Source organism: Crotalus tigris, unplaced genomic scaffold (assembly GCF_016545835.1).
Source record: "Crotalus tigris isolate CLP2741 ecotype Arizona unplaced genomic scaffold, ASM1654583v1 scf7180000023617.9722795, whole genome shotgun sequence".
Classification (NCBI taxonomy): domain Eukaryota; kingdom Metazoa; phylum Chordata; class Lepidosauria; order Squamata; family Viperidae; genus Crotalus; species Crotalus tigris.
Genome location: NW_024100081.1, coordinates 8,885,052 through 9,029,230, shown reverse-complemented (window position 1 = coordinate 9,029,230; position 144,179 = coordinate 8,885,052). Strand labels below are relative to the sequence as shown.

The window sequence follows — 144,179 nt, the reverse complement described above, 5'->3', positions numbered from 1 at the left end:
ATAATGGCATGCTATTATAACAGATAAATTATTAAATATGAAACCTTATTTTATTTCAAACCAACGTGCTACTGTTCCACTAGAACAGTGGTTCTCAATCTTTTTAATGCCGCGACCCCCCAACCGGTCGTAAGTCGAGGACTACTCAACTGGTTGTAAGTCGAGGACTACTCAACTGGTGCAGCACCGTTTGCAGAATGGGACTTTTGGCGGGCTCAGCAGGGCACAGACAGCCTGGACAATTCCTATTGGCTTTTGAAAGCCAATAGAATTAGACTCTATTCAAGAGAGTCTATTCTATTGGCTTTCAAAAGCCAATAGAATAAAAGGGAGTAGCACAGTTAAGGAAAAGTGGGAAAAAATGGTGGACTGCGTTGTTTGGCGACCCCCGTGAAATGGTCGTTCGACCCCAAATGGGGTCCCGACCCACAGGTTGAGAACCACTGCACTAGAAGGTATTTAGTTAGAAAATTAGTTAATTCTGGTAGTATGCTGCAAAAGAAATAGATAAATCTTCAAAGAAGAGATTTGCAACTTAAAATTACTGTGGTAATCTCTTACTATATGGGGATGAAACATATAGCATGCCTGTTCATGAATGAATGCTGACATTAGAGTTTAGGACTGGCTTATTTATGTTCCTATGCAGGCTTTCAGAAGCATCAGTTGTGTTTGGGATGAGATCTTGCAAAACCATTACCTTAAGAATTGTTCCTTGAGTTATCCAGTCCCAGATAACCCTCCCTCACATCTTACCAGAAACATATTATTTATGCAAGTATATATTTATTTAAAAATGTCTATGCTGCTCTTGAAAGCCTCCCACATGGTCACTTTCCCAACGTTTAAAAAGTAAACAATCTAAAACTTTTAAATTAAAAATTGAAGCATGAAACAAATCCTGCAAACAGCTCAAGCATATCTAACCTACAGTGAAATGGTATATTAAACAATGAAGATAGCCACTAGGCAGCAGACACTAAAACAGCAGAAAAAAAAAGTTTAATTAAAAGGCTCCCTTGCAGCCTGAAATTTTTTTTCATTAACTTTATGTGCTGGATTGCTTAAAGCTGTATTGTCTTTTTTTTTTGGGGGGGGGAACTAAGAAAACCAAGGCTTCTTTAATGAATAAAATTGAGATGCTGTGTTTAGATGCAGTCTGAAATATTTCCTACTCAGCATTTTTTAAATGTGTGCAGCTCTTTATCTCTAGATTTTATAGTCAACATCTGGAGGATACTAGATTTAGAAATGCTATTCTAAAATTAGTTTGGATTAGCAAAGCAGTATTTATTGCCATCTTGTCATTTCCCATCACCTGCTTCATGTGATGATGAAGTTTTTTTGGATGATGAAAATGCAGAAAATATTAAGCACATTTTTTTTTCTTTTTTCCATCCTTTCTTGGATACTCATTTTTTTTAAAGAAAGGGAAGTAAAGGATGGCTTAGAAGGCGGAAAATAAAGAAAAATATAATGTTCAAGATAAAATTTAACAACAGATAAATAAAGCTAACCTTTATTGTCACTTTTTTCTGTGAACACACTGTGAACACACTGACACACATTAAAAATGAAATTCTAATGTATAAAACTCCCAGTCTCCTGATTTCTACCCTGGTACCTTAACCACTAGACAAACTGGCTCTTTGCTAAAATGCTATAATATTATGAAGATCCATATAATTATATACATGTGTGTTTGTGCGTGTGTATGTGTGTGTATTATATGAAGATCCATATAATATATGTGTGTGTGTGTACCTGCATCTTTTGCATGCAGACGTCACTACTATGAATACTGTAAATTCAAATTTTTGTGGCTGCCAAAGAGTTAAAGGGAGACTATTATAGCTATTTCCAGCTAAAGAGCTTGAAATAGCTATACTAGTCTCCCTTTAACTCTTTGTCAGCCACAAAATTTTGACACACACACACACACACACACACACACACACACACACACACATATATATATATATATATATATATATATATATATATATATATATATATATATATATATTAACCAGGTTAAAAGAAAAACGAACACCAGGATAAAATAGATCAGACTGTTTAATATAAATAAAATATAGATAAAAAGTCACTCTACCACAAATTATGCAGTCGAGTTTCCCACATTTGGGGAAATCACAGGGGTCAGCAATATGTTTCCTAAATTTTTGGATTGCTATATATCAGTGATGGCGAACCTTTTAGTGACCGAGTGCCCAAAAATTGCCCCCCACCCCTGTCCCCACTCCGCTATGCCCACTGGGCCACCCACCACCTCCAAGGTCCACCACAGATCACCCAGGTAGCCCTCCACTTGTGCCCCACAACATCATCTGCGTGCGATGGGGCGCAAGGGTGGAGTCTTGTCCCTGCTGCCCAGCTACCATGTCCTTGGCTACGCTGCTTCATGTGGTCCATGCCCAGGGGTGACTCTCCTCCTGGGGGCTGCTGGTGAGGAGGGGGCTGTGGGAGGAGGCGGGGCTGGGGCAACAATACGTGTGCCCACAGAGAGTGCTCCGAGTGCCGTCTCTGGCACCCGTGCCATAGGTTCGCCACCACTGCTATATATAATGGATCGTCATAATATTATAGCATTTTAGCAAAGAGCCACTTTGTATAGTGGTTAGGGCACTAGGCTAGAAATCAGGAGACTTGGAGTTCTAGTGTTGCCTTTGGGCATTAAAGCTAGCTGGATGACTTTCAGCAAATCACCAGGAGACTGGGAGTTCTAGTCCCACCTTAGGCATGATAGCTAGCTGGGTGACTTTGAGCCAGTCATTCTCTCTCAGTCCAGCCCACTTCACAAGGTTATTATGGGGAAAAGAGGAGGAAGAAGGTGTATAGGACATGTTTGCTACCTTGAGGTATTTGTAAAAATAATAAAAAGCAGGATATAAATAAACAGTGCTTTTTTTGTTAAAAAAAAAAAAAAAGGTACCGGGACTCACACATGTCATACAACCCGCTTTGCCTACCTTACAAGGTTCCATCCAAAAAAGGTGCCGGAATTCCGTTCTGGGCGTTCTATGACAAAAAAAAAAAAAAAAGCCCTGTGAATAAATAAGTTCCTATTTGGAATGCATTTGGAATGCTCAAAACTAAGATGCTTTGGGTAGCTTTACTATTTTTTGCGGTGCATGAAATGTGTATGATCGATTTCCTTTAATTAATAGAAGAAAGCTGTAGAACACAGCTGCTAAATCTAAAAGCAAAAGGCAAACAGCAGAAGCAGACCACAGCTCTTCATTTCTCTGAACCCTAGAATGTACTCACCAAGAGTCCTAAATAATGATACTAAAATTATTGACCTAATGCTTTCTGCCCTAGAGAAAACATTTACCAGCTGTTTTCTTTTGAAAGCCCTATAAAAATTATCACATCAATACTGCATAAATAGTATCTCTATTGGAGATTAAAATTTTAGAAGACAGCTCTCCAAAAATAGCAATACAATCCATTTAATTGGCAATAGACTTAAACTTTACTCATGACTATTTCAGACTGTTGGGGCTTGAATTTGTAATCCCCAGTCAATTAACTATCAGTGAGATTATTCGCATATTCCATTCACGTATCATTGCTTTCGGATTTTCAATTATGGTAAAATGCAATGAAAATCCCACTGGAATCAAAGCATAAGGAAATGTATTGGCTTTAATGAACTCTTACAAATTTTGCAATGGTGTCAGCAAATGGATTTTGGATTCCTTGGGATGATCCTATCCCCATTCTGGCTTCAGATCAAACAAACTTAACAGGCAACACGAGTACTTCATAAAAATAGGCAAAAGAGGATCCTCAGCTATTTGAGGACTTCCATAATGGTTGCATTTAATGGGTGATGTGACCAAAACCTGCTCTTGTAAAGCAGTGCCTGAGAGATCCTTTCTACTTTCTGAGCTCTGTTGTTTTCTTGTAGATGTTTCATTACCCAAACTAGGTAACATCATAAGTGTTGCTGGCACTGATGATGTTACCTAGTTTGGGTAATGAAACATCTACAAGAAAACAACAAAGCTCAGAGAGCACCAAGGACTCCTCATTTTAACCCTGAGCTACAAATATCCTATTTTATTGAACGCCGTGCCTTTTGTAGCAATACCAATAGCATTTAGACTTATATACCACTTCACAGTGCTTTACACATCTTTCTAAGAGGTTTAGAGAGTCAGCACATTGCCTCAAACAATCTGGGTCCTCATTTTACCCACTTCGGAAGGATGGAAGGCTGAGTCAACCTTGAGCCGGTGAGAATCAAACTGCCAAACTGCAGGCAGCTGGTGGTCAGCAGAAGTAGCCTGCAGTACTGCATTCTAACCACTGTGCCACCACGACTAATGCTTTCAAGTGCCTTAATCAACCAATAGCCAGAAACAATTCCCAGGCCAAATTAATATTTCCCCAAGTGCATCTTCAAGCAGGTTCAGGATCAGAGGGGGAAAGGAAAGGAGCAGAAACCACAGGCCTGCAGAGTGGCAGGAGCGCTCTGCAAAATATTAGCAGCTTCCTCCCCTCTTATCCTTCTGATCCAAATCATGACACCAACTGTTGTGGCCTAAACCTGGCTCACCTAAAGCAACCAAATCACTTTGGAGATACGATATAAATTGATCAGCATGCATATAGATACAGTGCACAGTGGGGTCCCAACAAAGCATTAGCAGTTTGCTGATCAGCCCTGAGCAAAAGCAGGACCGTAGCTGATGTACCTCTGGTCTACAACATTTCAAAACATGACAAAGAAAAAGGCAGACATAGTGTACATTACAGCCCAATATTGGTCAGCTGCTGATAAACTCATCTGAGGTGACTTTCTTATAATTTATTTCTCCCTACTAGGTCAATGTGCAAGCTATGCTATCTCTGGGATATGGTCAGTGAATAACAACAATGTGGTTTACTGGGCTACAGATTCTTGTCCTCGTCGCCACTCAGGGTCAGTTCAAGTTGCTGCAAATATTTCCTTATAAGGGGACTTGGGAGGGGGGGAACTCAAAGGTTTGGTAGTGAATGCAGATCACATGTGTGCAGAAGGGAGGGAGATATCTTATAAAACCATCTTGGGTGCATATCTATGAGTTCCAAAAGTCACTCCCATGCTGGGTTAACTGAAGCCTTCTCCCACTGCAAAGTCACATGGGCTCCCTTCAAACCTTGGTACTTGAGTCTGATTGCTTGAAAAAAGCCTGCTTCTCCTATAAGAAACAGACCAATGGAGCATAATAAAACAGTGTTTTTCAACCCTGGGCTCATTATGATGGGTGGACTTCAACTCCCAGAATTCCTCTGTCAGTTTTGCTTTGCTGGCAGGGGAATTCTGGGAATTGAAGTCCACCCATCATAAAGAGCCCATTACTAAGAAACATTGCAATAGAAAATAAATTACTGGTTGTAATGGCTTCCTGCTTAGATCCAATTTGTGTTCCATGAAAAAAGGTGTGGCCATAGCGAATCAGGACCCAAAGCCATGGAAGAAAGAAATACTGTCCTGAACAGAAGGTGGAGGCTGCTTTGAAGAGGAGGATTTACTGTCTCTGTGGCACTTTTTGCCTGCTTCCATCCCTCAAAGTGATGAGATGACTGATAGATATTATTATTCTGTACTTTTCCCCCCCTCCAAAATTCATTGATTTAGTACAATCCTTGCAGCAACAAAACTTTTAAATTATTTTACGTCTGTACTAGCTTGAAACCAAAAAGTCCTCAAAGTATTGTTATTTTTCCCCTTTTCCTAAAATACATTCCAGAAGGACCACGTGATTTGTCTGGACTCTGGTCCCTATTGGCAAATTCAGAGGAAAAAATTTGTATTGTTTTATTGATGCTCCAGCTGAAAATACGGATTCAGAACATTCCTCTAACTGGTTATAAATGTATTCCATCATGTATCCAACTTCCTTAGCCCAGTCATTTCCTGATTAGATTGCATGGCCGCTTGTCAGAAAGCCAAGCGCTCTCGGCCAACCGGCAAACATACTGACAACTTCAAATTGACAATAAAGGATCTGCTTGTGCCATATGCATAGCAAAGGATTTGTTTCAATTTAGCTTGAGGGGTGTTCAGCACTGCCTTATTGCCATGCATTAATCTCAATTTGATATCAGTTTAATGTCCAGCTGATGTCCACTTTCCATGTTACAGTGCTAAAAATAGATGCTGCTTCTTTTAGTTCTTCCCAAATTGAGCAGGGATCATATTTTACTACCTGAAGATTAATCTAACAAAGCAGTTATGAGCAGGGTAGTCTTATTATTTCTGGAATTCATGAAAAGATATGGAGAGAAAACGTAACTGAAAAAACACACACATTTGTATGGAATCTAATTAGAATGGTCACAGTGGCTTAAGATCCAATGGAATTTATGCAGCCGTATCATGTCCAGAATTCCAGGGCATATTATCCATCTATTCTTTCCATTTATTGCAAATAGAAAGAAAATAACAGTTTGATTTAGATCAGCGGCTCTCAACCTTTCCTATACCCCGCACTCCTAGAACACTTCTGATATATTCTTGCACCCCTTACAAAAGTTCAAAATAACAGCAATGAATTATGCATATACACTATAATTTTGAAAACCCAAGTTTTCATACCCTCTGGAATATGGTCTAATTTAAATGCATTTAAGAAACTTGGAAAAACTACTGATATTTGGCATGGGGGAAGGATGTTGGCATGTGAGTGCATTGATAGTTACGAATATTCAAAAGTTTATAATTGTAGAGGTTTTCAGTCCTGACAACAGTAGGTGCAAGCCTCCTAATTTATGCATATGTTTGCACAACCTACGATGAATTACAATAGAGCAGTGGTTCTCAACCTGTGGGTCGGGACCCCATTTGGGGTCGAACGACCATTTCACGGGGGTCGCCAAACAATGCAGTCCACCATTTTTTTCCCCCTTTTCCTTAGCTGTGCTACTCCCGTTTATTCTGTTGGCTTTTGAAAGCCCATAGAATAGACTCTCTTGAATAGAGTCTAATTCTATTGGCTTTCCAAAGCCAATAGGAATTGTCCAGGCTGTCTCTGCCCTGTTGAGCCCGCCAAAAGTCCCATTCTGCAAACGGTGCTGCACCAGTTGAGTAGTCCTCGACCGGTTGGGGGTCGCGGCATTAAAAAGGTTGAGAACCACTGCAATAGAGGCTTTCCTGGGAAACTGTTACATAAGAAAATAAAGATCAATATGAACCTAATTAAAAGAATCATATATGTTACAAAATTCTAATTAAGAATTAGATGGTCTATGATATTTTGGATTCATAACAAAAATCCACCTTGGTCTGCAAATGTTATATACTAGACTAGTATTTCCTTAGCAAATACCAGAAGAAGTAGTTAATAGACCTGTCCTTGCAAAGTTCACCTTTCCTTGACAATTAAATTACATCTTTCTTAAAAAAAAAAAAAGGTTACCTGGTACATATTTTGGGATTCCAGTTATAAGTGAAAACATTTGTTATGAATTTTGTTTCTAAAACAATAAAAGTCTTAATGAATTATTTTCTCTCTTGGAAACACATTAAGTAGACATATTGTAACTATTAAAATAGACATTGATAAGTGTTTGAAGGAGGGCGAGGGTCGCAAATAGTAAGACGATGTAGGCAACGCTATTTGGGTTTTGGTAAACTGTGGGAAGTCTACAATCTTTACAGTCCTTATTTTTGAAAATGTTCAAAGTTATACAAGTAGAAGGACAATCTAAGTAAGAAAGTCCATGTAGATTTCAAACAAAGGAATTGATAACCTATGTTGATGTCACTGTTCACTGCTTTCACTAATGGAATTGATCTCACCAATTCTTCAGTAGCTCACAATATAACTTTGAACCAGAATGGAGACAGTTATGGCAAGATAATTGAAAGCTTCTGATCAAGGCATCTAGAGTCTTGCATAAACACTTGCTTTTTAATTTACTGTCTCTCTAAACACCATACCACTATTTGGATTAAAAACAGCATAGTAAGAGATGATGACAAAAAATAAATAAATCTAATATTTTATCTGCTTATTCTCATGAATGGTTCAAGATATTTTCCTGCCTGATTAGCAAGGTAGGCGGTATCCAATGGATGATGATGGTCATGATGATGACACCACTGGAATTGAGAAAAGGACTACCAGTCAATTGCAAAAGGCAGCTTTACTTAAAACAGCTTTATTTATTTATTTATGTACAAATATTTATATGCCGCCCAATCCCAAAGGACTCAGGGCGGCGTACAAGGTTAAAAACAGTCATAAAAGAATAAAATAATCCAGTCATACCGCGAGTCCGATCATATCCCGGCCCCCCGGGGACATCAGCCCCAGGCCTGCCGGAACAGGAGAGTTTTAACGGCTTTCTTAAAGGCCGGCAGGGTGGGAGTAGTTCGAACCTCGGGGGGAAGTTGATTCCACCAGGTCGGAGCCACCACAGAAAAGGCCCTTCCCCGAGGGCCCGCCAGCCGACATTGTCTGGCCGACGGGACCTGAAGGAGGCCCAATCTATGGGACCTCACCGGTCTCTGGGAGCTGTGCGGCAGAATGCGGTCCTGTAAGTAACCTGGCCCTATGCCATGAAGGGCTTTGAAGGTGATAACCAACACCTTGAATTGCGTCCGGAGACCCACAGGAAGCCAGTGCAGCTTGCGGAGGATAGGTGACACGTGGGCGTACCTTGGCGTGCCCACAATCGCTCTCGCGGCTGCGTTCTGAACCAACTGCAGCCTCCGAACGCCCTTCAAGGGTAGCCCCATGTAGAGCACGTTACAGTAATCCAGTCTTGAGGTGACAAGGGCATGAGTGACTGTGAGTAAAGCCTCCCGGTCCAAATAAGGCCACAACTGGTGCACTAGGCGAACCTGTGCAAAGGTCCCCCTGGCCACAGCCAATAGATGTTGTTCCAAATTTAGCTGTGAGTCCAGGAGGACACCCAAGTTGCGTGCCTGCACTGAGGGAGGTAAATTTGCCCCCCCTAGGACTAAAGATGGACCATCCAATTGGCCTTTGGGAGGCAAGACCCAGAGCCACTCGGTCTTGTCAGGGTTGAGTCTAAGCCTGTTCACCCCCATCCAGACCCTCACATCTTCCAGGCACCGGCACATCACGTCGACTGCTTCACTGAAAGGACACGGGGTGGAGATATACAATTGGGTATCATCCGCATACTGATGATACCTCACCCCGTGTCACCGAATGATCTCACCCAGTGGTTTCATGTAGATGTTAAAAAGGAGGGGGGACAGGACCGAGCCCTGAGGCACCCCATAATCGAGGCGCCTAGGGGTCGATCTCTTATTTCTTGTCCATCGCTATTCATTGCTATTCTGTTATACCGGATAGAACAGTGGTGGCAAACCTATGGCACGGGTGCCAGAGGCAGCACTCAGAGCCCTCTCTGGGGGCACATGCACCTTTGTCCCAGCCCCACCTCCTCTCATGGCCCCTCCTCACCAGCAGCCCCCCGGAGGAGAGTCACCCCTGGGCATGGCCCACATGAAACAGCGCAGCCAAGGACATGGTAGCCGGGCAGCAGGGACAAGACTCCACCCTTGCGCCCTGTCACACGCAGATGATGCTGCGGGGCACAGGTGGAGGGCGCAGCCGCCATGGCACTGCTGGGCTACCTGGGTGATCTGTGGTGGGCCGTAGAAGTGATGGGTGGCCCAGTGGACACAGTGGAGTGGGGACAGGGGTGGGTGGGGCAGTTTTTGGGCACTCGGTCTCTAAAAGGTTCGCCATCACTGGGATAGACAATACCAGTTTGATAGACAAATTGACAATATAAATATTCCTGGAACAAACCTAAATGGATTGATTTATGACTAGATTGCCTGAATTAAATTCTTATATACAGCATTTTTTTTTTTAAAAAAAAAAAACCACTAAAATTTAGAACAGTGGTTCTCAACCTGTGGGTCGGGACCCCATTTGGGGTCCAACGACCATTTCACGGGGGTCGCCAAACAACACAGTTCACCATTTTCCCCCTTTTCCTTAGCTGTGCTACTCCCTTTTAATCTATTGGCTTTTGAAAGCCAATAGAATAGACTCTCTTGAATAGAGTCTAATTCTATTGGCTTTCAAAAGCCAATAGGAATTGTCCAGGCTGTCTGTGCCCTGCTGAGCCCGCCAAAAGTCCCATTCTGCAAACAGTGCTGCACAAGTTGAGTAGTCCTTGACTTACGACTGGTTAAGTAGTCCTCGACCTACGACCGGTTGGGGGTCGCGGCATTAAAAAGGTTGAGAACCAATGATTTAGAAGATTAAATCTAATAGATTAGTGCAAAATTTTTGCAAAGTTCATTTTCTTGTGTTTTATGTACCATGTTTTATGGAATCCATGCTTTCAATTTGGTATCCTTTAATTTTCAAAAAAAGGATGATAAAACTAAATCTTACAATCTTATGCATGACACTAATCTGGAGCCAGCCTTTTCCATCTGCAGCATACATAGCCAGGAATTCCTATTGGTTTTTAGCAATGGAAAGTATTCTTGCAGAGAGTTGGATTTAAAAAAAGCTTATTGTGAGAGAAGTGTACTACAGTTCAATTGTTTGCAAGAGTGTCAGATTTTTATAGTAACCCTTTAAAGTAATATGCTGTTTGAACATGTTGAAGTATGTTCTAATCAACTTGAGATAGGGACTTGTTACTTTTCTGTAGCTAGGGGGGGGGGAAACTATGTTATTCATAGCTGTATGTAAGATAAATGGGGAATGGGAATGGACTATGATCATAGCTTTAATATGGCACAAATTTTGATTCTTTCACCAAAAAGCAGCTCTTTATTTCTTCTACTTTGTGTTCTCTATCTTTCTACTTGCTGGTTGCTAAGCAACTGCAAGACCATAAATACTGTTTGCATAAAGCACCAAGTTTATTTTATAGGCTCCAAAAAACAGTAATTGGCAACCTTATGAACAGTAGCTCTGTGTTCAGATGGACTTCATCCTAATTGTAGAGGATGCTATGTCATCCTGACTTGCATTCAGAAAATAAGGACATTCTGTCATACTTGAAGCTCAGTATTGAGCCAAGCAAGGATTTCTGCCCCAAATAATCAAAACTAAATCACAACAAAAATACTTTTTAAGTCATCATATCTCCTTTCTATTTATTCTGTAATGTCTCATTAAGGATAGGATTGCACTAATGTGCTATACTGCTGCCCTAAGGGAAATAGGAAACCCTCCCCCTCCCACACACACTACTCACTGTAAGTGCCTTTTTCTTCTCAACCTTTGATCAGAAAGTAGCACTGGCATTGTTGAAAGACATCCTGGGAATGGCCCAGAGAACCCTTCCCAATATGACATATATTCACCTTATATAGAGTCTAATTATATTGTTGAATCTCTATAATAGAAAACGGTAAAATTAAAGGTTTTCCTATCCAGTTGTGTCCAATTCTAGAGGGCAGTGTTCATCTCCGTTTCTTAGTTGAGGGAGCCAGCACTGTCTGAAGACATTTCCATGGTCATGTCACCAGCGTGGCTATATGCTAAAGGTGCAGGGAACACTGTTACCATCCCACCGAAGTGGTACCTATTTATCTAGTCGCATTTACATGATTTTGAACTGCTAGGTGGGCAGGAGCTGGAGCAAGGACCAGGGGCTCACCCTGGTACCTGGCACTCGAGTCTTGAACCCAGGCGGTTGGCTTTCCAGCTGACAAGCTCAGAATCTTTAACTGCTTAATCATCACACCCCCATATAATAGAATATAGAAGAATTAATTGCAAGAGTACTCTTAGCCAAATTCAATTAGAAAAAAGAAAAAAATCAATTACATTAAAAACAAACAAATAAAAGCAGACAAACCATTTCTGATTTTTAAAGCTGTCTCTTAATAAAGAAATCAAGCCAATATACTATTTTTCCCCCAACCATTTCAGAGTTTTTAAGATCTGTGAAGTTTTACAATGCTAGCATATACAAATTCATGTTGTTCCAAATAAGTACTCTTAGGGTGCAGAGAATTTGGATGCTTCCAAGCTTCACCTTGCTAGCAGAGAGGGAGTCAAATTGGTTAGAACGGGAATCTCCAATCCCTGAGCCAGTAGTGGGTCATGGCCTATTTGGAACCGGACCACGTGAGTGGTGGGCCAATGGACATGCAGCTCGTGCATTCACACATGCATGCAGCTCAACTTGTGCAAGTAAAGCTGCGTGTGCATACACACCTGCCCACTAGTTACAGAACTTGAGCCGCACATGCACACATTGTGCCGGTCCACTGCTCATGTGGTCTGGTTCCTTTCCCCCCCCCCACTGGCCAGGCCACCAAGCCCAAAGATTGGGTACCACCAAGTTAGAGAATAGTCAGTTCATGTCTATAGAAAACTGACTATAGAAAACAATAGTGCTGGGTTAATTCACAGAAAATCATGTAACTCAAGTTCTAAAGAAAAAAAAAGTAGCTTTGAATCCAGTTTCCATTCACCAGTAAGGGTCCAGGTCTAAGACTCCAACTGAAAAAAAGGTTGAGTTAATTGAATTTTTGATTTTTTTGTTATCTAGATCAGTGTTTCTCAACCATGGTGACTGGGGAATCCTGGGAATTGAAGTTTACATATCTTTGGATTGCACAGGTTGAGAAACACCGATCTAGACATTTCTTTCCATTTGGAGTAGGATTTGGCTGCTGTTTTTGGTGAATTTCCCTTAGGGCCAGGTTTGTGGACTCGGGAGGCATATAAATATGCCTCCCGAGTCTTTCTTTTGAAACTAACTCCCTTCAATACTTTCTCTACTGGAACATTCTGTGCATAACTTAAGAATTACACACTAATTTCCTTTAATAGAGAAAAGAAAAAGGAATACTACTATATGAATGTCTGTATTTGCTACCATTGCTGTTCTGATTCCTGGAGCATCTTAATCTGAAGAGATGCTGACCTGGGAGATTTTACAAAATAAACCTTTGCAGACAGACATTTGGAAGAGATTGCAATGTTTATTTAGTTATTTAAATATTTTTTATAGATATACATCTCACAATATAGTGATTCAAGATGGCATTCTTGTAGTCTGACTCTTGAATCTTGTGTATATGCTATTTGTCAGTTTAGATAAGGAAACTGAGAAGATAAAATCTAATGAGAATGATAAGTTGATTTTTACTGTTGTTCTTAATAATGGCACCAAACCAAAGTTTTCCAAACATTTAATATTTTATTTTAAAATAGCCATTTACTAGGATATTTACACATTACAGTTTATGTGAGTTTATATTTGTTATTTTAGAGTTTACTGTGCTGAAAAGAGAATACCTGTGTGAATAAAATTTTATAGACACAATGCAATTAACTAGCTGTATGGTGGATGTCTGAACATCGATAAGTTTATTAAAACAGAAAACTGCAATCCCATGTCCCAACATTAAAGATTGTTTTGTCCTAATATACAGAGTACAGATCTTAATATTAGCAATAACATTTCTCTTTTATTATTTAATGTCATTTGTTCTACAGGCTGTCACTTGAGCAAGATATGGAACAATATTAGTTTATTGATCTTTTATGGGACCAAGCTTTGCACAGATTTGAAAGACAATGTAGTATCTTACTTAAAATACAGGTGATCTTCCATTTATGACCATAATGAAGCCTGGAATTTCCATCGTAAGTCATGATGGTCGTAAATTGAGGCACCCATGTGACCAATCTGATTTTATGAATTTTTGCAGTGGTAATTAAGCAAGTGTTGCTCTTGTAAAGGAAATGTGGTGGCCATCAAGCAAATGTAGAGGTTGTTAAACAAACCCATTCATTCCTATTTGTGGGTTTTTTTCTGCCAGAAATTGTTAGAAAATGTCATAAATTGCGCTCGTGTGACTGCAGAATGCTGCTACTGGTCGTAAAGATGAGTTGGTTGCAGTCATGTGATTGTGTCCATGTGCCACCATCGGAATTCAGGAACTGAGTCATAGGTAGCTTTTAGGAGTTCATTGTAACTTCAAATGATTGTTAAGTGATTGGTCATTTTGTGAGGACTACTTGTTCTAGATATGCAGATTTAGTTGTTAAGTGAATGACACAATCATTAAGTGAATCTAGCTTTTCATATTTATTCGTTAGAAGCCATCTGGGAGGGTCACATATGGTGATCACATGACCCGGGTTGGTGCAACCATCATAAATATATGCATGTTGTCAAGTGCCCAAATTTTGATCACCTGACTATGGGGAGGCTGTAATAGTTGTAAGTGTGAGAACTGGCTACTTTTTTCAGTGCAACTGTAACTCTGGTTTCTAAATGAATGGTTTTAAGTCAAGGACTAGGTGTAGGTCAATCTCAAATGGTCATGGAAGGACCTGGCAGCTGCTGAAATCCAGCTGCTGACAGTATGGGCAGCCATGGTAAGGTGATGCATGCACTCTCTGAAGAGGAGAAGAAAAGCACTCCTTTAGTTTTCCTTTACTACGGGCTAGGAAAGAATCAAAGGGGATGCCATGAGCACATGGCAGGAAAAAGCAGTTAGCAGGGACTGCTCATGCCAGGATAAAGTAAATAAATAAGTAAAGTAAAAGTCCATCAAGTGGCTTTTAAAATTCCTATATTTTTTTTAAAAAAAACCATCACATGATGTAGCTATTGGTTATCACAAGATTTGCTGGGAATAAATTTATATTTTGTTTTTCAACAGATATATGTTTTTCAACAGATATATAGTCAACAACATTTTTTCCTACTTTCTTCTACAGGGTTACATAGCATCACACAGGGCCTAGAAAAAAATGTTGGGCCATTTTCATCCATCCAATTAATGGGAGCTTAACTTTTAATTCTGACTTCATATCTTATTCTATTCTAAGGTTCTGTCTAGCTGTATGAATAAGTCAGACATGTCAACCGTACAAAATTCATTTAATAGTAGGTCAGTGACAAAAGGATACAAATGTGTGTAACTTCTTAAATAGAAAGTTAGGTACGGGTAAGAATAATAATAAGAAGAATAAGAAGAATCTTTTAAGAATGAAAGATATAAAGAAGATTCTTTATAACTTTACTGCTATTTTAAGAAGATTCCTTAGTTTTTTAAAAAATGTTCTATAAAAGCACACAAATATCCTTGTTTTCATTATCCATGGATTTCTCCTGCCAACGAAAAGACACAAGGGGTTTTTTGTCTATTACACATATGTTTGAATAACACATTGATAATACTCTTTTCAAAAACATGTTAAATGTAATTTTTAAAATTCTATTCTTTTTAGCCTGTCTTTATTATTTTTTATAAATAACTCAAGGTGCTAAACATCTCTAATACTTCCTCCTCGTCTTCCTATTTTCCCCACAGCAACAACCCTTGCAAAGTGGGTTGGGCTGAGAGTAAGTGACTGGCTCAAAATCATCTAGCTGACGTTCATGCCTAAGGCCAGACTAGAATTCACAAGTCTCCTGGTTACTAGCTGGTACCTTGAATACTAGGCCAGGGGTAGGCAACCTTGGCTTTTTTATGACTTGTGGACTTCAACTCCCAGAATTCCTGAGCGAGCATAGCTTGAAGTCCACGAGTCATAAAAGAGCCAAGGTTGCCTACCCCTGCATTAGGCCAAACTGGCTGCCTTTTTTGCAACTTCATAATAAGCCTATCAAGTAAATAGATGATGATTAACTTTTTTTTATTTTCCCCATTAATTAATCATTTTGCATACTGTAGAAAAGCTTTTTTTAAAGTACCATTTTTCCCATGTTTTTTTTTAATCTATAATTTTGTACAGGTGATACACATTTAAACAGAAAAGAGACACATTTCTGTACTCTTTCTTCCTATCAGCGGAAGAGTTTCTTTAACCACAGGGAATGCAGCACAAGGAAGCTTAGAGTCTAAAGTGGAATTGTTCTTCAACATGAATTGATTTACATTGGAAGCTGCAATTAAAAAAACAACAACTGAAATTGCAGAATTCTAGGGAGCTTTATAAGCAAGAAAACTATTTAAGGTAGTACGGAAGGCAAGTTCAATAATTAGCTAAGGATAGATAAGATTTTTAAAAAACAAAATTCCCAGAGAATAAAGTAGTATCTAACCCTCAAGAGATCTGATTGGAAATGAGTGTGGGAGTGTTTTTCCACATTTACTGGTTGAAAGCATCTCAGAGTCTTATTTCAGACTTCCACAATTCCCAGAGGCTGAAACAAAAGTACTGTTTTCTTTCTCTAGAAAATTGAGCTTCTGCACCTTTGCAAGTTGCAGATGACACCCTTAGGTGTATGAAACCTCCCCCCCCCCCAGATATTTCTTTAAAGCTCAATTACGTTATGGGTGAGAAAAGCCTAATTCTTCTCTTCAGCCTTTTGTTTATTACATGTTCATCACACTTCATGGTTGGAAATTCAGGCTTTAAGAAAATAAATCTCTGTTAGTGACAAGCGTTTCCTTCCCTCCTACAAAAGCTAAGCCAAACAAGAACAGAATGTCATTCTGCACTGTACCACATTATACACAGGATTTGTGGACTTCAACTATCAGAATTCCTTAGCCAGACATGCTGGTTTGGAAATTCTGGTAGTTGAAGTCCACAAGTTGCCAAGTTTGAAGATCCCTGATCTAGAAACTGACCCCAGACTAACAATGGCCTAGTCTTAATACAGGCACAACTGAAATTCTGTCAATGATAACTGAATTCCACTCCAAGAGGTGGAATTTGTTGGGCCCATATGTGCCCTTTTCTTTTTTTTCTTTCTCTCTCTTTATTTCTGGCCCTTCCTAACTGGCTGGGTTCATACCTTGTGCTACTAGCTGATATGTTTTAACTATAGTTTGTTGAAGAAGTGGTTCACTTCATGCATCTGATCATAAGCCACAGTTTGTGAACCCCATGACTCAATTCACATAAGATAGTAAGTCCTTGTGAAACAAGCCAGATTATAATTTAGTATTATAGCTAATCTCTCACTCCAATTACAGTCTTTCCTGTATTCAAATAACTTGGTCATTCAATTTGATGCAGAGGGAGTATGTATGAATTAATTCTCATTTTCACTTAGCCCCCTGACCTTCAGGTTCCTTAATTAAAATTTTACCATTAACTTGCTGGTTCTTAACAGACATGCCTGAAATTTATCAAGTCTTTCCTATCCCCTTCAAACAAATCCTAATGTACAGTGTTCTACAATCAGCCCAAATGCATCACTATATGTTCTAGTGCAGGGGTAGGCAACCTTGGCTCTTTTATGACTCGTGGACTTCAACTCCCAGAATTCCTGAATCAGCCAGTTGAAGTCCACGAGTCATAAAAGAGCCTATCCTGTTCTAATGTATCTGCATTTCAGAAATGGTACACCTGGTCAAGCATCTTCCTCCAATAAGATCCTTGCTAACAAGAACATCCAGCCTGCCTTCAATAGAGATTGTGCAGTCGAATAAATAGAATAAATCGACTCTGTGATAAGACTTGCCAGAAGGATTACAGTTCTCCTCACCCATTCAGCCATCATAAGAACAAAGACAAAAGACAAAAATACGAAGATAAAGATTTTTTTTTTTTGTCATTTTGCAACAAGAAGGAAGTATTCATAAAATGCAACTAATGACAGTTTCCTATTGCCAGCTAAATGGGGATTTTATTTCCCCTTCCAGTTCAAGCTATGTTTAACAGGATATAAATACATCTTTAGGAACTACTTAATTATAAAAGACTTTACATTTAGAGAAAGAAATGTGGCAATGTCTGCATTATAATGGTTTGGTTTGAACAATTGGCAGATACGCCAGGAAATCCTTCTCTTTTAACAGGCCTACTGAATTCCCACAGCTTTAATATCTACTCATTAGAGTTTCAGATTTAAATTCAGTAGAAAATGGTAATTTATTCGGTCATAGTTTTAACCTGCAAATCCTTTTTTTAATTAAATCTTTTATGTTAGGATTTGGAAACTCCCACAAGCATTTGACAGCATTTCAAGTTAATATTTAAAGTCAAAAGTCTATTCATAGGTATTTGGGACATAATAAAAAATTGTCTGAAGTAATCTTTGTTGTGGGCATAACAGCAAGTGTTAGGAATATATTTATGCCAAAACTGCATGTGAGTCCAAGCATTATGCACAAAATGCCTCCCCCAACCTTTTCTCTTTGCAGACATTTTATTCATTATAAAACAGATTGATTTTATGCCTCAGTGTAATTCTGAGCTTTGGCATATCTATATTTGAGGGATTAATGAGCTCAGCAAGATGGATAGAAAAAAACCTGCTTGTCATAAATCAAGGCTACTTGTTGCAGAATTGCCTATTTAATCAGCAGCATGTCCCCATATGGTTCTGTAGGATATACTAATCAAATTGGGAATAAACATGTTCTGTGTTGAATCTTAGAATTTAGTCATAACGGGACCAAAGGAAACTGAAACATCTCCTGTCGGCCTAATTTAGGGATTTTAAGATCTAACACTCACATATGTCATGCAGAGAAAAAAAAATTGGGGCTATTTCATAATTGTTTCTTTATAAAAAATATTCACACATCCCTCCAATATATTCAATAGAAGAGAATATCTGTAGCTCGGGTGAATTGTGGGGTCCTTGGTGCTCTCTGAGCTTATATGTTTGCTTGCAGACATTTCATTGTCCACCTAAGAAATACCATCATGTATGTTGAACATTGGCTCTGTATTCTGCCTTTTGGACCTCAACAAAACATTGTGGCTAAATAGGCATTTGGATGCTGTTTCCCAATTCAGTCCCCTGCTACTCCCAAGCAGCAAACAAAATGTTGAAATAATGGATAGTACAGAATGCAGCATCTCTAAAGCTATGGACAAATCCCGAGCTGGTCATAACACACCTAGTTTACAAGTTGCATTGATGCCTATTTGGCCTCCAACTTAAGATGCTATTGTAACCTTTAATGCTTTTCATGGTTTAAGGTCTGGATAGCTGGGATTGTCTTCTCCTACTAATACCTCTCACCCAGTAAGATTTAGTAGAGTGGATTCTTCACATTTTCCTGCAATCAGAGATGTCCACCTACATGCTCCTATCCTCTTTAATAGTGTTTCCTCACATTTAAGTGCTACTGTCCTTTCAGTCTTCAAAACATCTGTGAAGACTTGGCTTTTTCACCAAGCCTTGATGGAAGGGTTGCTTTGGTTATCACTCTGGATAAGTAGTCATTTTTAATTGTCACAGTCATTCTGTATACTGCAACTTAATAATATATGATCTTGGTTTTAAGATTTGATTCTTATGTATTTATTTAAGGCAAATTTCAGATTTGGGAAGTTGTATACCACTCAGAATTGATTGATTGATTGATTGGAGAAGGCCTGTTAATTAAAGGAGTGCACTGTAGTGTTCATGGACCAAATTCATCAGTGATCTCCACTGATGGATTAGGAAGCATGTTTTCTAGGATAAATAATGTGACTCTGACGTAAGTTTATTCTGTATCGCTTAATACTGTCTTTGTTAAAAATGGATTATCTCACTGTACCCCATTTATTCCTAATGGTTATCCCTTTAAGAATGAGGGGAAAAAATTGCCTTGTGGAAATCAGTGGGACTAAATTTGTTCCCGTATATTCTATTCAATGTACAACACTGCATGAATACATGGAATTACATCTTGAAATGCTAAAATTTTCAGTCTCAAGCCTGCTTTGTGCAGATTCTACCATAGGACAGAGGGAAAAAATGATTGAAATTGTGTTCATTTCTTCTTTCCCTTCTTGTCTTCCAGGTCAGAACTGTGGAGGTTTAGTACAAGGCCCCAATGGGACGATAGAAAGCCCAGGATTCCCTCACGGCTACCCAAATTACGCCAACTGCACATGGATCATAATCACAGGCGAACGTAACAGGATACAATTATCATTCCATACTTTTGCCCTTGAAGAAGATTTTGATATTTTATCTGTTTATGATGGGCAACCGCAACAAGGGAACCTAAAAGTGAGGTAAAGTAAAATCTAGTCACTCCTTGTAAATAATATAGAATTCAATGTTATAATGTACAGGTGGTTTATTCACCTTTGGCTGCTTCATGTACAAACTTCCCTACAGAAGACAAAAAGCTTCTGCTTTGCGTAACAGCAAAGAGATGTTTCCTCAAATCATGCTATTTTTCCTTTATGGTATCAGACTTGGACCCAGTCTCTGTTAGGCTGCTTGTTTGCTTGCATGCATGCTTATGTATTTATTATTGTTCTGAAGCAATTGTGGTATTCCAGGATAAACGTATTGTTGGAAATGTGTTGTTTCTGTTCAAAAAAAGAACTTTTGGTATTTCTAAAACCCATTTAGCTTTGCTATTAAAAATTGAAGGCGAAGGCATAGAGATGTCGGTATTGGCTTGCTATTCAGCTCACAAACCCGCCTGTAAGAAAATGTATTTCTTTCTGTAAGTCTGATTATTGTTGTTGAACAGATAACATCATCACAACTTAGAATTCCTTTTATATAAGGAATTATTTTAAGTATAAAATAATTTTATGTTCTTTTTAATATTTATATATTTTATGCATTATTTTATATTCCTTTTATATAAGGAAAACAAGTTCTGCTTCAAAGAATTCTAAAAAATGGGCTTATTTAGAAGAATGCTTTATATTTTTATTATAATACATTTTGATTTCAATGTGTTATAGACTTATTTCTTATAGATGGTCATATAACATTAGAAAAATCTAAAATTTTCCTTAGTTGATATTTATATGGACCCTCAGAATGTTATCAAGGACTAAGATCCAAGAACAAATTTTTCCCTCATTAGAAAACTTACTCCATTGGGGAAAAAAAAATGGGTCTCCATCCACAATGCAGTGAATTAGTATAAGCCAACCCTTACCCATTGAAGAATTTGGGTAACTTATATATGAAACTGAAACTATATGTAAAGTAGGATATCAAAGATCAAGACATGTCCATGGTTCCCCAAACCATACTGTATGTGGATCGCTTCTACTTGAAAAGAACTGTGGAATTTACATTTGAATGAAATGATTGTCCTGAGAGAAGACAATCTTAAGACTCTTTTCTGAATCACAACATAGGAAGGCAGGTGGGCAAAAAATAACCCCGGACTTCTAATTCTTAGGCTCCAGATGATTTATTATTGATAAGCTTACTTCCATTTTCTGAATCACACTGGGAAAAGGAGTACCTGCAGATGACGAATCTACTGTGGGAGTTCATGTCCCCTTACTTATGACCTATTTTCACTAGAAATCTTAAATACTCTCTCCTGCCCTGAGTCATGAATGGGACAAACAACCAAAATGACATGGTGTCGGCCTCCATTTTGTCAATAATTCTCCTAGATTCTACTTCATCATGGAAGGTTACATGATTCCTTTTCCCTTTCAGTAATGCAACAGGAACTCTCAGCATCTCAGTCTGCAGACTCCGGGATCTTCTTTTATAACAGCGCTATGTAGGTTATTATTTAAAAGCATTGTGTAAATGTATGATGATCTGTGACTCAGTAGTGTCTTGCTGCTACATTCACTATAATGAGCAAAACAGTCCTGATAATGAATGCCATCACTAAAATAGCAAGTTCTAATTAAACAGGACAAAAAGCTCTAAGGAGACACTCTTCATATTTTACACTTCAAGCAGTTTATTTTAGACAATTAACAGCACTTATGACAATGCTGAAATATAAATAATATTGAGGTCAGGAATGATGATATCTGTTGTGCAATTCTATGAAAATGTATTGCTCACTGCATAATGCATTACATATACATGTCTTAAAACTGTGAGGTTCCCTTCAACACTAAACTTACCTAATTTTAATAGTACAAATAATTGCTTCAGGATATTATCATTTTTGCTTTAAATGATTGTCTGCCAAAAATTATTTTTTGCTAATTGAACTTGAATACTTTGGTGTATCATTCGGCTCCCATTTTATTGATATAGACATTATTTTATTTATTTAAAATTTTTATATAGCCACCCATCTTACAACCAATTATAGGCAGTTCCCAATTATCTTAAAGTAAAGTTGCCTAGGGTAGCCCATTCCATCTGAAAGTCTGAGCGACTTTTCCCTTTAGAAGATGTGTTAGCTTTTCACAATCACACATTTGTGCATTTATATAAATATATGTATCTGTCAGAAGCAGGTTCTAAACAAAAGCTAATGGAATTATAAGAGGATATTCCAGAATTTAATCGCCGGTCAAAAAAATATTCAATTCAACACAATTAATTGATCTCACAAACAGAAAAAAACAAAGGGAGAGATTTTTATTCCGTTTTTTAAAATTGGGAATCATTGGAGAGTTTCCTTCAATTTAAAAAAAAATACCTACTCCATTTTGTGAATAACCATTTAAACAAATACATTGAGAATTATTTCTCGCCATAGGAACACACAAACCTTCACTGTCTAATCCTGGTTGGCTTTAGACTGTATCTTTCTGCTTTCTGCTTACAGCTTGCTTACAACCTCCAAACAAATTACAAAAATATGAAACACAGCAGTAAAATCAGTGTAATTAGATGGAATGAGACAACTTGCCTTGGCCACCTTGCCTGGCTTAAGGGAGGCGAAAGTTCCTGCCAACTCCTTCTCCAAAGGCTTCCTCGCCTCGCTTTCCAGTGCCCCCTTCTACAAAATAAGTGCTGAGCAGAAGTCATTGTTCCAGGCTAGACACTTCAGCAGGAAAATCCTTCATGGTGATAGCTGTCAGGAGCAAATTGCCCTGTCACCGTCCCTGCTTGGCCCTTTCCTTACTCAGGAGTCATTGGAGTCCAGCGCAGCATTCTGAAGGAGAGGTCCTTCTCCTCAAGCCCAGGTGTGATTGGAACCTTGGCTGCTGGCTAATGGAGGCAATCACAAAGCTGCCTTGAGCAAGGGGAGACAGCTTCTGCTCCGGCACAATTCCAAGTGCCAAAGCCCTTGACTTTCCACCTATTGGAAGCCACCTTTTACTCCCTCTGGAACCCCAGAAGGGGAAGAGAGAAATAGAGGTCCCATCTACCCCTCCCCTCCTTTCATGGGGGGGAAGTGAGGCAAAGAAGCCTTTGGAATCGGGGTCTAGGCTGGTGGGGACATTTGCTTCCCTTAAGCTGGTCTAGCTTTGGAAACCAGAGTGGAAGGCTCAAGCCTGATTTAGTTAAGTAGACACTGGTGTAACCATGACCCACAACTTCAGTGCAGCCAATTCCAGTTCTCCCAGTATCTGCCTAGGCAGTTTTCTCAAACAGCACGGGTTCTTCTAGGGATCAGAGCTGGCGTTAATAAAACTAAGAAAGGTGGAAGAGAGGGATGGTCACCCAAAGAATATTAAGAGAGGAATGGGTCTAGAGCCCAGTTATCTTGCACTGAGTTATTCTGCGTGTCCCATGTCAAGTTGACCACATCAAGTTGTCCTGTGGCAAGTTGGCCACGGCAAGTTGTCTTAGGCCCTAATTAGAATCACAGTTAAAATCAGTATGATCATAATTAGTTAATAGTTAAAAGCTCAAAAAAAGAAATAAATGTTTTGCTGCTTTCTTAAATACTGGGATAGTGGGATCTAAACCTACTTCTATTGAAAGAATTCCATAGCTCAGGAGCCTCAAAGGAGATGGCCTTGTCCTACAAATCACATAAACAAGATTTTACAGCAGAGTGTTACTCAAACTTGGCAACCTTAAGACTTGTAGACTTCAACTCCCAGAATTCCCTAGCCACTCATGCTGGCTGGGGAATTCTGGGAGTTGAAATCACTTCTTCAAACCAGACGCAGGAAAATGTGTCTAGAGCAGTGGTTCTCAACCTTCCTAATGCCGCAACCCTTTAATACAGTTCCTCATGTTGTGGTGACCTCCAACCCGCCATCCAGCTGGCTGGGGTTTATCAAAAACTTGACCCCCCAAAAAAAGGAAAAAATGAGAAAGTATAGGTAGTCCTCGACTTACAACAATTCGCTTAGTACTGTTTGAAGTTACCATAGCACTGAAAAAGTGAATTATGATAATTTTTCACACTTATGATTGTTGCAGCATCCCCAGGGTCATGTGATTTACATTCGGATGCTTGACAACTGATTCATACTTATGACGTTCACAGTGTCCCAGGGTCACATGATCAATGGCCAGGGGGCGTGGCCAGCTGATCACTCAGGTTGCAGAGTGCCTGTGGGTCTCTGGGATGGGACTGGGGTGGGTGCCTGCCTTCCTTCCCTCCCTTCTTTCCCCTTGTCCCTTCCTTCCTTCTTTTCTTCCTTTCCTTCACCTCCATTAGTCTCTTTCGCCTTCCCTCCCTCTTTCCCATTGTCCCTTCCTTCCTTCTTTCCTTCCTTTCCTTCACCTCCCTTTGTCCCTTCCTCCTTCCTTCCCTCTTTCCCATTGTCCCTTCCTTCCTTCCTTCCTTCTTTCCTTCACCTCCCTTTGTCCCTTCTTCCCTCCCTCTCTCCCATTGTCCCTTCCTTCCCTCTTTCCTTCCTTTCCTTCACTTCCCTTTGCCCTTCCTCCTTCCCTCCCTTTCCCATTGTCCCTTCCTTCCTTCTTTCCTTCCTTTCCTTCACCTCCCTTTGTCCCTTCCTTCTTCCCTCCCTTTCCCATTGTCCCTTCTTCCCTTCCTTTCCTTCACCTTCTCTGGGATGGGACTGGGGTGGGTGCCTGCCTTCCTTCCCTCCCTTCTCTCCCCTTGTCCCTTCCTTCTTCCCTTTCTTCCATTCCTTCACCTCCTTCTTAGTCCCTTCCTTCTTCCCTCCCTCTCTCCCATTGTCCCTTCCTTCTTTCTTTCCTTCCTTTCCTTCACCTCCCTTTGTCCCTTCCTCCTTCCTTCCCTCTTTCCCATTGTCCCTTCCTTCCTTCTTTCCTTCACCTCCCTTTGTCCCTTCTTCCCTCCCTCTCTCCCATTGTCCCTTCCTTCCCTCTTTCCTTCCTTTCCTTCACTTCCCTTTGCCCTTCCTCCTTCCCTCCCTTTCCCATTGTCCCTTCCTTCCTTCTTTCCTTCCTTTCCTTCCCCTCCCTTTGTCCCTTCCTTCTTCCCTCCCTTTCCCATTGTCCCTTCTTCCCTTCCTTTCCTTCACCTTCTCTGGGATGGGACTGGGGTGGGTGCCTGCCTTCCTTCCCTCCCTTCTCTCCCCTTGCCCCTTCCTTCTTCCCTTTCTTCCTTTCCTTCACCTCCTTCTTAGTCCCTTCCTTCTTCCCTCCCTCTCTCCCATTGTCCCTTCCTTCCTTCTTTCCTTCCTTTCCTTCACTTCCCTTAGTCTCTTCCTCCTTCCCTTCCTCTTTCCCATTGTCCCTTGCTTCTTTCCTTCCCCTCCCTCTTAGTCCCTTCCTTTCTTCCTTCCTTCCCTCTTTGTCCCTTCCTTCCTTCCCTCCCTTCCATTGTTTCTTCCTTCCTTCCCTCTCTCATTGTCCCTTACTTTCCTCCCTCTTCGTCCCTTCCTTCCTCCTCCCCTCTGTGCCCAGGAAGGGACAAGGGGAAGGGGACAGGCTGCCAGAGGCAGAGGAGAGCTCCGCCCAGCTCACTTGCTCAGCTTCGCCAGAAAACATGCTGCTTGCTAAGTTAGCAGAAGCCCCAGGATCAGCGCCGGGCTACAGCTGATTCGCGCTTCTGCTAAATTAGCAAGCGGCATGTTTTCTAGCAAAGGTCAAGCAAGTTTGCTGGGCAGGAGCCAAGGAAGGAAGGAAGGAAGGAAGGGACAATGGGAGAGGGAGGGAAGGAGGAAGAGACCAAGAGGGAGGGAAGGAAAGGAAGTTCCAGCCAGCAGAGGCTTGGCAGCCTGGCTGCTGAGGAACAGAAGAGCGCAAAGCCAAGCAGAAGAAGGTGGTGGTTTCCTCCTTTTCTCCACCCCTTCCCTGGGTTTGTGGGGAATTTCTCATCACCAACACTGACAGGTGCTCCTTTGAGCCCGCCGTGAGCTTTCTCGCCCCCTTTGCTTCTCCTCCCCCATTTTTGTGAGGATTGTGGCGCCCTTGGGAAGCCGATCATGATTTGAAGCTTAGGAGAGGAGGAAGAGTCCCTTCCTCTTTCCCTCCCTCTCTCCCTGTCAAGCCCTGGCGGACTCGACATGAACAGGCGGAGGAGGAGACGAGGACGGGCGGGGTTGCAAAGGAGACTGGCAGCCGTCGCCAGACCTCCCGGCTGACAAGCGCAAGTCAGCTGGGGTCTCCAGCTGACGGGCGCAGGAGTTGGGTGCTGCGGCGGCCTCCTCTTTGCTGACCTGTGTGCACTAGAAGAGGTCAATCCGGTTGCTGCACAATGAGTCCCTGGGAAGGGCAGGGCCTTGCTCTGCACCTGTGCTCTTCATGCGCTCCCTGCAGGGCACATTTGGTAGAGTTCGTGCAGACTGCTTCCAAGCAGCATATTTTCCACAAACAAGTGAGGTGGTGCAGAGGGGCGGTGGGAGAGAAGGCGGTTGACAAACCCTGCCTAAGACCATCGGAAATATGTGTTTTCCAATGGTCTTAGGCGACCCCTGTGAAAGGCTCATGCAACTCCCAAAAGGGTCGCGACCCACAGGTTGAGAACCGCTGGTCTAGAGCCTGCATTCATGGTAGACCGAAGATAAGAGCAGGATATCATCTGTTCATATCCTCCAAAAATGGTTGGTGGACTGTACTAGTAACAGAGTAATTTGGCAGTGCAGATAAACTCTGTGACAAAATTTTAATATCGGAATGTTTTGCATTGCTTTTGCTTAATGGCTGATGACACTGTTTTCAGTAGAAGAACAGGCAGAGCTCCCAGTCCTTTTACACAAAACTTTATGGAAGTTTTCTTCATTTTTGTATCAAATTTAGATTGGAAGCCTGATTTAGCCAGTGCTATTTATATTTAGCTGTTGTTATTATCTTATTTTTAAATTTTTCTGACACATAGTCTTCTAAAAGTCATTCCAAATTCTAATCTATTTCTGCCTTTCCCTCTATTAGAATGTGCAAGATTGTGGTTTATTTGGTTATCTTTCATTGAATATCAGACAGGATTTCTGTTGTTGCTCAGCAACGATACTAGAAATGGTGCCGCATATGGAATTCATTACCTGTTGTCAGTCTTAATTGACTTAAGTCCTGTGCAGATGTCAGAGATGTATATTGATGAGCACAGGTAAACATGGCTAGCATTGTAGCCAATAGCCTTGTGCCTGAGGTCTCCTTGCAAGGGAGCTATGCCCATAAATGTTTTAGGTTTTCCCAGTGGTGGGATTCAGCTGGTTCGTACCACTTCGGCAGAACCAGTAGCTAATTTTGTTTCACAGGCCCAAAACGGACTTCCGAAAGTGGCATCCACACAGAGAACCGGTTGTTCACATATTTGAATCCCACCACTGGCTTTTTCTATTTTCCCTTTCCGTGGAGATAAGGAGAATCCAGGAACTATGGTTGGTATGGATCCTGTACAACGTATGTAATGCTGCAGAAATTGAGTGTGCTGTCCCACAGATTATTTTTTAATAGTTTTCATTTTTTGATATTAATTTTGTTATATTTTTGGTTATTGTAGTGTACTGGGTTTATGTTTTTAACTTGACATGTTTTTAACTTTAACTTTGCATGTGACTTCAGAGTCACATGTGTGAGATGCATGGTTGTATACTTCTACGAAGTAAATAAATAAACTAAGTAGCCATTTAGCTAGCCAAATAAACGGTAGTAATAACAGCAATCGATAGCAGGCTATGTGGTGATCATTTGCTCAAACTACACTGCATAGAACTCTTAGAGCAGGTATATTCAGACTTGGCAACTTTAACACCTGTGGACTTCAACTCCCAGCATGGGTGGCTGGGAATTCTGGGAGTTGAAGCCCACAAGTCTTACATCTGTCAAAGTTTGACACCCTTATATTAGAGCAAACTGGCTGGCAGATGGTTGGTTGTGGGTAACAGTTGGCAAGATAGTTCATGCAACGTATCTACTTGTAGAAGAAATTAAAAAAAAGTATTAAAAGCCATGATAGATTGCAAGCATTTGGAAGATTTCTGAGTGATAGAATGCTTCTGTTTCTACTCTTAAATTCATCTCAAACATCAAAATTGGTCAAACATCTTCAACTCTACCCCTTTTAGTGACATAGCTATTTCACCAGAAAGTTTCCTATCAGCCACTCAAGAAGCTGAGTTGCATTTCCAACTCAGATTTGATTGCCTGTCCCTTCCCTGTTTGAGCACTATGGAACGAAATTTCATCCTCCGTATGTGAGGAAAGAAATAGCACACGATTAGCTGCAGTGCTATTGCAAATATGCTGCTGCAAGGTCTATGTGCGTGAAACAAAAAGCTGCGTGGGACCTTTTGTTCTTAGCTCAGAAGAAAACAGCCCCACTGAAATAATTGTTGAAATATTTTGTTCCCTGTTTCAGAAAAGCACAAACAGGGGACAACCGTAGGAACTGCACTGTCTGAATCCTATGTATAAAATGGATGCCCTCGGGAAGGGCTACATAATGTTATGTGGAAATTAAACCATCACTACCATCATTTGTACACTGTTTCATATCCCTAGGTGCTTAATATTCTTCTTTTGGTAGTTCAAAATAAGCAAAAAAAAAAAAAAGCAGTCTTCTTTGGAAATGGTCGCTGCATTTTTAAAAAATGTTATTATCTTGCTCATACGATCATTTATTTGATTATTTGGTTTATTTATTTATTTAGCAGCACTTTTAAATTGCCACAGCTCAAATGAGGGTGGGTCATGTACATGAGCAAACTAGAAAGTAAATATCTGAACAACTTAAACCACGATATAATCGGCCAACATCACTCGAGGGCTATCCCTCTTTCTTTTGCGAGTCAAGTCTTTCTTCATTCCAATTAGACTTTACCCCAGCTGGGTTCATGCATCATGCTCAGCTAAAGCTGTTTATACTTGGGTTTGGGTGGTTTTTTTTTTTAACCATAGTAGCTAATTTTATTCTCAGCTCAATCACTAGTTTGTCTGCAATTCTACCAAAAGTAAAGAAACCACAAGAAACTACAGAACAGTTAGCATAATGGATGAACCTAGCCATTTAATTTTTCCACATGCAACTTTTTAAAAATGCAAAATCAATTCTGTTTCTCTCTCTTAGTGAGTCAGAAGCCTGTGCTCAGTCACAGTTTGCCTCACAGAAGTATTAAAACTGTTCTCCAGTGAACTACTTTCCTGTTTTAAATAGCATAATGAATGTCTGCTTGCCAGAGTGGGTCTCAGCTGCCCTCAGAGAGTTTGCTAATCTGCCTTGTGATGTTTCATTTCTGTTATAAAGCCTTTCCTTTATTTGCTAGTTGTGGATGGCAAGCAGTGTATCTTTAGAAGATAGCTTCTCCAAGTAAGCAGCTTTTTCTTACCTGTAATGTTTTTTGAATTCTTGCTAAGATAGAAGAGAAATAGAGTACCTTTTTACATTTTCCATTTCTATAGTTCCTTCTTCAATGTATAATGATTGTAGGAGGTTTTGAAAAGGAAAAAGAACTTTTAATGTCTTGCACTTTCCTGAAAGGCTTTATAGGTGCTTATCATTGCCTAAACATACAGTTAGAGTATATCATATGTAGTATAAGTATATTAAATATTTATAATTGTATTGTGTCTAAATGATAGCCCAAGAAAATGATAAATAATAGATATGGGTAAAAATAATATTCTGAGAAAGTGTTACAGGCAGTCCTCGACTTACAACCATTCATTTAGTGACCATTCAAAGTTACACAGCAATGAAAAAAGTGACTTATGACTATTTTTCACATTTCTGACATTTCAGCATCTCCATGTTAACATGATCAAAAATTGGATGCTTGGCAAATGGTTCATATTTATCATGGTTGCATTGTTCTGGGATCATGTGATCACCTTTGGCAAACTGACAGCAAAGTCAGTGGGGAAGCCAGATTCACTTAATAACCATGTTACTAACTGAACAGTTGCAGGGATTCACTTAATTGTGGCAAGAAAGGCTGTAAAATGAGGCAAAACTCACTTAACAACTATTTTGGGCTTAATTGTGATTGCAAGTCAAGCCCTACCTGTATGTATTGGGAGTCTCTTTGACGCAGTTTCTTGAGCAATTACACTGCCTGGTAGGATTAAGCCATTATAATGCACAACCTTTCCTATAAAGAAAATACATTTAGAATAACTATTGGCCTTCCTATACTAGCTTAACAGTTAAAAGGTAGGCCTCTGTAAAAATATAGGTGCACTGAGTGAAAATTAGGATTAAATCAATACAAATCACCTAAAAATACAGCATGAAAATTGTTCCCTACTGCAATGTGCAGGGAGAGAAACCCTTTCCAGCACTTCAGGTACAAAACAGAAACTGAAACTCCAAACTTCCCATTGCTGAATATGGATTAATTTGCTCCTTTAAGGGTATTAAATCCAATTTAGTTTTCCACATAATCCTCAAAAAATACTAGATCATAATTCTAGACATGTTTTCTTGGGAGCAAATCCCCTTAAGCTCCCTGAAACTTATAGCTGAGTAAACATGCTTAAGACACAGATGTATGGCAGTGGCATGCAAAATCATATTCATATGAGGAACAACAACTCAGGTTTAGCATTGATTTTTCCCCCACAATAAATCCTAAAGCAGTGAAGAAAAAAATACTCCTAATTTTGCCATTAAATTACTAATGTACATACCTTTTGTATGCAGGAGAAAATCTTATATTAAGTAGAATACATGTGTTTCCATTAGGATATCATTGAATTCAGTAATTGCTTGTTTTTGGCTACTTTCTGTTAAGCTATCCTGTACAATTGACATGTTGGTAGCAAAAAAGTTGTTGGGGATTTCACTCTGCTTTAAGTATATGGAAAAAGAGAGAAAAATCTTTCTTACTTATTCTATAGTTCTGTTGTCTGGAACTGTGTTCCTGCAGTATTCACTGATGGTGACAGATACAGTTGCTTAGAAAATGCACATAAGACTCTAGTACATATATCATAATGAGAGAGTGTACCACAGATAAGAAGAAATATTAATTATTCAAAAGACTAGAATATTATTTTCTATCATATTCAATCAGGGATGATGATCCATCTGTATGTAGCTGTATCAAACAAAAGTTTTAAGATTTCAGTACTGTGTGATTATTAGAAAATATAAAAAACATAACCAGGCTTAAAATGATTGGCTGTAATTAACATCCTATATTTGCCTTTAATATTCATTTATTTATTTATGCACGCCTTCTCTGATAGAACTTTTAAAATCAGTGGATCCCATGAAAAACTGATTAATATATTTGTTATGAAAATCAGGAAGGCTTGGCTTCATTCATTCATTCATTCATTCATTCTTATATCCCATCTTCCTCTTCAAACACTCAAGGCAACCTATAGCATTAAATAAACAAAAAAAATAGGATGTAAATATTAAAATCACAACTTTTGAATAGGCTGACTGTGCTGGTGCATCATTACTTGTCTAAATAGAACTGTTCTTTTCTTTGATAGTGGGAAGAATCACGGATATTATTTACAGTTAAATCAGCGTTTTTAGGAAGATGCAAGATTTAAATCTTATTTAGCCATGTTGATCTTTGGACATCTATTCTCCAGTGTGTCCATGTTTACATCCAATCCATTCTCACTGAAAGAAAAATAAGTATTTATGTAACCATTCACCAGTATTATCAGATAATTTGTGGGCCTAATGTATCTAGAGGAATGTATCATTTAGACACAAGTATCTTCAAATGCTTGAGAAAATGTGCAATAATAATAAGATAGTGTGAGATGTGAATATGCCTTCAGGTTGGATACAGAATTACTATGATCATTTTGTCTACTTATATGTATCTTTTTCAATATTATCAAATAAGTTTAAATTACATGCTACATTCAAAAGTAGTACATCATATAACTTAATTCAAAAAAATAAAACACTTTCTTACATTTGTTCAATATACTTAGGTTTAAGCTTGGAACTATTTTACACATTCTGGAAGGCACACCACTTTACAAAATTATGCAGCTTATCTGAAAGGAAAGAGAAGCAGATAATATCACTGATTTTCATATTGGTGTACGGATCTTATTCATTATTAAGGAGATAGGTTTCAATGAATCTAAAGATGCTTCAAGAAGTTCTATTGAATATATGAAAATATGAAAATGGGCAGAGGACAGAACACCCACCCACCTTGCTGCCTAGTCTCCTCAATCTGTGATATCTGTGCCCCTATTTAATACAGTCTCTGATCCATCCATTCATCATCTATGTGTCTGCCTGCCTGCCTGCCTGCCTGCCTATCTATCTATCTATCTATCTATCTATCTATCTATCTATCTTCTATCACATGTCAACATCTGAAACAAACCTGGCTGAAGCCATCTTTGTTGTTTTAAGTTGCGACATAGATTGTGGGGAAGGAGGGAAAGAAACAAAAGTATTGCTAGCCAAAATACAGATCAGTCCCGTGGGCACCAAGATCATTCTTGAAGGTGCTAGAAGGAGGAGTGAAGACAAATTGAGGAGCCCGCCAATTACTTCCATTGGGCAGCATCATCTATTGCATAGCAGAGGGGAGGGAAATGTTATTCATACTTCAAGCCTCAGAGTCGTGTTTTATGTGGTTTCATTAGTCGGAACCTTGACATCATGTTTATATAGCCTCCCATCTTTCAACCAACTCCAATGAAAGACTAAAAGAGGCCTTGAAATCACATTAAAACTATAAAACTAAACTGATTCTAAAGTGCTAATCTTCTCCCAGAGCTTGGGGGGTGGGGGAAACCAGGTCTTCAAAGCTTCACAGAAGGCTAGGAGGATGGAGGCCAGCTGAACATCAGGGGCAGAGCATTCCATAGGGCACAAGCTTCCATAGAAAAGTCACATAAAGCTCCCATCAGATGGTAATATTTAGGGGAAGGGACTAGGAGTGTACTCACCCTATCTGATAGGATAGGCAGATGTCCTTGGAGAAAGGTGGTCCCACAGATAACCCTGTCCTGTGCTACATCATTATGTGGATATAGCTATATTTGCATTAAAACATTTTGGAAATCTGGGTAATTTCAGAAAGATCAGAGAGAGAAAGTGAAAGGGCTTTATGCTGGCTGTATTCTACATCCACCATCAAACCCCCATGCATACAAGTGAATGCTTGTATAAGACATGGACTGTTAGCCAGTTCTAGCAACAGCTTAATGAGGAAAGCCAGCACTCTCTGCTCAGAGATAAACTGTAGTTAGTTTATATATAACCCTCAATTAGCTCTTAAAACAAAGGAATTGCCCATGTAATATTTGATGAACATGATATGTTGTTTTCCTAAACCCGGCTCCATGTAGAAGGTCAGAAGAATGATTATTTTTTAAAAAAATTCCCTTGAGTTCACTTCTGTTCTATTTGTAGCAGAGACTGGGAACAGTGTCACGAAAAAGGAAAAAGAATAACAGATGGCAATTTCAGTATGTAACACTTAGCTGTCAAAGCAGTTGGTGCTATCAGGGCTCCTATTTTTTTAAAAAATATAATCCTTTAATATCCAGAAAAAATGTTTTGTACTCTTCTTTTTAAAAGTAGAAAGGCATATATTAATGCAAAGCATTTTGAAACTCAACATCAGAATCAAAATGGGGAGTTATTTTTTCTTGGTGCTTAAGGGATGCAGTGGGGGAATTTGATGATTGGAAGTATGGGTGCTCAAAACTTATAACTATTAATACTCTACCACCACCTCAGTCTTGATGTTTCCAGTTGTGTGGATTTCATTTCTCTGACTTCCCAACTATCAATGGCTGTTTCTGAGATTTCTGGGAGTTGAAGTTCACATAACTTAGAATATCCCGAGGTTGGGAAAGACTGGTGTGTGAAATAGCTGAGGTTACTTGGGATCTTTTTAGCTAAATGGGGAGCTAAAACACATCACTTTTCCCCCATAGAAACTCAGAAAAACTGGTTGAAATCACTCCATATATAGGCCATTTAAAAGTGTTAGTTCTAACGCTCAAAAGACAAGTTGATTGGGAAGAGTCCCTTAAATGCCAGCTTGATGTACTCTGATCAATCTCTGGATCTCCAAGGGAAAGGGGAGAAAGAGGACTAATGGCACAAAGCATGTTATGAGATGATTGTCCCTCTGCTGCCTCCATGAAGGACAAGAGTTCTGGAATGGATGGAACTCTAGGAACACCTGCAATGGTATCCTCTCTGTTCCCTTTCAATATCTCTACAAAACTCAGATTCTGGAATTTTCTATAAAGTCTTTGACCTAATGCCTGAGGCTGCAATGTAAACCAATACAGAGTTTTAGCTATTTGTATTTGTTCACATTCTTACTATTTTTTTCTCCCCTTTTTTGTATCTCTTTCTGTTTTTCTACACGTCCTACAGATCATGCCCTAGATTTGTAGATCCTTGGCTGGCTACATTTATTCTGTAAAATACCAGGCTTTTGATGGTTCCACATATGTTAATGAGTTTCACTTTGGCCAAATATTTCTTATTAGCAATAATGATGGATGGATGGAAATTCCAGCACACTGGAGGAAGGTCATATGCAGACGGAGACTGCAAAATATCAGAGTACCTTTCAACATAGGGGAAAAAAAACTGATTATGCAGAACTGTAATTATTAAAATGGCAGTGACTATCCCAGGTAATCGCCAGAAGTCAACAATGTCTTGAAGGCACAAAAATAAATATGTTTACTCAGAAGTGGACCTTGGAGTGTTTAAGAAGGAAGAAATGAAAGAGGATACTGCATGCCTTTGTTTCTGTTCATAGATGTTGTAGGAACAGTGTAACAAATTTAGCCTAAGAATCACATACTTTAGTAAGAAAAGAAGTCACATATAAGAGATAATAGATAAAACTGTTCTGCCTGTGGGGAATAAAATGCCAAAGCAGGATGAAAATGTTCTAATTTTATAAAAATCAGCGGTCTCATCTTGAAAACAGAACACAGTAAGAAAAGAGTTAGGAAAAGGTCAAGATAATCAATTTATTCTTTCCTTGTAAAAAGGAAGTAAAGAGAGATAAGACCTATTTTTATTTCTAAACCAGGAGAACAAAACAAAAAAAACAAAAAAAAAACAAGCCCATGTATAAAATAAGAAATATTTCAAGGGAGATAAACAAGTATTTGAAAAGAAAGAAAGAAAGAAAATGAAGCAAATGAAGTGTAGCAAAATATAAGACAATTTTATAAATAGAGTTAACTGATTTGGAAGCTTAAATCCTCAGGCTTAAAATAACAACTCTGTGTTAGAGTCACATGTTGTAGTAAATTCAGTGTGATTTGCTTGTTTTCTGTTTAGTGTGAAGGACAACTTTAGTGAGTTAATAATTGATCAGATATAACAGGAGGCAGAATTAAATGTGAATCCTATCCTCATTCATTTTTGTGGATAGTTTTATTTTAACACATTATCGATTCATGAATAAGTAGAAAGGACGTTCACTTTTATTCTAAGTAAACCACCAAGTATACACTTTGACTTTATCAGAAATAGATGCAGAATCTTGCATATACCCATTTTTTCCTTCTGCTTTTATATGGCATGTCCATTTAAATTCTTTTGCTGGTCTATTATTATTTCTGCCAGAGAATGATCTTGATAATACCAGTTTATTGAAACAGAGAAGAATATGGGAAGCAGATTATTAAACTCAGATTAGACATCAAATGTGTTTTGATTTTTAACATGCAAACTGTTTTGCTTTGGGGGATGATAAGTATCAGTAGGAGGCAAAGTAAATTACAGAAGCTTGATAGTGTTTACAATTCATTCTACTACCAGGGGCCTATCCAAAAGTTTAATGGGTCATATAGCACCCACTGCTTGGCATCCATCCCCCAGATGAAGAAGGGAGGCAAAAATATATTCCACCTCTCAGTGAAGATCTCATATTTCTAAAACAGCTCCCATTGAACGTCTCCAGAAATATTTCTGTTACCACTGGTGATGATGGCTATTCCCCCCCCCCCCCCAAAAAAGGTTCTATCACAAGTAAAACTCTGCCTCTCGTTCCTACCTCCTGCATCTCTGATGGAGTTCTGCTTCAAATGGAGTTTCTCATTTGTTGTCCTGTATGCTTCAGTGTTTTCATAACATCAGTAGTGACTAGTGCTAGCACATTTAAGGATCTGTCTGGTTGATCCAAAAGGCCAACGTAATGCCCTGCTAATTATCTGACAATACATTCTTTCTTTCATTTTTTGTATCTTATGTTATGGAAAAATGATCTAAAAAATTCTTGATGGACTGGAGTTGGCTTCAGTTAAAGATTGGGTACATTTAAAATGGAGCGACATCTGATTTAATCTTGAAGAGAAATGGGTATTTTAAGACAGAAGTCTTCCTTTTCAAAGCATGTGAAATATGATCTGAGTTATGTGGCTGATAGATTGACCAACTGATCCAAACTATTTTTAAAAAATAAAATAACTTTTTCAATACACTTTTCTTTGTTTCAGTTTTTAGTTTGCTGAATTAGCCGAAACTATTTATTTCACAGAATAACTGAAACATGTAACAGTCTAATAAATGTTAGTTTTGCTATACATATTCACTCTAATGTAAATCCCACAATGAGATTTACACCATAGGACATGCATTTACGATTACAAGTTTAATGATACTTCATTGTTTTTGATTTTCATGTTTTTAATTATAAAGTTGTTAAAGAATATACTAAATAAATAACTGCAGAATAAATAATGAAATGCAAGTAGGTAACAACAGATCTGAAATATCATATGACTAATACATTAAAATGCATCATTAAGAGCTTATAATACCATGACATTTTCTAATCAAACAAGTCCTTATTACATTTTAAATTAAAGGTACTTTCCAGTTTTCAGCAAACCAGCCCATAACAAACCATTGATATGCTTAACAACCAGACCAGGCATTCAGCAACTGCTACAAAAATGTTGTAACCTGGATAGTCAGGCTCCATTACAGTCATAAGTGAAGGACTACCTGTATTTACTTTTTAAATACAAAATTATTTTAGACATCAAAGCATACTCCATAATTTTATTCGCTATCAGAGATCTTTTCTAATAAAATCATCCTATATAAGATCCTTGCAGCTATTAATAGATACAATCCTACTTCAGGGTATTTTGAAGGAATATGTGGTTTTAGAGAAATTTAATAAGGGTACACAGGTTAAAAGTCTTTTCCCCCTTTTTTTTAGATATACATTTATTCTCAAATTGTAAAATAGAGTTGAATAATGAACTCCAGATATTGTAGGAATGCTAATAAATGAAATAAAAACAGATAAAACCAATAAAAACAGATTAAAATAATACTTTGCTAATAATACATATGCAATTCCTTTGATTTCAAAAATTGCTGTATAATTCTATTATAGCACTATTGAAAGAAAACAATATGAAGTCTTGGACATTTGCTCACTTTATTGCATTCTTTTGAATTTAAATATGTATCACCTAGGACTGTTATGCACAGGAACTACAATTGTAGTTTTAGGCTTTGGTCTCACTTATGTTATCTTTTTACTTCAGCATTTCAATCACAACAGTTTACGTTTTTTTAAAGTTCCAATATCTCTTACAAGAAGAAAACAAATAAAAAGTGCCCATGATAATGAGCTCTGAAATATGCTGGGGAAGATAATATTTTTAACATAGCGTTTTAAGCTTGTTGTACTGGTATTTTTTCTTCCTTTTTCAATGTTCAGTTTGAGGATTTCTTCCAGAGCCAATCTGAATAAATCTTCGCAAGATCGAAATTGCACAAAGAGGCGATGACATCTTCATCTTGAAAGAGGCTTAACACATCCTTGGCTTTAAGGCTTTAAGGGTTCACACTTACTGCTATTGTTGACTTAATTCTCAGTGCTGAGAGACATTCCTCATTGTGTCAAGAGACAGTTCCCATAAAAAGTGTTGCATATGCTTTGTGTTAAGCTTAAGCAAGGTCTGTTTCATCCCAAGAGAAAAAATGTTTTAAGAATAATTTTGTGGAAACAATTGTTGACTTTAAACAGGCAATTTCTCTTAAATGTCATATCTGAAAGACAGTACACAGGGAAGAATAGAAAATGCAGCCAGGATCAGAACCAGACACAATTTGTTAGGAATAATTGATAAACAGGAAATTTCCAACTCTTTCTGCAGCCAATGAGTCTTCTTGTCAATTTGTTTATCTTTTTGATCTTCATCCCTATTGAGGAAAATATTTAAAATATGTTTACTTTTAACATAATTTCAACATAGTTTTCTGTTTTGCACTATAGCTAGCATAGATACAGATACAGCAGTATAATATCTATATGCCCTCTTTGTAAGGAAGTAATATGCATTGGAAATACAGTATGTTGTTACAGTTGTAGCTAATTAAAAAAGCCAAGTCTTTTCTATCTCCATATATAAAATGCAATTCTGTCCTCCATACTAGCCTTCACCCACATAACTCTAGGCTCTATTCTTGCTGTTGGGTTTGTGTACTGATGTCACCTGGTAGAAAAACCATGCCAGATTTAAGGCCCATGACTCTTGAACAAATTGAGACATTTGGCACTGAAACTGCATTTCTTTGCAGTATATTGATATTTTATGATTATATTAATCATATGCCAGAAATTTAACTAATGCCAGGTTTTTAATGTTTATGATTTTAATATATTTTTGTATTATGTAGTTTTATTATTAATTACTGATTGCGACTTGCATGGAGTTTGATATATGATCGGCAGCTATCTAAATGTTTAAAATAAATAAAATATATCTCAGACATTTATAGTTTGAGGAATAAAAGAAGCGTGAATAATGCCAGTTGCCCCTCATTGGCTTTACTGTTTTTTTTAATTTTTGTGTTTTTTGTGGTCTCCAGGGTGATGACCTTGATCATCAGGTTGATTATCTGAGTATGAATCTATTGGTTAATCCATACTTGCTTTGCTTGCTTCCCATATATATGATTTGGTTAGCCACTTAGGCACTCTATGACCTTTACCAGAAGCTAAAGGTACCCTTCTTTTTTTAACTGTTTGTGCAAATCATACATTTTATTGTACACCACCCAGGATCTTTTAGAATTGCTCTGAATCTCAGACAGAATTCGCTTTCTCTTAATTTCAGTAATACCAGGTTGTCTAACTCTTTTTTCCATCTCTCTGCTTATTTCTGTTTCACTTTCCAAAATTTCCACTTGTCATTAATTTGTTTAACCTCTCCTGAAAGAGGACTTATAGATTTTTCAATGTTTTTTGCAGCTTCTTCATCTTCTAATTCATTTTTACAAACCTCTTTTCCATCTTCTCTTAAAACACAACAAACTGACTTTTAACAGATTTTGCAACTCTTCATTTTTTAATATTTACATATTTATAAATATATTTATATTTTTATCCCAAAGGTGCTTTTTCATGAGGCAACTGGACTTTCTTTTTTCTCTTTGAAGACATTTCACTTCTCATCCAAGAAGCTTCTTTGGCTCTGACTGGATGGTGGGGAATGAAAGGATTTATACTCCTTGCAGACAGCTGGTCATTTGCATTCTTTTAGAGAGTTGTTGATGCCACCTGGAGGCTTATCTGTCTCCTCAGGGTCACCTGAGTAGTGTAAATGGGTGTGGAATCTTCTTGGAACTATTGAAAGGACTGTACTGTAGACTGGAGATAGATGATGTCATATCCCTCCCCCTCTGTTGAGAGAAGGCTGTTCAGTTTTGACATAGATGGCCTCTTTGAGCCTTCTTTCAAACCAGCAGCCATCTCTGTCCAGAATGTGGACTTTGCTATCTTTGAAAGAGTGGCCTTTGTCTTTTAAATGCAGATGGACTTCTGAATCTTGTCCTGATGGGTTTTGTTATGTCCTGAGCCTGTGGAAGCAGGCTCGGGGCATTGCAACGGTCCTGGGAAGGTGCAAGCTGCCCGGGACCAGACTGGTTGTCGCCAGCACTCGCACGCATGCGCGGGTGCTGGCGCGCGAAATGTTGCAGTTTGACCCGGGAATCGCCTATAAAAGAGGCAGGGAGATTTGGGCGTTGTCGGCGTCTTGTAACCAGTATGCTGAACAGAAATAAAGAGTTCCTGAGAACTACAACTGCTTCTCGTGTCATTGCCATTTCGCAAAGGACTTAACACTGGCGACGAAGGTGGGATTGCCTTACATCGACCGAAGACAGGTGTAAGCTTACCTGAGAGTCCTGAGCAGTAGGAACGGCGTTGACTCGGCAGCTACCCGCCAATCTAGCGATGGCTGGCTGATAGACCCTTCCTTTTCTACAAAAATGGCAAAAGTTGGAAGACTTTCAGAATTCGATGTGTCGCATCCGGAAAGATGGGAGTCCTACGTAGCCAGGGTGGAAAACTATCTTAAAGTCAATCAAGTAAGAGAAGATAGTTTAAAAGCCGCCACCCTGCTGTGCGTTTGCGGTCAAGACGCATTCGAAATCGCTGAAAACATAGCAGCACCTGTACCTCTAGAATCTGTTAACTACACAGATCTCAAAAAACTACTAAAGGAACACTTCCAGCCCAAGTTGTCCGTCATCGCTTGGCGCCACACCTTCCAACAGAGGGATCAGCGACCCGGAGAATCAGCCAAAGAATACATTGCTGCGCTGAGAAAAGCCGCTAAACACTGCGAGTTCAAGGATCTAGAAGAACGGCCGAGAGACAGATTTGTATGCAGACTGAGGCATAGAGAATTACAGCAGAGACTTTTTGCTAAAGAAGACTTATCATTCCAAGATGCCTTGAGAGAGGTTACTGCAGAAGAGGCAGCGGGTGGCGCCATCAAGAACATGAGGCCGATCAGAAGCACTCCAGAAGCTTGTCCGTGCACCAGGAAGGAGTCCAAAGGAACCCAGAGGAGGATCCTGACGATGAAGTAGACCGTCTCTACCCCACGAAAGAAGGGAAACAGAAAGAAAGCTCTTCAGCTCTCCCCAAGTGCCTCGGTTGTGGAGGTCGCCACAAGAGGACCGATTGTAGATTCCGCTCCGCTATCTATAGGGCATGCAGAAAACAGGGACACATTGCAGCTGTGTGTCTGGGCCGTCAGAAGGTACAACCTCGGGAAGAATTGCACCTGAAAGGTACCAGGGTCCCCAGCCAAAACAGGGTGGGTTTCTGCACTTCGCGAAGAAGGATTTATAGGACAGGCACACACAAGCCCATCAAGAAAAAGCTGTCACTTAAGGTGAAGCTACAAGGGGTTCCATTGGCTATGGAACTGGATACGGGGTCTGCACTTTCAATCATTTCCATGCACACGTTTAAGAAGATTTGTTCTGGCAGCGGATTTCAGGCCAAGGTGAGGCCTTCCGATATTGTGTTAACAGACTTTCAAAACTCCAGAGTGTGTGTTAAGGGGGAGGCCACCCTTAACGTACAGTATAAGGATTTTGAAGGTCCACTAGATGTAATAGTAGTAGGGGGGTGAACGAACAAGTCTCATAGGACTTGATTGGTTTGAGGCCTTGGGAATACACGTCACAGGGCTCAATAGCTTGAAAAACAATTGACCTACAAGAAGTCTGCAAAGAGTTTGCAGATGTTTTCAGCCCCCAGCTGGGCACGTACAAAGGACCCCCAGTGTCACTGAAGTTAGACCCCACTGTCACCTCTATTAGAATTAAAGCAAGAAGGGTCCCTTTTGCTTTAAAGGAAAAAATTGACACCGAGTTGGACAAACTGATTCAGCAAGGGGTTTTAGAACCTGTCGACTCCAGTCCTTGGCAGACCCCCATTGTCACGCCTCTTAAGGCAAATGGGGACTTTCGCATCTGTGCAGATTACAAATGCACTCTGAATAAGGCATTGCAGCAACATGCCTATCCTGTTCCTGTGGTCAGTCATATCCTGGCCTCCCTCAAGGGGGGGCGGGTTTTTGCAAAGCTTGACCTAGCTCAGGCGTATCAACAGCTGCCTGTTGATGATGCTGCTGCTGTAGCTCAGACCATTGGACCCACAGGTGGGCATTCAAGGTAAAGAGGTTACAATTTGGAGTAAATGTCGCTCCTGGGATTTTCCAAAGCGTAATGGAAAACACACTATGGGGTATACCAGGGGTTTGCCCCTATTTTGATGATGTCTTAATTGCAGGAGATTCTACACACAACTTAGCTGAGAGATTAAGGGCTGTCCTGCTGAGGTTCAGGAAAACGGGCCTCAAATTTAAGAAGGACAAATGTAAAATTGGGGTGCCTTCTACAGATTTTCTGGGATTCAAAATCGATGCTACCGGGATTCACCCTGCTGAATCCAAATTGAAAGCTATTATGCATGCTCCTAGGCCAAAGTCCAAGGCCGAACTACAGGCCTTTCTGGGTCTTCTGAACTTCTACAACGCCTTCCTTCCAAACAAGGCTAGTGTAGCCGAGCCTCTTCATAGGCTCTTGGACAAACAGGCAGTGTGGCAGTGGTCACAAAAACACGAAGCAAGTTTCAATGAGGTTAAGGCCTTACTCACTTCTAACAGTGTGCTTGCACATTTCAATGAATCCCTTCCTGTGTGCATCGCTTGTGATGCTTCTCCTTATGGGGTGGGAGCCGTACTAAGCCACCTCAGATTAGATGGTACTCAGGTTCCTGTTGCATATTACTCCAGAACCTTGTCTTCTGCAGAGCGAAATTATGCTCAAATTGACAGGAAAGCTTTAGCTGTTGTTGCTGGAATCAAAAAATTCCATGATTTCCTATATGGCAGGCATTTCACAGTCTTCACTGACCATAAGCCTTTGTTGGGGCTGTTTACCACACATAAACAAACTTCCCAGATCATCTCCCCCAGAATGCTGAGATGGTCTATCTTTCTGTCTGCCTATGATTTTTCCTTACTTCACAAACCTGGGAAAGAAATGGACCATGCTGACTGCCTCAGTAGATTACCCCTGCCGGTAATAGAAGCTGACCCTGCACCAACAATCAATATCCTCTCCATTCAGGCCTTGCCTGAGTCCCCTTTAGATGCCAGGGATGTGGCCGCTGAATCAGCCACAGATCTCACACTTTCGCGTGTCCTTTCTTGGGTTCTATCTGGATGGCCAGAGAGCTGTCCAGGCACTGAGTTTCAGAGTTTCTGGTCCAAAAGGAATGAGTTATCCACCTTCCAGGGGTGTCTGCTTTGGGGGAGCAGAGTTGTCATTCCTGCCTCAATGAGGACTAGGGTCTTAGGTTCCCTCCATGAGGGTCATCCTGGCATTATACGTATGAAGGCGCTTGCGCGCAGCCATTTGTGGTGGCCTGGGTTAGACAAAGACATTGAAGCTAAGGTGCACGGATGCCACCTTTGTCAATGCTCGCACCCTGAAATGCCCCAAGCTACTGTACATAGATGGGAGGAAACACAGTCTCCATGGTCTAGGGTGCACATTGACTACGCTGGGCCCTTTCAGGGTCAATTCTTCTTGGTCCTAGTTAATAGCCATTCAAAATGGCTTGAGGTTGTACCTGTCTCTTCCACCACCACTGCAAAGACTATTCAAGTACTGAGGGGGATTTTTGCTCCACACGGGCTTCCAGATGTCCTCGTATCTGACAATGGCCCTCAATTCACTTCTTCCAAATTCCAAGCTTTCTTACAGGCCAACACGATTCGTCATGCCACCTCTGTGCCTTTCCACCCATCCACCAACGGCATGGCTGAACGCATGGTTCGCATCACCAAGGACGCCTTGAAGAAAATTATCTATGGAGACTGGCATCACAGGTTGGCTGACTTCCTCCTTTCTTATCGCACTACACCTTCCACTTCTACCGGGAGGAGCCCAGCTGAACTTCGTTGGGGGCGCAAACTGACTACCAAGCTTGACAGGTTGCACCCGGACAGACTACCTTCCACAATCACACACCCCAGGGCACCTAGACAACTGCTTGTGGGTGCCCCGGTTTGGACTCGTAACTACGGACCTGGTCATTCATGGGTCCCTGCCACTGTATCCAGGGTCACAGGTCCTTTGTCCTACGAGGTGTCCCTGGACAACGGTCATGTCCTGCGCCGACACATCGACCAGCTCCGCACTAGACGGGACCTTCCCACTGAGACTCCTGGGTCTTTTCCAGAGGGGGAGGGGGACCCCTTTGGGCAAAGGGAAGAGTGCGGGCTGCCGCCTATCAGTAACGAGGGAGCTACAGACAGCTCATTCCGAGATTCCGCGAGTGCTCCAAACAGGAATCCATGGAGCCCAACTAGAACTCAGGCATCAGTGCCTACTCCAGCCAGGGAGTCACCCCGGGGGCATAATCACTACTCACCCGCATCACTCAGTACTCCAGTCAGGGAGGATATCCGGGAGCGTCCAAACAACCCACACCCTGCAAGAGAGCTGGCACACACTCCGTCTAGTTGGCCCGACACTACCCCCTTCCCTAGAAGGGGGCAAGCACACAGGGAGGTGGTCGAGGAACCAAATCCCGACTACAACACCTCTGACATCACTCAGGGGACAACTGAGTTTTGGGACAGCACTGAAACCCCAACAAACCCGGGTACAGAACGGGAACAAGGGGAAAGACAACCTCTTGCCAGGTCTAGGACAGACCTGGGAGGTTCTACAGAATCGCCCAACAGTGACAGTCACTTAAGAGGGCCAGAGAGCCTGCAGCCAGGCAGGACAACCAGGTCAAACAGAGAAAGAAACCCTGGCCTGACGAGCCCGGTGGGCAAGCAAGCAGTCCTTGGGAATCACCAGGGTGTAGCAAGGGGGACAAGCATGCATCACCCCTCAGTCAAAGGATACTTGGCAGGTACCCAGAAGTCAGGAGGTCACAGAGAGCCAGAAGATCTCCTAAGTATTTAGAAGATTTTGTAACTCTACTGGCAAAACAGAGTTAACAGAGAGTATTCCTGTACACATAGGAAAATAGAAGCAGAGGGGATAACTGGTACAAAGTAGTATGGGCACTACGCTCGTATTGGATTGTATATTATTATTGTATGATCATAGTCTTAGCCGGGGGGGAAGGGGTGTTATGTCCTGAGCCTGTGGAAGCAGGCTCAGGGCATTGCAACGGTCCTGGGCAGGTGCAAGCTGCCCGGGACCAGACTGGTTGTCACCAGCACTCGCGCGCATGCGCGGGTGCTGGCGCGCCAAATGTTGCAGTTTGGCCCGGGAATCGCCTATAAAAGAGGCAGGGAGATTTGGGCGTTGTCGGCGTCTTGTAACCAGTATGCTGAACAGAAATAAAGAGTTCCTGAGAACTACAACTGCTTCTCGTGTCATTGCCATTTCGCGAAGGACTTAACAGGTTTGTTCTCCTAAGTTGTGCCATACATTTATGAAGTTGTTGTTTTGTTTAACCTCAGGGTGTCAAGAGTCGTGCTTTCCTGGGAAGGCCAGCTGGTCCTTACATTTTTGATCTACATGTATTCAGTTAAGTCAGGTGTGCTGTAAAGTAATGCAGTCATGAATTCTTTGGCTAATTCTGGATCTATAGGCATGAACATGGCTGTGACATAAAATGAATAATATAATGAATCACAAGGCAGCTGACACTGAGAACTTCTAGCTTGTGCATTAATTACCAAATAAATTACCAAATTAATTACCAAATAAATGATGAGTACCCGGACAAAAGTTTTGCATCAAAATGCAAAAATTCAAAGAATTTCAAAGCATTTGAATACCAAGGTACAGAGAGAGAGAGAGAGAGAGAGATTCAAATTATATTAAGAATGGCTTGACCTTTTTTTTCCGGGCAGGGGAAACAAAAAGAGAAGTTAACTAGTGATTCTTCCAATATTTTAAGATGATGATGATTTTCTGTTTTGGGTGTGTGTGCCTGTGGGGGAGGCTTAGGAGATAACAATAAGTACCTTTTATACTGAGGAAGGAAGGGCTCACATAGATGCCCACCTCCTAATAAAATAATGGCAACCTATAGAATGGATAATGTTACCTGAAATTATTCTTACCAATCTCACAGAGTATTTTGTGCCAATCAAGCAGCACAAAATACAAAGAGGTCAGGATTCTGGAAGTAGAAGGATTTACTGCTTTGTTGATGGGGTTGTTCTATAAATTGAAAAAAACAAAGCACAAAATCATTTCAGAGAGTAAATACTTGTTTTGCCAAATCAAGGGCCACTTCTTGTTTCTGAGTGAATTTTGAAATGGTGGGCCTGTTGATCAAATAACAGTTTAGGCCGTGATGGCAAATACTGATTGCTTGTTGTTGCCGGGGGTAGGGGTGGGATGGGATTATTGTTTTTACTCTTTGTATATTTGGTTTTTATTTTTAGGTAAGCTGCCTAGAGTCACTGAAAGTGAGCGGGCAGCCATATAAATTCTCTAGATAAAATAAATAAATAAATATCATTCTTACAAGTAGCAGTCTGGCATAGAGGGGGAATGAAATGAATCCCTTGGTGAAAGACCATAAAAGAAGACTAGTTCTCCTTACTGTCAAATAACTGGATGCCTTTATAATCTATGTTCCCTGCCCAGTGCAAATGGGAAAGGTTTTGTCTGAAAGTATTGGCTATTGCCTTTAATATCATTACTATTATTGTTGTTAAATGGTATTGTTAAATGGTATTATATATTAATTATATATTAATTTATTTCTGTTCTAATATAGCAGGGATGTCAAACTTCTGGGCTGGATACATCATAGCCAAACTGTGCCCACCCCATTGCCGGCAATGGGAAAAAAACTCACGATACGTCACAACACGTCATGTGACGTTGTGAGTTTGACACCCCTGTAATACAGTATCCACCCAATGAAAATTGAAATGAGAGATATTCACAGGAAGTTAAACTTGAGGTAAGAGATATTAATAGGAGATTAAGGTTAAGGGAAGATATATTAATAAAAATTAAAATTTGAGGGAAGAGATAATCATAGGAAATTAAGGTTGAGGTAAGGGATATTTGCAGGAAGCTAAGGTTGCACTAAGAGATACCTACAGAAATGGGCATGTAGAAGAAGGAAAGAAAAAAAATGGTTGTCATTTATAATGTTCCTGATAGTTTTATAACTATGACAGCAAGGAAAACAGCATTCGTCACACAGTTGTGGAATATATGGCCAGAGTCACCAGTTTAAGGGATTTTGTAAAAAAGAAAAAAGTTATTTCAGAAAATTGAAGACTTTTCTATATGAGGAAAAGAGGGTAAAAAATGATATTAGGAATAACTCTGTGAAGCAAATTGGTCTAACAAAATTAACAAACACTTCAGAAATAAAAATCCAACTGGGGAAAAAACATGTTGTTGGATAAAGAAGAAGCTACTAAAGAAGGCTTTTGTGTGCATATGTTTCTTCAGTACAGAAAAAATTGGGCAGATATCCATATCTGAATTAACATTTTAGAAAGGAAACCTTATGAAGTGAGATAAATAGAAAAGAGAAATGATGAAGTTTTAGAAAACTAAAGTACAATAATAATAATGATTGGGTCCAGATGGTATCCCTCTGGAAGTTTTAAAAAGCTTAAATGTGAAATTGTTGATGTTCCAACAAAAATATAAAATGCTGTCATAATCCAGTCAATGTACCAAGAGAGTAAAAATGATAACAGTAATTCTAAGGAGGGAATCCTGCCAATAACTAAAATTAGTTTCAGAAAAAATAAATATTAAATATTAAACTAATGTGTACAAAGACAAATCTCTCTGAAGAGCAATCAGTGCAAGTTCTGGAAAAATAAGTCCCCTCTTATTATTTGATGAAGATTATTGTAACTGGTCAAACATTATTTTCTTGGACTTCATATACCACTATATAAGTTATATAGCATAAAATGAGATCAAGAACCAGTTTGAGCTAGATGTTAAGGTAGTGATGGCGAACCTTTTAGAGACCGAGTGCCCAAGCTGCAACCCAAAACCCACTTATGCATCATCAGGTGCCGGGTGGATGTGGCCCATTGGGTGGGTGTGGCCTATTGGATGGGCATGGCTGCGGTGGTTTACAGCAGACTGGGTGGGACTAAAAAGTTCAATTAATCAATTCCAACTTTGCAAGATCTTTTTTTTCCCCGTGAGAAGTTGAAATTGACTGATTGATTGAACCTTTTTTTTTGTACACGGCGGCAGAGGCCTAAAGTGAAAAGGTTTTATAAAACCCAGCTGAAGGCATAGGACTGGGGTGATGGCGTACGTGCCCACAGAGAGGGCTCTGAGTGCCGCCTCTGGTACCCGTGCCATAGGTTCGCCACCAGTGTGTTAAGGCATCAGGCTAGAAAATGGGAGACCATGTATTCTAGTCCCACTTGGACACAAAGGCAGCTGGGTGACCTTGGGCCAGTCTCTTTCTCTCAGCCCTGGAAAGAAGGCAATGGCAAACCACTTATGAAAACCTCGCCAAGAAAAATTGCAGAGATGCCAGAAGTCAACACTGACTTGAAAATACAAACCCCACCCCACTCCCCACATATACAAGTGTTTAACAAGAAATTATGGGGGGAGATGGATGATAATGCTTGCAATAAGTTGGGGGAGAAAAGGAAGTGTTGTCTTGGCATCAAAAAGACTTGTTCCTCTGTGAAGTGACTGTTCTAAAGTTTTTTTCCCCATTTCCCTGCCAATAGGGGAGTAGCAGTAGGGTGAAAACAATTCTTCTATTGCTCTAACGTTACTGTAGGGCTGTGACAGCTTTCCTGGGGATTGTGGGGAAAACATTAAAAAGTTTCTTTCCCCTGCTGGCAGAACTAAAAAAAAACCACTTTAAAACAAGAGGAAAGATGAATACATAGAAACATCAAAGCTGTTCTCGAGGGAGCTTTGTGAAAAATTGTCCATCGGCTTAAAAAGAATAATTTTTAGTTTTGTTTTGTTAACCCAACCAGTGAGCTCTCCACAAATATATTTTAAATATATTTATTTGCTGTTGCTGAATCTTGTACATTCTTTTATAGACTGACAGGTTTTTTTTTAAAAAAAAAAATTCTGCAATCACAGCAGCTAGTCAAACTGTCCTCAGCTGGTCATGTTGCTCAAAATATGCATTTCAAACAAATCTTGGTTTTTCAGTTCTCAAATATTGATTCCCAATCTCACATCTCACAGCTGGTCACTCTGTATTCCTTGACATCACTTGGTAATTGTTTTGATAGAGTCTTATTTCCCTGTTTATGTTGATTTATGTAGACTGTGAGAGAGAAACCATGAGAATAAACCTTTTTTTAAAACTTATGATGGAAGTTTATATTAGTGAAACAGGAAGAAAATAATAACAAAAAATTCATTTCACACAATGTTTTCATTATTCTACTAAAAATACTGCTTTACTTTTGTTTTCAAGATTTTGGAAGCTGGTAATAGTAATTCATTCATTCATTCATTCATTCATTCATTCAAATTTATTATCAATAAATACTCTTCATCAATGGAGAGAAGTCATTTTCTGACCTCCTTTCTCTGTAGTAGGTAGTTTACATAAAACCGGAGACTCTAACAACAAATTAGTTCTTAATTTATCACTGAGTCACTAACATATAAGCAGCATATAAATTTAATAAATAAATAAAATGCATAGAAAAATACAGTAAACAATAAAACAAGTGTACACATGTATATGTATATACAAAGATACATATTTCCCCATTTTAATCCATTCTGTCTTGCATATACACTTCCTACCTGGAATAAATATTGTATGATAAAACTTCTAGGAGGAATTTCCAACTCAATCACTAAGGTGGAATCTCTTTGAATAATTGGAAAGTTTTCTCAGATTTCTCTCCACTTGGGCTAAATTGCTGTTTATGAGATGAGTTACCAACTGTCTCTTGATTCTTTGTGCTTGAGTTTTCTTCCATTTCTTCCCAGCCTTCCCACAATCTCTCACATTAGGTGTGGGGAGTCAGTGCTTCAAAGTTGTCTCTGTTCCCATTCTTGATGATTGTTTGTACGATGTATGATGATTACAGCTCCATTTTTCATCAGATAAATAAGTTATGCATTCTGAACTGCAGATTACAAATCCTACACAGATCTGGATACTGGAAAATTAAAGAAGCTTCCTACTTGGAAAGTTACTAAAAAAATAGTAGATTCTCTAGCACAAAATGATAATAGTTTTTTGTCAATCCAAGATGTACATACAATAATTTGGCATGTATAAAGAGAGATAAATGCAGAGTAAGTGATAATATAGAAATGTCACAGAAAAAAATAATATTTGCATTATACTGTATACATTACTATAATATTTACATACATTTCTAAAAATACATAAATAAATGTATTTCATAAATTCTAGCCAAACCAAGGCTTCTTGATCTAATTTTAGAGCTGATGTTATAATCCTATTGTCTTCTAATGCTGGGTGATCTGGGTGGGCTTGCACGTTGGCTTCTATGGCAATCAGGGGCTTAAATCAAGTAACCCTGGGCTTCATAAATATTGGCAATTCAGTTGAAGACCTTATGTTTGTCTCAGATTAGTTGACTGATGATCTGGAAATGGGGACATTTACCTGAACTCTTTGCCTGGTCAGATCAGTTTTTGGTATTGATAATGTCTGCAGGACATACCTGGAACCTGTGCAGGAGAAACAAATCAATTTGAATGGTCTACCCTAAAGGCCTTGAGGATTCTGATTCTGGCCCAAATTTGATCCTACACTATGGTTATAAGTGTCTTTTACAGCATCAGTGAGCGCTAACTAGCACCCTCATTTAGGGTTACCAATACCCCATTAGGAAAGTTTGGTGTAGAATACAGGATGGGTCATCTCCTATCTTAATTCCCATTATTTTATGTGCATAAAAGGATTAAGACTAGAATAATCAAAGGCTTTTGCTTTTGGGCCTGCCCATTCTGATTAATCATAGTATTGTTTCCAAAGGCTGTAGGAAGTTCTGTGCCTTTTTGCTGATACAGCTACAGATAATGAAAATTCTTATCTGTGGTGCATGTCTCTATCATTCCTGGTGACAAATATTGTCTCATTTTTACAATTAACTGGTTTTTGTTTGCTAATTCATATGTATGTGATGTGTGGTACATGTGTGTGATTGAGTGAATGAATGAATGTGGCATGGATACTGTACCTGTTCTTATCTGGATGTAGGGATTGATTGAGATGTGCTAGTTGCAAACTAAACTAAAAGTTGCCTAACAGCTTGTGAAAGGTCTCATCTGACTAGATCCAAGGATCTGTTAGTGCTTCGTTACCTGATGGATTGAAGTGGCACCAATAGTCTTGAAAGAGACTGTAGCATACATCTTCAGGGGGTCTCTTGATCAGGCCACATTTAATTACTATCAGCCTATCTCTAACCTTCCCTTTCTAAGGAAGGTTATTGATGCAGGAAGCAGATTATTTGGATCCCTTTCATTTGGCACTATACTAGCATTGGCCTCATTGGTGGAGGATACTTGTTGGCACTTGGATGTGGGTAGTGTACTCCTTTTGGTCCTGTTAGTCCTTTCAGAAGTTTTCAGTACTACCAACCATAGCATATCTCTGGATCACCTGTAAGTTGGGAACTGGGCACTATTTTGTAGTGGGCTCACACCTTCTTGATAAACATTTCCAAATAGTGTCCAGGGAAAGAGAGGTCAGGCCTTTGTCCACTTGTAGCATATTGCATGTTTCAATCCCTTATTCCCCATTATTTAGAATCTGTATGGAACTGCTAGAAGTCATCTTGGGATGTGGTATCATCATACCTGACAGTATGAATGATCCAATATTGGAAGTTTTAAAGAAGAGATTGGACAACCATTTGTCTAAAATGGTATAGGGTTTCCTGCCTGAGAAGGGGGTTGGACTAGAAGACCTCCAAGGTTCTGTTCTATTCTATTCTATTCTATTCTATTCTATTCTATTCTATTCTATTCTATTCTATTCTATTCTATTCTATTCTATTCTATTCTATTCTATTCTATTCTATTCTATTCTATTCTATTCCAACTGTGTCATGAAAATTTTGTTGCAGTGAATGGAGGCGATGAGTATTTAGATGTGATGAAGCAGACTGAAGTTGAAGTTGCTGCTTGTTCATTTTAATTCTCAGTTTGTGCCAGTGGTAGTTCTCAGAGCCAATAGGTCTGTGACTTGAGAATCTTACTGGACTCATAGCTATAACTGGATAGGTTGGTGAAGGTTGAAGCCAACCTTCGCACATTGTGGCCCTACCTGAAGCCTTCATTACTTTGTGTTTACATTAGTGAAGTACGTTCTACACAAGGCTGCTTTTAAAAAATAGTTGGACACCGAAGTTGGAGTAAAATGAGCAATCCAATTGCTGGAAGGTAATGACAAATGGCTACCTGCAACAGTGTTGTGAGTCCTAAAGTGGCTACCATTAAATTTCTGGCTGCAATTCAAAGGGCTGATTTTGGCAACACTTAGATTTTGTAAAGCCCAAATGGCTTTGAACCTAGGTGTTTGCAGAACCATATTCAGCCTGTCTTATCCAATCACAGTGGAAAAGGCTACTGTTTATTTCTGACTTCGATTATGTGAGGGTCCAGGACCAAAAGCATTGTTTCCTTTACAAATAAATTCAACATCTTCTGAAAGGATGTTAAAAAAGGAACAAAGGACAGAACTCTTTCAGATCATGTTTGTTGATTAATTTTTGCCATCAAAGCTATTTTTATTGTTTTGTTTGTTGGCTGATTTAATAGTTTATTATTTAATGTAATTATGTTTAGATTTTGCTAATTAGTTTAATTATATTTATTGTTGATATTTTTAATTATTGCATTATGTATGTTTCATGGTTAGCTGGAATATGTTTTGAGTCTTGGTAATGCAGAAATGTAATGTAATACAATTCAGTACAATGTAATGTAATGCAATATATATCATATAAAAAATTTAATTAGTGCTATGAATGGTCTGAAATTCCTATTAACATATAGCCATAAAATCTGTTCCAGTATTCAAAATGTCAGTAAGTTTATATAGTGCTTTAAAAAATACAATTCCATAAAACTGGAAGAATCCTATATTTTCTACAAAAATCTCTTAAAATACCTGATATAGCCTGAATATTTATGTAAACCTACTGGATTATATTTTTTTTCTGGAATAAGCTACCCATTTGCCTTTTAAAAATGCATGCAATGTAGAAAAATATGTACGTATATATGTATGTAAAAATATGTATGTATGTATATATGTATATGTATGTATGTATATATATATATATATATATATATATATATATATATATATATATATATATATATATATATGTTTTCTGAGGTTTTCGCGGGTATTTGTATATAGGTCTTTGGTTGTTCGGGTTTTCTCCCGCGTAAAATTGGAAGTGTCTTGGCAACGTTTCGACGAAGTCACATTCGTCATCTTCAGGCTGGTGATTTTAGCTTCTTGCTTTGAGCAGCAATGTGTGGTTTTAGCTGTTTCTTCCTTTTAACTGCCAGTGAGGGTATGAACTGATTGGATGGGAGCTTGGCTGTGTTCTGATTGGGTGGAGGTGTGTTATGAATGGTTAGGGGCTTGGCTGGCTCTGATTGGCTGGGGGAGTGTCTGTTTGGTTGTGCTCAGGTTAGGCTGAGTTGCAGAGGGGTTTAAGATTTTGGGGTTAGGGAGTCGTTTGTCACTAAGGGCGGGTTTCCAAATGGCTGGTAGGCGGGAGGTATCATCTCGCTTGTTCATGCTGTGTGGGCGTTTTTCTATCTCGATGGCTTCTCTGATTATTCTGTTATTAAAATGTTCACTTGTGGCAATGGTTCTGGTATTTTTAAAGTCAATTTCGTGTCCTGTGGCTTTAAGGTGTTGGACCAGGGAAGATGTTGGTTCCTCTTTTTTGACTGAGTTCTTATTTTCTTCAATGCGTGCACTTATTCTTCTGTTGGTTTGTCCGATGTATGAGGTGGGACAAGTGGTGCATGGGATTTCGTATACTCCTTGATTTTCTAATTCAATTTTATCTTTGGGGTTTCTAAGGATGGTGGATATTTTTATGTTTGTGCAGAATGCTGTTTTGATGTTGTGTTTATGAAGGATCTTACTGATTCTGTCTGTGGTGCCTTTTATGTATGGGAGGAGGGCTTTGACGTTTTCTTGTTCTTTGTCTTGGATTTTGGTGGGGGTTTCTTTTTGGATTATGTTTGTAATCTTATTTCTATGGACTCCATTGGATGTTAGTACATTGGTGAGAGTGTGTAGTTCGGGGTTTAGGTGTTGTTCGTCAGCTAAGCGTTTTGTTCTGGAGATGAGTGTCTTGGCTACAGAGTTGATCTGTGCTGGGTGGTGGTGTGAGAGAGCGTGCAGATAGCGGTTTGTGTGTTTTTTCTTCTGGTAGATGGTGTGTCCTAGGGAGCCATTGGATTTCTTGTAGACTAAGACATCCAGGAAGAGAAGTTGGTTGTTAGCTTCTGTTTCCATGGTGAACTGTATTTTGGGGTGTAGGCTGTTGAGGTATGTGAGGAAGTTGTCCAGTTTTTCTTTCCCATGTGGCCAGATTATGAAGGTGTCATCTACGTATCTGAGCCAGAGTTTGGGTTTGTGATCTGATTTTTCTAGAGCTTGGGTTTCAAAGTGTTCCATGTAGAGGTTTGCAATGACAGGTGAGAGGGGTGATCCCATGGGTGCTCCTTCTGTTTGTTTGTACTTTTGTCCGTTATAGATGAAGTATGTGTTGGATAGGCAGTGATTGGTCAGATCTAAGATGTGTTTGGGGGGTTTATATTTGTTTTGGATAGCTGTCAAGGCTTCTTTGATAGGCACTTGGGTGAAGAGGGATATGACATCGAAGCTCACAAGTAGGTCGCTGGGCTGTAAGTTTTGTTTCTTTATGATCTCTATAAACTGGAATGAGTTTTTTACGTGTGAGGTAATGGATTCTGCATAGGGCTGTCGTTGTTTGGCGAGAAATTTGGCTAGGTTTTGTAGAGGTGAGCCTATGGAGCTGACTATAGGTCTGAGTGGGGTTCCTTCCTTGTGTATCTTGGTGAGACCATAGAGTTTGGGGCATCTGGATGATTTCTCTCTGGGAATGATTCTTTGCTGGATCTCTTCGCTAATGGGGGAGGCTTTTATTTTGGATCTGGTGGTTTTTTCCAGGTAGGTGGTGGGATCTGTATTTAGGGGTTTGTATGTGGAGTCTTGGAGTAGGTTGGTTAATTTGTTTTGGTAGTCAGATGTGTTCATAACCACCGTGGCGTTGCCCTTGTCTGCTGGTAGGATTATTATGCTGGTGTCTTCTTTCAGGTTACGTAGTGCTGTCTGTTCCTCTTTGGGTACGTTGCTTTTGGGTGGCTTGCTGGTGCAGAGGATGTTGGTGATTTTGAGTCTGATTTTGTTAGCGTCATCGGGGTTGATTTTGGTCAGGCTGGTTTCAACTTCACATATAATGGTTTCAGTGGGAATGTGTTTGGGAGCGACTGCAAAGTTGAATCCTTTGGAAAGGACATTGGTTTCGGCTTTGGTGAGGATCCTATCTGAGATGTTATGCACTGTTTGTTTCATGTGTGGCTGTGAGGGAGGAGGGGTTTGTTTCTGGCATTCGTGTAGTGTTCGGAGTTTGTTGTGTGTGTATCTTTCCTTGAGGGTGGTCTGTGTTTCGGCTCTCAGCGCGAGTTTGTTTGGATTTTGTCCCAAATTGCGGGGTTGATCTTGGTTGCTGAGTTTGAGGTGGAGTGTGAGAGATCTTTGTTAATTCTCTTTGTTCTTTGTTTTGTTGTTTGTTTGTTTCTTTGTTATTTTCTTTGTTAAAGAAATATCCACCATCCTGAGAAACCCCAAAGATAAAATTGAATTAGAAAATCAAGGAGTATACGAAATCCCATGCACCACTTGTCCCACCACATACATCGGACAAACCAACAGAAGAATAAGTGCACGCATTGAATAACATAAGAACTCAGTCAAAAAAGAGGAACCAACATCTTCCCTGGTCCAACACCTTAAAGCCACAGGACATGAAATTGACTTTACAAATACCAGAACCATTGCCAAAAGTGAACATTTTAATAACAGAATAATCAGAGAAGCCATCGAGATAGAAAAACGCCCACACAGCATGAACAAGCGAGATGATACCTCCCGCTTACCAGCCATTTGGAAACCCGCCCTTATTGACAAACGACTCCCTAACACAAAAATCTAAACCCCTCTGCAACTCAGACTAACCTGAGCACAGAACCAACAGAACACTCCCCCAGCCAATCAGAGCACAGCCAAGCCACTAACCATTCAGAACACACCTCCACCCAATCAGAACACAGCCAAGCTCCCATCCAATCATTTCATACCCTCACTGGCAGTTAAAAGGAAGAAACAGCTAAAACCACACATTGCTGCTCAAAGCAAGAATCTAAAAACACCAGCCTGAAGATGACGAATGTGACTTCGTCGAAACGTTGCCAAGACACTTCCAATTTTACGCGGGAGAAAACCCGAACAACCAAAGACCTATATACAAATACCCGCGAAAACCTCAGAAAACAAATATCGAACCTCTACGGTGAGGAAATCCACCATCTGACCAGGACCTATGAAAAACTTGAAGTCCAAAGAGCTTCCATTTTATGTGACCTCGCATTCCTACGTAACTGCCGAGATCAAAATCTAATCCCCACATGTTTCCAACTGAAATTCCACTCCAACTCTGCAGCCACCAAATCGGATCTGAAAAAGAACAAATTGGCCCTAATTCAGAATAACTTCCACACAAAAAGATTTCCGTCCTAGAAGAATTAAAACAAAAGATCTCCTCACACTCCACCTCAAACTCAGCACAAGATCCACCCCGCACTTTGGGACAAATCCAAACAACTCGCCGTCTGGAGAGCCCGAAACACAGACCACCCTCAAGACAGATACACACACCAACAAACTCCGAAGACTACAAGAACGCCAGAAACAAACCCCTCCTCCCTCACAGCCACACATGAAACAAACAGTGCATAACATCTCAGATAGGATCCTCACCAAAGCCGAAACCAATGTCCTTTCCAAAGGATTCAACTTTGCAGTCGCTCCCAAACACATCCCCACTGAAACCATTATATGTGGAGTTGAAACCAGCCTGACCAAAATCAACCCCGACGACGCTAACAGAATCAGACTCAAAATCACCAACATCCTCTGCACCAGCAAGCCACCCAAAAGCAACTTACCCAAAGAGGAACAGACAGCACTACGTAACCTGAAAGAAGACACCAGCATAATAATCCTACCAGCAGACAAGGGCAACGCCACGGTGGTTATGAACACATCTGACTACCAAACCAAATTAACCAACCTACTCCAAGACTCCACATACAAACCCCTAAATACAGATCCCACCACCTACCTGGAAAAAACCACCAGAACCAAGATAAAAGCCTCCCCCATTAGCGAAGAGATCCAGCAAAGAATCATTCCCAGAGAGAAATCATCCAGATGCCCCAAACTCTATGGTCTCCCCAAGATACACAAAGAAGGAACCCCACTCAGACCTATAGTCAGCTCCATAGGCTCACCTCTACAAAACCTAGCCAAATTTCTCGCCAAACAACTACAGCCCTATGCAGAATCCATCACCTCACACGTAAAAAAACTCATTCCAGTTTATAGAGATCATAAAGAAACAAAACTTACAGCCCAGCGACCTACTAGTGAGCTTCGATGTCATATCCCTCTTCACCCAAGTGCCTATCAAAGAAGCCTTGACAGCTATTCAAAACAAATATAACCCCCCCAAACACATCTTAGATCTGACCAACCACTGCCTATCCAACACATACTTCATCTATAATGGACAAAAATACAAACAAACAGAAGGAGCACCCATGGGATCACCCCTCTCACCTGTCATTGCCAACCTCTACATGGAACACTTTGAAACCCAAGCTCTAGAAAAATCGGATCACAAACCCAAACTCTGGCTCAGATACGTAGACGACACCTTCATAATCTGGCCACATGGGAAAGAAAAACTGGACAACTTCCTCACACACCTCAACAGCCTACACCCCAAAATACAGTTCACCATGGAAACAGAAGCTAACAACCAACTTCCCTTCCTGGATGTCTTAGTCTACAAGAAATCCAATGGCTCCCTAGGACACACCATCTACCAGAAGAAAACACACACAAACCGCTATCTGCACGCTCTCTCACACCACCACCCAGCACAGATCAACTCTGTAGCCAAGACACTCATCTCCAGAACAAAACGCTTAGCTGACGAACAACACCTAAAACCCGAACTACACACTCTCACCAATGTACTAACATCCAATGGATTCCATAGAAATAAGATTACAAACCTAATCCAAAAAGAAACCCCCACTAAAATCCAAGACAAAGAACAAGAAAACGGCAAAGCCCTCCTCCCATACATAAAAGGCACCACAGACAGAATCAGTAAGATCCTCCATAAACACAACATCAAAACAGCATTCTGCACAAACAGAAAAATATCCACCATCCTTAGAAACCCCAAAGATAAAATTGAATTAGAAAATCAAGGAGTATACGAAATCCCATGCACCACTTGTCCCACCACATACATCGGACAAACCAACAGAAGAATAAGTGCACGCATTGAAGAACATAAGAACTCAGTCAAAAAAGAGGAACCAACATCTTCCCTGGTCCAACACCTTAAAGCCACAGGACACGAAATTGACTTTAAAAATACCAGAACCATTGCCAAAAGTGAACATTTTAATAACAGAATAATCAGAGAAGCCATCGAGATAGAAAAACGCCCACACAGCATGAACAAGCGAGATGATACCTCCCGCCTACCAGCCATTTGGAAACCGCCCCTTATTGACAAACGACTCCCTAACCACCAAATCTTAAAACCCCTCTGCAACTCAGACTAACCTGAGCACAACCAAACAGAACACTCCCCCAGCCAATCAGAGCACAGCCAAGCCCCTAACCATTCAGAACACACCTCCACCCAATCAGAACACAGCCAAGCTCCCACCCAATCAGTTCATACCCCCACTGGCAGTAAAAGGAAGAAACAGCTAAACCACACATTGCTGCTCAAAGCAAGAAGCTAAAAACACCAGCCTGAAGATGACGAATGTGACTTCGTCGAAACGTTGCCAAGACACTTCCAATTTTACGCGGGAGAAAACCCGAACAACCAAAGACCTACATACAAAGACCCGCGAAAACCTCAGAAAACAAATATTGAACCTCTACGGGGAGGAAATCCACCATCTGACCAGGACCTATGAAAAACTTGAAGTCCAAAGAGCTTCCATTTTATGTGACCTCGCATTCCTACGTAACTGCCGAGATCAAAAATCTAATCCCCACATGTTTCCAACTGAAATTCCACTCCAACTCTGCAGCCACCAAACGGATCCTGAAAAGAACAGAATTGGCCCTAATCAGAAATGAACTTCACACAAAAAGATTCCTCCTAGACCGAATTAACAAAGATCTCCTCACACTCCACCTCAAACTCAGCAACAAGATCCACCCCGCACTTTGGGACAAATCCAAACAACTCGCCGTCTGGAGAGCCGAAACACAGACCACCCTCAAGACAGATACACACACCAACAAACTCCGAAGACTACAAGAACGCCAGAAACAAACCCCTCCTCCCTCACAGCCACACATGAAACAAACAGTGCATAACATCTCAGATAGGATCCTCACCAAAGCCGAAACCAATGTCCTTTCCAAAGGATTCAACTTTGCAGTCGCTCCCAAACACATCCCCACTGAAACCATTATATGTGGAGTTGAAACCAGCCTGACCAAAATCAACCCCGATGACGCTAACAGAATCAGACTCGAAATCACCAACATCCTCTGCACCAGCAAGCCACCCAAAAGCAACTTACCCAAAGAGGAACAGACAGCACTACGTAACCTGAAAGAAGACACCAGCATAATAATCCTACCAGCAGACAAGGGCAACGCCACGGTGGTTATGAACACATCTGACTACCAAACCAAATTAACCAACCTACTCCAAGACTCCACATACAAACCCCTAAATACAGATCCCACCACCTACCTGGAAAAAACCACCAGATCCAAAATAAAAGCCTCCCCCATTAGCGAAGAGATCCAGCAAAGAATCATTCCCAGAGAGAAATCATCCAGATGCCCTAAACTCTATGGTCTCCAGATACACAAAGAAGGAACCCCACTCAGACCTATAGTCAGCTCCATAGGCTCACTCTACAAAACCTAGCCAAATTTCTCGCCAAACAACTACAGCCCTATGCAGAATCCATCACCTCACACGTAAAAAACCATTCCAGTTTATAGAGATCATAAAGAAACAAAGCTTACAGCCCAGCGACCTACTAGTGAGCTTCGATGTCATATCCCTCTTCACCCAAGTGCCTATCAAAGAAGCCTTGACAGCTATTCAAAACAAATATAACCCCCCCAAACACATCTTAGATCTGACCAACCACTGCCTATCCAACACATACTTCATCTATAATGGACAAAAATACAAACAAACAGAAGGAGCACCCATGGGATCACCCCTCTCACCTGTCATTGCAAACCTCTACATGGAACACTTTGAAACCCAAGCTCTAGAAAAATCGGATCACAAACCCAAACTCTGGCTCAGATACGTAGACGACACCTTCATAATCTGGCCACATGGGAAAGAAAAACTGGACAACTTCCTCACACACCTCAACAGCCTACACCCCAAAATACAGTTCACCATGGAAACAGAAGCTAACAACCAACTTCCCTTCCTGGATGTCTTAGTCTACAAGAAATCCAATGGCTCCCTAGGACACACCATCTACCAGAAGAAAACACACACAAACCGCTATCTGCACGCTCTCTCACACCACCACCCAGCACAGATCAACTCTGTAGCCAAGACACTCATCTCCAGAACAAAACGCTTAGCTGACGAACAACACCTAAAACCCGAACTACACACTCTCACCAATGTACTAACATCCAATGGATTCCATAGAAATAAGATTACAAACCTAATCCAAAAAGAAACCCCCACTAAAATCCAAGACAAAGAACAAGAAAACGGCAAAGCCATCCTCCCATACATAAAAGGCACCACAGACAGAATCAGTAAGATCCTCCATAAACACAACATCAAAACAGCATTCTGCACAAACAGAAAAATATCCACCATCCTTAGAAACCCCAAAGATAAAATTGAATTAGAAAATCAAGGAGTATACGAAATCCCATGCACCACTTGTCCCACCACATACATCGGACAAACCAACAGAAGAATAAGTGCACGCATTGAAGAACATAAGAACTCAGTCAAAAAAGAGGAACCAACATCTTCCCTGGTCCAACACCTTAAAGCCACAGGACATGAAATTGACTTTAAAAATACCAGAACCATTGCCAAAAGTGAACATTTTAATAACAGAATAATCAGAGAAGCCATCGAGATAGAAAAACGCCCACACAGCATGAACAAGCGAGATGATACCTCCCGCCTACCAGCCATTTGGAAACCTGCCCTTATTGACAAACGACTCCCTAACCCCAAAATCTTAAACCCCTCTGCAACTCAGACTAACCTGAGCACAACCAAACAGAACACTCCCCCAGCCAATCAGAGCACAGCCAAGCCCCTAACCATTCAGAACACACCTCCACCCAATCAGAACACAGCCAAGCTCCCACCCAATCAGTTCATACCCTCACTGGCAGTTAAAAGGAAGAAACAGCTAAGACCACACATTGCTGCTCAAAGCACGAAGCTGAAACACCAGCCTGAAGATGACGAATGTGACTTCGTCGAAACGTTGCCAAGACACTTCCAATTTTACGCGGGAGAAAACCCAAACAACCAAAGACCTATATACAAATACCGCGAAAACCTCAGAAAACAAATATCGAACCTCTACGGGGAGGAAATCCACCATCTGACCAGGACCTATGAAAACTTGAAGTCCAAAGAGCTTCCATTTTATGTGACCTCGCATTCCTACGTAACTGCCGAGATCAAAATCTAATCCCCACATGTTTCCAACTGAAATTCCACTCCAACTCTGCAGCCACCAAACGGATCCTGAAAAGAACAGAATTGGCCCTAATCAGAAATGAACTTCACACAAAAAGATTCCTCCTAGACCGAATTAACAAAGATCTCCTCACACTCCACCTCAAACTCAGCAACAAGATCCACCCCGCACTTTGGGACAAATCCAAACAACTCGCCGTCTGAGAGCCGAAACACAGACCACCCTCAAGACAGATACACACACCAACAAACTCCGAAGACTACAAGAACGCAGAAACAAACCCCTCCTCCCTCACAGCCACACATGAAACAAACAGTGCATAACATCTCAGATAGGATCCTCACCAAAGCCGAAACCAATGTCCTTTCCAAAGGATTCAACTTTAGCAGTCGCTCCCAAACACATCCCCACTGAAACCATTATATGTGGAGTTGAAACCAGCCTGACCAAAATCAACCCCGACGACGCTAACAAAATCAGACTCGAAATCACCAACATCCTCTGCACCAGCAAGCCACCCAAAAGCAACTTACCCAAAGAGGAACAGACAGCACTACGTAACCTGAAAGAAGACACCAGCATAATAATCCTACCAGCAGACAAGGGCAACGCCACGGTGGTTATGAACACATCTGACTACCAAACCAAATTAACCAACCTACTCCAAGACTCCACATACAAACCCCTAAATACAGATCCCACCACCTACCTGGAAAAAACCACCAGATCCAAAATAAAAGCCTCCCCCATTAGCGAAGAGATCCAGCAAAGAATCATTCCCAGAGAGAAATCATCCAGATGCCCCAAACTCTATGGTCTCCCCAAGATACACAAAGAAGGAACCCCACTCAGACCTATAGTCAGCTCCATAGGCTCACCTCTACAAAACCTAGCCAAATTTCTCGCCAAACAACTACAGCCCTATGCAGAATCCATCACCTCACACGTAAAAAACTCATTCCAGTTTATAGAGATCATAAAGAAACAAAGCTTACAGCCCAGCGACCTACTAGTGAGCTTCGATGTCATATCCCTCTTCACCCAAGTGCCTATCAAAGAAGCCTTGACAGCTATTCAAAACAAATATAACCCCCCCAAACACATCTTAGATCTGACCAACCACTGCCTATCCAACACATACTTCATCTATAATGGACAAAAATACAAACAAACAGAAGGAGCACCCATGGGATCACCCCTCTCACCTGTCATTGCCAACCTCTACATGGAACACTTTGAAACCCAAGCTCTAGAAAAATCGGATCACAAACCCAAACTCTGGCTCAGATATGTAGACGACACCTTCATAATCTGGCCACATGGGAAAGAAAAACTGGACAACTTCCTCACACACCTCAACAGCCTACACCCCAAAATACAGTTCACCATGGAAACAGAAGCTAACAACCAACTTCCCTTCCTGGATGTCTTAGTCTACAAGAAATCCAATGGCTCCCTAGGACACACCATCTACCAGAAGAAAACACACACAAACCGCTATCTGCACGCTCTCTCACACCACCACCCAGCACAGATCAACTCTGTAGCCAAGACACTCATCTCCAGAACAAAACGCTTAGCTGACGAACAACACCTAAAACCCGAACTACACACTCTCACCAATGTACTAACATCCAATGGATTCCATAGAAATAAGATTACAAACCTAATCCAAAAAGAAACCCCCACCAAAATCCAAGACAAAGAACAAGAAAACGGCAAAGCCCTCCTCCCATACATAAAAGGCACCACAGACAGAATCAGTAAGATCCTTCATAAACACAACATCAAAACAGCATTCTGCACAAACAGAAAAATATCCACCATCCTTAGAAACCCCAAAGATAAAATTGAATTAGAAAATCAAGGAGTATACGAAATCCCATGCACCACTTGTCCCACCTCATACATCGGACAAACCAACAGAAGAATAAGTGCACGCATTGAAGAACATAAGAACTCAGTCAAAAAAGAGGAACCAACATCTTCCCTGGTCCAACACCTTAAAGCCACAGGACATGAAATTGACTTTAAAAATACCAGAACCATTGCCAAAAGTGAACATTTTAATAACAGAATAATCAGAGAAGCCATCGAGATAGAAAAACGCCCACACAGCATGAACAAGCGAGATGATACCTCCCGCCTACCAGCCATTTGGAAACCTGCCCTTATTGACAAACGACTCCCTAACCCCAAAATCTTAAACCCCTCTGCAACTCAGACTAACCTGAGCACAACCAAACAGAACACTCCCCCAGCCAATCAGAGCACAGCCAAGCCCCTAACCATTCAGAACACACCTCCACCCAATCAGAACACAGCCAAGCTCCCATCCAATCAGTTCATACCCTCACTGGCAGTTAAAAGGAAGAAACAGCTAAAACCACACATTGCTGCTCAAAGCAAGAAGCTAAAAACACCAGCCTGAAGATGACGAATGTGACTTCGTCGAAACGTTGCCAAGACACTTCCAATTTTACGCGGGAGAAAACCCGAACAACCAAAGACCTATATACAAATACCCGCGAAAACCTCAGAAAACAATATATATATATATATATATATATATATATATATATATATATATATATATATATATATATATATATATTACATTGCTTACTGGTGTACACCGCTTAGAGAGTGCTTGCACTTAAAGCGGTATATAAGTCTCATAAATAAATAGATTGATTGATTGAACCTTTTTTTTTTGCACACGGCGGTGGAGGCCTAAAGCGAAAAGGTTTTATAAAACCCAACTGAAGGCCTAGGGCTGGGGCGATGGTGCACGTGCCCACAGAGAGGGCTCTGAGTGCCATCTGTGGCACGCGTGCCATAGGTTCGCCATCACGGTTATATGCAAATCCTGTGAAATGTGCAATGACCTTTAATTTACTTGCAGGCAGCAACTTTTTACAGTATGCCTTATGGATTTTACAGTTATGGAGCAGATTATTAGCAGTGTGAGAATGAGGTGCCCAACTGCCTAGGATTTATACAATTATCCACGGACATTTCCTTGCTTTGACACTATAGCCCATAATTCCGATCTGCCATCTGAACTACAAGGAAACAGGAAAGAAATAATGAAACACCTTAAGAATACTAATTCTGCAAGAACATAAGTAAAATCCTACAGTAGCCTATTCCACTCTAAATTGGGATAGCTGAGGGAATGGGGGATAAGCTTGAAAGTGGGAACAGGAATAGTGGAAGGAAAACCATATGCACCCATTGCCTGGTAGGCTTTTCAGAAAAAATATATATAAATCAATATCCTGGCTTAATCTGAGTCAAAACTCAGCTTTCTGTCTTGTTTTTTCTAGTCTTCTGAGTTGTTTAAAGTTGCATTTTCATGAAAGCTTTACAAAAGTAAGTTTAATCACGCTTATCCCGTGTGAAGTTGTATAGTTCCTTATTCTTGGAGTACTGATAGCCTCCAATCTATCATTCTAAGCATTTTAATTTATTGACTACGCGGAAGATATATAAAGGAAGTTGGTAATAGATGTTCTGATCTCTTCAAATTAGAGGGAAAATTACAGTCCAAGTCCTATGGCTGGTAAGTACTTATTCTTATTTCTCTTCATCAGAGTAACATCAAGTCTTTTTTTTTTTCTGGCAGGGACACTGCCTTTTTAGGAACAGTGTAACCCCTATAACAACTATGCGTGTGGTGCAGCTGTTACTTATGCACTCCTGCTGGTTTATACATTACCCTCTTCACACACACATCCCAGCAACTTCGCAGCATGTTTAGAAATTCTTTTCTCCAGCTTGCCTGTTGTTCAATTATCTATTTGTTTTGGGGCAGCTCAGTGCAATTTTAATATATTCAAAAGTAATGCCTCCTGGTTTTAAGTGATTTGTCCACCCCATCAGACTGTGGGCTGTGGGAAGCAATATGGACAGTTCACTTCCCTTAATTGTTCTCTTTCCTTCATGGTATTACCATCTTTATTCAACATCCAGTCTTGCTTGAAAATGCAAGAGAACAGAGAAGCTTTAATCTGTCCCAAAAGTATGATGTCTTTTGATTTTCAGAACTAAAAGAGCAATGCTGCTCCATTTAAAAGTATAATGTCACCTAAGCTGGACTTGGATTGGTTCTCCTCCTTTTCCCCTTCTCTATCTCCTTCTTCTCCCCTTCCTGGAATTGCCATTTTGAGAAGTTGTGGTCTCATGTTTCAGTGTTTCTTTTCCTCTCCACTCCCTTGGCTTCTTATTCTGGGCTTATTTTATCATAAATCACAAATAGCTTACAAAGTGTTGAGAAGCAAAGCAACAAGAATGCTTCTAAGAGTTTTTATGCTTTTAAAGGAGCAATCTTCTCTGCAGCTTCAATTGTTTGCTTGCTTTCCAATGACCATAGTTTAAGACTGCAATCTGAGCCTTTCTTAATTGTTTCAGCATGAGTTTCTGTTTCGATAGGTTATGTTCCAAATATCAACCTCTCTGAGCAAGCAAAGGCATAGAGCACTTTTCTTGAACAAAGCAGAATAACTTAATTTTTGCTGCGGCAATTTGCATAGTGAACTCCATAGCTTTTGTATTCTGATTATCAATGATCATCTATTCTACATGACTTAATTGTAGTAGTTATGGTAAGCAAATGCCTGCAGATACTTGTTTTTCCATCCTTTGGAATATTTGGATTAAAACTCATGTTCTGTGATAGTAATAATCAGTATTTCTTTGCTATGCAGCAGCTTCTTGCAACAGCAGCTCTATTCTTTCTTCAAACTGGGAAGAAAGAAAGAAAACACGAGTTTTTTCTTTACCTTCAACATTCTCTGTTTTTGTGACTTAGTTTGTGTCTGCACGGGAGGTAGACAGAGCAGCCATGACTGTCTCATATACCTTGAAAGTGGCCAATGCTCGCTTTGGGGGCTTCTCTAAACTGCTCTTCCGCTGGAAAGGGAGCATCTACAAGCTGCTGTACAAGGAGTTTCTGGGCTTCATTGTTCTGTATGCAGGACTGAGCGCCATTTACCGGTAGGTTGGCAATTATAATGATTCATCAGAGATTAAAACTTACAGGTTTGCAGAACAGATCATTGCACCTTTGTAAGCATCCTCCTGCATATAAACCCTATCCTAAGCAGAAGTCCACGTGAAATGTAATTCTCCTTAACTTCATGAGAAATGCAGAATGTGATGTCTTCCCATAGGTTTTGTGAAATAACTTTCTGACCCTGAAATCTGTGAAGTGCAGTTTGAAAATAGGCGGACAATGTTCATGAGAAGTGAAAATGGATTGGTACAAATTTCCAGTGGTCTTGAGATAATTTACGACAGGATCTTAAAACACAGAACTATAGCCTCACTTTTTATCCAACCCTCTCATAATTTTTTTTTTATTGAAAATTTTTAAAATTTTACAAAAAAAAAAGTTCCCTTCCCCCAACCCTCCCAACCCACCCCAACCCTCCCCCAACCTTCCCAGAGCTGAATACAGGCTTAATTAAAATTTAAAAGAAAAATTTTTAAACACAAATGAACCATATACAAATTTGGTTACAATAATTAAACAAATCATAAAATACTTTAACACCAATACTTAAAAAACAGAAAGAGAAAAAGAAAAGAAACAAGAAGAAGAAAAAAGAAAAGAAAAAAAATTAGAAAAAGAAAAAAAATATCTAAAAAATATCTTAAACTTTAAATATAAATTATTTAAAAGCTAAGTAATATTTTTTTATATCATACTTGTATTGTATAAAATTTATCCATCTTTTCCATACCAAAAGGTACTTCTCTTGCGATTGATCTTTCAAAAAAGCCGAAATCTTTGCCATTTCTGCTAAATAGGAAACTTTAAGAAACCATTCTTGCAAAGTAGGCAAAGATTCCTTCTTCCAGCATTGCCCTACTAACAACCTATCTTGTATAATTTTAAGTTTTACTCTTGGTTTTTTCCCTGCCCAAATAAATTTGTTGATACCCTCCCATAAAATTGATATGTTTGATTAGAGCAGTATTTATCGACCTCAACAAATTTAAGATATCTGGATTTCAACTCCCAGAATTGCCCAGCCAGCATATTGCCTAGATTGGAAAACACTGGTTGGGATGTAACCTGTTTTAGTTATATGGCCCTAGACAGTATACAACAATGCATATGCGCAAACACACACACGTGTGTGCATTAATAAAATCACAGGCTCAAAAACAATATCATAAGATTAGTATGAAGTTATACCAGGATAATAATCCAGTTTCCTAATCATCATTTCATTCCAATAAATGGTAAGACTCCAATTTTGTTTTGTTTCCTCACACATTCAAAGGCTGATGCTCATGAAAACCAAGTGAAGGAGAATTCATTTTCCATTCCTTTTGGAAAACTTCACATTATAAGACTTATTCCTAAAATCTCCACGTCAGGCAGTTTGTCCCAATGGCAGAACTACAGTACGCATTCCCATGATTGGTGAGGTATGATGAGATCATTTTACACAATCAAGGGTTAATTTGACTGTGGCATCTGTCTAGAAGATATATTCAAAAGGGCAAAATGGAGCATCTAAACCAGAGAACCATTCAGTTGAGGAAAGATTTTTTTTCACCACTGTCTTGCCTTAATGCTGCACAGAAAGCCTGTGTGACCGAGACCTTTGTGGACAGAGGGGTGGGGAACTGACAAGTGAGTATCTGACAACAAACACTGGACTCTCCAACCGTGTAGAAAATTGCTATAGTTTATTTTCCCCAGGCTCTTAAGCATTCATGGTCAGGGGTTGTCATTACAAACAGACTCTTTGGAGGCTCAGCTGTCCAAATAAAGAGTTCAAATTGATTTCTCAAAATAAAATATCAAACCAAAGAAATAAATGGGCGTGGAGTCCCTGATCTCTCTGAGCTTGACTGTTTGCTTGCGTATGTTTTATTACTCACCTAGACAACATCAGTTTAGTGTGTGTGGAGTTTGCTCCTGTTTATATAGCTTGCCCTACTGCAGTGTTTCCCAAACTTGACAATTTTAAGGCATGTGGACTTCAACTCCCAGAATTCCACAGCACAGCAACGCTGGCTGTGGAATTCTGGGAGTTGAAGTCCTCATGCCTTAAAATTGTCAAGTTTGGAAAACACTGCCCTACTGGGTTTATCCTTGGTAGTTTCTTGATTAGGGTACTGTTTTCTGCTTGATTGTCTGGTGTTATTCCCTGCTTGCCTGGGTATTAGCTGCTGGAGGAGAGATGTTCTGTGGCTGTGGCAGCAGTAATTTGAGGCTTATTCTCTTCCTCATACAGCAACAGTCGCAATGTAACATATAGTAACAGTAGAATATTTCCCAGAGATGCCGATATTGTGTGTTTAATTTAACTAGCAACTGAAGGGACTTCATCATGAACCCCATAATATGCAAGTGCAAATTTAAAATATATGTTAAGTAAAATTCTAGTTAAGTCCATGGAACGCCATTTTCCATTCAATGGTTAGTTGTGGTACACAGGCACTCTCTTAATATTTTACTATAGTTCTTCTGCAATGAATTATGACCTCTAGTTCAGATTCTACTCACATCAAAATGAACAGATATATCAATATTGCTTTGGGATAGTGAAAACCAATTTTGTTTGTTAGCCACTGTTGGGCAAAACATGAAAAGGCTTCAAGCAGTCTGTTTTAATAAATCTTGAATATCTTGTCTGTTTGGATCTTGAGTAAGTGCCGTGCTAAGATTTGCAACCTGTAGCAGCAGAGTGATCGGAATATCAATGCTCAGTTAAACACTGTTCAACACAACAATGATATATCTCACACAGCTTACAGAAACTGACATATCTTATATCCCCAACAATAAAATATACATACAGTAATGTGATTTGTGGAATAAAATAAACCAGGTGATCATATGATGCTAAGTCAGTGTTTCCCAAACTTGACAATTTTAAGGCATGAGGACTTCAACTCCAGAATTCCACAGCCAGCAACGCTGGCTGTGGAATTCTGGGAGTTGAAGTCCACATGCCTTAAAATTGTCAAGTTTGGGAAACACTGTGCTAAGTCATAAACTACAGTTTACAAACTACAGTGGAACCAAGTCTATGATGAGATTATCACCCAAGTAGACTAAGAGAGAACTTGCTTTGGCAGGAATAGGCAAAAGAACCTCATCTCTTGTTAGTTTAAAGAAGAATATTTAGCATGATACAATCCAAGCTTGGTATTCCTTTCCTCTCTCCCCAGATACCTTCTCAATGAAGATCAAAAACGCCTCTTTGAAAAGGTGGCTAAATATTGCAATCGCTCCACTGACCTCATCCCTCTGTCTTTTGTCCTAGGTAAGATTTATTTACATACTCTTGATGGCACACCTTGCTGTGGTTTCCGTTTATCTGCTTTTATTGGTCAGTTGAAATGGCAGAGATGTGATGAAAGTAACTGGGTAATTTAGAATCCTATATTACTTCTTATAGGTCAAAGGTAGAGTGCATGCTTTGCTTTTAAAAAAAGGCCACAGCCAATTCTGTCTTCTTTAGCTAAGTAGATCCAATAACAAGAAAGATACAGAAGCCCTATGGCCAGACCTAAGAGATAGTTCTGAACTAGGCAGAGAAGTAGTCCAATAGTCCTGCAAATTACTTTACACATTCCTACCTATATATGTTCCTACATGAAAATGTGGGCTTAAAAGTCTAGATGAGAAATGCAAGAGTAATACACAATGATCCTTTGCATCTGGGATTTCCAGTTCAAAGACAGACAAATTGAAGGGTGAAATATCCTATAGTTACCAAGAGTAGAATCCAAAGTTGAAACAGAAATCCAACTTTGTTCATAAATGAACTCTTATGTAAATATAAACTCACATGTAAACATCTTTTCTGTTAAAACATTTTATTTGTTAATAACTAACAATAACAATAATTTGTTGAATTTATATGACTCTTGGCAGTTTATTTATGTTAGGTATGACTATTAGCTTGAAATCTGAGAATTTATTCCTGAATTTAATCTAGATGACTTTAGAATTTAATGATTACAAGAGAGCTGTTTTAGTGTAATGGTTAAGACATCAAGTTAGAAACTGGGAGAGTGTCTGTTCTAGCTCCACCTTGGGCACAAAGCCAACTGGGTGACCTTGGATCATCTCTCTTTCTCTCTCTCTCTCTCTCTCTCTCTCTCTCTCTCTCTCTCTCCCTCCCTCCCTCCCTCCCTCCCTCCCTCTCTCTCTCTCTCTCTCTCTCTCCCCCCCCAATAATAATAAGAAAGCAATGGAAAACCACTGAAATCTTGCCAAGGAAAATGTAGGGACTTGTCCAAGTAGGTTTCTGGAGTATACACAGACTTGAAGGCACACATATAAAAATAATCATCACAAATATAACATGTCAAAGTAAAAAACAAACAAACCAGAATTGATTATTTCCCTCAATCTAATGCCTTCCAGATGTGCTGGGATTACAAATCCAAAATTCCTTTGCAATCTGGAAATCACTAGATTGGAGAAATCTGGATTAGAGTATTAGAGCTTTAAAACTTCCTCATATAGCATCATGTCAACATGTCTCTTCAAAATCAGGAAAATGCCCCAAATTCCTTGTTTCATTTTTATGTCCTTCAAGAGCTAAATGAAAAACTGAACTCTTTGCTTCCCAGTTGTTTCTTTCTGGCTCTCGAAGTGACATTCCTCATCCATAGATGGCAAGAAATTCTGCAGTTCTGGATAGTTGCCTACTTTCCGATGTAACTCCCAAGCCTTTTCTTTCCTTTGAAGCTAGGAAGAAATATCTCCAGGACAATCCCTTTCATTGTGTGGAGCTTTGCCCTCCCCTCCCCTCAACGGCCCCTCTCTTTCCATCCCCAGGGAGACATTTCCCTTGTAAACTCTGGAGTCATAATCCACTGATATCACATGATCTCTCCTGCATACAAAGTGTCCTTTTTAAACTCCAGGGCTAATTAAAGAGGAGGAGATGGGGAAGTAGAACATAGCCACAAGGTAAATGTCAGGGCCCGGGCATGGAAAAAGGGAAGTGAAGGAGGAGAAATCAGGTAACAAATGAAAAGGGAAGTGACAATCTGGTTTAAGAGAATTAATGCCTATATTATACAGAATGAACTTATCCAATGTTTGAGGGCAAATTGACAATATGATGGATCTTGTTTTTCTGCAGTAAAGGACATTCATTTGCAAATTTTGCTCTCAAAAGGACATGAAGAGTAAGTTTTCAGAAATTAGCTGGTATGGTCAGAAAAATCAAGATGGTGCTCTTGATTGTGTGATCAAAGCTCCAGCCTGTGATGAATCTTAAAAATAGAGCATCGATCACATTATAGTGGTCACCTTCTTGTGGTCATAACTATATTGTGGATACCTTGGGTATTAGTTTATTATTGCTAAAAAGAATGAGCCAGGTTGAATGAACAATTCTTCGTAAAGGGCAATTTTTCTTTATTTTAAGTTTGAAGAACTTATGTCATGCTCCAAAATACAGGAAATATATTGCTTTTTTTCAGGAAACCAGGCCTAAATTTGAGCAAATATTGAGAAGAACAATTGTTTGGCATCAGTCCCCATCAAAATGGCTGCTTTAAAATACATCAAGCTTCTCTGTTTATTCTGGTTGTGATTGTTACTATTCTGACTTAGGACTGGCTGAATTTCTTGTATTTTTATTTGAAACAGGAAAGCATTTACTCTAGAAAAGTGAGATTTTTATGGCTAAGACTTTTCACGCAGCTGAAGTTTCAAACCCTTCTAAGCATTTTGATATTGAGCTCTGGTGGCGCAATGATTAGAATGCAGTATTGCAGGCTAACTCTGCCCAAGTCTGGAGTTCAATCTTGATGGGCTCAAGATTGAGTCAGCCTTCCATCTTTCTGAGGTTGCTAAAATGAGGACCCAGGTTTTGGGGGGCAATATATTGACATTGTAAACCACTCAGAGAGTGCTGTATGGAGCGGTATAAAATCTTAGGTGCTATTGCTAATGTTATTGCCATATCTAAACAGAACCATTATTTATGTGCAGTGACTCTGAAGACCTTTGGTGATTGGTCTCTAAGATTTCATTGTGTTAGAGCTATTTTTATCGGGGCTACCAACAGCCAGATGACCACAGATAGCAGCAAAACACACACACACACACACACACACACACACACACACACCTTTGTTTGGTATTTTGCTACCACACATTAATCAACAATCTAATAGTGTTGTAAATCTCCAATTTTATTTTTGTAACTGATTGATTAAGAGCCTTCATCTCCTTTTTGGCATCATTTAAAACCACAAGAGCAAAAAATGTCTAAAAAGCTAGGTTGTCTCAAATTAGACATAAAGCAATAGTTTAAAACAACGATTTAAATAGCCTTTGGATTTGAAATATGTGGAACTCAAACAACAGCTACTCAGTAAAATTGATTACTGCCCCACATCTTTGCACAAGGAACAGGTCCCAGCCCTTATTCTTTTAGGACAATTGAACTTCTCTTTTGGTAGGTTTTTACGTCACACTGATTGTGAACCGTTGGTGGGCCCAATATACCAGCATTCCCCTGCCAGATCAGCTGATGTGTGTCATTTCCAGCAACGTTCATGGGAGAGATGAGAAAGGTCGCATTTTGCGGCGCACACTCATTCGTTACGCCAACCTGTCTTCTGTCCTAATCCTGCGTTCAGTCAGCACCAGAGTGCTTAAGAGATTCCCTACAATGGACCACATCGTGGAAGCTGGTGAGCCTGACTGGGAAGGAAAGATATAAGACTTGAGGGAGTGAGAGTGGATGCGAGAAGCTTCTTACATTGGGGCTATTGCCCGGGGGGGGGGGGGGAAGAGAAAAGCAGGAGGAAAGTCAGTTTTGATCTATCTTTGCAAGTCCTTGCATTGGCTCATCTGCTCAACGGCAGTCTTCTTCAACACCAGCCTTTAGAGGGCACAAGGTTAGGGAGAATTTTTTTAATGCATAATCTTTTTTTTTACTGTATCTCTCTAAGATGTAAAGTTGTCTTAAGGGACATTGCTAAAACTGCTTTGCTAATAGCTAATTTGGAAACTGCATAGGAAAGTCAAGCTGCTTATAATGCATCATGTTCTAAACCAATTTCCCCAATTTGTTGGCCTACAATTCTAGTGGACTTTAACTTCTCAGAATCCCCCAGGCAGATGGGGAAAGGACACTGTACTTTAAATCTTTCAAGAGAGTGGTTTTTGAGAAATTGGAGTGACAAAACAAGAAACTGTGACGGGACCCTTGCATTTTTTTTCAATTTAAACTTCCTCAGTCCATAATATCAACCCCATAATATATAATCCCACCTTTATTATGTTTATAAATTCAGGGCAATGAACATACCTATTCCTTCATTCTAACACAAAGTATTACTGTAATGTGACTGAGTCCATATTTTGAACCTGCTTCCAAGCCAATTTCTACAACTTTCCCATGCCCGCCTCATACAGGTTTTATGACACAGGATGAACGCAAGAAATATGAGAGTCTCCATTCAGACTTCAACAAGTATTGGATCCCCTGTGTATGGTTCACCAATCTAGCTGCTCAGGCACGACGAGAAGGGAGGATCCGCGATGATGTGGCACTCAGATTGCTCATGGATGTAAGTTCAAGGAACAGTGGAGGAGGTTATAAGTACCCAAGTTTAAACTATTCTGATTCTTGTTTTGCATCATTTGCCAGGGTTATTCTTGGCATTCTTGGCATATTCTTACCTTCTTGAGGTCCACTATCTGGCAAAAAAACAAACAAACCCTATTGATCTATATAAATCTAAAGAATATTGTAATTTATATAAAAGTAACTTTGTTGCTTCCTAGGTTATGATTTTAACTTCACATATCTCATCTATGCTGCAAAAAAGCCCCGATTCCATGAATTGGCTGAACATACTTATCTATCTTCTTGTCTATAAGCCTAACGTAAAATTACATTTCAATTTAAAGGAAGCCTCAAATTGCACTTAGCTAAAAGCTGGATATTGCAATACAGGTCAAACTGTTTATCAAAGCTGCAAATTCTGAAGCTTCTGTTTTTTTTCCCATGCAGGAGCTGAATCTCTACCGTGCCAAATGCAGCATGCTTTTTCACTTTGACTGGATCAGTATCCCCCTAGTGTACACACAGGTCAGTACAAGAGGAAACATATAAACATAGCTTGCGTCTGCAGCTACAGCTACCAAAGCAAATAAATAAATAAATAAAGAGCCACGGTAAAATATTTGGAATGTTTCACTGTTTGTAAGTGGGTGGTGGATGTGCATGAAATAAAGGTTTTAAGAAACTCATTTAAATGGGAAAATGGATTGCTTAAAAAAAATTGCTGAGTCCAGTGATACCCAGTGATGATGTCTAATACCAGACGTAAATGCCATCTTTTCCACAGGTGGTCACTATAGCTGTCTATTCTTTCTTTGCATTTTGTGTGGTTGGTCGTCAGTTTCTGGATCCAGCTCATGGTGAAGAACTAGACATGTATGTTCCCTTGCCCACACTCCTACAGTTTTTCTTTTATGCTGGGTGGCTGAAGGTGAGAATGTTGGCTTCTAGCAAATAGTTTGACGTTTTTTATATTACAGTAATAATTTAATAAAAATAAAATAGCTCAAAGTACTCTTGCCATATGACCTGTCCTACTGGTACTGTACAGTTCTTAAATAGATTGCGCAAACTCTCACTTTAGAGCTTTCATACCAGTTTTTTCCACAAATGGAGTCACTATACTTAAAATATAGTGACACCATTGGTGGAATAAACTGGTACGAAATAAACCAGAAGCTCAAAACACTGTCAGGATCTTGAATGAAACATTAGACAGCCTATCCCACATTCCCCCCCCCCCAGTGAAAGTTTACTGAATCTTATCAACTATCCTTTCTTCTTCGGGCAATAAGATGTAGCTTGTGAAGCTCAACTTTTTAATGTTTTTAAGTTGCATCACAATCTATACAACTTTCATTTATTTCTGTTTAACAGAATGCCTTTGGACTGTTAAGGTACGGTAATGTTTTTGCTACATAGCTAGCCTTTATGTATAGCTACAGATTAAGATTTACAAAACTACTGTTCATTTTAAGCAGATTCACAGCTATCTTCAAAATATTGAATAAGTGTTCCCTCCCATATAGGTGGCTGAACAAATAATTAACCCTTTTGGAGAGGATGATGATGATTTTGAAACTAATAAATTGATAGACAGAAACTTTCAGGTGAGTCTTATATAAATACATAAAATAGGAAATGTGCTACTTAAATGAGGCACAAATTTTACCTGGTCTAGAAACTGGTGCACTAGGATGTTAACTATTGCTAGTGATTTAAAATGTCCTTATGGCAGCTACAACAGCATGAAATTAATCTGGGAAATCTGGGTAATCCTAGCCTTTCTCAACCCGATGCTGTCAGATGTTTTTAATTTCACACCATATGGCAAAATGGCACCAAAAGCCTATCGTAAGAATAACTTCAATAATCTGGAGAGCATTGTTGATTCGGACAGCCAACCAAATTGCTCTGAGTCCCAACATGTCTGCTTTTTGTTTTTTTCTAACTCTGTGAAAGCAGACATTAAAAGGACAATTACGCAAATCAAAGATTTGAATCTAACATTAAAGCACAATAATTAACAGACATTTAGAGTTTCACCAGCTACTCTTTAAAAACAGAAGAATTCTCTTTTTTGGCTAGGTATCATTGCTTTCAGTGGATGACATGTACCAGAACTTGCCTCCAACCGGGAAGGACAAATACTGGAATGAATCTACAGCTCAACTACCCTACACAATGGCCACAATGGCAGAGACCTTGAAACCTTCCTTCATGGGCTCCACCTTTGATATGCGGTAAGTTCAACTGCTAAATGTGTTGGTTGTCAGACAACTTATCTATCGAGGTTGGCAAATATGACAACTGCCTGGTAGAATCATAGCCTCTGCCTTTGTGAACCTCCTCATCCAAATTGATAACTTGATAGATATAAACTCTCATGTAACCTATGAATATTCATGCCTTCATAAAAACTTTGGATAATTATCATATCAAAGCAAGATAATTTATTCTTTCCAATTCCTATCCTGGAAAATTTCTAATTTTCTAAAGAACTGAACATTGGAAGTTGGGGGGGGAGGAAGTTTCTGCTTGAAATAAATTTTAAGGAAATTGAAGAGGAATAAACAGCATGATTGACATTCATGAAAGCATCAACAAGCACGGTAACAAGGCAATTGATTGATACCAGTTGTAAACCAAATGATGCAACACTCCTCCTAAATACTCAGATGAAACCTGATAACACTTTTTGCAACTAATAAATGTTATTAAAAGATATAAGCTTCCATGACTTGCAGCTTGCTTTAACCGATGCACCAGACTGAATTTTAACCAGACTACCACAGCTCTCCTACAATCCCATATGTCCACTGACATTTTCCTTCAAGATATCATTGAATTCTCACTTTCATAAGCTATAACTACCATGTCTTCCATGAAGTTTAGGACAATGGAAATTAAAACCCAAGAGCAGCTTATTGATTTCTTATATTTCACTGTAATGTTTTGTTTTTTTTTCAAAGAGAAAATCTTAACAGTTATCTCAGTTTTCCAATTTATCAAAACTGTAGCTTTATATTATTTCCACTTCAATATTGTAATGTTTCTTCCCGCTTCCATTTACATTTGGAGGTTTTTAGCTTCTTGGGAGCCTTTCCCAGGAAATTCAATTGTAAAATAGTAAAGAATCAATATTCTCACCCAGTTTCAAACATGCTGTTTACGATGCCTTAGATCAGTGGTTCTCAACCAGTGGGTCGGGACCCCATTTGGGGTCGAACGACCATTTCACGGGGGTCGCCAAACAACGCAGTCCGCCATTTCCCCCCCCCTTTTCCTTAGCTGTGCTACTCCCTTTTATTCTATTGGCTTTTGAAATTGTATTTGTACAGGCTGTCTCTGCCCTGCTGAGCCCGCCAAAAGTCCCATTCTGCAAACGGTGCTGCACCAGTTGAGTAGTCCTCAACTTACGACCGGTTGAGTAGTCCTCGAATTACGACCAGTTGGGGGTCGCGGTATTAAAAAGGTTGAGAACCACTGCCTTAGATAGTGCTTTTTTTTCTCCTTTGGTCGTCAGCAGCTAATAACTGGCCACAGGAATGTAGCCGGTCTTTCCCTTGCCGGTTTGGAGGGCTTTCCTTGGATTGAATGGAAAGACTGCCGTCTCTCCGTGATCAACCAAGCACCTCTCCTTTTCACTGCCTCTTTGGGGTGATTTTAGATCCTTTTTAGGGCCTCCACCACGGCGAAATCGGGCGCGGAAGGCAGAGCCCTGCCTTTTTGCGTCCATCTCACCACGACACAAACCAGAAGTCATCTGTGCAATTAATCTTAAACTGACACAGAAATATAGCTAATACTGAGGTTTCACATAAGGCAACATGATCCTGCAAATAAAAACAAATTCTACATTAAAGCAAATTCTACATTTACCAGAAGGGCACTAAGAACACATGGAATTATGTGAAATTTCAGACACTTCCCACAGGTGGCAGTGTATAGCACAGGTATTCTATTGTACTCAACAGATTCCCTCCAAGAAGCAATTGTGGCTGGAATACTCTACTGTGGAGTATGCCACAGCATAGGTGCTCCACTATAGATCTGTCCTTCCTTAGTTCTCGAAGAATCATCTCAAGTTCAAATATACTAAAGGAGTTACTAGCTGGGGTCAGACCATAAATTTCTATCACTTGGCTTAATCAATGTACTTAATTCAGTGAATTTCTACTGAAATCAGTAAAATATGATCAGTCAATTTATTGCTTCACAAATGAAGGCAAATATACGTGTCCCAGATTAATGTGAGATTGAATTTGGGTCGGTCAAATGTGACTATGTAGGGCAAACGGAGTGGACACTAACCACCAGATTGCAAGAACGTAAGCAAGCGGTCAGACGAGGAGAACCTATCTCATTGGTAGCCTCACAGTGCAATGAACAAGGACACTCATTTAATTTTGCAGCTGCTAAGATCATTGGTCATGCAGGCAGCCAGGGAAATGATTGAAACCTGGGAAATGGGCCCCTTGTCAGTTAACAGGAGTGCTGAATTATCATCAGCCTATCAAATACTTCGGAGATGAGGGGTTGGCTGCACAAGGAAACAACAGCCAATCACTAGCCATCAACATACCAATCAGCCAATAGGAAGGCACTATCCCTGCAATTGGTCAGTTGATATGAAATCGTGAATTATTTTTCATTTCACTCAGTTGTGCATATGCTAAATCATCTTTTCCCCTTTTGTGTAGGATGAGTGATGACCCAGAGCAGAACCAGCAGGTCGATGCATCACCCAGTATGAACCGCATACAGACCCCCTTGCTCAGCCGCTTTTATGCTGCTGCTGCCTCTCCAGCAATTAGCCTCAAAAATTTTGGGAAGGGCAACCGGATTTCCCACCCTCAGTTACTGCGCTTGAGATCCGAGGGTATCTTTCCTTCTGCCAGTCCCAATTTCAATCGCAGAGAAGATCCAGATGCTGTTGGCCGTATCGACGAGGAAGAAACAGAGGATGAGGAAACCAGAATTAACGAGACCTGTGCTCCTCTCAGTGCAGAAATAGAGAGAAAAGATATACCCATTGTTACTGTGATAGGATCCCTAGATGACAGCATCAGCAGTACTGAGCAGCCCTCTAGCTAAGGTCAACAGATAACCAAGATTTCTAGCTGCAATTGTTTGTTGATCAACTGTGGAGAGTGTTTCAAAAGTTGTATTTTTACAAATTACAGATCCTTCCCATTTTAACCAGCATACGGACAAGTGAGATAAATTTCTGAACTCCTAGGAAAGTAAAAAAAATAAAATAAAATTTACCAGGACATAAAAGTGGGTTCCTATGTTCGCCTTCCAAGAGTCACCTCCTTTATGGTAAACACATTGCCATTTCTCTGGCCATAGGCCCCTTTTCACTCAAAATTAACCTAGCATGTTGCTCAGAACCTAACCTTTGTGCCTTCTGTATTTAGCCTTCTGAGTTCTTCGTGTCAGATGTATTTACAGAGATACCAGTTATGTATTTTCTTTAATACATTTAATGCCATAACCAAATTTTGTTTATCTTATGATTAATAAAATAATCTTTTAAAAGTGTGTGTTCTGAAACTTTTTTATGATATAGGTATCTGAAGAATATTGAAATCCAGATGAGCCAAATATTCAACTAGGAAGATATTTTGTGTTAATAATTCTTAATTTATTTCATTGGAATCCATGCAATTTTGAGAATTCAGCAGCATAACCTTATTTATTCAGAAGTAAATCACACGACTCTCAAGTGAAACTGACTCAATAACATTAAAATTGTGACAAGGAGAAAAATGAGGGCACTGAAAAATAATAAGCTTCAGGCTAAATATAAAAGTTCTCTCAATGAAGGAGCAACACTTAGATTTGCTTAATATTATTTTCCAGTTGCTCAATTTTCCTTACACATTCGCCAAGCTTTCCATCAACTTATACTTCAGTAGCTGTATAGTTTAATTTCACACACGGTTTAAGCCAGTGGTGGTGAACCTATGGCACGGGTGCCATAGGTTCACGTGCCCTCTCTGTGGGCACGTGTGCCGTCGCCCAGTCCTAGGCTTTCAGCTGGGTTTTATAAAACCTTTTCGCTTTAGGCCTCCTCCGCCGTGTGCAAAAAAAAGAAGGTTCAGTCAATTTCAACTTCTCGCAGAAAAAAAAAAGATCTTGCAAAGTTGGAATTGACTGAACTTTTTAGTCGCACCCAGTCTACCGTTACCACTCCAACCATGCCCCCCCCCAGCCAATGGGCCACACCCACCCGGCACCCAATGCATAAGTGGGTTTTGGGTTGCAGTTTGGGCACTCGGTCTCTAAAAGGTTTGCCATCACTGGTTTAAGCATTTCTAAACATCTACCCCATCGTGCCTCCATTTTCAACTGGGGAATGGCAGCAACAGGTCTTCTCCCAAATAAAAATGTAACAAGTTTAGAAAACGAAATAGCTTTCGAAAGGATCAGTAAGAGAAAGTATCAGTGAGTATTGTTTTTCTCGGGGCTGCAGTTAAGTCATAGTTTGGCCTACAAGGAAACACATTGGCGCCAGAGTGAAGCAAGCCCAAACTTTCTTCCCAACATGAGGTCTACAGTCCACAATATTCGTATAAATTCCACTCCAGCGCTGACCACCCATATACTACTTGTTCTAATGCCCCTAAATAACCACACTAATAATTTATAACAAGACTCTTGAGATATTTATTAAGCCTGTTAAGATACAATAAATGGGTTCATTTGCCTTTTCTGGCTTTGATCTTTCTCAGATAGAATTCTAGCTCCTTGCCTTCCAGAATGTAGCCATCTGCTCGGCCACACTGTCCAGGTCTGGAGGCAATGCAAGCTGAAAAAGGAAAGGACAAAATTAAATGAAAAAGTGTCAATTAAGACCAGTGAATAAGCTTCTTTAAATGCAAAACCTTTCTTGCTATTAACTCCATATTAACACAATTATGGTCATCTTCTCACTAAGTGTACGCCTTTAAAAATTTAACGGCCTTCCCACAGATGAAGTGACCTTCAGAAGTTGAAATGTCACCACTCACATTCAGCAGCAGAACTGGACAAAGTTTTCATCACAAGGTCAACTTCAAATCCCTGGTCAATTATGCAGGATAACATGGTGATCACTTGACACTTGAATTCCTGGTTCTAACTTGTATAAAGTATCAACAACTAGAAAATAGCTCTAACAATTGTCAAGCTAAGTATTATTCCAAGAGTTGAAACAAGTAAATCCTGTCCTAAAGATGCTACAGATTTCTGTCAACTCTGAGTATAGACTGCCACCATCACATAATTTATCAAAATTGTACATCTGTGTAAATCTTCTGCTGTGCCTATCAAGCTTAGTTGTCTGTTTTTTTACATCTTACCAAGTAGCTTTCCTTGTTGGAACTGTTCCTCCAGGAGGCTACTGATCTTGGCATTCTTTTTCCGCTCATCATACTTCTTCTGAATTTTCTTTGAACGTTTTTTGTTTAAAATTTCTTCCTCCTCAGGAGTCTGGAAGGAAAGCAGAAGTGGCGGTTACTTCCCACAACTCCACAAACACCTGGAACATTCAGCACATTTTGGGGTTGCAAGATTAAAAACTAGCATTGAACAAAGCATTTTGTGCATAAACTCTTTTGCACATAAAAAAACAACTTGTTCTATGCCTAGACCAGTGTTTCCCAAACTTGACAATTTTAAGGCATGTGGACTTCAACTCCCAGAATTCCACAGCCAGCGTTGCTGGCTGTGGAATTCTGGGAGTTGAAGTCCTCATGCCTTAAAATTGTCAAGTTTGGGAAACACTGGCCTAGACCAAAAATGTGTTATGTGTGTCAAGTGGAAGGGAAAAGATGACTGAGGAGAGAGAGGCCACCCTGTCTGGTTGGATATACTGCGAAGTCTGATTAGCTTTGGTCACTTGCCAATTTTCCACAACTTGAACAGTAGTTTATTCAACCAGCCTATCTCTCTCATTTTCCAAGCACCATTTTTTTTCTTCACCTGCAGCTACCGATGCCCACTTCCTTGTAGTCAGGAAAGAATTGGAAATACGAGAACGCCAATTAGAAGTGCAGGGTCTGAATAAACACACTGATAGTGGCAGTCAAGGGAAGGTGCTAAGAATTTACAAATAATGTACACACATAGGCAAGAGGTATAGATGTGAGGTGCACAGGTCTTGTCCTACTCATCCCATCGAACGTCTCCATATTTTGTTTCAGCCAATACCCAGGGCAATCAAAATGCTTTGGGTTTTGCCAAATTGCAGCCTACCCAGAATGGTTTGGCAGAATTACTGAAGCAAACTATTTGTTTGGGTTTGCGCATACTAATACAATCTATACAGTATGACCAGGGTCCTGAACTCTTTGCTACTTTAAAACAATTTTGAAAAAAATTGAGATCTAAGCACTGATGGGATAACAGACTATAAGCATTTTCCAATCTACAACCCAAAATAATTTATAGAATCCTTTTTATTAAAAACATTTGCTTCCGTGCTTCAGCGCTAAGATGCTCTAAATTGGAAAGCGACCCTACACAGCTTGGTCTCATGTCTTCTTCAGATCAGTAAATATGCCATCACTCTCCTTCAGCAGCAGAACTGGTTAACAGTATCATCATCAGAAGACAAAAATATTTTTAAACCTCTGAGTAGAGTATTTTTACCTACCAGCTTGGCGCCCTTTTTGCGCCCAAGGGGCAAGGCATAGTGGGCCTCATACCAGTGTCGGTATGGTGTGCTGTCAATAAGGACAATGCAGTTTTTGACCAGGGTCTTTGTGCGCACCAACTCATTATTGGATGCATTGTACACTACATCAATTATTCTGGTTTTGCGGGTACAGCCTGTAACAAAAGGAATGTATTTTTCAAGCATAAAAAAATAACTGAATGGTATAAGAATCTCATGGACAGAAAAAAATAGGCCTTCATATTGTGCAGGGACTGCTTCCATTTCCAACCCCCCCCATTTAAAACAATAAAAAGCAGAATTTAAAGAATAAAGAGAATTTACAAACTACAAAGTAGATATGACTCTGCAAACTAAAATGACTGGAAAATATGAAGATATTTGCAAACAGCATGATGACCCTGCAACACAAGCTTACCCCCTTTACACATATGTGTAACATCACTGATGATGATGCAAAGGGCGTCAAGCTTTGTATCTCCGCAAAACATCATAATCAGCACTCTAGTTCATCTTATATTACATCTTTCAGCAGCCCCAATAATGCCCTCATAACCAAGTTCAATAACAAATATGAACTAAAGTAAATACGGAATCTGCAGTGGAGTATTAACCTCACCAACCAAATACAACACCAGGATTATGAATTGACCAATTAGGTACACCTGAGTAGGTACAAAGCTACGCTCTTAAGGAAGCCTGCAGCCCTTCCCTCCCCCAAATACTAGTGGGGTAGCAAACTAAACATGCAAATGTTCAAATTCATTGTATGGTTGTTCTTATACTTGTACCATCTACAGCAGACATGTCAAACTTGCGATGTCAGCGTATCAGGACGGTTTTGCCATTGCCGGCAATGGGGTGGTGCGGCTTCTGCGTGACACGTCCACCCCGTGGGCCGGCAGTTTGACACCCCTGATCTACAACATTGTCTCTTCATCACTAAATAACAGCCTTTAAATCCATGCTGCTTGTTTAAAGTAAGCTAATGTTTTTCATTATTTCTATCTCAACCCCTCAGTTTTTACCAGTCTTGAACGATACCTTTCAAGCTTATATAAACAATTTGTCTCCCCTTTAACATTCCTATAGCAACAGTGCATACATACTCAGGGTAACTATGACACTCTTATCACTGAGAGCTAGGAATTCACCATAGCTCTCTTAAGGTCAAAGTTATCATCACAGTTTTCTTATTTGTGCTTTTTGGTTACTAACCCCCCCCACCCGCCAAGCTAATACTCTACAGAACATCTACTTCACACTTACATTCAGATCCCCAAGAGAAGTTTCCAACATCCAAACGGAGAGCACGGTATTTTTTATTGCCACCACGAACTCTTACTGTATGTATTCTTCTGGGGCCAATCTGTAACAAAGTACCACAGGTTTGTTCAGATGCAGCAATTCATGGAACTAAAATCTTGCCTCAAATGCCCATCCTACACGGCAACATGGTCAGTGTAACTATGACAACCCCTAGCACTGGTGACTGTGAAGAAGACCAGAACAGTCTACACACCCACCTAAGGTGTACTTCTCATCACTCCAGTTGCCTCCACATCAAGTATTTCCAAACTAAAGCACTATGCAGTTATCTCAACATGACCAGGAATTTCAAATTAAAGATATGGTGCCCCGATTAAGCATTCCACCATGCACACCCAACACTTGGTTATACCTAAAGTAACTTATATCTGCTTTACACATAAACAAACATCAAACATTACTAACTAGAAATAAAATGGTACTGCAATTAAATTTAGAGACACACTAATTATAACAGATAGTTCTTAAAAACACATGTGTGCATAACCCATACTATTATTTTATCAGAAACAGTTGTGTTACAAACATCATATAAAACATTTATCTTTTACCTCATGGGTCTTCAAACTTGGCCCTTTTATGATTTGTGGACTTCAACTCCCAAAATTAACAAACTTCTGATTATTTGCTATTAATACAGTATTCTGGATTAGTCAAGACTAGAGCAAAGCACACTTGAATTAAAGTTTCTACTTGTTCCTTCTGCCTGGAGGGAGGGCTTCCCAGCTGGCCTACAGCAATTCACATTATTCAGGAAACATACACCCCTTAAATACTTTACTCCTACTGAGAGTAGTCTGAACTCTTTCCAAACATTCTCCCCCTCAACAATTAATCGCCCGTACTTTGGTATTGGCAGGAGGTCGTCCCAACTCATACTTTCTTTTCTTATGGTAGGGCTTCCGCTTTCCCCCGGTCTTGCGGCGTTTGTGCCAATTATCCCTGGAGATACCTGAGTAAAGAGAAAAAAAAAATCAAACGAAATAGATGCATTAAGTATGGTCCCTAAACTTGTCCGTCTATGGCTTGGAGGAGTTGCTTATGCCCAGGGTCGCTCAGTTCTCCAAGGTAAGTTTCCGCATGGCTTACTTGGCCCTAATGCAGCAGTGGAAGAAGTTTCATCATTGCAACGTCGGGCAAATGGACACAAAGGGGCTTTAGGCGAGAAAGCACTTTTGCTCCAAGCAGTTCCCTCGCTCATGAAGAAGAGGTAACTACCGCGGCCACACAGCAAAGGCCGAAGAGGATCCAAAGCAGGCCGAATCGCAGTTGCTCCACAAAACCGACCGGAATATCGCGCGCGTTTAACGGGGTAAACATCTTTCTCTCGGTTACCCGACTGCGAGCTCCGCGGGGAGGCCTAGCGGGGCGGATGGCGGCGGATGAAACCACGACCTCCCTCTCCATCTGGCAACTCACCCATCCTGCTCCGAGGCGCCGACTGCAAAAAGAAGGACGCAAAGCATTTCGGGGCGGTTTGTTCCACGGGAAATCTCGCGGCAAGAGTGTCTCGTCTCAACTGACGCGCGTCGTTGCGTCATTAAAGTGGGACGTTAAAAAAGAGGAGGAGGAGGCGGGTGGTTGTAGGACGTTGATAAGCTTGACCGGGCGTGGACGGTTTCTTTATGGTCTGTGTGAAAAGAAGCGAATTCGGTGTACTCGGCTTGTTTTTCAGATAATTGCTCGACAGGGGGACGGGCTGCAAGTTCTTTATGATTGTGAGGCTGTTATTTGGCAGGGATCGTTTTTGAGAGGAACGTGCTGCACTTGCTGCTTGGATCGGGAGGTTTCCAGTAACTGATCATCAGTTTTCTACACGGTGTTAAGGCACAAGATACAGTGTAAAAGAGAGACGTTAAACAGTTGTAAACGATATGCAACGAAGCATATAGATCAGGGGTAGGCAACCTTGGCTCTTTTATGACTCGTGGACCAACTTCCATGCTGGCTCAGGAATTGTGGGAGTTGAAGTCCACGAGTCATAAAAGAACCAAGGTTGCCTACCCGATATAGATGGTTGTAAAAGTAAACTAATAACGAGTGTAGTTTATTGTGTTAGACCTATTATACTGGACCGTCAGTCTTCGGGAGATCGCTGTAAACAGATTAAATTCTTCGCCATCACGTACATTAAAGTGTATAGTCTGCAGGATTTTTGCAGCTGAGCTCTGGCCTTGGGAGTGAAATTTGCCTGTTTTCTTCTGCTATTTCAAAACATTAGTAGATCTATCTTGGCTCTCAAATAGCCTCTTAATTTAAAATGACCACTTATAAATATTAATAAACAAGACATCACTAGGGCGTAAGTCATAGCGAGTGCAAGTGGTTAGATGCCTTTGTCCAATAGTGAAAAATCTTAGGACTAGACCTGGGTAGAATTTAAGTAGGAGATACCAGGTGCTGTGGACTCGTAAGGTGACCGTCCTCCTTTAGGGAGGACTGTCCTTTTTTAAGTTCTGTCCTCCCTCGAAAAGCTCCTACATGTTCTCCTTTTCGATATTTGAAGACTAATCTGCAGGGCTTTTTTTTTTCTCATAGAACGCTCAGAACAGTGTTCTGGCACCTTTTTTTTGATGGAATAGGAATTGATGCTGAGTGCACCAAAACACCCGGCTGGCAAACTTTGCACATGCAAGTTGTCTGCAGTGAAGGTGAATTGGCAGGAACTTTGTACCCCTCCCTGCTACCCAACTACACCATCTCCTAGTTAGTCCCGAAGGTACTTGGAGGAGACTAACTTCCATTTAAGGATGGAAAAATTAAAAAAAAAAGGAAATGCCATTTCAACGATAAATTGAATAAGGAATTTCCATTCATCACATCAAAGGATAACACTGTTTTCTGCAATATTTGCAGCAGAGAATTTTGTATTGCAGTTGGTGGCAGAGCAGCTATTACGAAACACTTGACCACCAAGAAACATAAGCAATCATCAGATGCATCTGCTTCCAGTTGTAAAATATGCCTCTCTGTTCATATTTTTTAAGTTTAGACAAATGTCCTAAAATCCTGGAATCGTTTTTCAATAATGAAATATCTGAGATATTAATGTATTTTGTATATAATCAAACATCTATTTTTCACAAAACAATTCAAAAGATTGAAGGTGAACACATTTCAGTTACAGAAGTTAGTCTTATTTTGAATGCCTTTATCCTTCAATATAAAACTCGATTTGAAGAAAAATTTCTTCCTTTAGTTATAAAAAGAAAATTGTCAGACTTAGAGGAATCAAATCCAGGCATAACGGAAAAGTTTATCAAAGAAGTGCAGAATTTTTACCAAACATATTTTCAATATATCAAAAAATGGTCTGAAACAAACATCACAGGAAATAACAGTTTTCAATGGTGTTTTTTGACTTCATCGCAAGTATATTGGACAGATATTGAATCTTGTGTTGAGTTTTTATCCAAAGAAATGCCAGACATTAAAATAAACAATTGTCTCTTTAAAGAAATTAGAAGACTGAATGTATTTTTAAATTCTGAAAAATTAATACAATGGGAAAATAAACACGTTGAAATTGATAAAAGATGGGTGGAAACATTCAGCCATTTCAAAAATGAATATATTCCATGTGAAAATTTATTCTTTTTCAATTTACATTGTGCTACCCTGGAACTAATGCAGCAGTTGAAAGGGTTTTTTCAGTTGCTAATGATTTTTGGAAAAGTGAGAAATCGAGATTGAACATTGATACTCTAGTTGCAGCACTTGCCGTAAAATTCAATATGAAGGATATTTCTTGTTCAGATATTTCCAATATATTGTTAGAAGATGATACATTGACAAAAATATTCATTCAATGGAAAAGTACTCATTTAAATAATAATTAATAGGCATGTAAGCAATATAAGGTTATTGTTACAAATGTTTTTTATTATGCATTTATATTAGTGTATTCTGTATTATTGTTGCAATGAATAAAATGTTTTTTATTTATGATATTTTTTTCTTCAATTTATTTGTGTCCCCCTTTTCATTGTAAAAAAGTTGGTCACCTTAGTATTGTGAAGCTGGGTCATTTTTCCAGAAGAATATTTGAAGAGCAATTCTTTAGAACCTGTCTTTTTCATCATTTGTCACGATTAAATTCATGGAAATTTATCTTTAGATCTCATGACTGGAGCCTCTATTACTGCATACAAAATGGATTTTGGTCTAGTTGAGCTAATACATTTATGGTACCAGGATGCACACTTTCTCTAGTCCGAGATGCCAATATTTCTCTGAAGTGTATACATTTCTATTTTTTTCAACTATTTAACTAGGAATATAATTCAGTGTTAGACTTTTGCTGATGCCTAGTTATCAGAAATATATACACATATACACTGATTGGTTTAGCACTTGAGAAATAAATTGTGTATATGTATATATGTATACACACACATACTGTATAATTTATTTCTCAATAAATTATAAGCATTGCTTTTTACCATGTCCAGGATACAAAGAAAGGATTTTACTAATTACAATCCCTGGTAATTTTCATCTCAATATCCCAAAATGAAGAGCCAGTTTATAGACAGTGATGGTACTTCATCCACTTTAGCACACTTTTAACTTTTGAAAAAGAAAGCAGTTATATTATTGTTTGTAAAAGGTGAAATAAGAGTCAGATCATTTTTGTTTGCAGTTGCTGTAGAAAACCTTTTAAAATGTTTCTGGTCACTTAAAATATTTCTAGTCATGAATGACTTTTTGTCTCACATGGGCATGTACTTTCAAATATTAAAACAGAATTATTCTCCACTGTAATGTCTTTTGCCGTTTGGTGCTGTTCTAGATTCAAGCACTGCAAGTAAGGTCATCCAAAGAGAAAGGCATTTTGATATTCTGCTGAAATAAATTCCTCAGAAAGATTCTAAAGTTGTATTCTACATGTTTTATGTCATGGAAGTAGTTTGTGCATCCCACTTAAGGGTTCTTCAACTACAGGAATGTTTGGAGGGATATGACTAATTGCTTTAGGAGCTTTTGTGTGTAGTGCTTACTATGCAATCCTTGTGACATAGTCCATGGACACCTGAAAGAATACATGAATATAAATACTTTTATTATGATCTTAGGATACAGAACTGTTTACTAATGCAGCACTGTCAACAATTAAAAAAACTAATCCAAAAACAATTAAAGAATGTATTCTTTCCAAACACCGTATCTCATTATAATTTTAACATGCAATTTGAAATACTCGCATCACACAGATGCTTTTTGCCTAGCTGGCAAGGAGAGTGCTGCATGAAGTTGAGGTTTATTGATTTCTATTATGTACAGTAATCAGACTGACTCTACAAATTAAATACTTTGTAGGTTGTCTTCCTTTAATCCTAATTAATGATTGCTAGCTTGGCAAATCTTTTTGGTTTTTTTTAGCAAAAACCCCTTTGGTGTCCGGTGTCCTAAAACAATCAGCGGGCTCTAGTGTCTTGTTCCTTGACCATTAGGAATGTAGTACTTTGGATGCCAGTACAGTCTAAGAGATTTGGCAGATTAAAGTATGGATGTGCTCATAAAGATCTCTTCTGTGGGAATTTAATTATAGCCAATCTTGAATGATTTTCAAAACTAAGGGATGCACGTGGGTAGTATTTGGATAGAAAATTACCAGGAAATTTCAGGACTATAGCTTATATTAAAAAAATTGAAAAAAAAAACCCATCCTGGAAGAAGGCAAAAGCAATGGCTTCTATATTATTCCAAAGAGAATTATACAAACATGTCCCGAAAGTCATACTTCATTTGATAGAAAACCATTTTTTTAAATGTTCAAATGCTAAAACTTAAAAATATTACAAGTTAGTGAATCTTGACAAAAGCAATACATGCACTACTATACTTCCATGCTCCTTGTATACTATATCAGAAATTAAACATTAGATTTATACAAGGATAATCACTGCCCAATTTATCTGTTTTGTTATATACTTAATGTGAACATTTTCATTACCGATGAGAAATTCATATTGTTTTATAGATATCCTTTGTAAATATAAACTTATCCTACGTATAGGACTGGAGTGATTCATTTATTCATCAAGAACAAGCAAATTAGATCTCTGCTTTTGAAAAATTACTGCTATCTGAAGACTGAAATACAAGAAAGTCTTATCTAAGAAATCTAAACTAATAACTTGAGAAATGACAGACTCAGAATTGGCAAACTGATGCAAAATATTTATTCCAAGTTAGTTATCTTTTGATGCAGTAGTTTTTCCCCTCATACAGACTCAATGTGATAGTCACTTTTTAAAATCTGTAAATAATGTTATCAAAATAATCTTAATCTTTGAAATCCCACAAAAATTTTATATTTTAACAATCCACCCTGAATATCAAGGTTGCAAGAACACAAACAATTCCTATATCCAAATATTTTACAGCTGTACCCCCCCAAAAAAGAAAAACCAAACACGCCTGGTTAAGTGATGAAGCTCCCCGAGCCGCCAAAAAATAAAAAAGTTCCATGTTATTAGCATTAATTTAACACAATTAGAACTTCCGTAGCCATTTTGTCATTGACAATGATTGTTTTAGCACATTATTGCCGCACGACATTTTGCAATGTGGACGGCAGTATGAGAAGCTTGTGGTTGCCCAACCTAAGTCTTTTGCATCCTGCTCCTGATGAGACTGAACCCACGCCTTGCTCCAGAAGGCGGAATGGATTGTTCTCTTTGAAGCACAGAAGGGCAAAATCAAAAAGTAGTAAGCCAATAGCTTTCTTCTTTGGGATATAATTCTTTCCCTTGTGCATGAAGTTTTCAACAATAAAAAACTGAACAGACTTGAGATAGAATAAACTCTGCTTCATTCGAACCCCAAACATTTATGTGCTGAACTACAAACGTGAGTTTGCTGGGTTGGTTTTATATTATGGATTTTGGGTGCCCATCTTCAGGCATCGTCATCAGAGGTTTCACTGCTACTTGTTTCTGTATCTGACTCTTCAAACTCTGTCTTAAAAGTGCTTCTCCAGTGGGAGAATAGTTGACTGCTGCCTTGGCCTCGAAGAAACTCACTCTTCCGAAAGCCATTTCTTCTTAGCTAGAGACAAAGGAAAGAACATTTTCATACTTGTTTCTCCTTTTCATTCAAAAGAAACTCAAAATGTATTGTTCTCAGACTCACCAAAACAAAATTATTTAATTTTGACTTCATAGTTTATTGTAGTCAATGTTCTCAGAGGTTTCAACATGTGAGTTACAAAATAAAATGATGCTAAAAGAGTAAGCAGTTGAACATACCTGCTCTGACTTTATTTGGAACTCTTTGAGCTCATCCTCTGTGAGGGGAAGGCAATTCTCATCGTTTTCAGGATATTCCTGCCATCCCATTGCTTTCAGTAATCTAGCATGGAAAAGGTAAAGAATAAATAGAAAAGGGACTGGATTAAAGATGTCATTAGGGAGGAAAAGAGATTTTATTCCTTTTAAAGCACAAGAAAATTCACAGCTATTTTACAATATTGCTCTGTAGGGGAGAAATACTTTAATAAAGTAGGTTAGGCTAAGAGTCAAATGAAGCAGTTAAAAAAAAGTGAGAATGGGGATAAAGAAGTACCAAGACAAGGTTCTCAAACTGTGTGCTGTAACTCCTTGGGGGTTATAAACAATTGGATATAAGGGGGGAAATCGCTATTTTTATATTGATCAGCCTTGCATAGACAGTGGGAGGCACTGTCAAAACTTATTTTGGGCTTTCTTCCTCACTTTGTCTGCAAGCTCACCTGGACAACTGCAGGTCCAGTCTGAGGACCCTGTGATTTAAATATTAAAATTTATTTGTTGCTTATGTCTTGTTAATGAAATAATTTGTTCTCAAATAACTTAAATTACATACTTGAATAATTGTTTTATACTATATTGTACACTTGTTTTTAAATAAAGTCTTTATTGTTTTGGTTCTTTGACAGTAAGCAGAAAAAGATGATCTTCTTTCACCCCATTCTACTTTGCTAAAACGGACTGGGTAGAGGCAGATGTCATCCTCCTGCTGTGTCTGATGAAGCAGCTCTTTAGCCAGATTGAATTGTGCCTCAATTCAAACCTCATACAGGTTTCAAGACTGAGGAATATATGATTAGGACATTAAAGACTGTTTCCATGCAATTATTCTTGCCTCATCAATAAGGAGGGGCATTCCTTTCCCTCTCCTGTGAAACATTTCAATAAGAAATGGCAAAAGGGCAATGCTTCCATCAGAGTGTATCAATCACAGGGTATCAAATAATGTTCATTACAAGAAGCCAAAAACTTTTATTGTATTGTACTGGATGATATGGAGTGATGGGGCTACGTCAAGAAACCACAAGGTCTTCTTCTAGAGCTGGTTAAACCTCTATTGATTTCTATACATTTCTGGTGGGTTAATATTTTCCAGACCAATTGCCTTTTTTCTCACCTGTGTTCTGCTTCTAAAGAATGAGAAAGATTCTCTCCCTCTTCCAAAGGCAAAGAAAGCCCATTCTGATGGCAGTTCTCCTCCCAGTTTTCCTTTGGTTCTGCTGTACTACCACCGTCCACCTAGTTAGGAACAAAAGACACATCAAAATCATGGTTGTGTAATAGCATAAATCAATATTTCAGAAAGTTTTCTAAATTACATGCTCAGGAAGTATAGGCTTTATGATGAGGCTAATAACCTCTTCAAACTAACACTTAGAAACAACTGACTATCAAAAAATGCTAATAGCTACTGTAGTTCTACGGTTTAATTTACAATATATTTTTGTTAAGACTTGTGATTATAATAAAATTATTATTATTGTGATTATAATAACATCTAATACAAACTAAAGTTAAAATATAGGAGTAAAAAGTATAAGAAAAAAGAGAAACATAATACAAAAAAGTGACTTCCAACCTTCATTGTAAGTATAAAACCAAGTTAGTAACTTCACTCTGTCTAAAGTTACAAACATTTATCTATCTCTTCATCCCATATCCCATCGCTTATCTATCAACTGTTACAATGATGCTGAACAAGATGGTCATTGCAGCATCTCTGGTATTATGTAATCATGAAAACTGGCTCACAATTAAGACAGTTGCAGTATCCTACAGTAATGAGCACTACATGCAACCTTCACTGCCAACTTCGGCAAGCAAAGTCAATGAGGAAGGGGGGGTGTCATAAATTGTTATCACATGATGTTGCACTTAGCCATGTGGAGTTCCTTAATGACAGCAGTTCTGTTGCAACTGCTGCTATAAATTGGTTATGGTACATGATATTGCATTTTACAATCACATCATTCAACAGTGGAATTACTAGTCCCAATTATAGTTAAATGAGAATGGTCTGCATGAGTTTATAACACAGGATCAAAATTAAAAATAGTAACAAACTCCGCCGTCACTGTAATAATTGAGAATTCCCATCTGTTGAACTAATGTATGGGAAAGTAACTGTGCACTGTTGCAAAAAATGCATGAAGCCTTAAAGAAAATAGTATCTAGATCAGATCATTTTCTTCAAAGAAAGGTATATATTATTCATTCCGAAAGGTGAAAAGAAATTCCAATTATCACAATGATAAAATTGTTTATGCCATATACTTTGTATTTATAGGATTAAGAATAACTTCATTATTTTATTTTGTCCTCCAAAATGACACTATTTACATTTCTATAAATTATATACAACAATCACAGAAACAGGAAGACAAAACTTGCTTATGCACCACTCCTATCTTCAAAACTATCATTAATATTTGTCACATTTTTTATTTTCCACATTTTATACATGACAGAAACCAGAATCACGATGCATACGCTAGCACTTGCAGAAAGTACCAAGTTTGCTAAATATGCATGTAAGAAATACTAAAAAATTATTTAAAAACATCTCTTGACATCATTATTTTTTTTTTTTTAAAAAAAAAAGACACGGAACCCTTACATCCTCCAATTTGTTGTTCTCATGGCGCTCTGGCAATTCTCCATTCCTGTCATCCTTCAGAGCTTTTAAGAACTCACTCTTCTTATCTGTGGTGCGGCGCATCAGCTTTGTCAAGCGAGAGGAGTTTATTTCAATAGGAGGGGTGGTACTAGAGGGACTCTGGGAAGAGAGCAATTGCATTGTTAAAATCTATTGTAATTCATGATTTTCTAGAGAGAGCCGAAATTGGTGAATTTCTGAAGTACCTTCTGATTTATAGCATGTTTATAGCCATCATACACGCTTACCTCTTTGGAAGAGGTGAGAACAGAGCCACTGGTTAACACAGCTGGTTTGGTTACAGACACAGGACTGGTAAAAGCTGAATCACGGCTGGAGGTTAGTGAGCTTGGTTTATGTTCACTTCGGTTAGATTTCCACTGATTTGGCTATAATGAAGAAATGTACAGTAACAATAGCAATACATTTCCATAAAATCAATATTGACTTAGTAAAAATATTGTCTTCTGAAAATCTCCATTTATTTAAAACGCCCCTTTTGGGATCTCCGTCATACACTTATCTGACACAGCTATATTCCAGAGCCTAATAACAGCTAACAGAATATCAAATGATTTGGAAAAATAACAACATATATTTTGTCCAAGGTCAAAGAAAAAAAAAAGTGCTAGAAAGTGAAAGTGAAGAAAAATGTTTTATTTATTAATTTTGTCATGGCCACTCACTCCAATAGATTCTTGCAAAATCTAATACCATTTAAAACAATGAAAAACAGGCAAAACAGGACAGCCTAGATTAAAAACAGCCACTCTACAACCCAACGCGTTTACCTCAGGGTGTCAGAACAAAGCCAAGTTTTAAGGGCTTTATGGAACCTGAGGAGAATGAGTTTGTCAACCGTATTTGTGAAGAGATGCTTCCTTTTGAATCTGCCTGAATGTACTTGGCAGGCAGAAACAGTGGAAAAGAAGCAGTCCCTCAGATGACCAGACCCTATGCCATAAACAGCTTTAAAAACCATGAATTTGCACCAAGAAACCAAGTGGTAACCAATGCAGAGTGAGTAGTGGCTATTATTGCTCATACCACTCCATTTTAAATCAGCTGTGGCTTCCAGATGATCTTTAAGGATAGCCCCATGTAGAACAGATTGCAAAAGTCTAATTGTGAGGCAAGCAGAGCACGAGTGACTGTAAGGACTCTTAACTGAGAAAGGAGCACACCGGTGCACAAGATGAACTTGTACCAAAGTCCCCAGGCCACAGCTGCCACCTGCTCTCAGCAGTAGCTGTTAGTCTAGGAGCTCAAGGTTGTGCACCTGTCTTGAATGCCAAAGTACATACAGCCTCATCCAAGAGCAATAGCGAAAGTATCCCAACTCCGGGACCCAGGCAGCCAGAGCCACTCAATCTTGTCAGCATTGAACTGAAAGCTATTCCTCTCCATCCAGACAGTTTTCAGAAAATGAAACAGTATCTCAACAGTTTCACGTACACCATCAGGGGTTGAAATGTAAAGTATGCTGATTACACCAAACTTCTCATCCAGCAATTTCATGTAGATGTTAGACAGCAAGACAGAGACCACTGAATCCTAAGGCACCCCACAAGTGAGGGGCCACAGGTGCAATCTCTCCCTTCTTGTCAACACTAGCTGTAACCAACCACAGAGGAAGAGGTTTGCCACTGCAACACAGTGCTTCCCATTCCAAGCCTCTGGAGCTAGTCCAGGATACTGCTGCTGATAGTATCATGGCTGAGAAATCAAGGAGTACAAGAATTGATGCACCACTCCAGTCTAGCTCTGCCAAAAATCATTTGTAAGTGCAACCAATATTGTCTCTGTACTGAGCCCTGGTGTGAACGTCCAACTGCAACCGTTTAATAACCTATTACTCCCAAGAACTTCAAAAAAGGCCATCTTCTTTTAAATGTCTACACAATGCTAAAATATAAAAAAAGTTGAATCAAGTTTCCAATAGTAAAGACGGGAAGACCACATGGATCCTCCTATACTGTTAGTAGTTTATTTTTATACAAACAATGCACTTGATTGCCCTATTAATATAGCAGAGATATTTATACTGTATTACTATATTATTGTAACATAATTTCAACTGTCCCTATTATTAGTATAATAGCTTCTCACTAGTATTCTGTGTACCTTTGATGGGGGTGCTGCAGGCTTAGGAACCAGATTTTTGTAGACACTTGGGACAATTGGGGTTGCCTTGTTGCCATTTGAAAGCTGAGGTCCTGGTGATGTGAATGCAGCTGAGAAGGCAGCAGCAGGATCCTCTTTTGAAACCTTTTTGATGACCAGCATCTTGGTAGGTTGCTTGGCACTAGGAGGATTTTCTAATAAAACAACATGGAAGAAGCTTAGTATTTCCTCCATTTATGGGACCTATGAAATTTATCAACTAAGTATGATATTTAAAAGCACTTTTTTACAACTTTTGGTGCTTAGGTTCTTCATGCATCTCTTGAGTATGCATAAATATCTGAGGTTTATGAATCAATACTAATGCCAATCTGGGAGAAAATGGGACGATGTACCCATATCTAGTTTCTGCACAATATTCTACCATTCCTAAAAATAGGCAAGCCTCTTACAGTTTATTATTAAAGTATAATTTCTAATATAACACAACACAGAAGAAAAACTATTTGGTTGTTTTTAAATAGACTATAGACTAAATAGAACAAGATTAAGACTATTTCTACAACTACAGAAAATACCTCTCTGCCAATGCCTCAAGTACCTACCCCAAACACCAGATGGAGTTCCAGCTGGTTTACCCTGGCTGTGCTGTTTTCCAGCTTCTGGATTCAATGATGGCTGTAACAAGCAGTCACAAAACAAAAGTCACACACATTTCATGTTTTGTTACAGACTTTCAATTTCATTAAATTTTCCAGCTAATAATAAGCATTTGACCCAATATTATGCCCTCTACATATATTAACATTAGGTCAATTTACGTACATAGAATCTCGTATTTGTTTTGTAATGGATTCTGACGGGAGAAAAGTGTTGTACATTAAAACCGTAAGAATCAATTATAAATGTTTTGAAGCCTGATGACACTTGGTGCACAATTAGGAGAAGAAATCTTGGGCACCTGAAGTCCCTCTATTTATGACTACAAAATTATTGATGCTGATTCCTATACCAATAGGAATGCAGGAAACCCTATACCATTTCAGACAAAATGGCTGTCCAGTCTCTTCTTGAAAACTTCCAGTGTTGGAGCATTCACAGCTTCTGGAGGCAGGTTGTTCCACTGATTAATTGTTCTAACTGTTAGGAAATTTCTTTTTAGTTCTAGGTTGCTTCTCTCTTTCGTTGGTTTCCATCTGTTGCTTTTTGTCCTGCCTTCAGGTGCTTTGGAGAAGAGCTTGACTCCCTCTTCTTTGTGGCAGCCCCTGAGATATTGGAACACTGCTATCATGTCTCCCCTCGTCCTTCTCTTCATTAAACTAGACGTACCCAATTCCAGCAACCGTTTCTTATATGCTTTAGCCTCCAGTCCCCTAATACATGTTATGAAAATCAAAAGACATTTAGGTACAGAATGAATTTATTATCTCCTTCCTTATTCCATTCTAGAATAGCTGGGAATTTTGTAGAGCAGATAAGAGGCATACACAGACAGTACAAAAGAAAGCTAAGAGAAATCTTATTATAGAAATGACAGTCTTCTTACATAATATTTGTTGTAGCTAGAAATATTCCAGGGCTGATGAGAAAATAGTTTGAAATTTCATTCAGAATATACTTACAAAATCTTCCTCCTCAAACTGCAATTTCTCCTTCTCTTCTTTCTCCTCCCTAGCTTCAGCAGTTGGCTTTTCCTGAAAAGCTGAATTCTTTCGGGAGTGGAAATTGCCATTCCAATGGCGATGAGATCCAGTTCCTCCTCCTCTCTGACTCATGCCATCATGGCCACGTGAAGAACCATGCCAACCTGGCTGACTGCCAGCTAGCCCAACATGAGTTCCTTTAGAAACACCAGAATCCACAGAATCATGGCGGTGCAGGGAAGGCTGATGCCAGCAGTCTGGATAAAATGAAGTAGTTACATAAACAAAGGTATGTTGTTGTTTGAAAAAATACCACAATATATAAGAGCTTCTGCAAAAGATTAGATACAACAATGTAATCTCATTAGAGGAGCATCTCCTGACTAATAAACTGATATTCAATTGAGAGAAATCATTGATACTATTAGAATATCAAACTACTGGAGTTCAAAACTGGAGGGTGGGAAACCACAAAATGGCAGCAAGGAGGGGAGGGGACACCAGTTGAAGTTCAAGTCTATTTTTTTGTCTCGTGCTGTTTACTTATACAACGAGTTATATACCTCCAGCAGTTCTGAGGGGGCCATTATTAAAGAAACCATCGGAAGAGTTGTGGCGTCTCCGGCTTACACCAAAGCGGCCTTCTCCCCGAGGAAGATGTTCTCCATGCTTTTCAAAAGTAGCTCCAGGAGCCTATGAATAAAAGGGAATCATGTAAAAACTGTTGTGATAGTATTAATAGTATATACAGTCACATATACATGAATTTTCAAAAGCAAGTCAACAGCAAATTTAAAAGTAATTGAAGTCACACATGGTAAGACACATAGGATAACTTTATGTATCAGGCTTAACAATATAATTTTGCAATCTTTAAAATATTTCTCAGAATTCATTTGAAACCTTTAACAATACAGCAAAAGTTACTCTGTAAGGAGATAGTTCCAAAATATGCTATATATATAAAAAATTAATAAGATATTTGTTACTACAGCACACTAAATTGATAAGTCTCAATTTACAACCTATATAAAAATATATCCTCCAGAACAAATTACTATATTTAAAAAAAACCAAACATGGGGTTATTTCATACAAATGCATTATTCAGATCATATCCCGAGATTAAACGAACCTACTGTTAAATCTGTCTACTTTGTTATAAAATAGAGCAGAAACCAATTTGTTTCTTGTTCCAACAATGTACCACTTTATTAATCAACTTGCTTAGATACCACTGGTGGAATATGAGCAACTTTCCAACAACAGCGTACACTCTTTAAAAGGCAGCAGGCATCAACACATTTTTTAATTAAAATTAAAGAAATAAGAAATTTGGCCAAGATCTGAGGTGAGGAAACAGATTTTACCATTTTGAAAAATATTCTATTCCAAAGGTCAGAATATAATGTCACATTTTTCTATTAAGTTTCCATTTTAAACTAAATGTGTGGTTTTACCAAAATATCCTGAGTATGTTGATACACTGCATATCACTCCTATAGCATCTGCTGGACAGACCACTTCAATCTTGCAATTGAATAATGTCACCTAACAAACCCCCAGAAGCAAGCCTTCTCTGTAGCAGCGCCTACTCTCTAGAACAGGGATGTCAAACTCGCAACGTCACGTGACGTGTCATGATGTATGGTGACTTTTTTTGCCACTGCCGGCAATGGGGTGGGCGCGGTTTGCATCTGGCCTGCGGACTGGCAGTTTGACACCCCTGCTCTAGGATAAAGGGCCCCCACTCTGTTGTTCAGATTCAATCCATAGCTTGGTTCTCGGCTGCATAGGCCTTCCGGAAAGCTCTCTGACTGCGAAATGCAGGCTGGAGCTCCATTCTCAGCTGCAGAATGAAGCTGCTCCTTTGGCCACAGAAGACGTGGGTCAGCAAGGCAAGTGTCAATCCATGGGAGGCCTGGCTTCAATGGTAAGCTCCATCCTCCCACCCTAGCTACAGAAAAAAGTTGCAACCAGTATGCCTTCCATTGAGGACCTGTATGCTGCACAAGCTAGAGAGCTGAGAAAATATCTACAGACTCCTCACATCCTGGACACAACTGTTTCAATTTCTCCCTTCAAGACACCACTAGAGAGCATTGCATGCCAAAACAAATAGACACAAAGACAACCCTCCTCCCCATGCCATCACTCCGCTAAACACCCAATTCCCACAGCACTGTCTTATGTCTAAGGATATCTAACCACGTAGTAGGACTATATTACTATTATCCTTCTTATCTTTTCTATTACCTACTCCTATTGGTATCTTATGATATCACTTTGTTGGTTGTATTTTATGATTTATGATTTATGACTTTGTTGCTTGTATGTATACTGAGAGCTTATGCACTGGAGACAAATTCTTTGTGTATCCAATCACACTTGGCCAATAAAGAATATTCTATTAAGATCAGATACAAGTAATTAAAAAAACCCACAAAAGACCCCAATTTGAAGAACGTAACAATCAGATCAAGCCTAATTAAAAAACATTCGCTTAGCACCAGACAATTAAAGAAGCTTTGGAAATCAGAAAGCCACAAATAACAGCAACAGGTGGTAAAACTGAACATCTATAAAAATTACATGTGCCAGTAATGAAAAATTAGTGTGAACATAATTCAAAAAATAGTCAAAAATGAGGTGAAAATATTGTGGGAGTTTTCAAATACAAACTGATAAAATCTTTGCCCGTAACACAACAGATTTAACAGGCTGAAAAGAAGAAAATGTGGATAATTGATATGGCAATATTAGGATATAGTAGAATAGAAGACAAAGAATTGGAGATCACAAAGTGTCAAGATCTGAAAATCAAAACTGAAGATAAAATAAGATAAAACTTTTTGTCATTTTTTACTGTGGGCACATTGACACATTAAAAATGAAATTATGTTGCTTGCTCTCAAAAGTGTACACATACACAACACACATATAAACATGCTATATACAACACATGTATATACCTACGCCCTTACATATAAATACATAAAAACATTAATCACTGTCCATCTTGAATATACAGTGGAAGGAGGAAGCTTGAGAGTTCACAAGGTTAATACTGTATGGAACAAAACTGTGACTGAATCTGGATGTGGAATCTGGAAAGATTATGGCATAAACTGCCTATGGTGGTTGCTACTTGTTATTGACACACGGTGCCATATCAAAATATTTTGGACGGCATTTAGAAAATATGCACATTGACAATATTTTCACTTGCTTGGACTTGCATATTATGCTAATGCAGTATAGCATTCTAAGCTCTTGGGAAGATCTCGCAGCTATGATTTCATATTTTTGTTGATATAATAACAGTTACTACTATGTCAATTTGCAGCCTAGATTAAAGATATCAGATTGCATAGAACAGTACACTGTTAGGGTATATCTGGCCTTTGGTTGCACTTGTAACCAAAACGTTCAGAGCTCTCTTTAACAGTGAATGCTACATATGGCATGGATACAAATAACAATAGCAATATAGTCTATACTTTATCTTACTGAAAGGTATTATCTGAAAGCTCCAATTGGCCAAAATTATAAGCTGGGAAGGTCAGTAACTATAGATGGTCATCAGTTATGATCACTTATTCAGCAACCATTGAAATTTGTGTTGGCGTTTGAATGAAGGAGACCTATGACCAGTTCTTGGAGTTATGGCCACTGCAACAGTCTCACAGTCATGTGATCACACTTTCTAAAGTCACCTGTCAGTTTTCCCCAAACAAAGTTAAGGGAGAAGCTGACCTGAAGTTGTAAGTTGCAGTCATGTGAGGTTCTCACTTAACAACTGCAACTGCAACTACAAGTAGTCCTTGACTTATGACCAAAATTGAACTCAAAATTTCAGTTAAGTGAGACATTTTGCCCATTTATGAATTTTCTTGCTCCAGTTGTTAAGTGAATCTGCAAAATCCCTGCAGTTGTTAAGTTAGTGGCACAGTTGTGAGTGAAATCTGGCTTCCCCATTGACTTTGCTTGTCAGAAGGCTGCAAAAGGTGATCCATGTGAGCCCAGGACACTGCAACTGTCATACATATGAACCAGTTGCCAGGTGTCCAAATTTTGATTACGTGACCTCAGGGACACTACCAGTCATAAATGTGAAAAACGGTCATAAGTCACTTTTTTCAATGCCATTGTAACTTTGAACAATCACTAAACGAACTGTTGTAAATCAAAGACTACCTGTACTATGTATAATCCCCTCACTTAGCCACAGCAACTCCAGTCCCCACTGCCATTGTAAGCCAAGGTATACAGTACTCATTTATATATATTACATGAATGCAATATATACTGCTCACAAAAAATAAAGGGAACACAAACGTATAGGATCCTATACGTTTGTGATCCCTTTATTTTGTTGAGCAGTATATATGATAGTAATCTGATTTTGTATAGAGCTGATGAATATATGTATGAAAATGAAGAGACAGTTTTAATTATGAATGAAAGGTCTAAAATTCATGTCACTAAATAAAACAGTTACAAATCAATAAATTGTGGTAACTGCATATATGCTCAAGTAAAAAAATATATATATCCAGGAATCAGATGAGTTTGGTGAAACTGCTGCTACTCCTGCCCAATGTGGCACATCCCATCAACATGCTTTTGGCCTATCTCTGCAACACATTCCATCTGCCACATCACATATCCCAGTGACATAACTCAGTAGTCTATATACAGTACTTCATATATTCCCTACATTTTCTCTCTTTTGAACGTCTAATGCCCTGTTCCACAACCACTATTTCAGTCTAAATCAAGTAGCTCCATTTCAATCTCTGCCAGATTAGAAGATCAAACTCTAGATGTTCCATGCATGAAGCATTTTCCATATTTCCTGTTGAGTTAATGTGCTAATTATCAACTTTTATTTTTTCGTATTTTTGTTTTCAACATTTAATATCTATAAACAATCACATTGTTTGCCTTTTGTTTTATAGCTTGGCTTGTTTGGTTTTGGTTAAATGTGATTTATTCAATAAAATATGATTAAAGAAGCCATGACTCCGATACTTTATATACACTGTGTGAGTTGTGTGTATTTAAAATCCCTTCATGAATCTTTTAAATCTTTATAGGTCCCTGTTCTTAATTTCAATGATTTAAGTTATAACAATGACATAGAAAATATATGTTCTGTTATGTTCTTTCTACATATCTTATACTTAAACATGACTGTCTATATCAGAGGTCCCCAACCTATGGGCTGCAGGCAATTACCTGGCCACAGCCTCTTGGCCGCTGGGCTGTGTGAGTAGTTGGGCAGTGCACATGCGTGTGAGTGTGCTCACCCCCCCTTGTTCCACTGTTGATGCGAGTGTTGTGCAGGCAGTGGTAGCGGCGCTAGTATTGCGTGGGTGTCGTTGCCACAAACTTTAGGCGGAGGCAGCAGTGCTGCAAGCAGCAGGTGGGCGGCAGCACGCCCCACGCAGGTGGCAGCATTGCCATGAACCTTGTGTGGGTGGTGGCAAGTGGGCCACGAGACGACCCTTGCATGGGGGTGGCATCGCTGCAGGCCACGTCACAATCCTTGTGCAGGGGTTTATCTTGGATCAGATTAGCTTACATAATGGTATATTACACGTAGTGGAATTCTGTATAAAGTTAATAAATGATATAAGAGAAAATGTGATTATACATTGTAAAGGGAATCATATTTGAGAATACATTAGTTTGAGAAAAGGCTGGTTGTAGTCAGGAAAGTTTTATGAGATTAAATGAAGTGTTCCGAGTTATCACTAGGAATGCTTATTATGAAACTGACAGCTGACATTAGGACTATAGTAGGACATACATAATATGATGGCTTGAGAACTAATCCCCCCCCCCAATACTTATTGTATTTTCCCTACAATTCCTGGGTAGATCTAATTAGATGTACTGTCATCAGCCACTGTTCTTCAGAGAAAGTCCTATCACTGGTTTAACCTACATGAGGTAAGTTATAGCCCTTTCTTCCAGGAGCTTAACCTGAGAGTAAGGAATATGTAAAGGGACATTTTCCCCAGAATACACACTATTGGTTTATATATAGCAGAGCTAGAAAAAAAAGTTGAAAAGAAAAAGGGCAAAGAAATTAAATTTTGTTTTCAATAATCAACTTCTTCCTATATTCAGGATCTTACATTCTTCAAACTAAATTCACACCCCATTATCTTAGATCCTAAAATAAAATAGAACCTATATAGCAACTAGCATTATTGATCCTAGCTTGCTGATCAAATTAACTAGATTCCAGCATGGTTGTCTTTGCCTATATCTGGCTTACAGCCAACCTCAGTCAAAAAAATACCAAGATACCAAAACAAAAATTCAGATATACTACTCTTCTGTCTAGAGAAACCTATTCTTCTGATTGCCTCCTTGTAATTTTCTCAGTCTTCTGTTTTCTCTGCCCATTACTTGGACTGGGATACTGGTTGCTTTCCTTGAATTCTTTCAGTATCCAAAACCTCTTAAAATGGAAATTGCTCATAATCACTGTAACAAACAATTGCAAATATATCTGTTTGATAAAGTTGTGGAACAGACACAGGTTTTTACCTGATGATTTTAACATAAGCAGAGAATATTCCTCTGTAGCAGTTCTTTATTGTTCAGTTAATTTACTTTCAAAAGAAAACCTACAAAGTCAAAGACCAAGACCAAACTATTTTGCCCATCATATAGCTATAAAACAAAACAAAACCTCTGGCCCTAGTGACCGACCGAGATTGGATCCTGCAGCTATAAAACACTAAAAAATACTGATTTAATAGAAGAATAGCAAATGGAATCAAAATCTAGAGAAATACTGGATGACAGAAAAAGCTCAGCAATGACCAAGAGAAATAGTCAATACACACTACTCCCAGTGTAGCCACTGGAGTACATGGCACTACCAATGCTAAAGTGTGTGCAATATAGAATAGAGTCCCTACCAAAAAAAAAAAAAATCAGCATTAGAATGTTCTGAAATAATGCTCTGCACAGGCACAAATCTTTGGATGCTATATCTAAACCACAAAAATATTTTGATTAAGCATTTAAGAAAAGTTTTAAGACCGCTTTCCTTCAAATTTGTAACTATGCAGCATAATAGGGAGATGGAAGTTCAGAAATGTGAAAATAAATGCTATTTACGCATTTCACAATCAAAATGACAATTTAACCATAACCTTTTCTGAGCAATTGATCTAAGATTTAATAATTACCTTGGCAGACTGTGGCGTAGAGAAGTTAAGCCAGGCAGGAACAAAGTCATGCTGCGCCATTTAGGTCCAGTGTCTCTCTTCAATAAAGTGAGGCATCAAACCTCATGGCCAGGATCTAAGACAAAACAACGGCCACATACACTGTCAGCCCCACTAAAAGCAATGGAAAAAAGCAGATTCTTCAGAGCATGCTTCCAAGAGTCTGGAAAACATCTTACCATCTTTCTAGGAACTAATGGAAATTTAATTTGACTCAGTATCAGGTTGAGTTACTGTAGCTATATTATTCTTGTTTAGTTTAACTCCCTTAAGCCACTTCAGTCAAAATCATCAGAGGCCACGTTCTACCATCATCATTACTGGAACTAAATAAAACTGAGGAAGAATTAGTGTAATTTTCCTCTCCAAAATAATATTTCACTACCAGGGTTTTCTTTTCAAATTATTTTGACCTCTACTTATCTAGAAATAGCTCACTAATTTAATTACTTATAATATACAACTTAAAAACTTTTCTTCAAATGCATTACACAAATGCATTAAACATGTGTTATTTTTAACTATAAACAGAGTCCTACAATGACTTACCCAGTTTGGCCTTTGTAGTCCACTCTCGCTTTAATACTTTGATTTCCAGGTTCCTTTCTTCGCCAGGGTGCACCTATGCCAACTGTGTGGCAATGGTGAGTCCCAAAGGAAGCACGAGAAGCCGCACTTCGTGCTGACTGCACCCCTTACCCCTCTAGCTGCTCATCTTAAATGCTCTCTGAACTCATATGAGAAAAAAACCCCTAAAATGCAGTGTGCATTTTTGGAAAGCTATAACTACATTCACCTCATTAAACTGTTCCCTGTTGTCACAATGCTGTGTAATTCAGCTATTACATTACAAAAGTAGTTGTCAAATTTGTACAGCATTCAGAAAAGCACCGTAATTAATGGTGAATTTCACAAATCCACTTTGTTCATCTTCTGCAACAAATGAATTTGAAACAAAGGGACAGGGGGAAAGGATGCTGAGGAGTCTTGCAAATTCTGGTGCAGCAAACCTTTGTTCTTATTAAGTGCTAAAATGCAGGATTCATTTTTAATAGTTGCTAAAAATTAGCTTTTTAAAAAAGTATTTTGAAAGGCTTTTCACATAATGTCACTTAAGTTTCCTTGGTAAGGAACTAAAAGCAACTTGAAGATACAAGATTCAATTATTACTATCTTCCTACTGTTCCTAGTTATGCGTTCAATTAAAGCTAAAAGTAAAGAGCCAAACTAGCAAGCTATCCTTCTACCGTATTTGAATTGCTGCTTTTAAAAAATAGGAAAAAATGGCTGTATTTTAATGAAGAATTCACATTCGGACAATGGTCGTCTTCCATCAAAATGAGTAGAATTCATGAAATATTCTGTAAAGATGGAAAAAATAATGCAACTATTAGTAATCATAAAAGTGGCCAAAAAGATTATCAAAGACACATTATTTAGGACCCCTATTTCTCATGAAACAATATAAACCAACAACTGTAGTATTTATGGTCAATACCAGTGTGCCATTCTCATTTTGTAAATTAATGGGAAGTCCTCACACAGTAGTTGAGGAGTGATACCAGCAATTTACCATAACGCAGATTTCAAGTTATGCATACATCACAATTTACAATATAATAAATGTGGTTCAAACTACATACTTTTTGAAGCAGAAAGAACTTGCCTATAGAGGATGGAACTGGGAATGGTCAAATAGAATAGGACATAGAACAGCACTCAACAAAAACCAAGCCCTTGATCCCAAGTTAACAGCCTGGAATGCAGCCTTTCTTACTGAATTTTAATGAAGTGTTTGTCAGTTTATGTTTACATTTCTTAGGAGCAAACATTAGCCATTCCCCATCAAGCAAACTTATATTACTTATCTGCTTTGATTTTATTATTATGCTCAGATGCAATATAAAGGAATGCAAATATGCAATATGGTATATACATTTGTTCTAAAAATTTTAAACTATAAAAGCTGTCATGGATACTAAAATTACTCCCAAATAAAAAGAACAAATTGTGATGTATCATCCAGAAACTTTGGGTAATTACTAATCTGAATTATGAGGAATACAGGAATCTGATATGTGTGAAAAGCATAAATATGGAAGCCATAAAACATCCCTTAGCCATTGATCAATGTTCTAGCCTTGCAGCTGAACAGAATCCTGTTTTTACCACCTGCATATATTTCACTACTTTTGATCTGAAACGTCAACTTCTATTAGTTAAGCAATATCTATCCCAGTGGCTAGAGAAGGCATTTGCTGAGAGGGGCAGGAATACTAGACTGGGAGGTTGGAAGCAACAGTCTTGTCAAGAACCAGTGCAAAGAAAAAACTTTGCAAAGGAGAAACTCAACCAACAGGAACACAAAAACACATACGGAAAGTGTTAGACAACACTTTTAACAACCCACTTTGTCCTCTGGAACAAGAACCCTAAACTTCCTAAACAGATTTCATAATCTCTGCTTTCTTCTTTACCATGTTTTACCAATCCCTTTTCAAATATGACTTTTGGCTGTTGGATCGGAAGTGGATCACATTTGCCAATTTTGGTGACTGATTCTACACTCTTGATATTGACTGATATTCATTCCACAACCTGTGATTCTAAAGAACAGAATACTTTTTCAATCAAAAACATATGGCTATTTTCATGAATATCTAATTCCTGCAATAAATGTAAGGGAGCTGTCTGCAGATTTTGAATTATTATATAGCACTATAACTTCCATCGGATCTGCCCACTTTTCTTGACAAGATATTTTTTCTTCTTCAAAGCACTTTTAAAGCAGCAAAATTAGAACCATGAAATTTTCTATAGGCAAAACCTTTCTATTTAGCAATGAAGTACATACCGGTAGTACATGTAGTCCTTGACTTACAACAGTTCATATAGTGACCATTCAAAGTTATAATGGCATTGAAAAAGGGACTTATGGCTGTTTTTCACACTGTTGCAGCATCCCCATGGGCACATGATCAAAATTTAGAAGCTTGGCAACTGATTCATATTTGTGAGTGTCCAAGGGTCTCATGATCACCGTTTATGACTTTCTGACAAGCAAAATCTGTGGGGAAGCCAGATTCACTTAACAACCATGTTACTAACTTAACTGCAGTAATTCAATTAACTGTTGCAAGAAAGGTTGTAAAATGGGGCAAGATTCACTTAACAACTGTCTTGCTTAAAAAGTTAAAAACAAAAATTTTGGCCTCAATTGTGGTTGTAAGTTGAGGACTACCTGTATCTAAATCTTAGGTAAAGGCTCAATCACTCATACTGAATGTTAAGTGCCATCCTAAAAGTCAGCTAGAGCAATTTATTTGGGATGGTTTTTTCCCTTTGGGAAAGCTAGGCATGTCCAAATGCAAACCTGCATTAACAAGTACTCACTGAAAGCCTTTCCTGAAACTCAGAAGACTTTTACTTATCTAAATCACCTCATTTTCTTTTTTAATCTATTTTTTATGAAAGGATTTGGGAAGAGTAAAAGAACTACAACAAACTAAATTAGAGCATAAAAAATAAGTAAGAAACACATAAAGCTAGAAGTGCAGTTAGAAACAAAACTAGAAGGAAAAAGCAAGATATAAAGAAAAATAATATAAAGAAAGAAATAAAAAGTTAGAAATGTAATTAGAAATGAAAATAGAATAAGAAAAAGAAAACCAGTGGAATAACCTGCTTCCAGAAGCGGTGAATGCTCCAATACTGGAAGTTTTTAAGAAGAAACTGGACAGCCATTTGTCCGAAATGGTATAGGGTTACCTGCCTGAGCAGGGTTTGAACTTGATGACCTCCAAGGTCCCTTCCAACTTTATTATTATTATCTATCATTGCACAGTCAGCCAGATGTTCAGACTGGATTTGGCATTTTGTCTACCTATCGAGTCCTTACCCAGGACCTGGGATAGGCAGATGTGGATGTTTGATGGTATTACAGATATCGTCGCAGGATGGAAGCAGTTCCTAATAAGGCCGCCTTTTGCAATTGACTAATAGCGAATTTGTCAATGCCAATGGTGTTCAAGTGGTGCTCCAGTTGTTTTGGGATTGCACCCAAGGAGCCTATGACTATTGGTACTACCCTTGCTTGCTTTTGCCACAGTCTTTCTATTTCTATTTGTAGGTCTTTGTATTTTGTTATCTTCTCCAGTTCTTCTCTTCTATTCTGCTGTCTCCAGGCACTGCCACGTCCACTATCCAGACTTTTTTGTCTTTCTTATCGACAATTGTTAAGTCTGGGGTGTTATGTTGCAGGTGCTTGTCTGTTTGAATTCTGAAGTCCCAGAGCAGTTTAATTTTATCATTTTCTATGACTTTCTCTATTTTATGATCCCACCAGTTTTTGCTTACAGGCAAATGATATTTTTTGCAGATCTTCCAATGCACCATTGTTGCTACTTTGTCATGCCGCTGCTTGTAATCAGTCTGTGCAATCTTCTTGCAACAGCTTACCAAGTGGTCCACTGTTTCTTCAGCTTCTTTGCATAGGCGGCACTTACTGTCTGTTGCTGTCTTCTCAATTTTGACTTTGTATGCATTTGTCCTTAAGGCTTGGTCTTGTGCAGCCAGAATTAGTCCCTCGGTCTCTTTCTTCAATTTTCCTGCTCTTAGCCATTGCCAGGTTTTATTATTATCTGCTTTCCCAGCTATTTTTTTTCATGTATTGGCCATGTAGTGCTTTGTCTTCCCATGCCTCTATTCTGTTCTTCATTTGGTCTTTCTTGTAGGCCAGTTTGGTCTCTCCAGTAGTTAGTAAGCCTTCCTGATATACTAATTTCAGTGCATCTTCATCATTGTTCTTCAGATATTCTTCCAAAGCCATTTTTTCTTCTTCAACCATCTGATGTACTTGTAGCATTCCACGCCCACCTATTTGCCTTGGTAGATAAAGTCTATCAATGTCACTGCGTGGATGAAGGGCATGATTCATTGTCATTATTTTTCTGGTCTGCCTATCCATTGCTTTTAGTTCTGCTTGAGTCCAGTCCACTATTCCAGCTGTGTACCTAATGACTGGGATTGCCCAGGTGTTGATTGCCTTTATGGTATTTCCTCCATTGAGTTTGGATTTTAAGATCTTCTTCACTCTCTTGATGTATTCACCTCTAATCTTTTTCTTGACTTCAGTGTGCTTGATGTTGTCAGCTTGAAGGATACCCAAGTATTTGTAGTACTCTTCCTCATCCAGACTCTTAATGTTATTTTCGTGGGGCATCTTGATTCCTTCAGTTTTCACTATTTTTCCTTGTTTGATAGTAAGTGTGGCACATTTGTCCAAGCCAAACTCCATTACAATATCTTGGCTATATATACGGACAGTGTTGAGCAGCGATTCTATTTCAGATGATGTTTTTCCATACAGCTTCAGATCATCCATATAAAGGAGGTGGGATAGTCTGGCAGATGTTTTTGATGTTTGATAGCCATGTCCTGAGTTATTCAGTATTGTTGACAAGAGGAAACAGTGCAATAACGAATAGTAATGGTGATAATGAATCTCCTTGAAATGGTCCTCTCTTGATATTAACCTCTCCCAGCCTCTCACCATTGATTTATTATTATTATTATTATTATTATTATTATTATTATTATTATTATTAAAACATAAAGTGGCTTCCAATATTCTTCACAGCAATAGGAGTACAATTACATCTTAAGCTCTCCCTCTGAAGTTATATCATGACTCTTCTTTCTACAATCTATCTTATCTAATCATCAACATCTTAACTCACAAAGTCTGTTTTTCTTTTATTTTTATGGAAAAAGTCCATAAGAGGTTTCCAGTTACCAATAAAATTATCCTTATTATCAAAACATACCTAATTAATAAAGCTTCCCACTTACTAACACCATGATTAATCTGCATCTGGACATACAGCATACCTCAGGAAATTGTTTAAGTTAATAATAAAGTTTTTTGTATTTTTCTCTTATTTTGAATTCAACATTAGAGATCCTGCCTTGTTGGATCACTCTATAAAATTTACGTATTTTAAATATTTTTATCCTGTTTTCTACTTTAAAAGCAGATAAATGTGATTCAACAGGTGCCCAAGAAGAAGATAGGTTTCTCATTATGGTGCAAAAATTCTAAAAACAATGCCCTGGTGTGGCCTATGCCATTCTGATAAAGTATAAAATCTATTGCAGTCTTTGATCTTTAAATAGGTCTTTGCCGAAACTCAAACTGGGATTCTATTTCACGGTATTATTGCATTTCATCATATTATTTGTCAGATTATGTGTTTATCTATCTGATAGCTATCTTAGATCCAAGAAAATAAAGGAAATATACTTCTTATAAAAAGTAAATTAAATCTGAATTGTAACACAACTTACAATATATTAATCTAAAATATGACTTTTACAATTTTACTGAAGATGGCTGTTCAACTCAATGTCTAAAGCTAAAAAAAGATTATATTAGAAGATAAAAAATCCGTGGTCTACTACATGCATTTCTCCCCAGGAACTTCCTCAGATGTCCCTAATCTTGTGTAACACTTTCAGCATTTACTGCTTTGGAGGACACTCCATCTATCCACTGTTCTGTACCTGCAGATTGCAACCCTCCTTGACACTGAGAAAGATGAAAAATAAGCAACTCTAAGAGTATTCACACCAAAAACACGGTAATAAACCCCTCAGAACTAATTTTAGCAAAGTATTTAGCTTTGCTTTTAATATAATGTACTATCATCTGAAAGTAATGCAAATCTTCCAAAGCAGCTTCATATATTACAATAAATTAGTATTCATAAGAATACACTGAAAACGTATATAAAATTTTAGACGCATACTTTTCAGTTTTATACTTAGTAATTCTATTCTGTCAAATTTCCTTAACAGCCAGCTTGTGACACAGCCAGAGGGAGAAAAATTATGTGGTGAACCTATGGCACGCGTACCAGAGGCAGCACTCAGAGGCCTCTCTGTGGCCACGCACACCATGCCCCAGAGATGGCAACCGTCCCTCTTCAACCAACCGCCTGCTAACTCGCTGAGGTCCCACGTGGCCAGATGCATTCCAGCACAGCTGGTTTCCCTCCCCTCCCGCCATCCCATCCCTCCTGACCTCGCATGCTCTCCTTTTCCTGGGCACGACCCACTGCATCACCTCCTTAGCTGTCGGCCATCCGTCCAGCTCAGAGGTGGCTTCTCTGAATTGTTGGTGGTGGGCTGCGGAGCCCCAGAGTGTGGCTGGCAGGCTATGGCTGTTGATGGACACTGTCGCCCCCCCATGTGCTTGATGGCTCTGTGTGCGGGGGCCGATGGTGTCAGGCAGCAGCCGCCCCGGCCCTTGCCTCGCCCTGGAACAATGGCACCCCTGCCCTGCCTCACCTCACTTCACCCTGCAGGACGAGTCTCCTGGCCAACGCCCCACCTGCCAGAGACCCCCTGGATCTCCCCCAACCCTGCCCAGCCATCACAAGCATCCCCCACGCAAGCAACATCAAGGTGACCACGCCCATCTTGGCCATACCCACCCTACCATGACCATCACACGCCCACCTAGTGGGCCACGCCCACCTGGCACCCGGCGATAAATAAGTGGGTTTTGGGTGGCAGTTTGGGCACTCAGTCTCTAAAAGGTTCGCCATTACTGCATTAGAAGATCTCTAAAGTTGCACACCAGCAAACATTTCTTGTTTAACAATAGTTTACAAAATGATCTCCATAAAAATGTATTGCTTCTAAATTATACCAATGAAATCAATACAGGTTAAAGCTATCAAAAATCAAGTTCTGTGTGAAAAATCAATGAACTCTATTCAACTCTAGTATTTCAAACAAAATCCTAATTCATTTATCGCACTTTAAAAAGAATTCAGACAGATTGGAGCAAATTCAGAGAAAGGCAATGGAGATGATCAAGGGCCAAGAAATTGATCCCCTAAAACATGGGTGTCAAACTCGCCGCATCACGTGACGTGTCGCGACGTATTGTGACTTTTTTCGCATTGCCGGTGCTGGGGCGGACGTGGCCTCCACATGATGAAACCGGCCTGTGGGCTGGCAGTTTGACACCCCTGCCCTAAAGCAATAGGAAAGAAATGGGAAATGTTTGCCTTACAAGAAAGCTGAGAGAGTTATGACAGCATTCTACACATGTACGAAAGGACATAATATACAACCTGTTACTGAACAATAGGTTTAATTTACAGGAACAAAGGTTCTGATTCAAGTACAGAAAGCTTTTTCCATATAAGAGCCATTTCAAGAATGGAATCTACAGTATTATTAATAAAAGTTTAAATACTCCTCTTTGGTGATTGTACTGAAATCGGAAACAATGGTACATCGTAGAAACTTTAATCTGGACTCCTGTGTTGGAGTAAAGACTAAGAGTGTCCCTGCAAGTTTTACCCTGCTAAAAACTTCAGGAGGCGATGTTTATCTCAGTTTATTGGTCAGGTGGCCAACAAGATATCTCACCACAGCAACAGAGTGTACGGCAAAACACTGTGTTGGAGTAGATAAGTTTAAATTGGCTTGTTCCAGTGCTACTTCTAGAGAGAAGTAGGGCACCAGACTAGAAATCAGAGATCATGAGTTTTAGTCCTACTTTAGGCACAAAACTACCTGGGTGACTTTAGGCCAGCCATTCTCTTTCAGCCCTAGGAAACAGGCAATGGCAAAACATTTCTAAAATCCTGCCCCAAAAAAACTGCAAGGGCCAGTCCCAGAAGTCCCCAGGAGTCAATACTGGTTCAAAAAAAAAAAGTGTGCTATTATTTCTACAATACTCTTATTTGTTTCTTTTTGAATTATCTGAAACAATTATTGGTACAGTATCAGAGCACTCATATACCTAACTAGGTTACATAGAATGATCACACCTATTGCATGGTGAGGGCACCAGAGTTTACTTTGTTGCCTTCCTGCATCCTCATATAGCCATCCAGCCAAACTTTCTCCAGTAATTCCTGTAATGTATTCTGAAAACATTATTTTACAATCCTCAGTCTTTCTAGTATATATTTGCAGAGTATCTAAAGAATAAAATTCGTTCAAAAAGAAAAAAACAAGTTATCTAATACTGTACAGTAGGGGATTCTGAAGCACTTATGTCTACATCTAGATGATAGAAAGTGTTTTAACTAAAATAATGCCACTCTTCATTTATAATACTAATAATTATTCAGACAATTCATGACTTTATTAAGGTAGGGTTCTTTAAAAAACACATAAATGTCCAATACATACAAAATAGTATTTATTTAATTGTAATTTTATATCTACAAGCACCTGACATTTACATGGTAATGTGGTCTTCCACTGACCTTGTACTGGACCATTCCTAATTCTGTGCCCATACTTCTGAACATATAATTATACATTCTAAAACTGTTCATAGTTATTACAATCTTATCATTTCATAAATCAACTGTTAAATCCTCTAGCATTAGACAATTATTCTGAAACATTAACAGTACTTGATATCTTGACATTAAAATCTATTTTATCTAAACATACCGCCACTTTTCTCAGTATTTATATTCCAATTTCTTAGATAAGAAATAATATATTCTTATCAATAGGTTAAAATATACAATGAACACTAGATCAGGGCTTTTCAACCAGTAGTATAGGTACCACTTGTGGTACATTGGCACCTGGCAAGTGGTACATGACCATCCTAGGAAAGTGGTAGCGAGGGAGGGGAATGAGCTGAACCGGTGGCAGCACTGCACAAGCCTGAGTGAGAGATGGCTGGAGCTGCAGGGCTATCAGGGCTCAGCGGAAGCATCAGGATCAGTGCCGCTTTCCAGCTGATTGGTGCTTCTTCGGGACTGTCAGGGCTCAGTGGAAGCACCAGGATCAGTGCCAGGCTCCAGCTGTAGATCGGCGCTGATCCTGGTGCTTCTGCTGAGCCCTGAAGAAGCACCAATCAGCTGGAAAGCAGCACTGAACCTGGCGCTTCTGTTGAGCCCAGAAGAAGCGCCGATCACCTGGAATATTGCAGCATCTCCAGAGTCTTGCGATTTACATTCCAACTGATTCATATTTATGATGGTCACAGTGTCCCAGGGTCATGTGAAGTGACCAAAACCTGCTGCAACCACCCAGCAGACGGAGGGGAATAAAAACCAAACACCCTCCCACCTCATCCCCGCTGCCAATCCTCAACAGAAATGCTCACAACAATGAAAACCTCGGACAGGAGGAAGAGTGCCGCCGGGTGGGCAGGCAGGTGTCTTGCTCGGCTGTGGCTTGGGGGTACTTTTTTCAGTGCCATTGTAACTTTGAACAGTCACAATGGTGTACTTCATCACCTTTTTCCTTTTTTTTGTCATCAAGTTTTTGACATCTTGCTAGGCGACTGGTGGTACTCAGCTATTCCCATATCCTAAAAGTGGTACAATGGATGAAAAGGTTGAAAAGTCCTACACTAGATCTGCCAACAAAAGAACTGTCTTACAATTTTGAAGTTTGGATTCCCCCATATTATTTTTCAGCATATACATAAAATGAAACCAAATTTGATGTGCTGTTGTGTACAATGTCTTTTTTGCAAACTGGAAGAAGAGGGAAGTATGTATTTTTCAAGCAGTTGAACGTGTCTAATTTACAACAAGCATCAATTCCAGGATGGCCCATGAGGGAAGTATCCAGTAGGCAAAATAATCCTATTAATTAACTCAAGAAAATTTAAAACTTCACTGAAGATAGAAGTTTCCTGAAAGAAACTTAAAGAAAATCAAGGCAAAGAATTTCTCTCATTAAAATTCTGAAATAGTGCATTAAATTGCTGAACAATACCTTTTAGGAACACGTAGAATACCCAGAGTAGAAATTATCCATGGCAAGTTATGCCTTTTTAAAGTATTAGCTGGATCTCAAAATATATTTCACTTTTACTACTATAGCAATATATCTATATTTGGCTTTACTACCTAATATATATCTAAGTACTGTCACATCAAAATAAGTTATTGGCTCCAGGCCCTATTTAAACTATCCAGAGAAAATGCTTTTGACAATTAATATTTCACAAACAGTCTACAAATCTGGAATATCTACACAACTGTTTTCCTCAATTGTCTTTGCCATCCTGTTAGATCAGCCAGAATGGGCATACTCTGGGTCTCTTCTGCTGAACAATGCCATCTTATTAGACACCATGCCTTCCCTGTTGCAGCTCTGGCCCTCTGGAATATTTGCCCAGAGATCCACTTTCCCCCCATCTCTACATTTTAGGAAGGCAAAGAAGATCTTAATTTTCAAACAGGCCATGGGCTGAAGTGTTTTAGGTACTTCACCATAGCATAATTTAATTTTTATACATTGATTGTTTCTATTGAATTTTTTAATGTAAGCAATCTTGAGCCATGTTAGCCTAAAAATAATCAGTTCAGATTTAAATTTAAATTATTATTCTTGGGAAAATAATTAAAAACTCAACTAAATTATGTCTAACAATTATAAATTATAAAAATTATAATTGTTAAAAAGGAGATTATATGTTCACGCAGCATCCAGCACATTAACATCAATGGTAGCATTTGACATTTATAGGTCACATTTCTGTCCCTTTAAAATAAAAAATTAACGTTTGAACGCCACTATGAGAATCCAAATGTAAATGTATCTCAGAGGTCCCCAACTTTTACCAGTTCCATGGAGAGAGGTTTTTCCTCGGATGGGAGGGCATATGGTTTTGCGTGCTGCCTGCATCTTGTGGATGGGGCTTTGTTTATTTGTGCGGATGGATTGCTAACATGCCACGCGCGGCCCAGTACTAGTCCACGGACTGGGGGGGGGTTGGAGGCCCCTAATGTATCTAACTCTGACTCCTTAATTACAAAAATATACAGCTTAATTTATAGTCTGTGAAGAGTGAAGCAGGCTACTACATAATTGTGAGAAATAGTATGAAGCATATGCAAAAAAAAAAAAATAGGAAGCATGAATTTAATCAAATTGAACAAAAGCTTCACTGTTGTATTACATGCTTAATAGGTATCACAGAATTTAAAGCACAATTTTCTTTAATTTCCTTTTTGGATTATGCTGAAATTAATATTTTACATCTATGTCTAGTAAACAGGAAAAACATGTTCATGTTCATATATTGTTAAATTATTAAAAATACTCAATTGTGTAAACTATTACTTTTTTCTTGAAGAGGTAAGAAAAAGACTACACTGGAGAAACATACATTATTAATTTACTTGAGAAGTTTAATGCTTTACTTTAAAAGAAAAATTCAAAGTAAAGGGATATCCAGTTTTGTTCTCCACAAGAGTATATATAGTATAAGGGGTCTTTAATAAGAATAGATCATAACAGCAATAACATGGTTTTTAAACAAGAATATCTTCAGTTGTCACTAACTTCTGTTTTCTATGGCTAAATATGTCTACTATTACATTAATGCCTATTATTCCTTAATCATAATGGATTCATCAGCCAAAATGCTAGAAAGCTATGTAATCTCTATCGCTTAATGAATAGAAATGACTCAATTCACAATTATTTTTAAAATTTGTTTTAGTGGATTCTTATCTGCATAGGTTTATATGATAAAATATGATTCTTCCTGCTTCAATATTGTGTGATATTGTAGTCCAGTTATTTGGATTGGTCCCACAAATATCATATGATCTACAAAGCGCTTCTAGACCAGATTTTTAACTCAGCAGTTCAAATATAGTGGGAATACAGCTCCACCCACCAGCAAATTACATAACATACAGGGATATCATTAAAAGTAAAGCCTCTAATAGAAACAAGGCTTGATTTGCCACATCCAAACTATGAACAGGTATTTTACTATCTTAATCCTGGCCAAATAATATGTAATGTGCATATATATACTTTAGGGATACAATTAGTTAGGGTAACTCACTAAGTAATTTAGAGATTAAATGTCCAAATATACAACTTTAGCAGGCTTTCCATTTTTCCTAGCAGGATCATACAATATTTTAATTAATATCCCTTGTGAGTAGGAAAAGTGAATAGTTTTAAGTCAGTGACCCAAGTTAGTCTGAAAAAATTCTCTAACAAAGTTAATTTCAACTTATAAAGTAATAATATAATCCCATATATCTATTGTTACATCTAATATTAAAATAGCAATAATTTTCTTCTCAAGCATCTTGTATAAATATAGCATTCCCTAGATTTAAATCACATGTGTGACAGCAATGTGAATAAATTCTTGTTTGACATTGAACCATCAGAATATTCTGTATTAAAAATTTTGAGTATAGCTTGCCTTCATAGTAGCCCAAAACAATTCTGGTGATCTAGCAGCAGTTTACATGAAGGAAACTGTTCAGAATCTCAATTCTAGTCTGAAATGAATAATATTTAGTCCAATGGTTTAAATTCTGTTCCAGTTTGTGGTTTATCAAGAATTTTTTTTTTCAAAAAGAAACTCTGTAAAGAGTTAACAAAATTCTTGAAACCTTACTGAATAACTAGTATTTCAAAAATATTGATCGGAAACGCAGTTTGCTTCTAACTTGGTATGTTGTGGGAACCCATCTGTGATTATTTATTCAGTAAAATAAAAAAAATGCATAAATCCAATTCCTATGGAAAATTTATTTCACATTTCCCCAAATACAGTATGCTGCTTCCAAGTTGACAGAGGTATTTGTAACTAAAGACTTCAGCATTACCTAACGAAAAATCTTATCTAAACTTTAGCAATAGTGGCTGGAGTAGCGCAATATATTGGTTAAAATGTGATTGGCTACTTTCTGGTTCTAAGTGTGTCCTGTGAATCTAGCCAATGTGGTTAGCTTTTGGTTTACTGCTGTGCATAACAGGCAAGCAGATTCATTCAGAAAATCCTGATTCAGTTTAACACAAGTCAATTCTTTCTTGCCACAAAAATTCATATATCTTAAAAAAAAACTATGTTTTTGCAGAAAAGGCAAATATTACTAGTTAAAAGTCAGATATCAAATCCGTGCCACTGGCATTACTTCCTTAATAAGTGGGGCTTCGAAAATAGTAACAACTGCTTCACAGGTAACAAAACATAGCTAAACCTTCTAAACGTTTCCTGTTTTGCTTCATCGCGCGAAACAGAACGGTTTCCTCGCAAACCAGATTCACCCTCGGCACCCAAGGACTCTTCCAAACTATCCCACTTCTCCTACTCGGAGCAGCGTATTCCGCTTTCGACCTCTTTTCGACGACACCGTGAAGTTGCTTGCCGTTTCCTCCTTTCCTTTGGCGGCACTTCCAACCAAAACCCTCACGCCTGCCTGCCTCCACACATGCATTACCCCCTTTCTCTCTCGCCTTCTACTCTTCAAATCACACGCCAGCCGCCCTGCCCACCCCGCCCCCACTCAAGTTTGCACTTCGAGGCCTACCGCAGCTTCCTATCAATCCTCTCCAGCCCAATCGAAGCTCTCTCTCGCACCCACCCCCCCCGTCTCCGGTTTCCCTAACCCACCAGCCTCCTTTTCCTCCGCCTCCATTCCTCACGGAAAACGGGGTCTCGAAACTACCTCCCTTCCTATCGCCATCTCCTGCCCAAACCCGTTTCCAGCACCTCTCCATCCACTACTCGTCCCAAGCGCTTCCGCAGCCCGTCCTCCCAGCAACTCCCCCACCCACTCTCTCGCCAACCAGATCAATATAGCAGGCCTTCAGCCACCTTCTTCCTGCCTCTCTCCCAATTCCTGCTCTCGAAGCAGCACTTATTTACACTCCCGCCCCCTTGCCTACTCTGGAGTCTCCCCGCTGCCTTCCTACCTCAGTTTCTCCCCCGACGCTGGCAGCCACTCAACTCCCTCCTTAAGTCCAGCTCCTCTTCTCTTTTTTCCACGCAAGGCCGTGCTCACAGAACCAGGCCCCAACTCGCCCCCTCACTCTCTCCGTAGCTTCAGTTCCTCAGACCGAATCATAACAAAGCTCTGCCCAAAATGGCTGCCCGGACCGGCCGAGGGCCGGAGAGGGGCGGGGCTATTCACGCGAGGGGGGGTTAGGGGGAAAGAAACACGCCCACCTGGCCCTGCCCGTGCCAAGGGTGGAACGCACGCGCGCTCACTTGGTAAGCCATACAAAATAGCCGCACGCGCACCGCCTATCAAAGACTCTTCGGAACGTTCGCTCGAATTCGCCAGTTCTCTTACGCATGCGTGAGCGTGTATCATTCTGTTGGCGTTAAGTTATGCTCAGCTCGGTCTGCAACTATGTCTTTTACGCTTTGTTCTCTCGGTCGCTCTCCCTTGGCACAACTCTGGTGTTATTATTGCTCGGTGGTGTGTCTATTCTCGCAGCACGGTTATCCGTAGATAACTCGGTTCATTGTCTAGGGATCGCGTGACACCCTGAACCATAATAAACTAAGCGCATACCGGAAGCTTTTGCACTTGTCGATTTAGTTTGGAACTAAATGAGCCATGGAAATTGTATAATAATGTTTTTTTTTCTGCCATTCTCTATATGCTTTCGATAAACCAAATTTAAGATTAATTTTGCTCATTCAAAATTAAGGATATGTCTGTTACTTAAGAAAAACGTAGTAAAAAGTTTAAAACATCCGTAGCTATTTTACCTAGTATGTTAAATGAAAGTGATAAATTCCAGCATAGCCCCCTTAATCATACTTTTCGAGCTGTGTTTGTCCCCGTTTGTCTGCCATCTTTGTTACTTTTATATTGATTTTGTGTTTTTTGCATTGTTTCCTTATTTTTAAATTTTCTAACAATTTATGAACCTTCCAGAGTCAGTGAGAGTCAAGCATCAAAAACATTTAATTATTAACCATAAACCTTGGTGGTTAACTAATGGCTGTGTTCATGTAGAAAGTTAAAACAAACTAATCGATTAGGGCTTAAAATGTCCTGGTCATACAATAATTTACTAAATTTATATGCTGCCCATGTCCCCTATAAACTTGCGTTGTGAGTTTTTGGTTTTAGTTTAGATGTTGTGCTTTGTAAACCATAAGTTGTGTAAAGACATCCATAAGCCAATAAAATTTACTGAATGAGAAATGTTAGACTAATATGCCTTGTAAATGGCCTTTTACATTCCTGTAATGAGTCAGATCTAGATAAGATGTAAATCTGTCTTTTTTTAAAGCTACTAAAACAAAGGTTATGATCATGAATAGTTACAAAAGCATGCCAAAGGCAAGAATTCTAGATTATCTCAACTATTGTCATTAGACAACTGGGTCATTTCTATCAAAAAATTATTAAACAAAGAGAAATATCAGACGCTTTTCCATCCTACTCAGTCCAAGAATCCAAAGTATGAACAAATCCATAAAAAACAGGGATAGCTAGCATTTTATTTTTGCAAGACAGCACTGTTGACATACTATCTTTACAGGACATACTGAACCATAATCATATGTAATCATATGAAGGTTAGCAAATGTTAGCCGAGCCTGTGCAAATTCAGTCTGTATGAGGTTCAAAGCATTATGCAATACAGAATACTGGTTGAAGAAACCACAGTTAAGTCTACTATAGATTAACCCATCAAATAAAAATAGTTAATGTGATCAGTTTATGGTCCAAGGCTGAATTGGATTAATCTGGTAAACTATCACTCTAGGTAACCATTAATAGCTATGGTATGTGTATACCATCCTTTCTCTGCCATGCAAAAATATCTGCATTTTTTTCTGTACATTTTTGTTTGATGCCGATTAAAGTATGCCAAATAAGATAAAATTATTATACTTACCAACAAAGAGAAAATGTATAGTACAAAGCAGAGCATTTTATGGATAATTAAAAGGAATATTATTATGAGACATGGAATATGTTGTTTTTGATCATTCATACAGATTAAATGTTTTTACTACTTAAACTGTTCAGATCACCGAACAGTAAATATTATGTTTTCATTTTCTAGAATTTTAAATAATAACCACTGCCCTTTTGGACTGAAATAATCTGCTTCTTGTTATTGTTCTCTTAAATAAACCATCTTTCACACTTTCATATTCAGTGCAAATCTGGGTGCGATTGAAATGACAGTTTTGTCAGTGTGAAATCTGTCTCAGAAGCAACAAGAAAAGTTGTTAAATCATTGTACCTAGAAATATGAGCCAAAATTGTCCCTAATTGTGTTGGACTAGCACTGGGTGGAGGGGGAACCCATGTTCAGATCTATCGTTAACCATGGAATGCTAAATGACTTTAGGTCTCATTTCAGATATTTAATGTCAGGAAAAATTACAGGAGTGTTCTGTAAGTGATTTTTTGCTCCTGATTTTTGCATGATGGAAAAGCAGGATATACTTATAACACATAGACTATGTATTTGATGTGTTATAATTATATAATAGAGCTGGAAAGGACTTTGGAGGTCTTCTAGTCCAGCCCCCTGCTCAAGGAGGAGGACCTATCCCATCTCAGACAAATGACTGTCTAGCTTCTTAAAAATCTGTAGTGATGGAGCACCCACGATTTTTGGAGGTAAGCTGTTCCACTGGTTAATGTCCTCACTGTCAGGAAGTTTCTCCTTAATTTCAGGTTGCTTCTCTCTCTGATCAGTTTCCAACCATTGTTTCTCATCCTGCCCTCTGTGCTTTGGTGAATAATGTGGCCCCCTCTTCTTGGTGGCAACCCCTCAAATACTGGAATACTGCTCTCATGTCTCCCCTATTTCTTCTTTTCTTTAGACTAGCCAAAACCAAGTCCCGCAGCCATTCTTCATATATTTTAGTCTCTGAATTTTTTCCAAACTCTCAAAATCTTTTTTGCGATATGGTGACCAAAATTGGCTGCAGTATTCCAGATGTGGTCTTACTAGGGTTTTATAAAGCAATACTAATACTTCACATGATCTTGACTCTATGTCTCTGTTTATACAACCCAGGATTGTATTAGCTTTTTTGACTGCTGCTGCACACTACTGACTCATAGTCAAATGATCGTCCACTAGAACTCTAAGGTCCCTCTCACAGTTAGTTTTTAAGCCAGATCTTGTCCAATCTGTACTTGTACCTTTGATTTTTCCTGCCTAAATGTAAAACTTTTGCTTTTCTCCACATTGAAACTCATTTTGTTGGATAGGGCCCATTGTTCAAGTTTGTCAAAACCTTTTTGGATCCTGAGTTTGTCTTCTGGGGTGGTGGCTACTCCTGCCAGTTTGGTGTCATCTGCAAATTTAATGAGTTTCCCTTCAATTCCCTCATCTAAGTCATTGATGAAGATACTGAATACTGGGCCTAAGATGGAACCTTGTGGTACCTCACTGTTTACTTCTCTCCATGTGGATGTAGTGCCGTTGAGGACTATTCATTGAGTACGGTTTGCCAGCTAGCTACAGATCCATTTGGTGGTGATGTTGTCTATGCCACCTTTTTCTAGTTTACCAAGGAGTTGGTTGTGATCTACTTTATCAAATGCCTTACTGAAACCTAAGTATACTACATCCACAGCATTTAGCTGGTTTACTAGTTTAGTTACTTTATCAAAGAATGAAATAAGATTGGTTTGGCATGATCTGTTTTTAACAAAGCCGTGTTGGCTACTAGTTATAACTTTGTTTGCTTCTAGTTGTTTGCATTTCTGTTTTTTGATTATCTTTTCCAGGATCTTCCCAGGTATTGATGTTAAACTGATTGGTCTGTAGTTTCCTAGGTCTGTTTTTTTCCCTTTCTTGAAGATGGGAACATCAGCCCTTTTCCAATCCTCAGGTACTTCCCTGGTGCTCCAGGATTTATGAAGGATGTGGTGCCATGGTTCTGAGATAACATCTGCCAGTTCCTTCAGAACTCTGAGATGTAATCTGTCAGGTTCTGGTGATTTATAATTTATAATTCAAGTTATCTTACCATTATAAAAAACATTCAGTGTAGCCCATAATTGGCATTTTATGTACCATATGGATGCAATCAATGTAAAAAATTCTGTATTAAGACATCCAAATAATAAGAAAGACTCCTGATATATGGTCATTCTGGTCTTTTTTTCGTTGCATCTTAGTATGTAATTATCATGTAGTCCCAGTGCTGGTCATTTGTAAACCAGGGTTGTAGTTCCTGAGGTTGCATCCATCCAATTCGTGCAGTAAACCATGATTATAGAAATCACGTCTACGGCTCTTCTATATTCACTGCCCCACAATAGTCAACCAAATGCCGCATAATTTTTAGAATGAAAGTCAGCCTGCACGCAAACAAAAAAGCAGCACTAAACAATTCAAAAGAGAAGAGCGGATATCGCTCACCTTTCTTATACAAAGCAGGAACTGAAGAGAAGCCTCTGTTTCAGGCTGAGAGTCTATTGGCCTGACACGTATACCCGGCGGACTTAAATGGGAGCAAAGGAAGTGCTTTGCCTTTCAAGCGGATAACGGCTCGGGTGTTGGTGAAGTCTCTTTGCATGTTACTAGGGTCGTACTTAGCCCGAAAAAAATAAGTTTCTCCTATTTCGTACAATATTATACGAAATTCGTAGGTTGTTATGCTTTAGAGTGCCTCTGGCTTTCTGGAAAGCCTACTGTGCGAACCTGGAAAGCCATTTAGCAACGTTCCCCTCCCCCCCCCTTTTTTTTTTTTGCTAAAACTGAATCAAATATCGGATGACTTGGCTTTGGATTCTCCTCTGAACATTCGCTTCTCTATTACCTCCTTCAGTTTTTCCTGCTAGTATATGGTGAGTAGCTCCAGTCATGTAAATGGGGAGGGGGTCACGTGGCGACGTGGGGTTGAGCAGCAGAGTGAAAATAAGGTAACTGATAGCAAAGTCAGGTAAAGGAAAGAGGAATTTACTTTCGGTGTAATAACTGAGGAGAAAGCAAGAAGGATTTATCTTAAGTTTTAAGAAGGGTTTTAAATGTATTTCTCAAATTGAAATTAAAAATTAAACAAATTGAGAGGTAAGTTTAGTTTAGCGGTTAAGGATTTGACCTAGAAACCAGGAGACATTGAGTTCTACTCCTGCTTTAGGCTTGAAAGCTGGCTGTGTGTCTTTGGGTCAGTCACTCTCGGTCCAACCCACCTCAAGCGGAAATAGGAAAGAGTATTATGTATGTGTGCTGACTTGAGCTGCTTATATAAATAGAATACACATATACAATACATCCTGACTGATCTCAAATGCTAAGTATGATTGGATCTTTATGGGAGACCACTATGAAATACCAAAACTGATAACTCTGAATTTGAACAGGCAGACAATAACATAAGTACTTTTAGATTGGTATCAAAAAAACTACACCGACTGTCAATGAGATCATGAAGTCAACTTGACTATTATGTTTTATCTTACAGAAATGTGGCATACATGCTGATTTGAGTAAACTATTTTGCTAGTTTGTTTCCACAGCTAGTTAGTACATTGTAATAATACTGAGGCTTTAATAATACTGAGAAATATAAATCTTGTTTTAAATTAGATTTTTCATACGTTTTAAAATGTAGTTGAGGGTTCAGAATATCCAGCCGCGTGGGTCAGGGGCACATTTGGTATTTTGAGAGAATGTTCTGATAGTAGATTTGACCAACTAATAAGATGCTTCTCTCTAGCTTCCCTAGATGTTGTCTATTGTATTTTTCTGGATGGACATTGTAAAAATGGATGGACATTATAAAACTATGGTATTTCCAGAACATTAGGCTGGAATTTTTTTTTTTCTCCAGAATATGTGAGACTGAAATTATCCTTAACAATAGTGATTATGCTTGAGGCCAACTTGCTTAATTTAAAATGTTAACTTGCTTAATTTAAAATGATCAAAATAAAAGTAGTGTAATCAGTGAGAATGGAGTCTTGTTAACATCAAAAGAGAAGTCTGTGAGTGCCATATTAGGGATGTTTAAGGCTAGTTTGTGGATGAATGTGTTCTGCAAATGTGTTTTGGTAGCATGGTTGGCATCTGATTTAGTATTTGTGTGAAGCCAGACAACTGGGGTAATTCAGTAACCCTGATTAGTTAACTACAGGTTAGAACGTGTACAGATGTGACTTAAATGCATATTTTTATTTGAAATATTGCTAGTGTAATGAAGAGTTTCTGTGCCATTAAATTAATTTAGGGAATTGTCATTTCTAGTGGTGGTAATACTTAGCTGATCTTGGAAAAGGTAACTGCTGCCAGATCTGATTGGTACTCAGATAAGAGACTAACAAGAAATTCCTTGTTTGGCAACCAGACTGGAAAGTTGAACAAATATTCTGGAAGGCCAAAAAACCCATACAGCTTTCTCTATCTTGTTATTAGGAACTGAGCTTTTGAAGGCATAAGCAAAGGGATCTGGGGATACATAGTACATAAAACAGTATAATATGGTTATTGCGCATATGCTGTACAATGTTGGATTGATATCTAGTATTAGAATGATAAGCTGTTTATATAATGACATCATTGTAATGTCTTTCAACAGTTTTAACTTCTAGGCTCCCTGGAGTTGACTTTCTATCTTCTTTTCTATCTTAGATATATCATGCCTAAATTATACTTCATCAAGATTGTTTCAGTGTAGCATATTTAATGAAGTGGAAAATATCACTCAATATTCATGCATGATACTCTAATGTTAACCATCTAACCTTTTTTCTGTCTTTTAAGGTCTGTGAAAATGTTCCATTTTATACAACGTGGTTTCCAAATTCCTTCCAAGGTAAAATTCTCCCAGACAGTTGAATTGGAATTTATTTTAATTTTTTTTAAGAAAACAACTTTTATTACACACCGGGTTAAAATAAGATAATCCCAATATTTGTCTTCTAAGAGAGATGTCAGGTTTGTTTTGCAGCTTTTGTGAAATACAAAAATTTCCTCAAATATTTAATGTGTGCAGTTAATGCTAAGGGAGATTACATTTTAAATGAGTTTCTCTTAAAAAATCTATTTTTATCAGAATGAAGGCATAAAATCAACATGTTCTACATTTATTAATAGTACTAAATATATAGTAGAGTGTTATGCAGTAATTTATGAATAGAAAGAGAAATGCTTTTCCCTTATAAATGTAAGTACCGGGAAATATTCTGACAATATTCATTTGTGCATTTCAAGTACATGCAGTGCAGTGAAGACGTAGACCTCATATGTTCTCTGGAAAGATACTAGAAATATGGAAAATATTTTGAATTTGAAAAAGACTGTCTTATTTGGACAGCATCCAAACACTTCCTATGAATTAAAACAGCTTGTTTTGAATTTGAATCTTTTTATCACCCTATTTTTTTTTTTGGTCAGTCATGCATTAGTAAATTGTATGTGAATTCATGATGCTTCATGCCTTGAATGGAAATCTATTGCAGTTCCCCAATAAGAGTGGGTTATGTAATAGCCTAAAGACAAAGACTAAAGTTTTATATGATTTTGCAATTAGTTAGCTAAAAAGGATAAGTTTGAGGCAAAATGTGTAGCAGTTGCGGATTTAAACTCATACATTTCAGTGACATGCATGTTTATATTTGCAATTGCAGATAATTCACCTTCAAAGGTTTCTGCAGCCTAGGAATAACTCTTGCCATTTTCTTCTTGAATACCGTCAGAGCTTCCTGTCAAAATTACAGTTATCTAAAAAGCCATTTTTGTGCACAACTAAGATCCAAGGATTCCATTCCTCCACTTGCAGCTGGAACAAAAAAAGGCCTTCAGAACTTACATCTGATAATCAGGATATTCGACTAGTTGACTTGGCATCACTTAAGGACTCTCCAAAACCTGCCATTTACGTAGCAGCTTCAATATTATTTCCATTTGTTTCAGTGCCATTAGTGATGGCTATCCAGAAAGCCTCCTACCCTGAGTTGGCATTTGCTCAAATTGCATATGCTGCCTCTATATTGTCTTTCCTAGGAGGGGTCAGGTGGGGATTTAGTCTTCCAGAAGGAAGTCCTGCAAAACCTGACTGGCTTAATTTGGGCAACAGTATAGTTCCTTCTATAATAGCCTGGATTACTTTGCTTTGTAAAGATCTCACTACAGCTGGAGTCATGGTTATCATAGGTTTAATGATAGCCCTTAATAATGACTTGGTTCTTCTTCCTACCTATCCCAATTGGTTTAAAGCCTTGATATTAATTTTAACTCTAGTGGCTGCATTTACTATATTTGTCACATTAATTTATGTGAATTTCTATCCTGAAAGATATCTAAGTTTTAAATTAGGGGAAACAGAAGATTCTAAGTAAACACACAACAAAATGCAGAGCCTTGTGAGAGAAACAGAATGGAAACGATATTCACAATGCATGAAATGAATTTGGAAAATTATTGGAAAAGATAATAATAATTGAATTATTTAATTAATTAAATTTATAACACTAGCCATAGAGAAGCAAATTAGAAAGGAGGGTAGGTGCTGAATATTAGTAGATTTTTTTTTTAGATTACTTGGGTTTTCATTTGTGTGGCTTTAGTGGAATTTAGTTTCTCTTAATTTTTTACCAAATTTGGTACAAATACGAAACAATTCACAGCATTACTCTTGGAAATTAATTCTGGGTGGGTCAATACCAGGGTTATGTGAAGCATGTAGAGCAGTACTTCACTTAAAACCTGGCAGCACTTCCTCTTGAAGGCTCAGCACAGTTGTTTTAATGGCTTTTCCATGCTATCTGAACACGTGTGCATGCATGCAGTGAATACTTCTACTGGGATTGGTGCTAAAGTTTTATTACCAACAAATTGTAATGAAAGCAGTAAGATAGCTTTGAGGAAATTGGATAACACACAATTGTTTCAGTGATTTGGAAGAATAATTATGAGCCAAAAATATTTCCACATAGTGGATGCTTTTCTTATACTTTGGGTAATATGTTCTAAATATTTAGACACAAAACTATAGATCTATTACTACCAACGGAAAATATAAAATCTTTTACATTAAGCAGTTTTTAGAAGTTTTAATTTCTTGTGCTAAGTGTTGGATTGCTATTTACTATATTAACAAAAAAAACACCTCAGTATAAACAATTTCTATTTTTTTATCATCAAAATTACCAGAAAGATTTAAGAATACATTTGAGGTTTAAGAGAAACATATTTAAATGCGCCACACAATTGTGCTAGCCTGTGACTGTAATAAAATACTCTCTCAAAATTTTGACTACAATTTTACTGTTTTTTTAGTTGTCTGTTACTGAGTTTCCATAACAGCACAAAGTACAGTGGAGACGTTTGTTATATTTGGCTTGAAAATAACTAGAATTTCCATTGTGCTGTCTTATAATAGGGCAAATGTTGTTTGAGATCGGGTAAGTGCATCATGAAATTAAATTCATAACTTTCTTAAAATCAAGTAACACGTTTTTGTTAACTTATCATTTTGTTAGAGAAAAATCAGTCTATTAATTTGTTTTCAGCAGAAGGCTTCTGAAGTCTCAAGTTCAATTAAGAATCAGGCCAAATAGGGGCAAAGATTAAATATAAAGCCTTTCCAATAATTTATTCTAAATTGCAGAGCAAATTTCATGATCGGTAGAAGGAAAGGAAGAATATATTATTAGAATTGGTTGCAACTAGTGTTATCTCCTGCATGTATCTGTATTCATTATACTGTATAGGGCCAGAGTCAACCTTGTTTTCCATCAGTCAGCATAAATGTTGATGCATATTTTGTGAATAGCTACCCAGCATTTAAAATAGTGTGGACTCCCTGCTGATCTAAATGGCAGACAGTGTTTCAGTTGGAATGTACACCACCTCTCAGCTATAGGCTTTAGAATGTATGTTTGGGAGATTCCCTCAGCTTCTGCCCTCTAAACAGAAAAGGTATTGATCATTCAGAAGACAAAGGGAAATCTTTGGGGAGACAAAGAATTTTGGTACCTGAGACAGAAAAATAAGTGGAATGTACCATCTTCCCAACAACTCTGATACATGGCAGGAATTACCACAAACTGAAGGAGTGCCAAGGTCACAAAGCAGAGGACTTTGCTTTTGGATTCAGCTTATCTCTCTAAGGAATAGACAACTATTCCTGTTAGACATTGCATTGTTTTGATTTCTTTTACTTATGTTAGAAATTATAATCCTGCTTCTATAAATGTAGAGCATTTAGTGTAATTTTGGCTAGAAATTACCTGTTTCTCAGATGACATCTTTCTTTCGAGATAACTTCTTATAGCAGGCCGGCACCATCTTGTGGTCTGCTGAGAACCATACATGTTTTCTTAAAAATAGAACTTCCTGTATCTTTTGAGTTATATTTTTCAAAATAAAGTTTGATTTTGCTTATCTCCTATGAGGTTGATTTACCTCCCGAAGGACACACCTTTATGCTACAAAGCTGAAACATTTTATGAAACAAAGATGAAACCAAGCTGAAACATTTCCCCCTATTTAATGTATAAGCTGCAGGAGCAGGCCAGGATTTCGGAGGACTCCTGGTGAAGTATGTGGGAAGATGTTCTGGCAGTAGTAGCTATTGATAAGCTAAGATGTATAGACCGAAAATATTTCAGCTTCCTTCAGCAAACTCGGCACAAAAGTCACAGTGTGGCCTGCCCGCCACATTTCACACTGAGTATCTGGAACTGATCCTGGTCCCCTCTGAATTTTGACTGAGTTGGGACACACTTTGTCCTAGCTACTGCATTAGTTTTTATCATAGCACTTTGCAAATAGGTCATCTGTTCATCCACTTGTTGCTGTTGTTGTAACAATGCCAGATAATCATACTCTAAGAAATTAGGGTCTCTTCTGAGCCTCTTGCCCCTTCCCTCACTAGCTAGGCCCGATCTCTCAAGGTCATTCCCATAAGTCCGTGGTGGAGAACCTATGGCACGCAGAGCCCTCTCTGTGGGCATGCGCGCTGTCGCTCCAGTCCTAGGCCTTCAGCTGGGTTTTATAAAACCTTTTCGCTTTAGGCCTCCGCCGCCATGTGCAAAAAAAAAAAAGTTCAATCAATCAATTTCAGCTTCTCATGGGAAAAAAAAAGATCTCACAAAGTTGGAATTGATTGATTGAACTTTTTAGTCCCACCCAGTTTGCCATTACCACGCAGCCACACCCACCCAGTGGGCCACGCCCGCCCGGCACCTGACAATACATAAGTGGGTTTTGGGTTGCAGTTTGGGCACTCAGTCTCTAAAAGGTTCGCTATCACTGCCATAAGCCATTATGCTAGCAGAGTTGGGACAGGGATGGTGCAACCATTCTGACATTCGTTGATCTATCAATAGCCTTCAATATTATCAGTTAATCGGTTTGGGACAACTGAGGATTGGGGGAATGATATTGTGATGCCTCTCCACATTTCTACATTGCCAGTTTCAGTTGGTGGATTTGGAGAAATGAAATCCAAATTCCCTGACCTGTAGGGTGTAGAGAACTCAGTGGTCTCATCCCTTGTTTAACATCTACATGAGGCCACTAGGTAAGGTCATCTGTTGACATAGTGTCAGTTATTTCAGTATACCAATGATGATAAACGTTATATACTTTAACCTAGTTGATCAAGTGATATCGGGTCTTATCCCAGTCCCTGGAGTCTGTGGGGCTGTGGATGGAGGGCAACAGACCTAAGCTCAGTTAGGTCCCAGTAGACCAAATGGCTGTGGGTGCATGTATCTTAGGGAATCAGAGACTTTCCATTTCTAATTCTAAATGGGGTTGCGTTCCCCAGACAGAATTACTCAAAAATTAAATAGCAGCTGAAGCTAGAAATTCATCTTCAGCACCTACTCAGGAGGCCGCTTTGAGTCACTCATACCTTGGTTCCCCATGTGTGGGCTACTGCAATGTACTTTACATGGGCTGTCCTTGAAGACCACTTAGAAAGCTCAGCTGGTCCAGATTGTGCAGACAAGAGCAGTTATGGGGAAACCATAATACAATCCTGAGATACCTTTCCTTTATGAACTGCACTTGTTACCAGAAAGCTTTGGGGTGCAATTCAAGATTTTGGTTACCATTTACAAAACACTAAATGACATAGGGCAGGGTAGGCAATCTTGGCTCTTTTATGACTCGTGGATTTCAACTCCCAGAATTCCTGAGCCAGCCATTCTGGGAGTTGAAGTCCATGAGTCATAAAAGAGCCAAGGTTGCCTACCCCTGGTCTAGTTGTTTGAGGGACTGTCTCTTTTCATTATTTCATTAAACAGACTCAGTATGCTTCAAGTCTCAATCATTAAAGGATGACATCTGATACAACCCAAGATGCTTGGATTCTCAGTCTCTGTCTTTTGCAACAGTCTCAAACCTCTTCTTTTAATGAGTGTTGAAGACCTCGTTCTTTCTCCCTGCATTGGGCTAGCCTGGAAAATGAGCTCCCTAAGTGAGAGGTTTCACTATGCTCTGCTGGGGTGACCACTTTTTCTCTTTCCCTCCCTCCCCCTCCCCCCATCCCTCCCTCCCTCTCTTTATTATCTGATGTACAAACAAATCTAAAGTGCATCATACAGAGTCATGTGGTTGGGCAACTTAAGAAATGCAAATAACTACTACTGTAAGCTGCGAAATCTTATGGGAAGAATTAATTTGACAAGTGAATTAGATCACTGAGTCACATTAGCCAATCCCATATTGCCCCAGAATGAGGGGCCTTTAAGAAATCTCAAAGGAACAATGTATTTTCAATATTAAATATTGAACTGGATTTGCCAATTTTAACTTTCTCTGTTTCAAACGAGGTTCCTAACATGATAAACCAACAGAAACTTTCCAAATGTCAATGGCAGATATTAAAAATCAAGAAGTTTCAGAATTGTCTACAAGCTGTTCCAGTTTAAATAAAGTTTTAAATAGTTTCAGTTGACAATTGTTGTAAACTTCTGGATATGCTTTAAAAATCAATCCCTCTTCTAACTGAACACACTTTCTTAAGAGCTACCCAAATCTTCAATTTCTTTACAGCATTTAAATTCACACTTCAATTTTTGCTGTTTTTTTTTTAAAGCATGGTATTCTTCATAGGACTGCCACACCTCCTTCACAGCGGCTCGTGATCATGTTAGCAGTTTCAATCCAACTATCCGTATGTGGATTATACACTTCCACAGAATCTGAAGTTACAGGAGCAGCTGTATCATAGCTGGCAATCCTGCCTCCTGTGACATAAAGGAAGCCATTCACAGCTATGACACATACTCCAGCTCTTGGGACTTTCATTGGAGCAACTTCCGTCCATTTTTCCTGATAATAAAACAAAAAGAATTATCTTTGCAGTATACTACATTTGCCTTCCGGAGCAAATCTACAGACATAAGAATAGCTATAATGGTCTTCCGTGCACTGGCAGGGTAAACTACTGCTATTTATTAGCAATCAAAGACAAAGATAGTATTCATTCATCTCACAAATCCAGAAAAAGTGCAGAGACAGAACAGAAAATATTAGCATTTGTGTAATGAATTGGGATTCAAGAGCAAAATCCTTGATGGTTCTTTAGGCAGAAGAAGAGAAATTTCTCAGATTTTGCCTATGTCCCTTGAAAAATCTCTGTCTGGTTGGAAGTTCTTCCTGGGCTGGCAAACTGACCCTGATCACCAGGTTATCTTTGAACTTTGTTCAGTTTAGTTTTATATTTGTCCCAGAGAGACATTCCTTCAGCTACATAACATTTATACACAGAGTTAGAAGCATAAACTGCTTGTGCCATTCTGGGGAACAATCAGATACAATACTGGTAATACATTCAAAGAAAATGGGAAAAATTCTAAAGGGCAGCACAAATAGTTACTTTGACATGAAAATTAAATCCTACCTCTTCAAACGAGTATTTCTCAGCTGTTGAAAGAGCACCTTGAGTTTCATTCCACCCTCCAATAGCATAGATGCAGTCATTCAAAGCAGCCACTCCTAGATATGCCCTTCTTGTGCCCATTTCAGGAAGGGTAGACCAGCGCTTAGCTAGCGGGTCATAGACTTCCACAGAACATAGTTCTATTTCTTCATTGCTAATGCCTCCAACAACATAAATTAAACCTATGAATATAACAATTTCCTATTAGAACACTGCCATTTGAATACAGTTGGGGACAAAGAAGCCATCATGCAAAATTAATTGCAATCCCACCTATAGGAGAAAATCAATAGCTTTCATTATTGGGACTGCTCTTGAATAAATTACAGATGGCAATTTCTGCAGAATAAGGGCTGTTTTAAACCATTTTATATTGTAAACAGTGCATTTGAATCTTATTCTTCAAAACAGGACAATCTTATGAGGATATCGAATTTTCTGATCACATCTTAACTGGGCAATGTTATGCACGTCTACTTAGAATTCAGCCCAACTGAGTCAGCTTCAATTATTCCCAACAAATATATATTAGGAGGAGCTGGATAGCACTTCAGACTAACTCATTTTATTAAAAGGCATAAGCTTTCATGAGCTAAGCTGGTGATCTTTAATAAAACCTATTAATCTGTTACTGGATTCTGCCTCATTTTTAGCTAATATAAACTAATGTAGCTCTCCTCCTACAATATCTATTATACTGAATCTGGAAATGTTAATGCTTATCACAGTAAAAGCACTTGCAATTATTAGGATTGCTATGTTGGATATAGTTATTAACCACAATGAATGTAGATTGACTGCTGCCTATTATATAATTTGCACTAAGCAAAATGGTCCCAAAATTCAAAATCCCTCACCTCGTATTTCACAACAGCCAAAATTGTAACGTGGCACAGCCATGCTGCCTACAATTTCCCAAGTATTCTCTTCAGGATCAAAACGTTCAACAGAGGTGCCAATCTCTGCTCCAATCCAGCCTCCTGAAAATCAAGATCAGTATGCAGGTAAAGAATATTGCATAGTAAATGGATTGTCACATCTCTGAAACAATCAGATATATAATCGTTATATAAAAGTAATGTAGATTATATCCCTAATACCTAAACATTCCTCACAATGTGTTTTACAAAGGTACGCAATTTTAGTGGCACTGGTTCTAATATTACATGGCTTTGGCTTTAAAACAAAGTATAATACATTATGTAGCATACAGCAATACTTAAATTTAAATATCCTGTATATTATCTTACAAAAGATACAAGATGGTAAGCAAGCTGGTGAATCTGTTCTAGCAGCACCTTAGCAATAGCCCTTCCTTTGGAATCTCTCAGGAAAACATTTGTGTTTAGCTACCAGAAAGGCTATTAATCAAGATGTCACCCGATGTCTCACAAGATTTGAAGAAGACTTTATTACTGTGTATTCGAAAGCTGCCATGCTATGGAGTACATGATCCAAATACAATATTGCTCCTAACTTAAAGTTATAGATTCGGTAGTCAAAAGACTTGCCCAAAGCATAGATAGTCCCATAAGAAGTGCATACTCCAAGGCCACAGCGGGGATGATTCATTGAAGCTACAGTTGCCCATTGCTTTGTAATAGGATCATAGCGTTCAGTACAGTCAAAAATCATGGAATCTTTTTCACCTTGGAAAAGAGATAAGAACAATACAGAAAGTATGTTTTACAACAGCTTGTGAAGACAATTATTGTACTGGGGCAGAGTGCTGACTCAATTCATCAATCTGAATCACTATTAATGCAGATTACAAATTAAAGCTGCTAGAAAGCTAGATGACCACAGCACATTGTGCAATCTCTAAACTGAGTGGCATAAATCTTCACTAAAGGAATTGTAGTTCTGATCAGCCCTTTTTATCCTCCAAATACACCTTTCCTGAATAGATATTATATTACTAATAATTATTGTCTCTGAATAATGTTTAAAGAACTGGAAAAAGCAGGTGACATTTGGAAGGGAAAAAAATACACAGAAACAATCATGGCTGGAATTAAATAATAGTAATATAGTAGTAGTAGTAGTAATAGTAACAGCAACAACAACAACAATAATAATACAATGTTATATTAATATTTATCTCTGAATAACATTTAAAAGAACTGGAAAAAGCAGGTGACATTTAGAAGGGAAAAAAAATACACAGAAACAATCATGGCAGGAAGAAAGCCATGCTTGTGCAGAATTCAAAGAATTTCTATATTAGGAAATTGTTACAGTCTATAGGCTTAGGGCAAATTTGCCTACTTTACATCACCACAACAATAAAATGTCCTAAAAATGGTAAGCACAGTAGCTACCAATGAAAAGGCTTCCACCTATTGTATGATTTACTGTGTATATGGTAACATTTGGATGTTATTGTATAGCTCCTCTGCACTCTGTAATGGTGTATATCAATCTTAGAGATAAGTTCTCACTTTTAAATAATTAAATTATTGTCGTGGTATGTGGGAATGAGCTTGGGAGATAGGAGAGCTGCACAACCAGCATGTATGTCTCAGCCCACAGAAGGTGAGATGACTTAGGAAATGTTTCAGAAGGGACCGTCCCTAGTTTTCTGAAGAGTAAAAGGAAAGGAAAGTTAATAGGTTCAGACTTGTAAGATTCTGTTAATGTAACCTTACAATGAAGATGGAACTAGTGCTTCTTGTCTGGACTTACAGGGCTAACAGGTATCAAATGAGCAATAAAAAACAATAGCCTATATTTTTCTCAATGATTTTTAGTTACCTCCAATAGCGTAGACCATTCCTCCAACTACTGTAACACCCAGGCCACTGCGAGCCTGGTGTAAGGAAGACACAGTAGTCCAATACTGACTGAAAGTGTCAAAACGCTCCACACAGCTGAGAGCCCTGCTGTCACTCCAACGGCCTCCCTGCAACCGAGTATAGCCACCTACACAAGGAGGGGAAACAGGATAAACAATCATGTGTTTTGCAGGCATTTCTTGACTAATTAAGGTTTCCAAATATTTAAAAGCTAAGAATCCCCACCTACTGCATAAATGTACTTCCTAGCTTTTCTCCGTGGACGGGTCTTAATGGCCTGGAAAAAACTGCTCGTCTTATTTTCTTTGGGAGACTGACCGACTTCACAGTATTGTTTCAACAGAGTTTGAAGGGCTACTCGAAGACTGAAATCTGGAATTCCTGAGAAAGAAAACCATCAAGTAATACAAGTAATCCTGGAGTTTACAACTGTAACGAAACCTGCCAATTACTGCCGTAAGTTGAAATGGTCCTAAAAGGGTTGGTCATGTGACCAACCCCATTTTACATTTTTTTTTTGCGTCAGTCATTAAGCAAATGCTGCAATCAGAAGTACAAACACTGCAACTGTTAAGCGAACCCGTGGTTCACTATGGGTGCAGTTTTGCAGAATACTGGAAGGAAGGACCAGTTTTTGGGAAAACCGTCATAAAACACGGTCACATGATTGCAGAACACAACAAATGGCCATAAATGCGGCCATGTTGCTGCCAAGTGCTTTCACTGTAGTCATGTGACCATGGGGAGGGGGGTGAGCATTAAAAGTTTGGATCCGGGTCATAGGTCTCGCTTTTCTGATAGGTTGTAATTTTGAATCATCGCTAAGCAACATTCATAAGGCAAGGACTACCTGTACCTAATTTGTAGCTCAATTACATTTCTGCAGTTTACATTTTTTTTATTAAAAAAAGCTATACGGGAATGACCTTGAGAGACAGGATGAAGAGAGACAGGATGTAGCTGAGTTCACAGAAGGAATTGGCAGCGTGTCTCAGAAGGGATCCACCCTAGTGTCTTGGACTATAAAGGTGAATGGTGGAAAGAGACGGACTTTCAGACTTCCAAGATTCGTTAGTGTAACCTTACAGTAAAGGCAGAGCGAGTACTTCTAGGTGTGCTTCTTCTCTGAACTACCTTGCAAGGCTGATGTTATCAATTACAGCAAAATGTGTTTTGATGTAGTTTTTTTAGTCATTGGTTAAGTGTTAATTTCTTAATACTTTTTTGATCCTTATACTGCAGGTGATCCCCTTTGAAAACCTGATTAATTACTCAAGGGGTGGGAGGGACACTGTTCCACACATATCTAGACAAGATTTAAACAAAGAAAAACAACTAAAACATTCGTCTGCATCTATATTTTTCCATTAGGGAGAAAAAACAAGAGATGTCCCTTTCTGATCCTCTCTCAACCTAAAAAGTAGAGATATGGGTAATCCAATGGGGGCTATAAAGCATGGAAAACTGGCATTACCATAATGTCTTATTTTCCTCCAAAAAAAAATCCAGTATCTTCCTGATTGTAAAAAGCAAGTGCCACTGTGTTTTGCATCATGTCATGGGTTATTTGCTATGATATTCAATTTGTATTATACCCAAGTTTCATTTTAATAAATATGTTTATTTTATTATCTGTTTTTCTTAATTTGTAGTAATACTGTTGTATTATAAGCCACCAAGAAATCATATTAAAGGATAGCATACACAATGTAATAAATAAATGCATTAACAGGAGTTCTAATATCACGGAAATTTAATGTAATAGGGCAGGGTACTATTACATAGGGTACACGTGTATATACATTTAATAAGTCTTCACAAAACCAGATTTTAATTCTTATATTGGGTAACTGAGTATCCTATCACTATTCTACAATTTATTATTAGATTTATATCCTGTATGCCCTGCCTTTATTTTATGCAACTCAAGTTAGCATATTTTCCCCACAGCAACCCCCTGTGAGATGGATTGGGCTGAGAGTGAGCGACTTGCCCAAAGTCACCCAGCTAGTTTTTGGACCTAAGGGAGGACTAGAACTGACAGTCTTCTGATTTATAATCCAGAACCTTATCCTCTACACCAGGGGTGTCAATCTGGCGGTCCACGGGCTGGATGCATCACGTGCAGGCAACACCTACCTGGCTCCGCAAAGGCAAAAAACATAACGGTACGTCACGTGACGCGATCAAGTTTAATCCCCGAACTTTACACCAAACTGGGTCTCAAGAAGTTACCTTCTATGTACTTTAAAAGTCTTTGTGGAGGCAATAAAGGAAATCTCACTGCATCCAGTATTTCCACAGCATGTTTCTTTCTTTTCCCTGGGTCTTTCAAAATCCACTGCATGGCAGCCATGAAAACCTGATACTCATCTTCTACACTTAGGTCTTCACTTCGCAATATCTTAATCAGCTGGTCTTTTGTCAACGCCAAGAATTCATCTCCATTGTGAACCTCCAGGAAGTGGGCATGGATGTAATTCTCTGCAAATTCTATCAGGTCATGACAGGCAATTTGCTCAGCAAACTGGAAGAGTCCAACACAGTTCATAGGATCAATCTGTCCCTTTAGAAATTCACAACAAAGGTCCACCACTTCCGATAGCTGAAACATGTCTGCTGCCACAATCAACTCCTGGACATTATTCTCATTAATGTTGACAATACCTGAAAAAGGAAGAATGATTTTTTTCAGCTGGCATGAAATCTTACCAACACTGTTAAGTATACAAGTAAACCTCAATTTACGATTATCAGTTTCAGGTTTTGAAACTAATGTTCAAAATTATGGTGGTGGTGACTTACAACCAATCCTTGATCTTATGAACATCACAGCATCCCCCTGATCATGTGATTAAGAAATATTTGATAGTTGCAATGTCCCGGGTCACATGATCACCATTTGTGATCTTACCAGGGGACTTCCAACGAGCAAAGTCAATGAAGAAAGCCAGATTGGCTTAATGACCTCAGCAAAAAAGCTTTTAAAATTGGGGAATGTCTCACTTGATGACTACACTGCTTAGCAATGGAAGTTCCAGTCCCAATTGTGGTTGTAACAAGAGCTATCTAGCCTGTCTACAAGCAACCGTAACTGCAACCATCCTTTGAAAGGTATTGATGTACACTGCTAATAGATAAGATTACAATGCAATTAAAATAATGAAGATAGTGAACAAAGGTACTCTTTTACAGGTTAAAAAGTACATTTATTAATGCAATGGCGCAGAACAAAGATTTCTACCAGAAAAGCTGTGCATTAAATCTGCTTCAAAATCTCTTCATACTATATACGGGAATTTGAAAAAATTAATACTCTTCCTCGTCTTTCTGAGAACTATTTCAGAGAGAAAGCTTTATCCTTGAAATATTGATTTTAATGTACAAATAACTGGCTTTATATGGCAATCTCTCCCTTGAATTTAAATGTGCAAACCAGTCCAGATTTACTTCATTTAGCTATTTATGAAAATAAGTGTGCTATATAGAAGGAGGAGGTCTTCTATAACCAGTAACTAGAGTAGGTTCTTTATTATTACATTGAGGAACAGAGCAAAACAGACTCCTAATTTATGCTTAATTTGATTTGACAAAATTCCGTTAAATTTAATGGAATTTATTTCCAATGCTGTGTTCATGTAAAGACAGTAGTAACACACAAACTATGTAAATAAAACATAGGGTGCTCATGTCATGCTATCTAACTCATTATTTTTTTAACTAATCTGAAATAAAAGATGGATGTTTGCAAAATAGTGTTTATCTCAACAAGTACTAACTGAATCAAAACATTCAATTTGCAGGTAACTAAAATGTTAACCCAAAGCATGGAAAGGAAAAAAATAGAAATTCTTCTACCTGTATAAATAAACTCCAGGAGGATCTGGAAAATATTAGCATCCACACCCAGGATCTGCACAACATCCTTTGAAGACTCCTTCATCCCTCCAGCAAACAAAGCAGCAAAATAAGAGCTACTTGCAGCCAAAACGAGCCGGTGAACTTTATATGCTCCTTCACCAACCTGGAGCTGTACATCACAGAAGTATTGCCCACATCTCATCTTGTTGATCTGGGCTAACAAAAGACGAGCATGTCTATCTGCCAAGAAAGGGAACTCGCATGTGCCGGGGCAAGCCACACAAGCCATGATAGCTTGACAAGATCACAGAGAAACTGACTGACTGATGCTCATCAGTTTCCAGTGCTGCCCTAGGAGAAACAGGAACATATGAAAATGACAGACCTAACTGAAATTACTGTTGAGCATGAGTAAGATTAATTACCACAACTCAATTCTTCCCTCTTTAATTAAGAACACTCTGAAAGATCTTCAGCTCAAATTTGAGTTTGGGACCAATTCCCATTTTCATATCATAAATGAGAAAGTGATAGACAATATAAAACCATTGAAACATACCCTGGACCGCAAACCAGTACCAGTCTGTGGCCTATTAGGAACTGGGCCATAGAAGCGGGAGAGAGTGAAGTTTCATCTGCGCATGCACAGGATCTAGGTTGCATGTGAAACCATCCCCCCCCCCAGTCCGTAGAAAAATTGTCCTCTATGAAACCAGTCCCTGGTGCCAGAAAGGTTGGGGACTGCTGGTGTAATACATAAAGTGGTTATGATTAAATGATGGTAAATTACATTTTGTTTTTTTCCCCCATCTACTGTCCGGCACCCAGTTTACTACCTTATCTGCCCTCATTCCTTAGTTACCCCATCAGATCATAATCTATTGAGCAATACATTTGGGTCCATTTTTTTTACCAACTAATTGTGTGGCATATTTTTTTTTCAAAGAAATTAATAGTACAGCAGCGAAACAGTTCAGCAGGCCAGTCCTGTAAACAAAACATATGGTTTGACTTTTTTTTTTTTTCAGAATGCCAAACCTACCTAACATCTTTTAAGGTTCTGTTTCACATTATATTTTTGCGTTATACATCATTTCAAAGTTTCTCCCTTTGTTCCTTTTCAGTCATTCTTTTTAAACTATCGCTGGGGTTCAGCTCCCCCAACCCCCACCCCCCACCCCAGGCACGGCCACCGGAGGCCCAGGGCATGCTTACAGCCTGCCCGACATCTGAGAAGCCCGCACACGGTTGCTGAGTGTTCCGGTACTCACTTCTGAGGTGGCCGAGAGCTCTTTACATTTCATTTTATTTTCCTGCCTTTAAAAACAATCTCAAAAGAGTCTCTACGCCGGTGAGAGCCTCCGTTCTCGCAGTATCGGCGCCGAAAACGAACGGAGGGCCAAATACCCCCCCCCCCAATAATAATCCTCAGCTGCAAGCTGCAAAGTGGCAGCCGCCAAAAATTCGCACCTAAGCGCGGAAGACGCGGCCCCAGAGAGGCGGGCGGAAAAGGCGACCGGAGGAAAGGAGGAGCCGGTCAGGTCGAAGTTCTGTAGGGAAGAGAGGCGCACGTGACGCGACACAGCAGGAAAAGCCGAGAGGGCTTCCACTGAGGTCCGCCGTCCTGCGGCAGGCGGTGGAAGCGCTGTTGCCTACAGCGACGGGGAAGCTGGAAGGTCGTTTTCCCTGAGAGGGTCGGAGACCGCGCGAGAGAAGAAGCTGCCCGGTTGCAACAGAGGGAGCAGCGAGTTTGTGGAAAGGGGAGAGGCTGGTGGCTGAATGGCGCGTAGCTAAGAAGTTAAAGCGAAGCTTTTTTTCTTTTTGCAATTGCTTGTTTGATTGCGTTGGGAGAACTCGCTGAACTATAAACTAACCGGTGTTTGTCAACCTCAGTTACAGGTAGTCCTTGACTTACGACCACAATTGAGCCCAGCATTTCTGTTCTTAAGTGAGACTGCAGTTTATAAGTTAATAACCTGGTTGTTAAGTGAATCTGGCTTTCCCATTGATTTTGCTTGTGAAAAGGGATCGCATGATCCTGGGACACAGCAAAGGTCATAAATATGAACCAGTTGCCGAGCATCTGAATTTTGATCACATGATTCTGGGGATGCTACAAAGGTTGTAACTCTGATAAATGGTCATAAGTCACATTTTTCAGTGCCGTTGTAACTTTGAACGGTCAGTAAACAAACTGTTTTAAGTCGAGGATTACCTGTAGTTTGGATTTCAACTCCCAGAAATACCTAGCTAGCCTATAAAATTCCCCAATAATTTTATGAGAAAATACTGGAGAATTCTGTGAGTTGAAGTCCACACATCTTAAGGTACTGTAGCTCACCTACATTGAGCTAGCTAATCACTCTAATCTAGTACTGTATGCAGTATGAATCCAGCCTTGAGATTCGTTTGTGGGTTTCTCTTTAGGATAATTAAGAAAATAGACACAGCATATGTAATTGCTAGATTACTATGTATATAACATAACTTTTTACCTTTCCATTGAAAGGCTTAATTTCAATGTTTAAATTGATACAATTAAATTGATGCACACTACCAGACACTTACTCTCTTTGTTTTTGAAACACTATATTGTATACAGCAGGAGTCCCCAACCTATGGCCACGGCCTGGTCCCGGGCCGTGGGCTCTTGGCAAGCGGGCCATGGAAATGGCTGGTCGATGCGTGAATGTGTGGGCGTGCATTCCCCCGCCATTCATGCAAGCACTGGTGGCCCCATTTGCACATGCCCATGGGTGCGCATGGGCCTGTGCAAATGGGTTGAGTGGGTTGTGCGGCCCATTTGCAATGCATGAATGGAGCCACTAGCCGCGGGGGGGGGGGAATGTATGCTGCTGTTCACACATGTGCACAGCACCAGCGCATGCTGCATGTACAAACAAGGCCACTAGTGCTGCACCAGCATGTGTGTCCCTGTGCGCACACGTGTGAGCACCAATATATGTTTGAGCACTGGCGATTTGGTGACAACCAGTGGTGGTATTCAAATATGTGAACAACCGGTTCTCTGTATGGATGCTGCTTCCAGAAGTCCATTATGGGCCTGGGCAACAAAAAATTCGCTACCAGTTCTACCGAACTGGTGCAAACTGGCTGAATCCCACCACTGGTGACAACATAAAAGTTTTTCTGTTATAGGTGCATGCTCCCAAGTGTGCAGAAAGTGTAATGTATATTTATTTGGGATTTAGATGAATTGTGAGCTCAGAAATGGAAAAAGTAAGGAAGGAAGGGAAAGGGCATGAGGAAGTGAAACATTTTAGTAGCCCTATTCAGTTGACAGAATTATTTAAGGTTTGTGTATAATAAAGAATGCAAATCATGAGTAGAATATGCTTCTGATTTTTAAGGTGCTATGGTTGATATCAAATGATAACATTCTTAAAGTAAATCAGACTTTAGGAATCTGAGTTACAATTTAAAGCACAGTGTTGGAAAACAAAGTCTTACTATACATTGTAAAATCTCTAGCTGACAAATAGGAAAGTGTAAAGAATGACATTCCATCAGGCCTTACCCCGTTCAGAAATTTAGTTTGCAAAAAAAATAATAAATTGGAAATTGCTATGAGAACCAGCTATAAAATATCCAAGACAGTGTTGTTGCATATAGGATTCG

At 39.0% G+C, this 144,179-nt stretch overlaps 5 protein-coding genes and 3 non-coding genes across 12 annotated transcripts; 2 read left to right on the top strand and 6 right to left on the bottom strand.

Moving 5' to 3' along the window:
* Window positions 1–64,495: 64,495 nt before the first annotated feature.
* BEST4 (bestrophin 4) lies at window positions 64,496–79,815 on the top strand. 2 transcript variants are annotated; one of them, XM_039319902.1, is made up of 10 exons: window positions 64,496–65,267; window positions 66,516–66,700; window positions 69,899–69,993; window positions 73,160–73,393; window positions 74,121–74,275; window positions 74,722–74,799; window positions 75,059–75,202; window positions 75,801–75,881; window positions 76,360–76,514; window positions 78,975–79,815. In XM_039319902.1, exons 2-10 carry the CDS (start codon window positions 66,549–66,551, stop codon window positions 79,366–79,368), a joined length of 1,488 nt encoding a protein of 495 aa, XP_039175836.1. In that variant the 5' UTR covers window positions 64,496–65,267; window positions 66,516–66,548; the 3' UTR covers window positions 79,369–79,815. The 2 variants fall into 2 exon arrangements, with proteins under 2 accessions (XP_039175836.1, XP_039175837.1); XM_039319903.1 differs by lacking the exons at window positions 64,496–65,267; window positions 66,516–66,700; window positions 69,899–69,993 and adding an exon at window positions 70,983–71,707.
* Window positions 79,816–80,922: 1,107 nt separating this feature from the next.
* RPS8 (ribosomal protein S8) lies at window positions 80,923–85,815 on the bottom strand. Its single transcript, XM_039319904.1, has 6 exons — window positions 85,685–85,815; window positions 85,111–85,217; window positions 84,206–84,305; window positions 82,916–83,091; window positions 81,621–81,750; window positions 80,923–81,088 (listed from the first exon to the last, which is right to left on the bottom strand). Exons 1-6 carry the CDS (start codon window positions 85,686–85,688, stop codon window positions 80,979–80,981), a joined length of 627 nt encoding a protein of 208 aa, XP_039175838.1. The 5' UTR covers window positions 85,689–85,815; the 3' UTR covers window positions 80,923–80,978.
* On the bottom strand, window positions 81,261–81,329 carry LOC120297432. The gene has a single exon (XR_005553796.1). It is a non-coding gene; the product is annotated as a small nucleolar RNA SNORD38 (small nucleolar RNA).
* Window positions 84,389–84,490, bottom strand: LOC120297433. The gene has a single exon (XR_005553797.1). It is a non-coding gene; the product is annotated as a small nucleolar RNA SNORD46 (small nucleolar RNA).
* On the bottom strand, window positions 85,314–85,397 carry LOC120297431. The gene has a single exon (XR_005553795.1). It is a non-coding gene; the product is annotated as a small nucleolar RNA SNORD55/SNORD39 (small nucleolar RNA).
* A 4,612-nt stretch (window positions 85,816–90,427) lies between the features above and the next one.
* On the bottom strand, window positions 90,428–120,167 carry GPBP1L1 (GC-rich promoter binding protein 1 like 1). Of its 2 annotated transcripts, none has more exons than XM_039319851.1 (12): window positions 119,964–120,167; window positions 105,783–106,594; window positions 105,195–105,347; window positions 98,544–98,673; window positions 97,960–98,237; window positions 96,943–97,015; window positions 96,338–96,531; window positions 94,462–94,602; window positions 94,175–94,333; window positions 92,675–92,796; window positions 91,519–91,621; window positions 90,428–91,318 (listed from the first exon to the last, which is right to left on the bottom strand). In XM_039319851.1, the coding sequence occupies exons 3-12, from the start codon at window positions 105,252–105,254 to the stop codon at window positions 91,169–91,171; spliced, it is 1,410 nt and encodes a 469-aa protein (XP_039175785.1). In that variant the 5' UTR covers window positions 105,255–105,347; window positions 105,783–106,594; window positions 119,964–120,167; the 3' UTR covers window positions 90,428–91,168. The 2 variants fall into 2 exon arrangements, with proteins under 2 accessions (XP_039175785.1, XP_039175784.1); XM_039319850.1 differs by having other exon boundaries at window positions 105,195–105,309.
* Window positions 120,168–124,510: 4,343 nt separating this feature from the next.
* TMEM69 (transmembrane protein 69) lies at window positions 124,511–130,373 on the top strand. Its single transcript, XM_039319918.1, has 3 exons — window positions 124,511–124,834; window positions 126,750–126,801; window positions 127,616–130,373. The coding sequence occupies exons 2-3, from the start codon at window positions 126,760–126,762 to the stop codon at window positions 128,324–128,326; spliced, it is 753 nt and encodes a 250-aa protein (XP_039175852.1). The 5' UTR covers window positions 124,511–124,834; window positions 126,750–126,759; the 3' UTR covers window positions 128,327–130,373.
* A 2,228-nt stretch (window positions 130,374–132,601) lies between these two features.
* LOC120297376 (intracisternal A particle-promoted polypeptide) lies at window positions 132,602–142,102 on the bottom strand. Of its 3 annotated transcripts, none has more exons than XM_039319939.1 (9): window positions 141,812–142,102; window positions 140,538–140,891; window positions 138,915–139,346; window positions 136,905–137,060; window positions 136,639–136,806; window positions 135,396–135,533; window positions 134,742–134,864; window positions 133,846–134,066; window positions 132,602–133,274 (listed from the first exon to the last, which is right to left on the bottom strand). In XM_039319939.1, the coding sequence occupies exons 2-9, from the start codon at window positions 140,827–140,829 to the stop codon at window positions 133,050–133,052; spliced, it is 1,755 nt and encodes a 584-aa protein (XP_039175873.1). In that variant the 5' UTR covers window positions 140,830–140,891; window positions 141,812–142,102; the 3' UTR covers window positions 132,602–133,049. The 3 variants fall into 3 exon arrangements, with proteins under 3 accessions (XP_039175873.1, XP_039175874.1, XP_039175875.1); XM_039319940.1 differs by having other exon boundaries at window positions 140,538–140,886; XM_039319941.1 differs by lacking the exon at window positions 140,538–140,891 and having other exon boundaries at window positions 141,812–142,100.
* Window positions 142,103–144,179: the final 2,077 nt, after the last annotated feature.

Bases quoted from the DNA above. Each gene is read 5' to 3' on its own strand.
- BEST4 (XM_039319902.1), top strand. From the start codon at position 66,549: ATGACTGTCTCATATACCTTGAAAGTGGCCAATGCTCGCTTTGGGGGC. The intron at 69,994-73,159 runs GTAAGATTTATT...CTCTTTTGGTAG, and splicing joins CCCTCTGTCTTTTGTCCTAG to GTTTTTACGTCACACTGATT. The intron at 74,800-75,058 runs GTCAGTACAAGA...TCTTTTCCACAG, and splicing joins TCCCCCTAGTGTACACACAG to GTGGTCACTATAGCTGTCTA.
- RPS8 (XM_039319904.1), bottom strand. The intron at 81,751-82,915 runs GTAGGTAAAAAT...CTTTCCTTCCAG, and splicing joins GCAAAAAGGGCGCCAAGCTG to ACTCCTGAGGAGGAAGAAAT. The intron at 81,089-81,620 runs GTAAGATGTAAA...TTCCTTTTTCAG, and splicing joins CCAACAAGGAAAGCTACTTG to CTTGCATTGCCTCCAGACCT.
- GPBP1L1 (XM_039319851.1), bottom strand. From the start codon at position 105,254: ATGGCGCAGCATGACTTTGTTCCTGCCTGGCTTAACTTCTCTACGCCA. The intron at 94,334-94,461 runs GTAAGCGTGTAT...CTCTCTTCCCAG, and splicing joins TTCTCACCTCTTCCAAAGAG to AGTCCCTCTAGTACCACCCC. The intron at 91,319-91,518 runs GTATGTTCAACT...CTTTGTCTCTAG, and splicing joins TCCAAATAAAGTCAGAGCAG to CTAAGAAGAAATGGCTTTCG.
- TMEM69 (XM_039319918.1), top strand. From the start codon at position 126,760: ATGTTCCATTTTATACAACGTGGTTTCCAAATTCCTTCCAAG. The intron at 126,802-127,615 runs GTAAAATTCTCC...TTGCAATTGCAG, and splicing joins GTTTCCAAATTCCTTCCAAG to ATAATTCACCTTCAAAGGTT.
- LOC120297376 (XM_039319939.1), bottom strand. From the start codon at position 140,829: ATGGCTTGTGTGGCTTGCCCCGGCACATGCGAGTTCCCTTTCTTGGCA. The intron at 139,347-140,537 runs GTAGAAGAATTT...TTCCTTTTTCAG, and splicing joins CCTGGAGTTTATTTATACAG to GTATTGTCAACATTAATGAG. The intron at 136,807-136,904 runs GTGGGGATTCTT...CTCCTTGTGTAG, and splicing joins GAAGTACATTTATGCAGTAG to GTGGCTATACTCGGTTGCAG.